At 39.6% G+C, this 135,974-nt stretch overlaps 5 protein-coding genes across 5 annotated transcripts; 4 read left to right on the top strand and 1 right to left on the bottom strand.

Annotated features, from left to right (window-relative positions):
* Window positions 1–6,055: 6,055 nt before the first annotated feature.
* Window positions 6,056–42,262, bottom strand: LOC139934821 (polycystin family receptor for egg jelly-like). The gene is made up of 60 exons (XM_071929224.1): window positions 42,051–42,262; window positions 39,776–39,966; window positions 39,031–39,142; window positions 37,959–37,994; window positions 37,187–37,627; window positions 36,764–36,877; window positions 36,561–36,674; window positions 34,511–34,624; window positions 34,309–34,422; window positions 34,108–34,221; window positions 33,906–34,019; window positions 33,704–33,817; window positions 33,506–33,619; window positions 33,304–33,417; window positions 33,106–33,219; window positions 32,904–33,017; window positions 32,701–32,814; window positions 32,499–32,612; window positions 32,296–32,409; window positions 32,098–32,211; window positions 31,900–32,013; window positions 31,698–31,811; window positions 31,496–31,609; window positions 31,303–31,416; window positions 31,101–31,214; window positions 30,899–31,012; window positions 30,706–30,819; window positions 30,504–30,617; window positions 30,302–30,415; window positions 30,109–30,222; window positions 29,910–30,023; window positions 29,706–29,819; window positions 29,508–29,621; window positions 29,310–29,423; window positions 29,108–29,221; window positions 28,906–29,019; window positions 28,755–28,826; window positions 28,511–28,624; window positions 28,350–28,421; window positions 27,627–27,698; window positions 26,735–26,982; window positions 25,793–26,204; window positions 24,571–24,705; window positions 23,657–23,849; window positions 23,129–23,364; window positions 22,580–22,801; window positions 20,285–20,430; window positions 19,601–19,822; window positions 18,512–18,637; window positions 17,146–17,415; window positions 15,977–16,237; window positions 15,630–15,738; window positions 14,552–14,917; window positions 13,661–13,821; window positions 13,262–13,492; window positions 12,468–12,748; window positions 10,818–12,037; window positions 9,440–9,702; window positions 8,314–8,449; window positions 6,056–7,552 (listed from the first exon to the last, which is right to left on the bottom strand). The coding sequence occupies exons 1-60, from the start codon at window positions 42,124–42,126 to the stop codon at window positions 6,333–6,335; spliced, it is 11,178 nt and encodes a 3,725-aa protein (XP_071785325.1). The 5' UTR covers window positions 42,127–42,262; the 3' UTR covers window positions 6,056–6,332.
* A 17,005-nt stretch (window positions 42,263–59,267) lies between these two features.
* Window positions 59,268–69,734, top strand: LOC139934371 (uncharacterized). Its single transcript, XM_071928569.1, has 7 exons — window positions 59,268–59,375; window positions 60,363–60,428; window positions 62,552–62,683; window positions 64,219–64,338; window positions 66,074–66,253; window positions 67,166–67,300; window positions 68,853–69,734. The coding sequence occupies exons 1-7, from the start codon at window positions 59,324–59,326 to the stop codon at window positions 69,044–69,046; spliced, it is 879 nt and encodes a 292-aa protein (XP_071784670.1). The 5' UTR covers window positions 59,268–59,323; the 3' UTR covers window positions 69,047–69,734.
* A 2,254-nt stretch (window positions 69,735–71,988) lies between these two features.
* On the top strand, window positions 71,989–89,681 carry LOC139934369 (uncharacterized). Its single transcript, XM_071928566.1, has 9 exons — window positions 71,989–72,255; window positions 74,335–74,500; window positions 79,161–79,295; window positions 80,290–80,355; window positions 82,488–82,619; window positions 84,158–84,277; window positions 86,025–86,204; window positions 87,117–87,251; window positions 88,804–89,681. Exons 1-9 carry the CDS (start codon window positions 72,004–72,006, stop codon window positions 88,998–89,000), a joined length of 1,383 nt encoding a protein of 460 aa, XP_071784667.1. The 5' UTR covers window positions 71,989–72,003; the 3' UTR covers window positions 89,001–89,681.
* A 569-nt stretch (window positions 89,682–90,250) lies between these two features.
* Window positions 90,251–129,569, top strand: LOC139934516 (uncharacterized). The gene is made up of 19 exons (XM_071928772.1): window positions 90,251–90,322; window positions 92,060–92,209; window positions 94,290–94,455; window positions 99,310–99,444; window positions 100,439–100,504; window positions 102,638–102,769; window positions 104,318–104,437; window positions 106,178–106,357; window positions 107,270–107,404; window positions 108,957–109,144; window positions 112,123–112,359; window positions 114,436–114,601; window positions 119,256–119,390; window positions 120,378–120,443; window positions 122,577–122,708; window positions 124,257–124,376; window positions 126,117–126,296; window positions 127,209–127,343; window positions 128,894–129,569. The coding sequence occupies exons 1-19, from the start codon at window positions 90,251–90,253 to the stop codon at window positions 129,088–129,090; spliced, it is 2,712 nt and encodes a 903-aa protein (XP_071784873.1). The 3' UTR covers window positions 129,091–129,569.
* A 2,458-nt stretch (window positions 129,570–132,027) lies between these two features.
* LOC139934370 (uncharacterized) lies at window positions 132,028–135,706 on the top strand. The gene is made up of 2 exons (XM_071928567.1): window positions 132,028–132,295; window positions 133,968–135,706. Exons 1-2 carry the CDS (start codon window positions 132,041–132,043, stop codon window positions 134,997–134,999), a joined length of 1,287 nt encoding a protein of 428 aa, XP_071784668.1. The 5' UTR covers window positions 132,028–132,040; the 3' UTR covers window positions 135,000–135,706.
* The last annotated feature ends 268 nt before the right edge of the window (window positions 135,707–135,974 follow it).

Raw genomic sequence — 135,974 nt, 5'->3', positions numbered from 1 at the left:
TAAAATAACAAATAAGGGTAAATATGTATATATATGTATATAAAATAAAACAACAAGATTGAAAACAAAAATGGGCTCAATTGTCAACTCGGCAAGTATTAAAGGGAAGCTTTCGACCATCGTTGTCTTCAAATGTAAATCTGTGGACATTGAGTTTTATACAATAAGCACATAAATTCTTACAAGAAACGGGGCATGTTGTAATATTGTAAAGAATATAATATGTTATTGTATATAAATCAACGGACAATCTCGAAATTGTCCAAACTGCGTCCCACGGGCAACTGGTAATTGAGTCGAGAACAATGTTATCAGTTTGCCCCGGAGGGATGGCACACTCGAGACAGCGAGCGAACGATGGGTGAACTGTCAAGAAACGGAGGGTTCATGGTTCGTGGGACCATTGAGGTTTGGAGTATAAGAGGACTAGGGACTTATGTGGACACTATTGGTAATTACTCCTAATTACTTTTAGCAGAAAAACCTTTCTTGATTACGCGTAATGGGGAGAGGTTCTTAGTATCAAACACTGTGAGAAACAGCTCCCTCTGAAGTGACGTAGTTTTCAAGAAAGAAGTAATTTTCCACACAACTTCGTGTGACCATAATATCTCGCAACGTCGACGACCGATTGAGCTCAAATTTTCACAGGTTTGTCATAATATGCATAATTATGTTGAGATATACCAAGAGAGAAGACAGGTCTTTGACAATTACCAATAGTGTCCAGTGTCTTTAAGTGTGGCTGGATGTTGGGGTGTGGTGGGGGAGGGGGTGGGTGGTATGATGAGTATAGTATCAAGGGAAGCTTTATTGACGAAGTTTTTCGCGGAATGCACACTTCATATACCACGTCAGGAATGTCAGCGATCGTTTAGAGAGATGTTTTCCCGCCATTAGCCTAATACCCTTTTGTTTCACCCACCCACGATCTATTCTAAGACTTCTGCATACCGTCTAATCGACAAGCCTTCTCCAAACATCTGCTGTGGATGCTAATGAGCGAATTCAATCACCGAGTGCTTAATTGATGCCCAAGGTCTTTATTGACTTTAACACAAGACGCCTTGTGTTCTTGGTTTGAAATGGGGGGGGGGGTATTTTTCGCGCCATGGTTACCCCAGTGCGAAGGAGCTCAATCGAAGCCTTGCCCTGCATGGTTCATCACCACGTACGATAGACTTGATGACAAGTCTGCCATTTTTGTTACAAACACACACACTGCCGGTTACATTGCGATTATACTGTACATTCATGCAACGGTCGCTGGTAGTGCGTGGCCACTGACTCGCACACATACAGGAATCTAGGATGAGTGTACCGTCCCCATGACCACACCGCGCTTAGCATTAATTTACCGACTTGATTTCAAGACTACCCCAGATTAGGCTTCTGGGCTGTTTTTCACGGCGTCCGGGCCTGGAATCAAGACAGGTACACCTTGCTGTACATGTACATGGTTGTCATTACTGTATACCACATTACAGAGGCTTCCATCGAATCATTTATGGGGGTGCCTAACGGGGTTTTAATTAGACTTGACTCAAGTCATAATCCCGTGCCATCGCTAGATTGTTTTGTGATGCGCTGCATTCCCCCGACCTGCTCCGCACGCGGAACCACGGTAGCCACATTTTGACTGCGGGCATGCTTAGGGGAACCTCTCGCACGGGGCTTGAATCAAGTCTAGGTTTTAATTGGACTAAGGTCAGGGGTATAGCTCCATGATCGAATGTCACTCATAAAATGTTATTTGACTAATTTGCGTAAACGTAAAATTACAACTTACAAGTAAATGACTACAATTCTTTAGTTTGTGCGCGGTTGTCAAGTTGGGGCGGAACACCACTGTGGCAAAGGGATGGGTGGACAAGTTATTCAGTTTTTTTGTTCGGGTAAGAGTTGTGACACCAATACCATAGTTCCTTTGTAAAATTCATGTTCACGTTTATGATTCATGATTCACAGTAACCTGTTCCTTTCGACATGCGCTGCATACATTGCAAATCACACAGGCACGCGGCGGTTTGGATTAGTCTAAACTTGATACATTCAATTATTTTTTATTAAGTCCAAAATGACTAAAATATCAGTGTGATTTACGGGAAGGAATAGCAGAAACTTGTAACGGGACTAATTATAGGAATACAAGATAACCTGATCATAGGTCGGAATTAGTTTTATTGGAATTAATCGCTCCCTTCTGCAATCGTTGTGTTTCATTTTGTCCTGTCCATTTAGACCTTTTTATGTTTTTAATTTATTGTTGACATAATGGAACAATTACGATATGAAAGAGCCATAAAAAAGTTATTTCGAAGCAATCGTTTGAATAACTGAAACTATAGTATACACTGCCTCATATAGTGCATTATGTTTAAAGGGAATATTTGGTTTAGACGTTTTGTTATCACTCAAAAATACTGGCAGTAAAAACTTTTGGTGTGAATTACAGTGGATTTCTATAGTAGAAATAATTTTGAAAAAAAAACTGTCACTTCGAGGTAATGCTGTTACGTAAAAAGATAAATATTTTATGCCAACAATTATTTTGAATTTTCAAAAGTGCTTCTTAGTTTGTTAGAGGAATAATTTTTCCTGCGTGTGTACATTATTCGCTTTGTACGCTCGGCGATATCTCAACAACGCGGCCACATTTTGAAACCAGTTCGCGTGTTAGTTTTATTGTAGATTAAAACAATCGAACGGTTCCCAAAAACGAAGGTTCACCATGCCTTAATGCGTTCCGTGATTTTAAAAATCATCGTGGGTGCGCATATTATGATACATTCCCTGTATGATATACAATGTCACGTGCACTCTGGAAAACAATCAGCAACTATGGGCAGCAGTCACTACGCTCATTAAAATGGAAGATCACCCCCCCCCCCAAAAAAAAAAAAAAAAAAAAAAAATAAGATTTCTTCTGAAAAATAAGTCGGACATGATTATTGTGTAACTGCATCATGCCCGGGTAGAAAGCCATGACATCTGCTTGCTGTTCTTCCCCCGTCCATGAGCCCGAGGCGACAGTTGAGATTTAGGGATTAATCTCGCTTTGTAACCGTACACGCGTACGGAATTACCTGTCGCTGAAGATCTATGCCGATTCTCCTAAGCAAGCACTAACTTCTAAAAATAAGTTGCATTTACCCGCCAAATTTATCATGAGACAGAAGAAAACGTTGACGGTGATGAAATTACTAATTTCAAGTAATCTTCAATTTGGACGCATTAAAGAGAAAACTAAAACCCCGACATGTAGTATGGCGACATGCTATAATTACGGTGGGTGGTCCGTATTACTCCCTGTCCATTGGCTTTTGGAAGCCAGCCCGCCCGGGGAGGTCAAGCGATCTCTGGCCGCTCGGTATCATGGGAGACTAAACGGCTGAGCATCGGGTAAAGGTTTGTCGGCACGATGACAAGGGTCCGAACTCTGTTGACAAAGCGTGTTCATCAAGGCCGCTGTTACACAAAACCTAAACGTGAAGATCGTGAAATGTTGTGATCGGGGGGGGGGGTGGGCTTTGTTTCAACAATTAGTTGAATGTTGGACGGTACCCTCGGATGCATTGTATAACATGAAGAACAGCCTGCCCTCTACGTCTGTGTTGGGGTAAAATGATTTAACGCACTCCTCATTTTTAAAGTTGAACACAATATTGTTGAAAACATTTCTTTATCGGGCCAACATTTTTAAAGCCAAATAAAAGTTATATTTTTACCGTTCGGTTGTTTTAATCCTCTATCCATGTGTGACGGCCAGGTGAACACAAGTATTGGCCTATCGATAAACCATGGAGGAAGAAAATTTAAAACTAACCCGTGAATGTTCTTCTTTTTTGAATTATTTTCTATGGTAGCCTTTTTTTATTGCTGAAAATCATGAATGGTTTTATGTGCACACACGAGAATAATCTGCGAATGGAATACACAAATTGAGCCACGTTTTATGCTGAAACGTGCCTCAGGAAAAAAAAATAGTTAAAAAATAAAATACATTGAATTCCCCTCTCTCTCTCTCTCTTTCTACAACCACATTAATAGACATTCATTTTAAGGGAGTTGTTTCTCAAATCGGGATCCTATGTACGTCCACTAAGAAAAAAGACACTCAATAATGACCTCACTAATTTCTTGTCAAAGACACCCAGGACAAAAGCAATAAATTTCTTGACATGACAACAGTGCACGTGTGTATGGCTGCAATTTGTTATAGGCAGTTGATGTCGTTGATCTTTCGGGAGAAGCGTTCCGGCTCACCTCTCCCCCAACCCGCCGTTGGGGAGCCCCTGGTCCCGGGGAGCCTTTTGCAACCAACCACCCGGCTCCCCGTTCGGCTTGGCAGACCAAAGGCGGATGGTGTTATGAAATATTACTTGAACATAAATTTATATTACTCCCCGGTATATCAAAAATCATAGGACCTGACATCCCGTGAAAGGAACTGATAAAAAATGACTTCATGAAAGGAGACATTTAAAACAAAATGTGGACATCAGTTTTTAGAGATGGATAGTGAATCAAGTTGTATGGGTCAATGCTCTTGCCTGACTGTGTTTCTTTTCCCAGATTAATTTCATTTCGGAGCGAGCTTTGGTTGGACAATTTACTGTATTAATTGGCATAGGGCGCTCAACTTGCCGAAATTGTGTTTCAGAAGAGTATTTGGTGATTATACATAATGATTTCAATTGTGTTACCTTTGTAAAGTTTATTTTGGTGTGAAGTTGATCACGTGAAATTAACAGTCCCCTCAAATGGATCCATAATGTTATGTATCGTTTTTCTTGTGAGAAAACAGAATGAAGCTCACATTGGTGGAATCACTGACTTGAAAGGTTTGTTCCAGACACGTTTTCTTTAGAATTAAAGAAGAAGTTTGAAACATAGCTCGATCGAGAAAATGCATGGTTTATCCCTGAAATATGAAATGCATAAAGGGATATATCTTCGGGACTGGAATGGAGGAGTCATTCAAATCATCCAGTTTGTCTAAAACCCAATTTATGAAAATGATATCAAATTAGGGGGGGGGGGGTTACATTCTCGACTAATTGTATCTGTTTGTCGAGTATTTTGTGCAAGTTCATTAATATATATTATGCATGCCAACCGGTTTCAATTTTAGTTTCTTGTATAGGAAGATTTGTTGTTTGATGTATATGTTGGGAGACACCAAGTGAGGATACTGGTCTTTGACAATTTCCTAAGGGCGTCTGTGCCTTTAAAGACACCAACACGGTGCAATGGAGCGCCAATCCTTGACTACGCTCCGTTACTGCCAGGGATCAGCAACAAAATGACAAGATAGTTCATTATTCAAATGACTGCTTAAAAATAATTCAGATTGTTCATGTTTCTTTACCGCTGTTTTCTCGATAGTCCACTACCCTTTAAAACACTCCAAAGACACCACTGGCACAAAAAAATGCTCGATCAAGTTGGGCGGTCACGCAAGGCGTTTGTCCGAAGCACAAACAAACACGGAAAGAATTAGCCAGGGGTTATCAATCACTGTTAATGTCCAAAGACGAGTGCCCCTCCCGCCCTGGCACGTAGAAAATTCGGCTCTCTGGCAACCAAAACAGTCGTCAAAAAAATGGTACATTTTATACGGGGGCGATGTTTCAAGCCCTTTTAGGTGCGTTGTTGTTTTGTGTGGTACGACATTTTCGTGGAGTGATTGATGAGTACATGGTATGGGGAATTCGTGACAGCATAGTGGTCATAAATAACGTTACCTTAATTGCAGCGGGCGTGTCACAGTAGTGCGGGTGGTGTGGCACGTCCGTGATGTCAGATTAGCCGGTAATAACTCACCAATAGAGGTCGCCCTCTGTTGGAGATGGGTAGGGATTGCATACGATCTCTTCGTCAAGTTGCATAATGATCAGTTTCGTACCCTTAATAAATAAATCACGCACACACAATGTTCTTTGGCCCCTTTCGAAACAAGGAAGTTTTGGCTCCAGGTCAGGCTTGAGCGTCTTGAAATGTACGTTTGTTTTTTTTTTTTTGTAACTAATGTCTTCAAACAGGCAGACGGAGCCAAAGCCGGCGTGGTATGAAATTATGTGACCACTGACTCGCCTCAATCTACGGTAGTGTAGATAACACTTGTATTAGCTTATGTCGAAAACAATATGGAGAACACAAAGTAACAATTACCCATGAATATTATGAATAACAATTATATATCAATGTTTTTCAAACTTTGATTTGTTGTTTGTAAAAGAAGTGTGTTTTTGAAGACATTACATTTCTTACTGTTTGCAAAAGCTTGGAACCTATAAGCTTTATTCATAATTTATTTATTTATTAACCTCTTAAATCTCAGTTTTGTGTTTGATTCCAAACCATGATAGAATTTTATAAAGTAAAAGTAAACCGATAGTTCCGTCTTCGGAGGGCTCCTGGTTTCGCCTGACGTACGACATACTGTTGTTCAACACAGACAGGAGTACGTTCAAGAATAAGAAAGTGGCCACGACCTGGAAGGTGAAAACCATGATGGGAGTCATGTAGCGGTCAACAGCGGCAAGCTCATCGAAATCATAGTCACCGAGAAATAAAATGAAGAGGGATTCGAAAGCGAACACCATCGTGCTGTACGCTGCCGTGTGCGTCCCGAAGGTAAGCTGGAAGAGCACCGCGAACGCACACATGACCAGGCCGATGTACGCGGCGAACGCCAGGGCGTCCTTGGCTGCCGAGCTCAGCACTGCCGTCAGTAGGTACGTTCGCGGATTGAGCCGGAGCAGATGAAGGAACTTGACCGTGCACAGGATCAGGAGTAGACCGAGAAGATACCTGAGGGTTTCCGCTATGGACGCTGCATCCTGGAAGTTGACGAAGTCACCCGGACGGGTCCGGAAGATTGCGAATAATTTCTCAGTAAAGACGTGTCGGTAGATGTAGACTACGATGATCCATAGACATGTTAGGATTATGAAGAGTTCCAGCCAGTTCCAGGCGGATTTCCAATAGCCACGCCCCTCCCTCCGGAACTTCATGACCTCAACGGCAGTGTAGAAGACCACGTACATGGAGAACAACATTTCGATGAATATAACAAATATCTGGTAACCTGCAACGTTCCGGTAGAATCGGACCGTCCGGATGAGTGTTGTTTTGATGAAGCCCCCACTGGACGGAATCTCTACCAAGAGCCGGATCACCGCGAAGAGGTTTGTGTTTGCATTGTAGACCGTCCATTCCACCGAGAGCGCCCTCGTGCGGGCATCGAGCCAACGCCCCACTCTCAAGCGCTCCAGAAATGATCTGGTTTCCGTCTCCTCCAGTCCTAGACTCGCCGCGTACCCTCCAGTGCCGTAGGATGTGATTTGACCCCAGATGGTGCTGCCCATCTTCTCTTGGTACGCCCATGGGTCGAGTTTGTTGACAGCCGAGTTGGCAGAGTAGTTCCGTATTGCGCTGTGAAGACGCCACGACCCGTTGTACGAGTTGGTGTCTTCACTGTCTGAAGTGTAGCTGGGAAGGCATCCATCGATGATACCGAAAAAGGACGGGTTGACCTTACAGACATCTGTAACAGTTGGCATAAAAAGGAAAAAGACAAATGAAATGACATGCCACTGACACTGACATGACATACTACTCTCTCTGAATCCATGCTGATCAATGTTTCTTTCTTTTTTTCATTAACATTTTTCACTACAGATATGCCTAATTGGTCAAGCATAATGACTCGAAAAACTGCATTGAACGGTGTGTGGGGCTGTGGAGGAGACATTCAAACAAATTGTGTTTTTGAATGTGTATTATTGTTGTTTTATATTCACAATTTCTTCTAACCTACCAAATGCGTTTAAAGAATCATCCTATGTACGGTCCTGTATAAAAACGAATATTAATTTACAACATTTAAAGGCAGGGGACACTATTGGTAATTACTCAAAATAATTATTAGCATAAAACCTTCCTTGGTAACGAGTAATGGGAGAGGTTGATATCATAAAACATTGTGAGAAACGGCTCCCTTTGAAGTAACTTAGATTTTGAGAGAGAAGTAATTTTTCGCGAATTTGATTTCGAGACCTAAGATTTGGAATTTGAGGTCTCGAAATCAATGCATCTGAAAGCACACAACTTCGTGTGACAGTGTTTTTTCTTTCTCTTTTATTAATATCTCGCAACTTCAACGATCGACCAATTGAGCTCAAATTTTCACAGGTTTGTTATTTTATGCATATGTTGAGATACAGCAAGTGAGAAGACTGGTCTTTGACAACTACCAATAGTGTCTAGGATCTTTAAATTAAAAAACTATTGAAAGCACTGTAATACCTTCACGGACTCTCAGCTGGCGTAGACGGACTCCTCCGATTAGAAATGACATTGGTACAGGAGTGGTGTCTCCTTGGTAGAGTCCAGGTACCAGATCCACATCCGCCCATTCATAGAACCCGTCGTAACTGGTCACCTGAAACAAAGAAAATTATGTAGATAGTCCTAGCAATTTGTTTTGCCACGCACTCAAAGTTTACGTTTTTACCGTTCTCCGTTTGCTGCGTTTGTATTGTTTTTCTTGTGAAAAAGGGCCGGTTTGTTTGTGATGGTGCTTGGCATAGCTTCTCCAAACATTAATTTGTACAATGCCATCATTTCCCCAAGGTCGTTTTGCATTGAAAGATCTTTAAAACAATGTCTTATTTCAACCACGTGTTAACGTCTCCGTTATGCTTTGTTTGGACACACACCCACTATAGACTGGTCCCCTGTCTTCATCCGTAGGATAGGCATTGGTCTTACAGGCCCAATGATTTCATTGGATACAAGGACTTAATTGGATAAGTGACGTCTGCTTTCCATGTGATATGATTGGTCCGAGGTGATTGGTTTACATCTTCTCTCGTCTGCATGCTTCATGTGCTTAATGAGTGTACATGCATGCAATGCGTGACGTCAAATGTTCAGGCTATATGACTATCATATAGCAACAATGTTAAAGGCAGTGGACACTATTGGTAATTGTCAAAGACTAGCCTTCACAGTCGATATATCTCAACATATGCATAAAATAACAAACCTGTGAAAGTTTGAGCTCAATTGGTCATCGAACTTGCGAAATAATAATGAAAGAAAAAAAAACACCCTTGTCACACGAAGTTGTGTGTGTTGAGATGGTTGATTTCGAGACCTCAAGTTCTAAATCTGAGGTTTCGAAATCAGATTCGTGGAAAATTACTTCTTTCTCGAAAACTATGGCACTTCAGATTGAGCCGTTTCTCACAATGTTTTATACCATCAACCTCTTCCCATTACTCGTCATCAAGAAAGGTTTTATTCTAATAAATATTTTAAGTAATTACCAATAGTGTCCACTGCCTTTAATGCATTATTTAGTCATTCATGGGTGAACATTTCAGTACTCCTTTTGCAAAGCATTCACCAAGGAGGAGGTTATGATTACCGATTCAAATTCATCACTGCTGAAGAATACATCCTTAATATTCTTGGTGAGGAGATACGCGTGTCGGTCCGTCTGGTTGTACGCAATCACAATCACCAACCACATGAACATAATGTAGCCAAAGATCTCTCGCAAGAGGGCGTACATCTTCCGTTCCAATGCTTTACGTTTACGGCACGACTCCATCGAAGTTGCCGTCGGCGGCCTGTAGCGGGCGCCTTTCCACTTGCGAAGAAGCTGGTGGTAGACCTCTTGTGCGTTTTCTACACAACATTAAACAAACAAAAAATTTAAATACATCAAACAAACAATTAGTTTTACTGGCCCTTAACCATGCGTGGTGCCATCAGGTAGTTTGATGTGTCTGTTTTCAATTAAATAATCAGTACTCCTTTTTGTTTTTTATTTTTAATCTAAAAAAAAAAAAAATCCAAGTTCCCTCACTACACCTGACCAAACAGCATGCCAATTGTCTTGTTACCTTCGGTGTTGTTTTTTTACTAAATAAATCAATCGATGACCTGGTTTTCCCATAGAAATTAGTTTTCCCATAGGAATTGTACAGCAATTACCTGGCATTTGACCTAATAGTCACTACTAGGTCAAGTGAACCATTTGGTTTCAAGATGGCTTCTAGTTTACAGGAAAAGTGACTAGAATGTATTGATATTCGTGACAAGGGTATTTGTTTGGTTGGATTAAACGTAATATTGTGTTCTCCAAAAACATGTGGTGTCACGCAGGGTAAATGTTTCGATCAATTTCCCATGTTTGTCTTTTTCTTAGAAAAATCCAAGCGGTACATACTATTAGAATTGTTTTGTGGAGTCAATGGGAGATCTTGGAACGACGGCTGTGACAGAAGAAAAGACACAGGTGTCCAAACCGGGACTCAAACCCACACTGTGCTGATCAGAAACACCACATTGGCCGAGTTCGGATGGTTTTATTTTGGGGAAGTCGAGAATAAGTAAGATGGTTTGTGGAACATTTTTTATTAGTCGTAAACCTGACGGTAGAAAGAGACTTAATTTTCGATGTATTTCTTTTGGATGACTATATTAATATGATTTTAACTTTAAACTTATCATCCAGTTTAATACTGATTCTCTTCAGTGCTGCCGCCATTAATTTGTTAAGTGTTGTTCTCGAAACCCCCGATGAAAGGTGGTGTGTGATCTTGTTCAGAGTGTATTGTTCTCGGGTCGTGTCCTCGTAGTATGGGGCCTGAGCACAGTACACTTTGGCTAAGAAAACACCGCCCGAACTCAACCGTAGCAACGACATGTCACAGATTTTGTATGCTGGACATTTCTGGGGTCGGCTGCCAACAAAAGTGTTCATGGCAAACTGATTCTAAATTATTGATTCAACTTACCGATTTCAACGTCTTCCATGTCGTCACTGCCGTCCTCGTCTGCATCCCACTCCCTCATTACCATGGAAACAAAAGCAGCAAGGAGCAGCACCTTCAGCGGCTGCGTGATGAAGATGCTCTGAAACAGCGATATTCCTAGAGACATTAACCAATCAATGGAGCGCTTTTTGCCGTACTTGAGCCCGTACAGCATGGTGAAGTAAGACGACACCAGAGTGGTCGAGATGACCAAGAACCATCCTATATAAATAAAGCCGTGAGGAAGACCGTTTGGAAGAAACGTGCACGAACAGCGTCCCTTCTGCGACCCCAGTTTGGAGTCGCCACTACCAGTGACAGCTGACGAACTCGGTGTGGGTACAGTCATTGTCGTCAGAACTATGGACCGTAGTTCCTGCCTGGCGCGCTCATATTGTTCGGCAGATGGGAATTTCTCCGGGGGTAGTACGTCAAGAGCATCCACAACCTCGTCCAAGTAGGAAAACAGGAACATGTTGGTGGTCAGTCTGTCGTGGGTGTTTAGTGACGAGTTGGCCAATAAGTGTTGATTTGAAGAGTGGGTCTGAGAGGGTGATCTGCTCTTGTTGCTTATTGTGTCCGAGGTGATGCTCGAGTACGGCGTGCAGGGACTGAACTCATCGATGTCGGAATAGGATAGGTGAACGTCGTCTTGATGAACAGGTGGAGTGTCACGACTCTCAGTGGACGGTGTGTGGCTTATGTCCACGACCCTCTTAACCTCACTGGGCTTCGAGGTCCGCCGAGCCGGCCGGGAGTACCTGAAGATCGCCACGATAAGCATGTTAATCGGGAAGGCGAGTATTGAGCTCTCGATCCCGATGAGGATCTCGGTGAACGTAATCCGGAACGTTCCGAGATCCATGACCTGTTCCGTCGGATCGTTAGGAACACCGTAGAACATGATACTGGTCAGCATGACGCACATCAGGAGCGACAAGCAGCAGGAGACTCTCTGCAGACAGGAGAAGTGACTCCTCGGAGGACGGTTGAAGATGGAGAACCATAAATGACCATCTTGGAAGTCCTTTGTGGCACGCGTCGAGAACAAATGCTTGAAGTCTTTCAGGTCTTCCGAAGTTGCCGTTGGGAAGGTGCGGTCTATCAGGCCCTCGCCGATGTCAACTGCCAGCCACGCGTTGCACATGACGAACCAAGACTCGTCAAGCTCCAGGTCGTGAACGGTGATGCGACTTGCGTACCTGGATGGAAGTTGAAGTAAAGATGAGTGAGAGAGATGAAATAAACTCGTCAAGATTGTAAACAATGCATGGTTGTACATGTGTCGGTTAAATGACGATTACACAAAGCTATGGCCAATTCGTGACAAATGCCCTACACCATTGTATACAAAGATTGACTGCTTCGAGTGATTTGGTTTTAAACCTTGGTGCGCTGTGCTCCAATAGCACAAGTTTCATGACCGGGATTGGAACCCACACTCTGCTGCTGGCAACACCAGAGCTTGGGTCGGTGAACAGCAGACCGCTCGGTCTATGAAGAGTGATGCCTATCTATGATAGGCCTACTGCAACTAGCAAATGGGCCTACTGCAACTGCAACTAGCAAATGTCTTCAAACCGTTGTGTTTGGAATGTACAAGCAATGTCTAGCGAGGTAAATGAAGCGTACCATTCAGGACTGTCCCCGGTGTTGTCGTGCCAGATCCTGACCTCCTTCACTTCACCGATGCTCTCCCGTGTCGTGATAATGAAGGAGTCTGCGCTGCCTCTCTGCATGACCTGACGACCCGGGGCGGCAAGAAGCTGCGGTCGACTCCTGCCGTCTGAACCAACCAGGGTCAGGGTGGCGACGGCGGTGGTGCCGGCTCCCCTGCGCATGCCCGTCACGATGGTGACGTCGTAACGGTAGTGGGCAAAGGGGTCGTTGTCTGCGAGGGTAATGACGCCTGCCTGTTGATTAAAAAAAATGCAAACGGCGCACCATTATTTATTAGGTATGAAAATGTAAATGACCGCAAGACAATCTGTAGTTACAAAGGTTTTCTTAAACCATAGTTCGTTACACAGCCCGTTACAATACCTACTTTACGTATTAATTTGCTGTATACCACACTGTTCCTAACTTCTAGTATAGTACGCTTCCGAACAATGAAACAGTTTGAGTTGGCAGGGCAAAAGGTTGTATACCCGCTGTATTGTTTATAACATAGACTGGTCCGCTGTCTGAAGAAAACTCCCGATTGACTCCCACACAAACGAGCCTTAGTATGTCGTATAAGGTATAAGAAATAATATTGTTTGACACACTAAAGACCCAAAACAGTACACTTATTTTATGAGTCCGCCCTGTAATGGGGAAAACAATATCTGGACCATCTTAAAAACTGCTGGACTGCTATTAGGTAGTTGTGTTATTAACGCCTGAAATGGACTCCAGAGCAAGTGAGGTTATAATATAAGCACCTTTAGTTCATCTGCCTTGTCTCTCTTGCGAGCCCAGACAGCGACCAGCACGTAGGCCACCAGGATGCAACCGACTGTGGTGACGACGACGGGATTCTCCAGGAACGTCAGGAACAGCTTGGAGTCCTCCAAGAAGTTCACCTTGTTGGGCATGACGAGAAAGCTGGAGCTGAAGTACGTCAGGTGAATGCACAGACAATGTGTGACGTCAGGGGAGGAGAGTGGGCCGACCTATAAAGTTGAAGACAATTTTGATTAAGCTATGTTGTGTGCATTGATTTCTCAGATGTGTGTTTCTGTAGTGTCGTGCCGAGCTTTGTAATGAGATTGTTTGCTTGAAAAGAACGGGGTCCATGCTGTCGTTTACCAGACATTTAACGCACAGACAAGTCCCAGTACCTTGCATCCCATGGTACCCCACATTTCTTCACCATCGTCCCAGAACAAGCACTGTGAGCTGTAGACTCCCGTCGTAATAGTGATCATCTCGGCAGGACTCGGCTCTTCATCGTCGCTCGTAGCTGTAGATTCGTCCACCGAACACAAAACCTGGTAGATTCCTAGAGAAGAAGAACACAATTTATGGACACGCTGTAAGGGTTTCTTTTTCCAATCTGTTTTAGGATAAAAGCAGTGATGGTTTGAGCCTCCGTGGTTTGAGGGAAGATCAAAGATTGAATTTCAGCCATGGAACTGTAGTGAAAACAGCACATCACACTCTATGGTTGACGGAGTCGAGCTTGTTGCTCACTCTACATACATACATATTGGTTTGTCGTGGCTGAGCGGATGAGAGCACCGGAATCAAGATCAAGTGGGCTCGAGTCTCGGTCGTAACACTTGTGTCCTTTAGCAAAAGACACTCTTAACCATTATTGCTTCGTCCTTCGGATGGGACGTAAAGCCTTTGGTCTTTTGTGTCGTGTATTGGACATCAACGAACCAGGTTACACTTTCATAAATAGAGGGGGTTCGCCCCGGCGGTATTGGTTTGTTTGACTGCATATTGCACCCACAGGAAAAGGAGTTATACTTCAAAAACGTAGCTCAACATACCTTGTTTTCGTCTATGAGCGTCACGGAGTGACGGATGTGAGCACGATATAATAAGACACTGTTTTGGGGTTCATTGCGTCGACACGGTTTAACACTGGGAATGCCGCGATGGGTTTTAGTTTCTGGGATTTTGAAGCATCGTGAGACAGTCATTTCAGCTATATTGACGGCCGGGGTGTAAAGTCCTCAACGAGTTTACATGTATTCGAGTAAATTGTCAAGTTTCTAAATTACCATTCTCTTGTAAATGGGTCCCGTCGATCATCCACGTGTAACTCTGCCTCAGTGCCCTCTCCTCGTCACCCGTAGGGAGTCGGTACCCTGACTCCCCCAACGGCAGAGTGGCGTTCATATAACAGTCGGCCCTGGTGGTATTGCCCGCTGCCTCTGAACTATTGCCCTGGAATCGGAGGCAGCACGTGAGCTGGGTGTCCGGATCTGAAGGCAGTGCCACGACACTAACGGTGGCGTTATTTGTGGTAGTGAATCCGAATGCGATGGCAAAGGTTGCGCTGCGATTCATGTTAATCTCCGTGTAGTTGATGCGGGCCACTGTGCGCTTGGGAACAAATATCTGGATCGCTTGCGGTAGATTGCGAACTGCGACAAAGAAATTTAAGTGTATAAGAGGGACATCTTGATTGAAAAAGACCTTTAGCCATGCTGCATCCATCTTGGTCATGTTCCTTGTATCGATAACAACAATGAATGATAATAATCGTTTTGCAAATAGAAACCAGACTATTTTGTTCCTCCAGCATCAGTTTGATTACGTTGATATCAATGGGAAACATTCAAAGATGGCTGCACCGTGATAAAGGGCTATAGTGAGTGAAGAAAGCAGGGCCCGGTGCCATGACTCCGCTATCGTAAGCAAATAATCGGTACTTACGGCCTGTAGGCTAAAAATTGTGATTGAAAGGCGCAGAAAATTTGTGACAAGCAGAGCCGTGAAATTAGGGCCCGTTAGATATGGGTTTTTTTCTGCACCACCAACATTGCCACCGTCGTAGTTCTTAATGGAGAATTGGTGTTGCTAATTCAATACAAAAGATTAATCCTTAAAAATATGTAATTATAAATACTTTTGAGGATTGCATTTATATACTAAGGCCACGCACATTGCGGCCCGTTAAACAGACGGGGCTCGCCTTTGCTCTAGGGAATGTTCTGTTTTGTAAAAGTGGGCAGGATATTAAGTGCTTGGGGTGGGGGACTTTTTTGAACATTTTCGATCTGGCTGGACGAGTTCAAATCGCAAAATCATCATTTTTTTATATAATGTAGTCACGATGACATAAGCTCGACTCACCTTTGATTTCCTGGCGGTCTACCGTCTTTAACTGTAGTCCAACCACTTCAGAGGTGACAACCTCCTTCCCCTCGGTCCAGACGAAAGGATCGGTGGCAAACTGCACCATCTGTAAAGGAATGAGGGGTGTGTGTGTCTCAATTATAAATTGTGGAAGCTGTGATCAAATATTTGGGATACACAAAGCGGAAATTCTGGTCTTTGAAAGTTTACCCAGAGTCTCTTCAGTGTCTTTAACAATTTACAGTTGTCTATCTGTTTGTAATATTTTCTTGTTGTAATGAGCGGTGGGTTATTTTTGTGGAAATCGCGCAATATTAGTCTCTTATTATTAATATGTTGTTTACCTGTGTATCGATAGCATCGGTGTAGTTAGCGGGAATACACGAATCTATCCCCGTGGTCTCCGGTAAGATAAACCCGATATTCTGATCCTCCGTCATCCCTATTGCCACCTTACTGAGGCTGTCCCGTTCCTGCCGTTGTGACGTCAGAGTCAGTGCTGGTGACTGGATCACTGTTGGTTGTTCGCCTGGCACTTTGCTGAAGATGAGGGCGTCTTGGACATCCTCGATGGCTGCAAGGGTCGCCTTGGCAACGACCTTACTCTGAAAGAAAGAGAAGAAATCGCTTGGTAAACTCTAGAAGGGCTGGATATGTAGTGTATAACGTCATATGCCATCTTGTATCTTTTGCAACTTTACACCACTGCGAGTTTTTCCAACCTTCGTTCAGGCGGCTTTTGTTACATTGTATATTGATAACACCAACTATAATACCTGTACCACTTATAAAAAGGCATGCTTTACTCCGAACAGTTTAATGAACTTCCCCCTCAAAAGGTTAAAATAATGTCTTACTGGAAAGTGTAACTTCGTGTCAACCCAGTTACATGTTGTGATACTTAAAGAGACAGTCTCGCCATTACAAGGAGCATGCTGCATAAAAGTGCCCTCTCTCATAGCTTTGAAATGACAATGTATTTCGGGGTTTCGTTGTTTTTTTATTACTGTTCTGGTAATAGAAACAACACCATCTGTGTGGACAACGAAAAGGATGGCGACGACGACGAGCAATATGGCTTCCTCCTTAATATTCAGAACACTATTCCATAGATTCTTGAATGAATAGTCGAAAATGTGTGAGGCAGCTATTAAAGAAAGTGTCTCTACAAAACACAGTTATGTAATTACTCTTTTCGTAAACAAGGTCTGATCAACACGGCGCAACTCGACTTCAGGCTAGGCTTGAATACGTCACGGGTGCGATGCGAACCCCCTACCTTTATTTTTGAATTACGTAATTACTTGGTTTGAATTGCATGGCTAGCGCCCTCTGCGGGCTGCTTCCCGCTAGTACTCATTCTGCTCTTGGGGCTGATGAGCGGTACTGACGTGTTGGTGTATACTCACCTAAAATATTCAAATTATTATTCCAATAGAACTACGAACGAGTCACTTTGATTGTCGTTTTTGTGCCCGTACTTATTCTGAAGGTTACGTAAAGAATGTCATACCTTCTCCAGAACTTCCTTTTTCATCGCCTTGGTCGCATTACCATCGTCAGCGCCCTCATTGTCCAGGTTTGTTTCATTCGTAACTGGCACTTTAGTTGTTTGGAGTTCGTCCACGCTGCTCACTGCTGCGTCGATGATGTTCGCTAAGCCTGAGACGAGATTCAAGGCTGCTGCGTCTATTGAACTCTGGCAGCTCTCGCACTCCGTTCTCTCCACGGACTGCTCCTTGAGGAAAGCTCCCATTTTGCCAAGTTTTGTTGCTGCCGTCAGCTAAACATTGTCGTTAAGAATGGCAAATCCGTCTTTGAATACCGAACAACTATTGTTTTGGCAAGCTACTGTTTTGAAATCGTCATGAAGTATGGAAATAGATGTGAGTTTAAATTGATTTGAATTGTATATTTCAAATGAAATTCAGATGATATGTTTCCATACTGGATGAGCATTCCCAAACAATACATAGCCAAAACATTGATTTAAAGAATTAACCATAAAAGCAAGTTTTTAACAAGCAACAAATCAAATAATTATGGATCCACGTCTAGAAGCCGAGGTTTGTGGTGAGATAACTGATGGACGGACACATATAACGTAATCAGGAACAAGAACGTACGGAAGACAATTTAGTTGAACAACGAAATAATGATAAAAATTTGTTTTATACCTATTGTAAATGCTGACTAGCAACAGTGAAAATTAACCTTGTCAGATAAAACGAAGAGAGTTGAGCTATTTTAAAATCGGTAAGATAGTGATACACTGGAGCAATGGTAGAACTATCGAAACTTTTGACAATGGGGGACTTTCGGGACGCTTGGTAGCAGCAGACTTACCAGGTAAATTCATTGTTCTCGGTAGTGCGCGCATGCTCGGAACTACGTAAACAATGACAATTTACCTGGTAAGTCTGCTGCCACCTAGCGTTCCAAAGTCTCCCATTCCAGATTCCACTTCCAATAGACCTTTATCACGGTGTGGCCATCTTGATTTTACTCCATTCAAACTCGTTGTAACCAAACTGAGGCTGGGCGAAATAATAGTCTGGTGCCACGTTTGCGCAATGAATGTTAGCATTCATTCCTGTTATTGGAAACAGGGAATATGACCAAAATGATGACAGCGTGGTAAAGCCCTTCACCGTACGACTTTGGACAACAAATTACGCCTGAAACGATTGTCAATCGGCAACGTTGTTGGGCATGTAGTTTAACTCTCTCTTACTCTCTCAAGAGCGTTTGGAGTCTCCAAGAAAAAGGTTTTTCCCCGTTAATTGTGACCAAAGTCCAACAAAACGAAGACCATTTACAAGCAAGGACCAGTAATATTTTGACTTGCTCATGGGACATTATGCCAGTAGAGATCCTACCTGGGTTTCTTGTGTGACTTCGGTTTCATCCTGTGTTATAGCCACTAGTGCATATGAAGTCTGCTGCAGTGAGATCACAGAATTTATCGGCATGTCAGCAATCGTGTTGACCGTAGAACTGCGGATCTGGTTAGTAAAAATAACAGAGTCCATTCTCAAAAGAAAACTGGGCCAATTTTCTAAGAGCGGTTTTCGGCAGAAAAAAATATCGATTGACAATTTGACGCGAAGTGAAATTTAATGAGCATAATACCAGTTCCAAATTGTATTTATCAAGTGGCCTTTTAACTTATTTTTCAGCTAAAGAAGCTCTAGGAAGATAAGACTAATTATTGAAGCACACTGGTGTCTATGTTAGCTCCTTCGTGCTTATTATAACTGTGTTGTTCAACAACCTTTACTGTGTTTTATGAGTATCGAAATAAGTATACTTAATAATAGTGTAAATATATATATTGCGCTGGTGTAAACACTTCTCACATGCTGAGTATATTCATTGAGTATATTCAAATTGCTGAAAGAGCCAGTTCTAATGCAAGCAACGACTTTTGCTGAAACATGTTAACGTGACGTGGTGTTTTGGCTTGTAAACATATTCTGGCGGGCCTAGTAATTGCTACTTCGTGTAAGTATGGTCATATTTGGTACGACACTGCTGTAGAATTGCAAAGGCCGTGGGTTCGAATTCCACCCAAGTAAAATGCCTGTGATTTTTTGTTCACAGGACTCGGGAAAGTACTGAGTATACAGTGTTTCATACATCGGTGTATATGGGTAAAAACCAACTAGTTAATATTTTTTATCCCCGATGCAAATTTAACATCTATTAAATATGGTCATATTTCTTCCTGTCTGTAATGTATCCATGTTTATAGTTTGTCTGTCTAGGCTGTCTTTAACAAGTCTTGACCTAATCTAGCATCATTATTATCTTTATTATGGTTTAGTAGTGACTATTTTCTCTCCATCCTCTGTGCTTATTATTTTTATTATCTATGTTTGTTTACAACCACACCTCGACAAGGGGTTTTATGTATTCAATGTTGACTTGTCATGAAAAATTAATAATAAATGTTATGACGATTTTACCTCTTCACGCAGTGCCTTGTTCTGCCGGCTCTCCGTATCGTCCCCCGTGACATCCTCGCTGTCGAGGATAGACCCAACAGCTCCTATGATCTGCACGGCCGTCTGGAAGTCACCCTTGGTGATAACGTCTAGGAGCTCCGAGTCTGAGCCGCTCGTCAGGTTCAACAGGTTCCGGTTGGTGTCGATGTCACTTCCCGAGGAGAAGGACTCAGGAGGACGGACCTAGTGGTGGGGGAGCAAGCAGGATGACGTGAGTACACATTATACATCTGATGAGTTCGAAAATTAGTATTGCTGTCAATGATGAGTTCACGGGTGTTCTCAACAAAGCACCAATTTAAATGAAAGAGGGAGGTTTAGCTGCACTTAACGCGAGTAACGTGAACGGTGTCTGCTGCACGTTGTTGTCCAAGTTATTTAAATTACGCATGGGAAATAAAATTATGTAACACTCTATGAGTTGAAGCGAAGCATTTAGTTTTGTCTTCAAATCAAGCTCAACGGAAAAAGCAATTCATGGAAAAAATGCTTGCCACCTGACGTTTTTAAACTGCCAAAAATAAAGAGACTAATTAATTAGCCTATACGTTTGCAGTAATCAGTACATGTTACATTGAACTTTGAAGAAGAAAAAAAACTCAGCAATAGGCATAAAAATTGTACAAAATATTTGCCGTCAATTACCGTGACGTTCATCTTGAACTGCACTGTGGCTCCGTGTATGTCCGCTACGTCCACGACCAAACCCAGGATGTATCCATTATTGTGATCACCAAGGGGGAGGTAGACTGGGGGTGCAGTGGAGTCAGCCCCGCTGTAAAGCACAGGGTCTGAGAGAAACATACAAACAACAGATAATGCTGACACAAACATACATAATTAATGAATACAGTCATTTGACCAGTTCGGGATCATTGACCAGTTCGGGATCACTTCAACTTTGCAATAACCAAATAGTTATATCACTTCTCATTATTACCAATTTCTGTTGAAAAATGTGAAGATTAACACCCATTAAACCAACAAACCCAAAATAAGGTGCCAAACATCATCAGCAAATAAATTATGGCTGTTTTCCTGAAGGTTGTCTGCGAAATTTATCATTTTTTTGTTTAAAAATGTTGGTTGAAAAACACTGTTAAAACTTCTTACCTTTAGAATAAGAGTGCCGGGGCAAAAAATATTTATGTAAAATGATAAAAATGTGTAAAAAAACATTCCTGTAAATACTGTGCAGACATCTTGTTTTTTTGAGAAGACGAAGTTACCAAAATCGTCTTTAGGGGGGCAACTTACCCTTGACCAGTTCGGGATCACTCAACATCTCATTGCGTCAAATGGTGCCGCACTAACTTACTAAGTATGGTAAAATCATACTACTGCAGTAGAAAGTTTATTCAGATGATTTTGAGAAACATTACTTCAAAAAATTCTTTTAGATTTTTTTTTTTTAGAAATTTAAACTTGGAGGGGTCGATAATGCTTTTTAGGTTCGCTTCACTTTTCATTTGCTTTTGCTGTTGTTTTGTGGTTTTGTCACTGGGTTTTTGCGCTGCTATTGAAGACACTTGCATGACATTCACTAAACAAATGAAGTCCAAGTCCATGCCAACACACCTCTGAAGTTTTGTGTCCTTGAGAGACAGTTTTATGAATGGGAGTATGGGTTTGCAATAAAGGGCACTCTACTGATTCAGAATAGATTCAACTGATCCTGAACTGGTCAAACAGGTGACAATACTTTTCTTAAAGCCTCTTCAAAAGAACAAACCTTTTTTTGTCAGTGAATACTTGGTGAGTTTTATGTCATGTTTAGGTAAACTGATAAACTTTTTTGTTTAAGATATCAAAGAGATTGCAACAAAAAACAATGTGAATTCAAAAAGTGATCCAGAACTGGTCAAACGACTGTAATGAACGAAAATAACATGTTTAGTAGATACAAGCGAAGATTATAGCGGATTTGATAACTCAAAATTATAATTATTATGATAAAACCTTTCTTAATTACGAGTAATGGACAGAGGTTGAGAGTACCTTATTGTGACAAACAGCTCCCTCTGAAGTGACTTCGAGAAGAAAGTAATTTTTCACGAATTTGATTTCGAGACCTAAGATTTAGAACTTAAGTTCTCGAAATCAAGCATCTGGAAGCACACAATTTCGTGTGACAAGTTTTTTTTTTTTTTTTCATTGTTATCTCGCAACTTCGACGCCCAATGGAGCTCAAATGTTCACAGGTGTGTTATTTTATGCATATGTTGAGATACACCAAGTGAGAAGACTGGTGTTTGACAATTACCAATAGTGTCCAGTGTCTGTAATGATCTGCCTTGTAAAAGAGCCTTGTTTATCTGTTACTTTATTGTTATGGCTTTGTACTTTGTTCATGAGGTATATAAACAAATGTGAGTTTAAATGAATTGAACTTAATTGGAAAGGTATTGCATTCTGCTCTGCCAGCCAGGCTGATATAGTGGGTGGTACCCATGTCTACATCCGTTATGGGCTATGGAGAGGTTAACCCTTTTTCAGCCCCAGGAGTAGGAAGCAATGTGCCCCTGATCACGGTCGATGTGGATCGATAGCCCAAATCAGTTAATTCAATTCAAATCAATTCTTTATTCATCATGCCCAGCATGAAAATCACCTCATGCTGGACAAGATTCATATTGAATCGAATTGAATTGAATTAACTGTCAATCCCTCACTATAAAGTGACGTCCGGCCTTGTGAGTAGGGCAATATCTCATTAAAAAAAAAACATTTGTTTATATGATGATGTGTAAACGACACTGACTATAATCGTTATAATCGTTGAGCAGACGGCTGTTTACTGGAACTTGAACATAAAAAACACTTCGATTGTTAAAATCCCGTCTTGGTGTACAACAAGATACGACCAGACTGTTTTCACATGGACCTTGTACTCTTTTTTTAATAAGTTTTTGCATTGATTCTTGTTCAACAACCTCATACCTAGGAAATGTAGAGACGCTTCCGTTTTCTCGGCTGCCCCTGGAATGCGAACAGTGTACTTTAGATACCCTTCGTCGTCCCAAAAACCTTCACAGTCCACGACGAAGTGCGTCTGCAGTGCGAACCCCCCGCTCGGGGTGAACTCGCAGGTACCGATTATGGGCGGGGCGTTCAGCTCGAAGGTGAAGTCGGCGAAACCGGGCGGGCTGTCGGGATGTGAACCTGGGCACATACGGAAGTCACTTTATTGTCATTCGTTGTGGGGGTCATTGTCAACCACTTTTTTAGAGTGAAATAATGAGACATACGCTTAATTCAAAGAACAAGTATAACTATAGCCACAAGTGTACGCCATTGACAATATGTTTCACTGCGGATTGTGTCTACGGCCTAGCATAAATCTCCTGAAAAAAAAACAAGAAAAGTGACAACTAGGCCGAATACTTGGTCATAAGCGTTGACTGCTTTGTCCCTAAAGTATTTGTAATTGAAAAGAGAACATGAAATAATATTCAAAAACTCAGGTCGTGTATACTTCAAAAAACAAACCTGTAGCCCTGATCGTTCTATCACTGTAGTCTCCATCTTCGAAGGTCCCGCCGATTAACGCGAGATAAGACGAGAACCGACCGGTCGTCGTCTTCGTTTCCCAATCGAAACCCTCATCAGGGACGTGATCTCGTGAGATGATATCCCAGTGGTAACTGACGGAAGGGGTGGATGAAGACACAGCGAGTACAGCCCTCTCACCAATGATGAGTTTGTTCTCGCAGTTGTGGAGACACCTTTTGTGGAGAAAGTGAATGCATAAAATTATTAACAGCTATACATCGTGGCTTTCGAATGCCAGCCAAGTGATTTGCCTGTGGATTTGTTTAACAGAACCCGAGAAAGTACTTCTCACACTATTATATATGACAATATGTATACCACTGCTTAAAAAAAAACATAAGCTTGTAAAGTATTAATTAGCAGAATGCCAGTCACAAATTGTACTTGTGACATGGGAATGTGGTTTCTTTTGCTAAGGTAACCTTAGTTTGGTTCGATTAATTTTGTTTTGCATAGCTTGTTTACCTAATGCTTAGAATCGGTGGATCTTGCGCCACCACGGTGATGCGTTGAGATTTCGAGACATCGTCTCGTCCCTGTAAACTCACAGTTAGAGTGAACTCGTAGATGACACCAGGCACCAGACTATTTGCAAGCATTTCGATCGATGGCTCGCTGTACGGGAGACGATACCCGATGTCGAAGCAAGAATCGGCCTCTGTAAACGGTTGAAAAAGGGATACACTTTAGTACACGAGGCAGTATGCAACCATTTCCAGCCAATCTCCAAGAACATATTCACATAATCTATCGGAAATTTACAAACCTACTACTGCGCGGGCTGTGATTTATCCCGCCAGCAAGTGATTCAAAGTGCGCATTTGATTGGATTAAAGTTGCACCTACAAATAACTACGTAAACCAAACACTCTTCTGATTGGTTAAAACACGGTATTTTATACCTGTCAATCTTTTAAGAGTGAGTGGAAACTCCAGTAAACTTAGTTTCACTATTTTTTTCAACCGGACAGTCTGGCAACTCACTCTTAATGAGTTGATTATATTCAATCGCCAGTTACACTGAAAAAGTTCACTCTTAGGAATTTAGAGAGTGCTGTATCCTCATAGTTGTCTTGGGGACAGTAAGATTTGATAATTGTCTGCTGTAGCACCGAAGTGTTGATTACATGCGGCGCAACTTGTTGCCTCGTGTGACTAGGCCCTTAAACGCTTTAAAAAAGTTGTATTTTTATACTAGACAATTGGTTAGTGTCAAATGCCTGTATCCGCGTTTATGTAATCCAACAATTTGAGTCAAATTTTGTAATTTTCATCGTACACATTATGTGCACAACCTTTATCAAAATGATATAACAGTCTGCCATAATTCTTATGTACTCAACAACATATAAATACAGATGAGACTAAATATTGTGCACCTTGTTCTTGGTTGTCTTGGTTGATGTCATCTACCTTTGAACAGTACCATGCGTAACCGAGGCCTCCTGTCGGATCATTCGGATTATCCGGATTATAGGAACCGGAACCATCCAGTAGTATGGAAGAGCTATATCCTGACCACGAAGAAAATAAAACAAAGAGTTTGTTAGAACACAGTGCCATTTGAATATTGGTGGAAAATGAATACTTGGCTCATGTGTCTTGTATGTATGAATTATAAGTTTTTTCATAATTTCTGGGACGCAGCAAGCATGGTGTGGTATGCCGTGCGAAATGCTGATGTATCTGCTGCAGTCATGGTGTATCCATGCGTTCGAGGCAATTGGGTGAAAATTACTTGACACACTGGGGCGATGGCCAATCAGGACCCAATTTCACAGCACTGTTAACGGTAAGCAAATTTGCGTGCTTACTGTAGCAGTAAGATTTTCTTAAGCCGTAGCGTATTTCACAGGTTAGCAGAAAAGTTGGGCGGCCATATTGCGTGTTTACCTTGGATTTGCATTGTGACGTCATTTATTTTCATGCGGTAAGCACCGGAAGGTTAGCATGCCTTTTTGTGCTTACGGTAAGCAGCGCTATGAAATGGAAATCGCACAGTAAGCACACAATCGGCCGCTAAGCAGTGCTATGAACTTGGGCCCAGTTGCTGATCTAAAAGCCAATACCTGTATAATGTCACAGATTGGCTGTTGCCAGCTCGGCGTATGTATCCCCTTATGTAACTGAGTTCCCTTGTTGGGAAGATCATCTAAACAAACAAACAAACAAACAAACAAAAGCACAAACAAAACACGTACAAACAAACAAACACACCAAACAGTCGCATGATGGCTGTGCCGAGATTTGAAGTTCAAAAGCTATTTAAAAACAGCCAATTCGCAGGGGGTGCCTACAGGCCAGACAACGGTTGTTGGCGTTGTGATGAAAAGGATGGGGATGGTGATGATGATGATGATGGTGATGTTTGTATTGTCTACTTGTTTGTAGTTCGTCCGATGACGCCCGTCTTCTATACAAGCGCTGGCTTATTCTGACAGCCTCATACTCTCTCTTCATTTTGGTTTACATACGATTAATTTGTTGTATTCCATCATCTGTGCCTATGATTATGCTTATGGCAATATTTTGAATAGTATGTTATTTCTCGAATTGAATTGAATTGATGGGACATAAAGGAAAACTCCAACCACTGCTTACCGACTGATCGAACAGATCCTCCGATGATAGAGACCTTCAGCGGACTCGGTTGCATTCGAACCCACAGGCGATCACACTCCCTCCCGACCACATAGCCGTGCCCGCCTGCCTCGACCGTCACGTCAATTTGCAGTGCGTAAAGTCCGGGTTCGAGTACCCATTTTGGGAGATCAATCACCGAGGAATCCGACGCGATCGTCGGCGGGAGTTGTACGGCGGTCTCGGTGCCGCCGGAATCAGATGACAGCACAGTCCACTTATGATGCACGGAGATCGATATGTTACATTCAATGTGTGTGTTGGTTTGGAATGATACGGGCACATGGCGCGGGACACTCACTGGGGATGAGTCGTTGGTCCGTCGGCCAGCGATTCGGGCTAGAGATGGATTGCACGGAAGATTATCCGGGTCCTATTAATGATGTAAATAAACCGACAGTAATAACATGCGGAACTTAATTTAAACAGATGAAACTGGAAAAACAACCTTTAAATTGTGGACAAGTAAGTACACCTGGTTTTCATGAGGATTTGTGATGTTATGAATATCTATAATCTGTGAGCTTTTTCATTTGTAATTATTTGTTTTTTAACTAGTATCAAACCGATCATTAATATTGTCCAAAATCAAATCACGTTCATTTCCATATTCTGTCAAAAACACATCATTACAAAGTGAGTATACAATGTAAAAGCGAACAGAGTGGGCTAGTGTAAGGTTTAAACAGTCAAATCAAAATGACAGTATAGAGGTCGATTTGATAAGCTGAGGCTTGTAGTAATCAGCCTGTGGACAGACAAAGACAAGATAAACGGACAAGCAGAGGTGATCAAAAAGGAACAAAAGAACTCACTTCAAACATCAACAACGCTTACTTAAAATTACTAAATTGAAAATATTTATGATGTATAATACCACCACGAAAATCGTTGACTACTTACAACTATAACAAAACTCCAGGTCACGTTGTTACTGTATGAAATCTGATTGGCTGCCACCACACTGACTGCAAATTCTCCCGCCATGGCGAATGACCACGTGGTCGTTGGGGTAGAGGTTGTTGTCTGTTCGCTCCCACCGAATCTCCATAGGAACTGATCTGCCGTGCCATTCCCCGAGAGGGATGCGTTAAAGACGAGGGTCTGCCCTACGAAGAAGACGAAATCTCCGGGGTGGACTAAAACGTCACCTGTGAATGTTCAGAGACGGTACTCACAATGGCGTGAAATCTATGCAAGGATTGCTAGGATTGGCAGATGCATTTTCAAATCACATTCAACGTATCTCCTTTTATTTAGAAACATAAATAATTTCACGAAAATTTACTTTTGGGACGCAAGGTGGCAGCAGACTGTAGATACGTTGCTCTTGGTAATTTTGATACTGTAGTTTCGCTTGATATAATATATGTATTGTGTACTTAACTGTTTGTCGTGTCCATTGTATGTCTGCCCTGCTGTTTGTTTGCTGTCTCTTTGTGAATATTGCTTTTGCTCATCAAACATTCCCCGTACAGTTTTCCTGCTCACTCCGCATCTTATTGTAATTTTTTTTATAAAGTTATGGAAATAATGTGTATCTGAACCTTAATAATTCTAATCTATGACTTCGTTGAATTTTCAAATTCACAAAAGGAAACTAAGAAACTTCTACAATGTATTTTAAATTGTTTTTGTATCGCATAATGCATTCTGGGGGTGAGTAGCAAGTGATGGAAAATTCTATTGCAACTGCTGTTCATTATAGTGTGCAATGAATTGTGGCAACAATCATGCTGTGTAACCGTGCTTTAAAATGTACGATGCGCGGCCCGTGTTGTCAGAACGAACATACCTGCTCTCTCTTCAGCAGCCACACTCAAGGTTAGAAGGGCTCCCTCTAGTGTTGCTGGTGGTTCACCTATGCCTAAAAGAAACCCCCAAAAATTGATATTGTTCTCATTATGTATGACACTATGAAGAGTACAAACAAGGCAATGCAAAAGGAGACACTAACTGATGGCACAAATTTCAGAAAGAAGAAAAAAATCACTGTTGACCGCAGGAACCTTTGCTTCAGAAAGCTTTAAAAACACGTTTTGGTTTGGTCCGATAAGATAAACAACCTGTTATGATTTGTTTTAATGTTGTACGCCTCTAAAGGCAGTGGACACTACTGGTGATTACTCAAAATAATTATCAGTATAGAACCTTACTTGGTACCGATTAATGGGGCGAGCTTGGTAGTATAACACATTGTGAGATTTCGAGGTATCGGTATTTTAGTATTTGACGTCTCGAAATCAAGCATCTGGAAGCGCACAACTTCGTGTGACAATGGTGTTATATTTGCATTATTATCTAGCAACTTTGGTGACTGATTGAGCTCAAATCTTCATGTGTGATTCCTTATTTTATGCATATTGTGTTGAGATAAAGCAAGTAAGACGACTGGTCTTTGACAGTTACCAATAGTGTTCGGTGTCTTTCAACGTACAAGAAATTTGCGATAATAAAAAATACAAATTGAAGTTTTAATACAAAATCCTTCTGCAAAGCCGGCAGCACACATACGTACAAGTAAAGGTGTTGACGCCATCAACACAAGTTGCTCCGTACAAACATGGATCAGGACTACAGTCATCGATATCTGAAGTAAAGAGATATGGCAAGAAGGAAAATTAGACTTAGCTCTTCCATGATCGACCACCAAACCGACTTCATCCTGATTGTGTTTACCTGTTTCACAGTTGGTTCCAATGTAGCCTGCAACACACGTACAGGTAAAGCTGTTCACGCCATCCACACAAGTTGCTCCGTTAAGACATGGATCAGGACTACAGTCATCAATATCTGAAACAAAGAGATTAAACAAAAATGAAGTTTAAGAGCTAGGTCTTCCTCAATCGACAAACTAAACGATCTCATTCTGATTTTTTAACTGTTTCACAGTTGGTTCCCATGTAGCCTGCAACACACGTACAGGTAAAGCTGTTAACGCCATCAACACAGGTTGCTCCGTTTAGACATGGATCAGGACTACAGTCATCGACATCTGAAACAACAAAGATTGATTAAAAGGAGTTTTAAACATATCTCTTCCTCAATCGACCAACGATCTTGATTATGTTTGCCTGTTTCACAGTTGGTTCCCATGTAGCCTGCAACACATGTACAGGTAAAGCTGTTCACGCCATCAACACAAGTTGCTCCGTTTAGACATGGATCTGGACTGCAGTCATCGATATCTGAAACAAAAAGATTGATTAAAGGAAGTTTTAGACCTAGCTCTTCCTCAATCGACAAACTAAACGGTCTCATCCTGATTTTGTTTACCTGTTTCACAGTTGGTTCCTATGTAGCCTACAACACACGTACATGTGAAGCTGTTCACGCCATCCACACAAGTTGCTCCGTTCAGACATGGATCAGGGCTACAGTCATCGATATCTGAAACAAAAAGATCGATTAAAATGAGTCTAATACTCAGCTCTAACTAAATCAACAATCTAAACGATCTCATTCTGATTTTGTTTACCTGTTTCACAGTTGGTTCCCATGTAGCCTGCAACACATGTACACGTGAAGCTGTTCACGCCATCCACACAAGTTGCTCCGTTTAGACATGGATCTGGACTACAGTCATCGACATCTGAAACAAAAAAGATCGATTAAAAGGAGTTTTAAACATATCTCTTCCTCAATCGACCAACGATCGCATTGTGATTATGTTTACCTGTTTCACAGTTGGTTCCCATGTAGCCTGCAACACATGTACAGGTAAAGCTGTTTACGCCATCCACACAAGTTGCTCCGTTTAGACATGGATCTGGACTACAGTCATCGACATCTGAAACAACAAAGATTGATTAAAAGGAGTTTTATACATATCTCTTCCTCAATCGACCAACGATCGCATTCTGATTATGTTTACCTGTTTCACAGTTGGTTCCCATGTAGCCTGCAACACATGTACAGGTGAAGCTGTTTACGCCATCCACACAAGTTGCTCCGTTTAGACATGGATCTGGACTACAGTCATCGACATCTGAAACAACAAAGATTGATTAAAAGGAGTTTTAAACATATCTCCGTTTAGACATGGATCGACCAACGATTTCATTCTGATTATGTTTACCTGTTTCACAGTTGGTTCCCATGTAGCCTGCAACACACGTACACGTGAAGCTGTTCACGCCATCCACACAAGTTGCTCCGTTTAGACATGGATCTGGACTACAGTCATCGACATCTAATTCAAAAAAAGATTGATTAAAAGGAGTTTGTAACATATCTCTTCCTCAATCGACCAACGATTTCATTCTGAATATGTTTACCTGTTTCACAGTTGGTTCCCATGTAGCCTGCAACACATGTACAGGTAAAGCTGTTTACGCCATCCACACAAGTTGCTCCGTTTAGACATGGATCTGGACTACAGTCATCGACATCTGAAACAACAAAGATTGATTAAAAGGAGTTTTAAACATATCTCTTCCTCAATCGACCAACGATCTTGATTATGTTTACCTGTTTCACAGTTGGTTCCCATGTAGCCTGCAACACATGTACAGGTAAAGCTGTTCACGCCATCAACACAAGTTGCTCCGTTTATACATGGATCAGGACTGCAGTCATCGATATCTGAAACAAAAAGATTGATTAATGGAAGTTTTAGACCTAGCTCTTCCTCAATCGACAAACTAAACGGTCTCATCCTGATTTTGTTTACCTGTTTCACAGTTGGTTCCCATGTAGCCTACAACACACGTACATGTGAAGCTGTTCACGCCATCCACACAAGTTGCTCCGTTCAGACATGGATCAGGGCTACAGTCATCGATATCTGAAACAAAAACATCGATTAAAATGAGTCTAATACTCAGCTCTAACTAAATCGACAATCTAAACGATCTCATTCTGATTTTGTTTACCTGTTCCACAGTTGGTTCCCATGTAGCCTGCAACACATGTACACGTGAAGCTGTTCACGCCATCCACACAAGTTGCTCCGTTTAGACATGGATCTGGACTACAGTCATCGACATCTGAAACAACAAAGATTGATTAAAAGGAGTTTTAAACATATCTCTTCCTCAATCGACCAACGATCTTGATTATGTTTACCTGTTTCACAGTTGGTTCCCATGTAGCCTGCAACACATGTACAGGTAAAGCTGTTCACGCCATCAACACAAGTTGCTCCGTTTATACATGGATCAGGACTGCAGTCATCGATATCTGAAACAAAAAGATTGATTAATGGAAGTTTTAGACCTAGCTCTTCCTCAATCGACAAACTAAACGGTCTCATCCTGATTTTGTTTACCTGTTTCACAGTTGGTTCCCATGTAGCCTACAACACACGTACATGTGAAGCTGTTCACGCCATCCACACAAGTTGCTCCGTTCAGACATGGATCAGGGCTACAGTCATCGATATCTGAAACAAAAACATCGATTAAAATGAGTCTAATACTCAGCTCTAACTAAATCGACAATCTAAACGATCTCATTCTGATTTTGTTTACCTGTTCCACAGTTGGTTCCCATGTAGCCTGCAACACATGTACACGTGAAGCTGTTCACGCCATCCACACAAGTTGCTCCGTTTAGACATGGATCTGGACTACAGTCATCGACATCTGAAACAACAAAGATTGATTAAAAGGAGTTTTAAACATATCTCTTCCTCAATCGACCAACGATCTTGATTATGTTTACCTGTTTCACAGTTGGTTCCCATGTAGCCTGCAACACATGTACAGGTAAAGCTGTTCACGCCATCAACACAAGTTGCTCCGTTTATACATGGATCAGGACTGCAGTCATCGATATCTGAAACAAAAAGATTGATTAATGGAAGTTTTAGACCTAGCTCTTCCTCAATCGACAAACTAAACGGTCTCATCCTGATTTTGTTTACCTGTTTCACAGTTGGTTCCCATGTAGCCTACAACACACGTACATGTGAAGCTGTTCACGCCATCCACACAAGTTGCTCCGTTCAGACATGGATCAGGGCTACAGTCATCGATATCTGAAACAAAAACATCGATTAAAATGAGTCTAATACTCAGCTCTAACTAAATCGACAATCTAAACGATCTCATTCTGATTTTGTTTACCTGTTCCACAGTTGGTTCCCATGTAGCCTGCAACACATGTACACGTGAAGCTGTTCACGCCATCCACACAAGTTGCTCCGTTTAGACATGGATCTGGACTACAGTCATCGACATCTGAAACAAAAAAGATTGATTAAAAGGAGTTTTAAACATATCTCTTCCTCAATCGACCAACGATCGCATTGTGATTATGTTTACCTGTTTCACAGTTGGTTCCCATGTAGCCTGCAACACATGTACAGGTGAAGCTGTTTACGCCATCCACACAAGTTGCTCCGTTTAGACATGGATCTGGACTACAGTCATCGACATCTGAAACAACAAAGATTGATTAAAAGGAGTTTTAAACATATCTCTTCCTCAATCGACCAACGATCGCATTCTGATTATGTTTACCTGTTTCACAGTTGGTTCCCATGTAGCCTGCAACACATGTACAGGTGAAGCTGTTTACGCCATCCACACAAGTTGCTCCGTTTAGACATGGATCTGGACTACAGTCATCGACATCTGAAAAAACAAAGATTGATTAAAAGGAGTTTTAGACCTAGCACTTCCCCAATCGGCAAACGTAACGGTCTCGTCCTGATTTTGTTTACCTGTTTCACAGTTGGTTCCCATGTAGCCTGCAACACACGTACAGGTAAAGCTGTTCACGCCATCCATACAAGTTGCTCCGTTTAGACATGGATCTGGACTGCAGTCATCGATATCTGAAACAAAAAGATTGATTAAAGGGAGTTTTAGACCTAGCTCTTTCTTAATCGACAAACTTAACGATCTCATCCTGACTTTGTTTACCTGTTTCACAGTTGGTTCCCATGTAGCCGGCAACACACGTACATGTAAAGCTGTTCACGCCATCAACACAAGTTGCTCCGTTTAGACATGGATCTGGACTACAGTCATCGACATCTGAAACAAAAAAGATTGATTAAAAGGAGTTTTAAACATTTCTCTTCCTCAATCGACAAACTAAACGGTTTCGTCCTGATTTTGTTTACCTGTTTCACAGTTGGTTCCCATGTAGCCTGCAACACACGTACATGTGAAGCTGTTCACGCCATCCACACAAGTTGCTCCGTTCAGACATGGATCAGGACTACAGTCATCGATATCTGAAACAAAAAGATCGATTAAAATGAGTTTAATAATCAGCTCTAACTTAATCGACAATCTAAACGATCTCATTCTGATTTTGTTTACCTGTTTCACAGTTGGTTCCCATGTAGCCTGCAACACATGTACACGTGAAGCTGTTCACGCCATCCACACAAGTTGCTCCGTTTAGACATGGATCTGGACTACAGTCATCGACATCTGAAACAAAAAAGATTGATTAAAAGGAGTTTGTAACATATCTCTTCCTCAATCGACCAACGATCGCATTATGATTATGTTTACCTGTTTCACAGTTGGTTCCCATGTAGCCTGCAACACACGTACAGGTAAAGCTGTTTACGCCATCCACACAAGTTGCTCCGTTTAGACATGGATCTGGACTGCAGTCATCGATATCTGAAACAAAAAGATTGATTAATGGGTGTTTTAGACCTAGCACTTCCTCAATCGGCAAACTTAACGGTCTCCTCCTGATTTTGTTTACCTGTTTCACAGTTGGTTCCCATGTAGCCTGCAACACACGTACAGGTAAAGCTATTCACGCCATCCACACAAGTTGCTCCGTTTAGACATGGATCAGGACTACAGTCATCGACATCTGAAACAACAAAGATTGATTAAAAGGAGTTTTAAACATATCTCTTCCTCAATCGACCAACGATCTCATTCTGATTATGTTTACCTGTTTCACAGTTGGTTCCCATGTAGCCTGCAACACATGTACAGGTGAAGCTGTTTACGCCATCCACACAAGTTGCTTCGTTTAGACATGGATCTGGACTACAGTCATCGATATCTGAAACAAAAAGATTGATTCAAGGGAGTTTTAGACCTAGTACTTCCTCAATCGACAAACTAAACGGTCTCATCCTGATTTTGTTTACCTGTTTCACAGTTGGTTCCCATGTAGCCGGCAACACACGTACAGGTAAAGCTGTTCACGCCATCCATACAAGTTGCTCCGTTTAGACATGGATCTGGACTGCAGTCATCGATATCTGAAACAAACAGATTTATTAAAGGAAGTTTTAGACCTAGCTCTTCCTCAATCGACAAACTAAACGGTCCCATCCTGATTTTGTTTACCTGTTTCACAGTTGGTTCCCATGTAGCCGGCAACACACGTACATGTAAAGCTGTTCACGCCATCCACACAAGTTGCTACGTTTAGACATGGATCTGGACTGCAGTCATTGATATCTGAAACAAAAGATTGATTAAAGGGAGTTTTAGCCCTAGCTCTTCCTTAATCGACAATCTAAACGATCTCATCCTGACTTTGTTTACCTGTTTCACAGTTGGTTCCCATGTAGCCTGCAACACACGTACATGTAAAGCTGTTCACGTCATCAACACAAGTTGCTCCGTTTAGACATGGATCTGGACTGCAGTCATTGATATCTGAAACAAAAAGATTGATTAAAGGGAGTTTTAGACCTAGGTCTTCCTTAATCGACAATCTAAACGATCTCAATTTGATCTTGTTTACCTGTTTCACAGTTGGTTCCCATGTAGCCGGGAGCACACGTACACGTAAAGCTGTTCACGCCATCCACACAAGTTGCTCCGTTTAGACATGGATCTGGACTGCAGTCATCGATATCTGAACAAGATTGGGCAAAAAGGATTTCAAAACACCGCATTTCAATAATCGACAAACTAAACGATATCATCCTGATTTTCTTTACCTGTTTCACAGTTGGTTCCCATGTAGCCTGCAACACACGTTCAGGTAAAACTGGTTGCTACGGTCAGGTGTGACGGTCATATAATGTGTACCCCCACCACCATTAAGCTCATTTTGTTTTCTTATTGTGTAACAACTCCTAAACCAGTAAGGAAAAATCCCAAATTATTCAAGAGAAGCGCCCCCTTTCTGACGAAATAGTTTTCTTCGTGTGCTTCCATCACCCTCATACTGAATTTGAAGGATGACCCATTACTCATTAGGTATTCCTCTCGTACAAGCTATACTCTTTTGGCTTATTTTCATCTTGTTTTCTTCTTCTAAATCATTAATGAGGTTCAGTTTAATAACACGATGCCGATCTTTAATCAATGCTATTGCCATTTTATTCGTGTCAAGACTATTTACACATAATTTATTAATCAGTCGATGACAATAATCAGTTGCCGAACTTATTATTTGACAAAAAAAATGATTTGTTTAGCTGATTTTTCATTAGTAACATTTCAGGTCCTTATTCCATGGATCTGCTTACCGTAAGCACAGAATCGGCGCTTACGGAAGCAGGGAATTATAACGGCAAGCGTATTTCACCGGATTGCGGCGAATTGTGGCATTTGCGCGTGCGAACCCCCGTTACTAGCATTCTACGATTACAAGGCTAGCGCAGAAATTCGGTTCTTGCACGTAAGTGGGGGAATCGTGATCGTGAGCGCAGGATTCGGCAGTAAACAGACCCATGAAGTTTTGCCTATATCAAAAGCTTCGGTTAAGTTTAACTTGTATTTTGTAGCTCAATAAACAATATTCCTAGATGGCCTTTGCCTTCATGCATGTTGTGGTTTTGAGAAAACATATTTAAAGGCAGATGACACTATTGGTAATTACTCAAAGTAGTTATCATAATTTCTTCCTTGATTACGAGTAATGGGAGGGGTTGATGGTATGAAACATTGTGAGAAACAGCTCGCTCTGAAGTGACGTAGTTTTCGAGAAAGAAGTAATTTTCCACGAATTTGATTTCGAGACCTCAAGTTTAGAGTTCGAGGTCTCAAAATCAAGCATCAGAAATCACACAACTACGTGTGACAAGGGTGTTTTTTTCTGTCGTTATTATCTCGCAAATTCGACCACCGATTGAGCTCAAATTTTCACAGGTTTTTTATTTTATGCATATGTTGAGATACACAAACTGTGAAGACTAGTCTTTGACAGTTACCAATAGTGTCCACTGCCTTTAACCATTTTTACAATTTCCCATTAGTACTGGTTGTATATTATATACATTGTTCTGCGATAAGTGTGATAAGTTAGTTAAGAGAGACTGAATTCCAACGAGGCCCTCACTATTGTGCTCTTCATTGCTGTCTTGATCATTTATGTCTTCGTCTGTCCGTGTATGTCTTTACATGTCCCAAGCAGGCATCTCACCACAAGCATCTCACCACAAGCTTCGGCTTATATAGATGCATCCATACTGTATTAATAAATTTGTATCTGCCTTGTAAAATAATATTGTTTATTGGTGACTCATTTAAATTATTATTATTTTTCCAGTTTCATGAAGTATGGAAATAAATGTAAGTTTGACTTGAATCTAATTGAATGTCTTCCGTCTCTTATTATATGACTAAAAGGTCAATGTACATTCTGAGACCGTATTAATAACAGCTGATGTAGCTTCGCAAACAATTCAATGGCTTCATGAATACACACAGGGTCACATAGACATGGAGCAGAGTAACAGTCAACGAGATCTGCAACAAAATGATAAGGTAAAGGAGGATAAGAGCTAGCTCTTCCTAAATAGACGAACAGTACGATCTTTAAAAAAAATCCTGATTTTGTTTACCTGTTTCACAGTTGGTTCCCATATAGCCAGCAACACATGTACAGGTGAAGCTGTTCACGCCGTCCACACAAGGTGCTCCGTTTAGACATGGATCTGGACTACAGTCATCGATATCTGAAACAAAAAAGATTGATTAAAAGGAGTTTAACACCTAGTTCTTCCTTAATCGAACAACTAAACGATCTCATTCTGGTTGTGTTTACCTGTTTCACAGTTGGTTCCCATGTAGCCTGCAATACACGTACATGTGAAGCTGTTCACGCCATCCACACAACTTGCCCCATTCAGACATGGATCAGGACTACAGTCGTTGGTGTCTAGAAACGAGGGAAACGAGTGGCAACTGTTGTTTATGTTTTATAAAAATAATTTTGAATTTATATTATAATAAATATAATTTTGATTTGAAAAAAATTGAATTGAAATAATTAAGAGCTTTATTTGAAGAGGTAATAATTATTATGGAAACTTTTTCTCAAATAAGTTGGTAACCAAAAAGTATTTACAGTGTATCTGTCACTGGGTGTACGTTTTTACTCTGAAATACCTGTCGGGGAAATTATTTTGTTTCTTCAGCTGAAAATGCTCAGCGACATACGAGATCAAAGAAAGAAGTTTCGACTCACAGTTGCAAAACTGAAACTCCCCTGTGCCGGCACTTCCAGTGCTGTAACCCATGTATCTGACGTCAAGGGGTGAAGGGTCAGACCAGCTCATGAATGACCCTTGACCATCCCTTCCAACAACCAATCTCCCGGTCGGATAGTCATACGTGATCCAGAACCCTCGGTACTCGGTCGTGCTCAAGATGTTGTCGGTGTACACCTTCTCGAGGGCATTCGGGCAGTTCGTGGCCGGACACCGTCGGATGAACGAGTACTTGTTGTTCAAGCCGCCGAACACCAGCTCGTACATGACCGGCTGCTCGCTGCTCGTAGTGCTCAGACCGATGTACGCGTTCGAGCTTGCTTTGACGCGGAAGTGGATTTCGGTCATGTCGATCTCGGTCGGGAAGAACTGGTAGTTGAAGCTCGCTGGTGTTGTTCTACTGTCTAACCAGTCGCATGCTGTTTTATTCAACATAAATTGTATGTTCTTTTTGTTATAAGTGTTTTCCGAAACAGACCAAACACATAAGTATTCAGCTAAAGCAAGAGTACAACTTTATAATCAACAATGTTTTCTAGGCTGTAATTGTTTAATTCTTTATTGGCTTGTTTTGTCCTTCCTTTTTTACAAATGCCACGGAAGACTTTAGTGATAAAAGAACTTCTGTTTGCTTCTGTTCCGGGCTGTTTCAATTCATTTATGTTAAACTATATAAATTAATAGGTGTTTTGATTTATCTCTGTTTTGTTGCAATTAAAAACAAATTTAAACGACAGGAATAGTTCATACCTGGGGATGTCCGTATTTTATCGTTGACTGGTTCACCTGTGACGAGAAGGAGTGAATGATTGATAAATTCAAGTTGGTAATAAGAAGGGTTCACTGACGTACTGACTGGTTAAGGGGTGAAATAGTTCCGTTTGTGGTTAACACTACGAGGTTTAACCTGAAGGTCTGACGTCACACTTCGAGGTTTGTGAATAACGCCAGAAACCTGCCTCCAGACAGGCATGTATTTTCACCTTTGACCTACATTCATTCTTCATAGAGATACGCAGTCAAATTCTATTGCTGACGTGACAGGAGTATACTGTATGGGCACGGAAATCCGATGTCACTGCTCGTTTATCCAATGATAGCATTGTATCCAATGGAATCACTGGATCTGGACAGGTACCAGTCTTTATCCTTGCGGGTAAAGACAGGGGTCCAGTCTATACGAGGTTTGGCAGTTTGAACCTACCTTCTTTGAATTTAAGCCTTTTGAACGCTAGGTGGCAGCATACATACATGTCCATTTGGGTGCGTTCGTTTGGCATCCCTGGGTCTACCCGCGGTGCTCACTCGGGTGAGCCCCTGACAAGAGCTAAACGAACGACCACTCACCGCTCTCATAGTGACGTCGTTTACCTGGGGCCAGCCCCCAAGTGACCCACTCCACAAGCAAGGCACTGGGGGCTGACCTGGGTGAACCCCTGGAATGACGTCAAAAGCTATTCGAACGCACCGGGGCAGACTGGGGATGACCCAGGAGGCTAAACGAACGCATCGTCTGAGCAGCTCACATTTCTAGAGCAGCAGGTTTACCTGGTAAATCTGCTGCCACCAAAAGACTCCCGTTGCTTTTCAGTTACAAAATATGCAGCTTGACCATAGGCAAAAGCTGTCATTTGGCCTAAAATTCGGTATGTTATAAGATTAGACTTTGCGATAAAATATTTGGAAAGATTTTGTTGACAGTAGGGTTGACATGACGTGGTTCTCTATGGTTCAAACCCAGCGACCCTTCTGATTGGCTTAACCAACTGATCATTTGATAATTATTGGTCTTTGAAATCGTTACGTCATGTGGTATACTCACAGCAGAAGTAGTTGATTCGATACACACCCAGTACGGAGCTCGCGTCATTGGGGTCATTGTAGTTGACGTACGTGTCACATGACTTACTCCCGCTGCAGGATTCTTCAACAAACTGGAGGCGCGAACATACGATATTAGTATAACTCATCTGTAAAAGTATTTACCATGGTATGACCATGGAGGAATAATGTGTATTATTCCTCCATGGTATGACAGTACTTTTTAAGACAACATTAAACGGTTTGGATGCTTGGCTGAGATTGTTTAATAAACCTATTAATAAATGACGTCATAAAATATTGTGGAAGCAAAATGGTAACCGTCATTGTGCTTTTGGGTTGTTCTTGCAATTAATTAATTTTAAAATAATTACATATTTATATATATATATATATTTATAATAAAAAAAATTAACGAACTATTTTTACTTGTAAATGTACTTTTTCGGCCTGCTTGTCCGCCAGTGCAGTTATTAAATAAACCATTATATATTGTCATGGCACATTTTGGTTCATTAGTTGGTAGCAGCTGAATGTAATAATGTTCGTAAAGCTCACGGTAGAGTTCATAATCGTGAAGGTCCAATATCAAATATTGATGTTGTACAATGAAGACATTCACTGTACAAACCTATAGGAATATCCAACATCCAAACATCTTAAAAGCAAAGTCAAAAATTCGATGTACAAATAATATATCACGTCCAATATTATCGAACTATTACATTCATAAGACTCGGGTATACCTGTTGAGCCCCGATAGATGTGCAGCTGTTCTGACTGTCCCACGGCGTTCCAGAAGACGTACACACCGGAAAAGTGATCTCGTTGTGGTTATGGAAGTATGTGTAGAGCGACTCGGCAATGTACGTGTACTCATCACTAGTTGGGCAGGATAACTGGGCGATGTCCTCGTAACACTCGAACTGACTGTCAACTTGATTATGGAACAACAAAAGTCAAATGTAATGCTAAATCAATTCAACTTAAGTACTCTTTAAGCAAAAATTTAGTTGGGCACCAGCAGCGGTGTGAACTTAAGAAATTTTGGCCGGTAAGCTGTCACTGTTGAGCAATACTTTTCTGTCCTTAGCAAGTTTTTGTGCTTACGTGTTTTATGGAATTGAGCCCAGGGCCCACTTTCATAGCGCTGCATAGCGGCCGATTTTGTGCGTACTGTCCGATTTCCATTTCATAGCGCCGCTATCGTTAGCACACGAAAAGGCATGCTAACCTTCCGGCGCTTACCACACGAAAATAAATGACGTCACAATGCAAATCCATGGAAAACGTGCTATGGCCGACCAATTTTTCTGCTAACTGTTAACCTGTGAAATACGCTAAGGCTTATGCAAATTTTTCTGCCACAGTAAGCACGCAAATTTGCTTACTGTTTAGCAGCGCTATGAAATAGGGCCCTGTTGTGATACTCTTTTCATCTGCGTTTGTACATTCGTGAGCCTACAGTCTGTTTTGAGTTTGTCTTTTCTGAGTAGTAACTTTTTACTCTCTTTCTCGTCCTATAATTGCCCCGCTAATGATGATTCGTTTGTTTCGTGTCTTTGTACTAACTGTCTTTATCTTTGGTTTGTCTGACCTCATGGTCTGACCTATGTGTTTTTCTCTAGTGCGTATAATTGCTTTGAGGCCCTAATACATGTACATGTAATTAAGTGTGTATTATTATTGCACTTGTCAATCATTTTCTGTGTATAAGTCCGTTGACCCTAGTGGACGGCGCTAATCTGTTATTCATGATCTAGAATGATCTGGGCCCAATTTCATAGAGCTGCTAAGCACAAAAATTTGCTCAGCATGACATTTTTGGCTTGATAAAAACAAGATTACCAACCAAATTTCCATGTGAGTTTCAAGATAAGCAAACAACAACTTAATACCAGTAACAAGCAATATGCAACAAATGGAAATTTGGTTGGCAATCCTGTTCTTATCAAGGAAGATCATTGCTTAGCATAAAATTTCTTATAAAAACAGGATTACAACCAAATTTCCATTTGGTGCATGTTGCTTGTTACTGGTATTTAGCCGTTGTTTGCTTATCCTAAAAATCACATGAAAATTTGATTGGTAATCTTGTTTTAATCGAGGCAAACATGTTGTGCTATGAAAATTGTTGTGCATAGCAGCTCTATGAAATTGGGCCCAGGTCACTGAACCTTAAATAAGTGCTTAACCACCTCTCTTGTGCGAAATTATAAGCGCTACTTGGCTAAACCATTCACAAGAACCATCTCTGCCCTTACAGGTACCCATTTACCCATGGGTGGAGAGAAGCAATTATAGTTGAACTCAGGGACACAAAACGACGGGGATTCGAACCCACACTCTGCTGAACAGAAGTATCAGAGCTTTCTGCGTTCTTCACCGTAATATTACTGCTGTTAATGATGTGAAGGTATTTCAGCAAATATATTTGTCAAGCAGTTTTTTCTGTTAAACAGCTATATTAAAATGTGTCCATCAGGTTGTTATAACAGGAAATTTAACTGTTTTCTCAGATCATAACATCCATTTTGTTTTCTCGACGCAAGAAATTTTCGCTTAGACGTATATTAAAGGGAATGTACACTATTGGTAATTGTCAAAGACCAGTGTTCTCACTTGGTGTATCTCAACATATTATGCATACAATAACAAACCTGTGAAAATTTAAGCTCAACTGGTCATCGGAGTTGGGAGAAAATGATGAAAGAAAAAACACCTTTGTTGGACGAATTTTTGTGTTTTCAGATGGGAATAAAATACTTTTAGCTAGACGTCTTTTATTATTTTACTGAGAAATTACCTCTAATTCAAAATCTATGCTACTTCAGAGGGAGCCGTTTCTCACAATGTTTTATACTACCAACAGCATTCCAATGCTTGCTACCAAGTCAGATTTTAAGTTAATATTTGTTTTGAGTAATTACCAAACGTGTACCTTCCCTTTAAAAACTGTTAAAACGCACACATATAAAACCATTAAATTGGGCCTCTTGGTGGCGTTTTGTTTTCACCTACCTACAACGACCTCGCCGTACAACACCGTCAACACCATAAAGCATACACTCCATATAGATGTACAGCATTTCCACATGTTTTTTTTTATAATAGAACATTAAAACTATTAGTTAAGATGAACAAGTCGGGTAAGATGTACTGAATATCCATGAAAGTAAAGTTTTATTTACTAATGTACCCATGTGTGTGTTGTTTTGTTTTTTCGAACCGTTGGTTTACGCGCAAATCATGTGCTGATCAAATTGTATAAAAACGCGCTCCAGAATAGAACAACACAATCGCGCGAACCTTGTAAAGATGAGAAGTCTATTGTTGCGTCACAGTGTGCTGGTGCACGTCTCGCGCGTCTCATTTCGTGCTGTTCAAGTGCGTGATTTCCGTTTCATAGACCTTATGCATTGACGTCATCCAGCGGCCATCTTAGTGGAAAAACGGTGACGAAACAATCAAAACGCACAGATTTGTACCCGCGGCGCACAGGATTGGCCAATGAACAACCTCCTTTTGACCTCTAGGTGAGGGCGCCCTACTGAAATGACGTCATGTGCATAAGGTCTATTAAAGACATTGATAACAGAGACATGTTTTAGTCAGTATTACCATTAAGCACAGATCCTTAGCTCAATGAATATTTTAAAGTAAACCATCAAAGTTGTGCATTACCATAATATAGTAGAGATCAATGATAAGGTATATTCTCTTCACCACATTTTGACGGCGAGCGCGCACTGCACTGTCTATTCTACATTGATATGCTTATGGGACCTCTTACACGAGAATGGGACTTGAATCAAGTCTACGTTTCGTCATCTTAAAGTGCGTAATTTTCTTTTTCGTCACACCGTTAACGTCATTGGTTATTGTCACAAAAATACTTTGTATGCGTCTTGGAATGAGGTGCATGAATATTGATCTAAATTTATAACGCAGTGGCGTTCAATGGGTGCATGTGGTTACAGCCCGTGTTTATTACCTTTAATTTCAAACGTAATAAGTAGGACAATTTGTGAATGATAAAACCATTTTAATTTGATAGAAATAACATAAAAATAAAAAATTTGTATTTACTAGGGGGTAACATGGCAACTGCTTATAAAGTTCATGTTTTCAACAGCAGAGTGTGGGTTTGAAACCCAGTCATGACATTGGTCTGCGTTTGGTCATAATTAGTGCATTTTTCTCTATCAGTCAGGATTCTAATGAATGATGAGACACTTGCTTATTTTTACGGACTAGGTGAAGGGTGTATCCATATTTCAGCCAGCAGTAGGTGGCAACGTGTCCCTGATAGAAGTTTTGTTTTGATCGACAGCCCAAGTTGAATATTAAGTATAGGCCTACGCCCTCACTTTGAAGTGGCCTTCCGGCCTTGAGATGTCGGGCGGTCTCTCATATTTGTTTGTTCAAGTACATTGTATTCTGTGAAACAGAGTTTCCAATCATTCTGCCATTCATTCGCCGTGTGACCTGCGGCCGATTTCACGAAACGCTAGGATTAATCCTAACTCGAGTTAGGACGAGTAACCCGTCCTAACTTAGGATGGGTTCAATTCGTTTTTTACGTACTTGGATACAGAACTGAACCCGTCGTAAGTCCTAAGATTTTTGTGTAAATCGACGACTGGGTCCAATGTCATGGCTTTGTTTACCGCAGAATATACTGCGCTTACCGAGCCGAATAAAACACATCGTTCTATGAGATATAAGTGCCAAATTCCGCGGTTAATAAGCAGAGCCATGAAATTAGTGGCCGACATTTTTCATTGTATCCAAAAGCAGTTAAAGATGCTGTTATTTATTGTACAAAATGGAACCAGACTACTAGCCCTTCAAGCCTCGGTTTGATAGCATTGATTTGAATGGGGAGTAATCAAGATGGTGTGGTAATGGTCTAATTTGACTTTTACAATGCGGTTGTAATCATTTGTCTTCGATTTAAACCAAAATGCCAAACCGATGCTTGACTATTTTGTCTGGTTTCATGTTGTACTTGAAGAGTTGCTATTCGTGATTAGATAACAAAGGAGGACCATGACCTAAGCCAACGATAGCATGATTAAAGCCATTGGACACTTTCGGTACAAAAAAGGTTCACAGATTTATAATTAATTTACAGCATGTACAGGGTGTACAGGTTTGTTATTTAATATATAAGTTGTGATACACGAAGTGTGGGCCTTGGACAATACTGTTTACCGAAAGTGTCACCATGAAATCACAACGGTGCAAAATGTCATAATACTTTACGCTAAACAGACTCAGAAATCAAGAAAATAACAGTTAAAATCAGGCAAAATATCGTCCATAAGTTGAAGTTGATTTCAAGAATGACTTTCAAAGCCTTCTGTATTTGATGAAAAATGAGTTTAGAAAGATATATTTTTCAAAACGTTGATCGATTTGTTTGCGTTGAAGGGAAACATAATCATATTGGTGAATGCTTGTTTTTATTTATTAATAATGTTTTTATCAATTACTGTGAGGTTGTAATTTTTAGCTTACATGTAATTATACATTGAAAACTATAGGGGATGTGATTGTCCAATAAATTTAAATTATTGCGATCAGCAAGATAATTAACTGAAACAATTGACATTGATTTTATGTTCAATAAAAAGTAGACGAAGCTTTTGAGACGATTTGTTTTATCTTAAAGGCAGTGGACACTATTGATAGTTACTCAACATAATTATTAGCATAAAACCTTGCTTGGTAACAAGTAATGGGGAGAGGTTGATAGTATAAAACATTGTGAGAAACGGCTTCCTCTGAAGTGGAGTAGTTTTTGAGAAAGAAGTAATTTTACACGAATTTGATTTCGAGACCTCAAGTTTAGAATTTGACGTCTCAAAATCAAGCATCTGAAAGCACACAGCTTCGTGTGACAAGGGTGTTTTTTTCATTCAAAGTTATCTCGCAACTTCGATAACCAATCGAGCTCAAATTTTCACAGTTTGTTATTTTATGCGTGTGTTGAGATACACCAAGTGCGAAGACTCTTTTTACAACTACCAAAGGTGTCCAGTGTCATTAAAGTGACGACGAATGATTTTTTTAAATTAGTAGACAGAAAAAATAATGTATAAAAACATGTAGAATTGCAACCACGATTTTGACTTGAAACTACGCTATTTAACATAATTGATAAACTCCAAAGTTTACCGATATATCGGTATATTTTGTTCCGGTCGTTTTTATTCTGATGAGGAGCTGAAACTTGGTGAGAAGCTAATGATGTCAGCAAGATCAGGCCGCAAGATCAGACCGCATCACCAGTGCCCTCTTGGCACCCAGTCTGCTGATCTTTATCGCTTTATTGTCTCTCGTTGATGATGTGAGGGCCCGGGAAGTGTTTCTGTCTTTCTGTCTTCATGTGTTTCTTGTCCATCTTGCTTTGTGGAGGGGGAAGATTCCTGGCACTTCTCTTCTTATCGAGTCCCGCATCTAATAAAACTCAGAACAAGACTTAGTGTCAAACGATAAGGATTATTTTCATTTGAAGTGTATTGGGACCGAAAGTGGGATCAAACGATCCGTCTGAGGCCAGATTGTGGTGAATATATCGCTTGTGTATAACTGTTATTGTTTGTGTTTTAATTGTGACACTCAGGTTGGTTAAATGCCGTTTGGGGAAAATGAGGACTCGGCTTTCGTTGTACTCTGATATTATTTATTCTGCAAGTCTGCAAATGTAGAAGACGTAGGAAAAATATAAATGTTACTTAAACGTGTAGTCTCACATACCCTTGCATGAAACACCGTATGTTAAATCGCATTGATCGTCACTACTGAGCGAAGGATATGCGCGATATGATGCGAAGCCACTCTTATAATATAGTATTAGTTTTAAGGGTTGAATTTACCGGGACAGTTGAGTTCATCATCACCATCTGGACAACTGGCAATGCCGTCACATTCGAAGACAGACGGGATACAATAACCAGAGTTGCATTTAAACTCATCGTCATCACAGACTATAAGAATTGGATCAAACATAGAGTTTAGTCAAATCATTAGTGTAGTACTGACAAAGGACATAATTATCATTCTCATAATTAACGCAAGGCACGAAATAACGTACCAATTATATGGCGCCAGAGCTAGTGAAAGCAAGTGCTTCATTCAAGATTAATGCAAAAGATATCTCTAACACACAAACATTAAGGAGCGAACGATTTTTATTATAATGGTTATTATTATTTGTTCAAGTCTCAAGAGAAAAAAAGTAGTTCATGACCATTTAAAAGACACTGGGCACTATTGGTAATTGTCAAAGACCAGTATTCTCACTTGGTGTGTCTCAACATGTGCATAAAATAACAAACCTGTGACCATTTGAGCTCAATCGGTCGTCGAAGTTGCGAGATAACTATGAAAGAAAAAACAGATGCTTGTTTTCGAGACCTCAAATCTCAGGTCTCGAAATCAAATTCGTGTAAAATTACTTCTTTCTCGAAAACTATGTCACTTCAGAGGGAGCCGCTTCTCACAATGTTTTATACCACCAACAGCTCCCCATTACTCATTTCAAAGTATGGTTTTATGCTAATAATTATGTTGAGTATTACCAATAGTGTCCACTGCCTTTAAACAATTTGTCGAATTTTGGCCGCTGTGGCAGGAGATTCAGCCCCCCCCCGACATTATGGCAAACTATATACTTGTACAAACTTCTTCTGATAGCGCCCTCTTTTGAATACTCCTCCTCCAGCCGATGTTAATTTCCCAGAATTCCCTGTGACATATCGGCTCCAAAAAGCACTTGCGTCGTTTTCGACTGACTTGAGGTATTTGATTGAGCTTGGACCGTTTCTAAATGAATTATATTTATAAATACCTGTATAGGACAGTTTCTCCTTTTTGATTGGCTGGGAGGATACCACGTGGGGTGTTTAAACGGATGCTATATAACCACAGCCAGAAGTGTTTAAACACAGCATAGCATATGTGTGGTCACTGAATCGGCATAAGTAGTATACAACGTGGATTTCTGACATCACTTTGTATTTTAACCAAGCAATCTGAATTTTTCCCCGAAAGTTTAAGGGTATCGAAGCTTGGTGAAACTTAGGGTAGTGTGTTATGATTATATTTGACACAATTTAATTTTTTTTTGATTTTATTAAAATTTGGTCTTGAACAAAACGATCAAATTATTCATAGTGAAAGAGCCCGAAAAGTTGAGTGAATGCACTGAAGTGAATGTCGTGTGCGGCAGAATCATTTAGTCTGGTTCCCAACCTAGTCGCGCGATTAGCTGTTATGAGAGGCAGAAACGAGATGTTTAGTTTCCATGATTAAATTGGCCCATTAAACGTGGATATAAACGCGTAAATTGCGTATAGGAGTGACGAGCGGCGAGGGGCAAAGATAGCAAGATTTCGTTCTCGAATTTACAGTGTTTTGTTTTACATTATGAAGGTAAAGTTATTTCGGAATGGGAATCAAAGTGTGTTGGATCTGTTTTAAACTAGTGGTTTAAACCCGCCGAGGCCTGGTTCTTGATAATTACCTCGACTTCGTCTCGGTAAAATTATCAAGAACCAGGCCTCGACGGGTTTAAACCACTAGTTTAAAACCTCTTCACCACACATCGATTACCTTCATTAATAATAACACAAAATAGTCATAATCGTTGTCAGAGTATTGAGTATGTGAATGCTATACTGGGAACCTATTGTTGAACCAGCTGTATCTTGAATTCAAATCCTGAATGATAAACAAAAGACGAGAAATTAGTTTTAGTAGAATTTACCGTAATTACACCCGATTTCATCACCTCCATCTGTACAATCCTCCCAGCCGTCGCATTGCCAGATAGCCGATAGACACGCTCCGTTGCTGCAGGTGAACTTATTCCCACCACAGTTACCTTAAGAAATGGATCAATTTGCAGTTAAAGAGAAGGTACACCTTTGGTAGTTGCCAAAGATGAGTCTTCTCACTTGGTGTATCCCAACATAAGCATAAAATAACAAACCTCAATTGGTCATCGGAGTTGCGAGAAAATTATGACAGAAAAAACACCCTTGTTGGACGAATTTGTGTGAAAAGACTTCTAGCTAGAAGTCTTTTATTATTTTAGTAAAAAAATTAAGTTTTTCTCAAAATCTATTCTCCTTTAGTGGGAGCCGTTTCTCGCAATGTTATTTTTTTTTACTATCAACAGCTCTCCAATGCTCGTTACAAAGTCAATTTTATGTTAATATTTGTTTTGAGTAATTACCGAACGTGTACCTTCCCTTTAAAGGCACTGGACACGATTTTGTAATTTGTATTACTCAACATAATATAGAAGACGGAGGAAAAAATATACATGTTGATTCGTCTTCTACCAGAATAAGAATGACTTATTTGACTCCCCGCAGTAGTGCAGTTAAAAACGATTCTAATAGCTTAAGTAGTAGTCGAGCCAATGTTATGCATTCCGCCCTGTAGTAGCTAAAAGCAGGACAGTTCTTTTCAGAACTGAGAAGTCTCATAAACAAAACTCTACCTGGCAAGTAAATACACACATGGTGTGTAATACCGCAAACCAAATAATAATATATTGATGTCTCACCATGCAATGCCTCAAATCATATAAATTTGTTAGGCCTATATAGTGTAACTATACTTAAAAACATTTTAATTGGTGTTTTCACGCTGGCCAACTTTGAAAATCAGTGTTCTAATTGAAAGGTTTCCCCAGGGTAAGCAAGAAATGAATAAATAAAAAATACAAAAGAATTGTTGCAGCTCAATGAAAAAACTTCAATTTCAACTCCAATTTATTGCCGCAGTATCAAAAATAACAGAAAGAAAATGTCACCGCAAAACAAAAACCGGCAAAAAATAGTAGTCCAAATGTACAAATAATTAAAAGTAATATTTATGAAGACTGCTGATAAATAATTGTCGACGTGAGGCCTCGCGTTCAAGCACTTTCGATCAATCTTTCGAAATCGCTACGCCGTTTTTCTTTCGACTGACGTGAAGTGGGTCGAGCTTTGTCTTTTCTTGAAACAAACAAAAAATAATTTGTAGTGAAAAATAATCACAATTTGTGCCAGAGAACTGGGCAGCTATCGTTGAACCAGCTCCATTTTCAGCTTGAGCTCAACTCCACACAATATGAAAGGAAAATGGGGGACGAGGGAGTATGTGAGGGTTTCGTGGCCGAGCGGTTAAAAGCACCGAATTCGAACCATTAATTGTTTCGTCCTTCGGATGGGACGTAAATTCGTCGGTCCCGTGTGTTGTGTAACGCACCTAAAAGAACCCAGTGCACTTATCGAAACAAAAAGGGGGCTTCGCTCTGGTGTTCCTGGCTGGATTGGCAGCAAATTGCACCACAGCACATCGTTAAACATTACATGGTGCTATGTTAAAAGAGTAGGTCTCATAATTCAAACGTAGTCCCACATACCTTTCATGAAACACTTCATGTTAAAGCGCCCTCAGCGTCACTGAGTGACGGATATGCGCGCTATATAAGAAGCCACTATTATATTATATTATTAGTTTTAGGTTTGCATTTACCGGGACAGTTGAGTTCATCATCACCATCTGGACAATTGGCATAGGCGTCGCAAGCGAAGAAAGACGGGACACAATATCCAGTGCTGCATCTAAATTGATCGTCATCACAGACCACTGGAATGGATCAAACATAGAGTATAGTCAAATCATTAGTACTGACAAAGGACATGATTATCATTCTTATGATTAACGCAAGCACAATAGCGTTCCAATTATGTGGCGGCAGAGCTAGTGAAAGCAAGTGCTTCGTTTAAGTTAGTTTTGTAATGTTTTTTTTTTTCTTTTTTTTTTTCAAGGAACAAGAAAAAAAAAGTAAAATTCAGGACCATTTAAAATGTGTCGACTTTTTGGCCAGTGTGGCAGGAGCTTCTTTTCCCCAGATATTCTGCCCCCCCCCCCCCCCATATGGCAAACTGTACAGCCAACTATATTGTCTGTCCGTACGTTCTTGTCCCTGTTTATGCTTTGTGTGTCTGTCCCAAGACATCTCAATATAAGCCTCGGCTTCAGATGATGCCTCCATACTTTATTATTTATTTTTCTCTGCCTCGTTAAATTAATAGCTTTGTTTATTGATTACTCCTTTACAAAAAATGTTTTGTACTGCTTTAATGAAGTATTGAAAACAATGTAAGTTTAAATGATTGAATGAATGAATAATATGTGCAAACTACTTCTGATAGCGCCCTCTTTTCAATACTCCACATCCAGCCCATGTTAACTTGTTGCCTTGGATTGGGCAAGTTGGTCTATCAAATGCGTTTGAAACCGTTTAGCCCGGTTCATACTTCCTGCGAATGCGAAGCGAACCTTGACGTCACAAATTCGCAACGAACAATTCGCAGCAGTTGAACTCTGCTCTACTCCCTTGCGATAATCGCTGCGAAAGGAGGGTGTGACGTCAAATTCACGTCAATTCGCTTCGCATTCGCATTCGCAGGAAGTATGAACCGGGCTTAAGTCATGAAATGCATATGGTAGGAAATACGTTTTAAAAGTAGAATATAACAATCCACACAAATATGCCTCGAAATCGCATGATTTTCCTTGTACGTCGCGAACTATCAATTTGTTTTAGTCCATAAAATGGCCGACCGTTTTAGTTCACGACGTAAAACGAAAACCACACGTTGTCGAGGGATGTTTGTCTGGATCATTATATTCTACTTTTAAAACATATTTCTAACCATATGCGTTGGTTACGTAACAAACGGTTTCAAACGGCTTTCATTGACCAGCCCGACCGATCCCAGACATCGTTTCCCTGTAATATTTCGAAAATCGTTGCGTCGTTTTCGACTGACTTGAGGTATTTGATCGAGCTTGACCCGTTTCTAAATGAATCATTAATTAATAAAAACAAAATAGTCATTATAGTCGTTGTCAGGGTATTGGGTGTGTGAATGCTATACTGGGAACCTATCGTTGAACCAGCAGATCTTGAATTGAAATCCTGAATGATGAAAATAAAAGATGAGACATTAGATTTTAGTAGAATTTACCGTCGTCACATCCGATTTCATCACCTCCATCTGGACAATCATCCCAGCCGTCGCAACGCGAGATAGACCAGGCACACGCTCCATTACTGCATGTGAACTCTTTCTCACCACAGTCGCCTTTATAGGAATGGATCAAACATGCAGTTAGGGGCATAATTATTCAACATAAATTTATAAGCAAAATAACTTACTTGTTAATTTTAACGAGCAATGAAGAGCTGTTGAAAGTACAAAACATTGTGAGAAATGGCTCCATCTGAAGTAACGTAGGTTTTGAGAAAGAGGTTATTTCTCACTCAAAATTAATAATAAAAGACTTCGGGCCTGAAGCCTTCTATAAGGCATCTGAAAGCACACAGGTTTGTGCAACAAGGATGTTTTTTTCTTTCATTAATCTCTTTGCAACTTCGATGACCAATTGGTGAGTCAAAATTTTTACAGGTTTGTTATTTAATGCGCGTGTTGATTTCATTGGATCCAATAATTTTATTGGATAAACGTGCAGTGACGTAGCGGTCTGTGTCTGTGTTTTGATTCGTCCGAGGTGACGTTTGGCAGCTGCACTTGCGTTCGTCTGCATATGAATGTAGAGGTGAAAGGTGAAGGTGGACGGAGATTCACCTATACGCTACAGGCCACTATGGCGTTGTTCACGAGCCTCGAAGGGTGACGTCTGATGTTCAGGCTAGCCTGAACATTGATCTATTATTTTATTGATGAATGAGCCTAAACATCTGACGTCACACTTCGAGTTGCGGATGCAGACAGGGGACCAGTCTAATGCTGGGCAGTCAAGTAGGTTAAAACATACCGTAGGAGGGCGCGTTGTAGCGATTTACAACTGAGCGTATAGTACACTTTTCCACTATTGATCACTGCTGCTTGAGCAAAGACTAGCTTGTGTGCAACTCCACACATAATGTTCTTAATTAAAAGTTTTATTAAGGGAATGAAAGGGTTTTAAGTCCATTAGAGGTTGGCTGTGGGTTTTTACAAGTGTTTTTTTTTCTTCCCCTAGTTTTTGTAGTGTTTGTGGGTGTTGTTTTTGCAAATGTTTTCAAACGTGGGTTCGAATCCCAAACGAGTAATATGCCTGTGATTTTTTTCACAGAACTCGGGTAAGTACTGACTATACAGTGCTAACACACATCGGTGTTCATGGGTAAAAACCAAAATGAATAATAATAATAATAATAATAATAATAATAATAATAATAATAATAATAATAATAATAATAGTTTTATAAAAATAAAACATAATAAAAACGGAAGACGAGAGGGTAGTTCAGGGGTGAATTTACCGTGACAGTCAAGTTCATCTACACCACCTGGACAATCATTCCAGGTGTCACATTGCCAACTAGCCGGGATACAATCTCCTGGGCTGCATACATAGACATCTCCATAACAGCCACCTGTAGGAATGGATCAAAGATGTAGTTAAACGCAGTGGACACTATTGATAATTACTCCAAATAATTATTAGCGTAAAACCTTACTTGGTTACGAGTAATGGGGAGAGGTTGATAGCATACAAATATTGACTGCTTCGAGTGCTATGGTTAAAACTACGACTCCCGAGGTGATCCCCGGAGCCTTCTTAGCCGAGAGAAAATGGAACGGTCCTGGGGATCACCGAGGGAGTCGGAGTTTAATCGTAGCACGAGTAAAAGTAGTCAATATTTGTTTTATAACACCCATTAATGGAGATCAATGATAACACCCAACAGACTATTTATTATCCTCGTACACGTAACGCTCGTACGCGCGTTTCAGTTACACAGATGCACAACTGATTGGGTTCGAGGTGGGTGAAAAGACATCTGGTTACTGCACGCCGTGTGATGGTCGTCTGACTATCACAAGGCAAACGATGCACTATCACACGGCCGTCGTTTCTAAAACTAAGACATATCATGTGACGCGCTCTAAACCAATGAAAAGGCTGATTATAAGGGGTGTTATAATAATTTATAACACATTGTGAAAAACGGCACCTTCTGAAGTAGTTTTCGAGAAAGAAGTAATGTTCCACGAATTTGATTTCGAGACCTCATAAATTATTTAGGATTTGAGGTCTCGAAATCAAGCATCTGCTGAAAGCACACAACTTTTGCGACTAGGGTGTTTTTTCTTCCACTATTCTCTCTCAACATCGGCGACCAATTGAGTCCAAATGTTCACAGGTTTGTTATTTTATGCATATAAAAATCAAAATATTAGTACTGAAGAGACAAATGTCATGCCCTTCAAGTTCATAGTTCAATTTATTTCCACTCAATCATTTAAAACTACAAGATATATCATGACATGAGAAACAAAACTGAACAGATTAAGTTGGATAAGTCTTCTAAAAGCAAGCTTGTTGAGTGGAGACCCCCCCCCCCGAATTTTGTGTACATTCATCTATAATATGAGAAAGAACAATGCAAGAATAGGCTGAAATAATAGAAGGTGCAAATAACGTTCCCTTGTAATAGAGTAGTCTAGTCAATCTCTATGCAAGAAATGTACACAATTGCAACAGAGATGTTTTTTGTTTTGCGAGAGTCCACTGATACCCCCCCCCCCAGACAACAGGAAAAAAACAAGTATAGGGGGAAACACGAAGAATTTGCATTGACAATGATGTTATACGTCGTATCTGCATGCAAGTGTCTTCAGAAATATCCCTAACAACATAGTTAAATAATCACAAAGTAGAAAAGAGGAAGTATGGCGCCTTGAAAAGAACAAACAAACAATCGAACAAAAAATCTGTGACCCCCACCCCTCTTCGATTATGTGGAAAATGATTATACAGTACATACCATAACCGCGTTCATCATGACGACGTTGCATTCTCTTCTCATGTTGTGCTGGCTTGCTCAAGCACATCCCTATGAGAAATAGCATTGATATCAAAAAAACAAAGAATAATAATAATTATTCACACTGATGACAGTCAACCGATGAGAGGGCGGTAGAGGGTTCCCTGTGCTATTTAATTCAATGAACTCTAGCGTGTTCAACTTTAGCCTGTGTGTCTAGGAAGTACATTTTTTTTCTTCTAAATATTGTCAGAGTGTATCGGATTAAAATGTGATAAGTTGTTCATTTCTGTATCTTTAACTTCAAGCCACCTTTGGTGATTACTCCACAAAACATATCAATAAAAAGTACTTGGTAAAGACCACTGAAGAGCTGTTGATATTATGATATTGTTAGAAACGATACCATTTGAACTAAACGTAGTTTTAGAGAGAGATGTGACTTTTCACCCAAACATTTGAATGGGAGAAAGGCTTCGGGCATGCATGCAGCTTTCCCTGCGAACATACAATATTCTATGCAACAAGCGTATTTCCTGTTTCATGTGCAACTTCGATGACAAGCCCAATTGTTTCATAGGTTTGTTGGTTTATGCGTTTGTTTGGATGTGATGTAACTGATCTTTGACAATATATTACCAAAAGTATACCCGGCTGTTGGACTCGGTACTCGGATACCAAACTACCTAAAACTCAGACTATAATACTTTCACAGGATGTCCAAGGCACCAGTAGTCGAGTACTATCGAACACCTTAGCACCCGGAAGTAGTATACAATATTGACTGCTTCGAGTGCTATGATTAAAACTATATGACTCCCGAGGTGATCCCCGGAGCGTTCTACTAAATAGAACGCTTCGGGGATCACCGAGGGAGTCATAGTTTTAACCATTGCACGAGTAAAATGCAGTCAATATTTGTTTTATAACACCCAAAACATTTATCTAAATACTGTACTATTATTATTAAGTTACAGACCTGAATGCTACAATCCACGGACGACGCGAATATAGGTTGCACAAACTGTTACTGTGCTGCATGTAGTGTCGTGCAATCCGAACTGGTAACAGACTATTAATTTATCATCCTCGTACACGCAACGGACGTCTGGGTACTGCACGCCGTGTGCTAGTCTTCGGACTAGCGCACGGCAAACCGACGCACTATCACACGGCCGTCGTCTAGCAAAACTAAGACATGTCATGTGACGCGCTCTAAACCAATGAGCAGGCAGAATACATGCAAGGGGTGTTATAATACCTGATATGGTGTCAGAGGGTATCAGAGCAAAGGGAATCCCACAACTGTTATTCATGCGGCCCTTTTTTTCTTTTTTTTTAGGGCAATGATTGATCATTGGTTACTGGTATATAGAGTAAGTTTTGGAGAGGTATACATTTTGGATTCAAACCCATCAATAAGTTTCCGATCATTTCTACTCATTCGCTTTGTTTGCTACGTATCCCCATGACAAAGTGGATAAAATCATCCCCCACCATGGCCTATATCACAGCCCCGCTTGTTAGTAATAGTAAAGATAACGACAAGTAACTTACCCAGCACAAGGGATCCTACCATGAGAGCGAGGGCGAGACGTGTTGCTTCCATTGTCAGATAGGTTAGAGCTTGTCTGCGGCTTGCCTTCCACAGCAAAATGATGCTCATATTTATATGATTTCTCGGCGTTGGTGTCTGAAAACTGTCATAGAGAACTGGTGCACTTTTGTTTGTATTATTCAAAGTATTGTTTATGTTTTTCAACGAATGGTGAGGTTGCACTTTCGGAGTTAAAAAACAGACTTTCAAAATGTTCTCTAAGTTTTGCTTTCTGTTTTTAACTATAGACACGAGGTTTGGATGATGAAGTTTGTATCCTCCATTTTGAACATCAGACCGCAATTGCATCTGTACTCTGACAAGAAAAACAAACAAATTGTTATTTAAACTTTGTTGTATTGATACAAAAGAGGCAAAGCGACACTTGTTTCTTTTTCAGTTAACGAGGCGAAAAAGTAACCAGCAAAAAAAAAGTCCGAACTTAATAACAAACTGGGGTTGGAGAGAACCAACATTATAAAACCTCTGATATAAGGTTTGGCGTTTTTGCGGAATGTGTAAATTTAACTCGACCTCTCAGCTTCAACAGAATTTGATTTTCTACACCTCACAAGGTACCCCCGGCAAAGATTTTTGCCCCCACCCCCGGAAAAAATAAGTATTTTTAGATTCTCCTGGACTCACTGTCCTCGATGTGACCTCTTCCTAAAATGAAATTGATACTGCCAAAATAATAATTCAAACAAAGCGACGAAATGAAACAAACTAAAATTTTAAAGTAAATTAAACGTCAGATGTTTTCCGAACCAGTTTTTTACTAAAAAGGGGTTGTGTTTGCTGTGAATTCCTTAAAGGTACTGGGGTCGATTTCACAAAGAGTTAGGACTAGTCCTAACTTAGGACTAGTCCTAGGAGATATACAAATTGCATGGTTAGCACCAAGTTAGGACGAGTAACTGGTCCTAACTCGAGATAAGACTAGTCCTAACTCTTTGTGAAATCCACCCCTGGCCACGTTTGGTAAATGTCAAAGTCCAGTATTCACACTTGTTGTATCCAAACAATGCATAAAATAACAAATATGTGAAAATGTTGGCTGAGTTGGTCTTCAAATTACAAGAAAATAATGAAAGAGCAGAAGTTCAGTGCCTGTAAGATAAGTTTTTTTTAAGATACAATGTTACCCTTATCACGAAGCATTTATTACACTCCGTAAAATGGAAGCAAAGATCTCGGTGCAACCCCTCCCTCCACATCACCTAGAATGTCCTTCTCGTGACCATGTGTTCTGAAATAAAAGTGATACTGAACAAAAAAAAATCAACAAAGCGACAAAATGAAACAAACTCACAATTCAAATAGGTAAAGACCAATGAATAAATAGATCAATAATATGCCATATGACAAAGCCTGCAAACCAGAAACCATACAATCAGGGCACGTGTGAATGTGGCAGGATTGCCCCCGCTCCACCCACTGTTTTACCCCTGCTCTATAGTTTACATACCCTCTTTGGACATTTCTTGTGTTGTACATTTAGGGGAAATCCCGTGTTATAATCCCATTGGGGGGACCGAATCTTGGACGCCGCTACATGAAGACAAACAAATCTCTCTTAGTGTGTACGTATACGATAAGTTATTGTGTATACGTTTAGTTTTATCGTGTACGTACACGATAAGCTAAGACTTATCGTGCACGTGTACACGAAATGAGATTTTGATATTTATGCATCGCTTCCGTGCTTTCTTCTTCATTGAAGGCACGTAGACACTTTTGGTACCTGTCAAAGACCAGTGCTCACACTTGGTAGATCCCAATATTAATAACAACTCTGTGGAAATTTGGGCTTAATTGGTCATCGAACTTCCAAACAAACAAAAACTTGTTGCACAACTTTGTGTGCTTATAGATGCGCAATAGAAGGCTTCCGCTGAAGTTTTTTTTATTACTTTAGTGAGAATTTACCTATTTTCTTAAAAACTACACATTACTTCACAGGGAGCCGTGTTCACAATGCTTTATACCACCAACAGCTCTCCATTGCTCATTACCAAATAGTTTTTTGTGCTAACAACTATTATGAGTAATTACCAATAGTGTCCAGTGAATTTAAGGAACTGTGAAAGTAAAAGCGCAACAAGTTGGATAAGTGTTAAAATGAGACCGTGCACAGTCACAACTAGTCACAGCATAGAGTAAGGACAGAGGTCACAGCAATAACATCACTTCTTAAATGAAACTTGGGATCAATCAATTTCTTTTCTTGATCGAAGGCAAGATCATTGCCTCAAGTTCGCACATCGGGCTTTGGCCATTATATGCAAAGAAACAGAAAAGTCTCACTTCTCATATACCGTAACAAACACAAACGGATGAGTATGCGTTTATTCCAATTTGCGTATAAATATCGCTTAGGTACATGACTGACTTTATGTGTGAACTCCTTATGATCTTGGTTTTAATTTGACCCTGTTCGAGTATCTCATTATTATTGTTTATAACATACCTCTTGCTTGTTTTGTGTTCTGGTTGACTGTAACACGGTCACATGGGGGTGAACTAATAGTTATAGTCTATAGCCTCTCGCATACTACTAGTGATCGCGCATGCATGTTTTGCGGGAAAAGTGCCCGGCGGGCACTAGTCTTTGAAACTATAGTGCCTGGTTATAGCGCCCTCTCTAGACGTGAACCGTGAACAGCAACTACAAAACTTTCTTTTCTAGATTTCTGTTCTTATTAAAGCCATTGAACACTTTCGGTTAACAGCATTGTCCAAAGGCCTACACTTCGTGTATGACAACTTATATATAAAATAACAAACCTGTGAAAATTTAGGCTCAATCGGTCATCGGAGTCGGGAGAACTTAACGGGAAAACCCACCCTTGTTTCCGCACGTTTCGTCGTGTCATGGCATGCGTTTAATATAAATCCGTTATCGATATCGAGAATTGGTTTTCTCAAAGAGTAAAGCATTTCACGGAATAATATTTCAAGAGAATATTTCAAAAAATTGTTCCGAAAGTGTATAATGGCTGAAAGACAGAGGTGTGTTATAAAACACAAATTGACTGGCATAATTCGGTAACTAGTTTACGTTTATTCCCCCTCGGGTCTGTGAGTGACCAGGAGAGGGGCCATTTCCCTCGGCCGGTCACCCAAAGTCCATCGGGGGAATAGAAGTACACTAATTACCTCATTGCATGTCAGTCAATTTGTTTATAATAATCATCTTTACTTTCAGCCGGTGGAATACAAAATAAGGGTTCACCAATATTTTAAAAACTTACATTGGCCTCATGACACCCTTTCTCCAAGCAAAAAGTTGATAAAGGTTGAACGATACAATCTCAATTGTCACTATGTACAAGTTGGGCCGATTTTAAACACGTGATATCATATGTTACGTGGTTTAATGGAAATAATCTTAATGTGGGGTTTTTAATGTTGGTTTTTCTCTACGTCAGTTTTTATTTTAGGTCACACTTTTTTTTTCTCCTGACAATGAATGTAAATACCTAAAAAGAAACAAGTCTCGCTACGCCTCGTTTGTATCAATAAAGCAACTTTTGAATAATTTTTTTTTCTTTTTTCTTTTCTTATCAGAGTAAGTAAACGAAAGACCAGATGTGCAAATGGAGAATTATACAATGTCAGTATCTTAATATCGTGGAAAAGGAAAGCAAACATATAACATTTTGAAAGTTTGTTTTTGAACACTGACAATTCGTTCAAATACTAAAATATTGTTTGAATAAAGCACAAATGTGCACCTGTTCTCTTTGACAATTTCCAGACACCCACGCCGAGAATTCTTATAAATATGAGCCTCAATTGCTTTGGAAGGCAAGCAGTAGACAAGCTCAAAACTATCTGACAATGGAAGCAACACGCCTCGCCCTCGCTCTCTTGGTAGGATCCCTTGTGATCGGTAAGTTCTCTTGTCGTTTTCGTTTACAAGCGGGGCTGTGATATAGACATTTATTTTATCATGATGCAGCCATCCTGAACTTCTCATATTGATACCAATATTACCAAACCGAGGATGAAAGAACAAAATAGTCTGGTTCTATTTGCTAAATGATTCTTAGAATTCATTATTGTTATTCGATACGAGGTACATTAATTTCCAAGATGGAGGCAGAATGATAAAGATCTCTAGGCCATGGTGGGGATGGTGTTTTCCGTTTTGTCATCGGGGATATGTACACTGTAAAAACTGTGCTTAGAGAGTTTAAATGATTCGGGTACATTTTCAAAATGTCCACAGATTTACATTAAACTTACAGGGTTTGAAGATAGTGATAGTGGAAAGCTTCCCTTCAAATGTTACTAGCTGAGGTTGTGTAGTTTTTGAGAAATGAGTAAAACAAGTCACAAAATAATTTTCGTCTCATGAGACGAAAATTATTTTAGCATGTAAAATCCCATTAACCAGTTATGATATTATACCAAAACCATAGCATAACTGGTTAATACGTTTGTACATGCTAAAACTGAGACGACAATAATTTGTTTTACTCATTTCGTAAAAACTACAGCACTTCAGTTTGTAAAATTTCAAGGGAAGCTTTCTACTATCATAATCTTTGAACTGTAAAGTTTAATGTAAATCTGTGGACATTGTGTTTTTTGTTAGGAAAAAGTACAAAGACCCTTTAAACACATGATGAATCCGCTTTTTAAATAATTTTCTGTTAGATTCTAAAACATGTCTAATTCCCTCAATCTTTAAGGGTAGGCCTGTGTTTTTTCACAGTAATATCAATAGCTCTTCAGTGGTATCTACCTATAGTTCATTTAATGGAGATTGAGGGATAGTCACCAAGGTGTATCTTACCTTCAACATGAAGGGAAAGAAACTAACAACCTTATTGTATTTGTTTGATTTATCAACATTATATATTTCTCTTCATAGGGATGTGCTTGAGCAAGCCAGCACAAAAGGGGAAAAGAATGCAACGTCGTCACGAAGAACGCAGCCGTATGTATTTTTTTTTTATTTATAACCATTTTGTTTTAGACTTGATCTAGTCATGGTGTTAAATGCACTGGACACCTTTGGTAATTGTCAGAGACCAGTATTCTCACTTGGTGTATCTCAACATATCATCAATTAACAAATCTGTGGAAGTTTTTACTCAATTCGTCTGGCGAAGTTGCGAAGAGAATAATGACAGAAGAAAAAACACCCATGTTACACAAGTGTGTGCATGCTTTCACAAACAAAATGAAAGGCTTCCGGCCTGAAGTATTATATTATTTGATGGTGAGAAGTACCATTTTCTTAAAAATGTCACTTCTCACACTATTTTATACTGCTCAACAGCTCTCCATTGCTCGTTACCGAGTAAGTTTCTTACTTAATTGTGTCTAGTGCATTTTAGTCACCATGTTAAATGATTACTTTTTACATTAAACTTACACCGTTTTAAGATGGTATAAGAAGGCTTCCTTTAAAATAATACTTGCTGAGGTGCTGTAGTTTTTTTTAGGAATGAGTAAAACTATGTCCCGAAACAAAATACATCACATATACTTTCAAATCGTTAATCTGTACAAGTATTTACAAGATGAAGGTTCACAAAGTAAACGTTAGATATCAAAGAATGGTCAGTTAAAAAAATATTACAATAATAGAAAAGGAGATAAACAGCAACATTATTTTAAAATAGTAATAGTAATAGTAATAGTAAGTGTTTCGCCTGAATTTCACTTACTGAACAAGGGGATTTCTTTGAAACACTAATATTATACAAACTGGTACGTATCTTGAGAGAACACAAAAGTGGAGCTTGAGATGTTATGTGAAGGTGTACGATTCATGGGGGACGTAGGGTGGCAGCAGCCTTACCACAGTTCTGAGCATGCGTACATTACCGAGATTCATTAAATACTAACCTCCACAGCGGAATGACCTTATGACGTCATCTTGCATATGCTTGCCTCTTAGAGACATGAAAATATTAACAACCAGGTCCTAGTGGTTAGTCCACTCTTATGTAACAACTCCCCAAACCTGCTGCCACAAATGTACTTTAATATAGATGTCTGAAGCAGTACTGATCTTTTAGACATGAAAATATTAACAACCAGGTCCTAGTGGTTAGTCCACTCTTATGTAACAACTCCCCAAACCTGCTGCTACAAATGTACTTGAATAAAGAGGTCTGAAGCAGTACTTGCATCTTTTAGACATGAAATCATTTACAACCAGGTCCTAGTGGTTAGTCCACTCTTATGTAACAACTCCCCAAACCTGCTGCGTGGGGGATCGTCGCGAACCGTGCCGGAATGTTCCGAGAGCACACGAAAAGTTCCGAACCGCTGTAGAGGTTAGTTTTTTGTAAGTCTGCTGCCACCAAGCGTCCGAAAAGTCCCCTGTGTACAAAACTCTCAGGACTGGGTTTGCTCGTCCCCAGAGCCTTTCTTTAACCAAAGGCGCTGGGATGGGCCTACGTATCATGCACTGTCATTGGTTTAATAACGCGCAGTCCCATCATGCATCACACGCACGCTGAACCATATTTCTATGCACTGTGCGCATGACGTATACTTCCTGAACAAGAATCGTTCAAGCGAGTAGCCCATCCCAGCTATCGTGGATAGACTGGCCGCTGGGGCCGAGCGAAAAGACTGGGCTGATTTTTAGTACCATTATTTTAGCTCAAATAAAAAAACAGGTTTCGGGTCCAACCCCGGGTCTGAAACGGTGCAAAGATCTCGAACTGGCACGGAGACCAAGGGATAATGGGTGTGGCCAAAATGTCGACATGATGCTTATATATTTCAGAGGACATTTTTTTATTTTGAAGGTTGTAATTTCAAATCAATTCAAACTTCTTCTTTTTTTTCCAAACTTCATGAAACATCACATAGCCATAATAATATTTTTTCTTCATAAAAAAGGGATCCAATAATTAAAGCTCTTCAAGGCAGAATGGACAATTCACTATTATCAAGTATTGAGGCATCATCTAGAAGCACAAGCTTGAGGTGAGATGTCTGATTGACGTACAAACATTACATAAACACGAAAAATTACATTGATTTTATAGATATCTTCGCCTTTACCTATTTGCCATTACCACTTTGCTCCAAATCTAGTGAACTGTTCTGGTGGGGATGACTTCCTGTGCATGTCAGGAGACTGTGTCCCAGGTTACTGGCAATGCGACGGGATGCATGACTGTCCACATTGGGACGACGAATCTGGATGTTTCATCAGCGAATCAACAGGTACTTAATAAGCGAAACCGTTTTTGACCGGGAATGTTATTTAAAAGTAGTGGACACTATTGGTAATTTCCAAAGGCTAGCCTTCACAGTTGGTGTATTTCAGCATGTGCATAAAATAACGAACCTGAGAAAAGTTGAGTTCGATTGGTCATCGAACTTGCGAGATAATAATGAAAGAAGAAAAAAAACACTCTTGTTACACGAAGTTGTGTGCGTTCAGATGGTTGATTTCGAGACCTCCAGTTTTAAATATGAGGTCTCGAAATCAAATTCGTGGAAAATTACTTCTTTCTCGAAAACTCTGGCACTTCAGAGGGAGCCGTTTCTCACAATGTGTTATGCCATCAACCTCTCCCCATTACTCGTCATCAACAAAGGTTTCATGCTAACAATTATTTTGAGTAATTACCAATAGTGTCCACTGCCTTTAATCTCGTTTAAACGTGATGTTTGTGTACCATTTAAATCTAACATTGATGTTTGTAAACTTCTGGATTTTTCTTAATTATCGATAGAGACAAAATCTTGACCCAGCCTCACGGTTTGGGAAAGACTAGAAACGCTTCTACTATTAACGGCGAGGGTCAAAATGGCAATGTGCTTAAACAAGAACAATGACTTTGCCTATAAAGGAGAGCATTCTTCGCCATTACTAATTCTTCATTACATAATTTGTCAAGTCTACTGGTGTGGATGATTTGCTGTGCATGTCAGGACACTGTATCTCGGCTGACTTAGTATGCGACGGTGGGAGAGATTGTCCAAATAATGACGATGGGAATATATGCCACGGAGAGTCAGGTAGACCTCCTCTTTACGAGTATGGTAATGACTGAAAACTAAAAAAAGACACGATGCTTTGTATCAGCCGATTTGATTGTATGAAATCGTTTGAATCCGTTGTTGTGAATAATGGTTAGCTCACCCAATTTCGAACAAAAGTGATTAACAAAGATTTATAATGAACACTAAGTACTGGAAGTGCTTATTGGTGACCATCTCGACGAAGGTTTCGCGTAGCTTTTTCGCCCACTAATGAATAATTATTGTACATCTTGCGTTTTGGGGAATTCATGTAGGTAGGGAGGTTTAAATGCATGTCATACTACGCGAGCAATAAATGTCAAACGTAGACGTCAGAAAAACAATCGTTTTAAGTGACGTCACTACTTTTGGCTTATTGCTTGCTCGCTTTATGACGTCTGCACGTATCGTACGTAAGTTCACGTTATGATCAAAAAGTGAGATACTATACTACACAATTTTCTGACGTTCACGCTTAGGCATTTTGCTCGCGTAACTTGCATGGCTAACGTGACCTCCCTTGTACACCGCAAAAACTGGGATGTTAACTTGATTCTCGTGGTTTCTATAAAGGTGACAACACCAACATGGTGTTAATTTTATGACACCATGTTGGTGTTGTCACTTAGAGATCAGGAAGAATCATTTTAACACCCCAGTCTTTTGCGGTGTAGTATTTCCCCAAATCAGTACTGATTTGACTTATGTTGTTTGATTCATTCCTATAATAGGTGGCTGTCAGGCTGGGAGTGAATACACATGCGCTTCTGGAGACTGTATCTATGCTAACTGGCAATGCGACGGATGGACTGATTGTCCACATGGTGATGATGAAGAAGGGTGTAACTACGGTAAATTCACCCCTAAAACTACTCTCTCGTCTTTATTTATTGACTTTTTTTTATAATTATGCCTTCAATTTAGTTGTACTCGAGCTGCAGCTGGAACAATTGTATGTTCCCAAAACTCTGACAAAGAATAAGATTATTTTTATTAATATATGGAAAAGGAAAAGTCAGTCGAAAACGAAAAATTAAAAAACGATTTCGAACTTATTGAATGATTTGGCCCAAATTCTAGTCGTAAAGAATTACTTTCCCTTGATTAGTATTATTTTTATTTTATTTTTTTTACCATTAGTGTTTTTTATTCTTTTTGCCTGTTTTTTATTTTTCCTTTTTTTTTTTTGTCTTTATAATCTGTTGTGGGCCTTCCATTTAATGGGAGAGAACTCTTTCGAATTACAAGCTTGAATGAAGCACTTACTCTTTTATTTAAAGGGTCTGCTGCCGATTTCACGAAATTTTACGCAACTGCGTAAGTCCACTTGCGCAACATTTATGGCGTAAGTTGCGCCATAAACGTTACGCAAGTAGACTTACGCAGTTGCGTAAAAGTTCGTGAAATCGGCTGGACTATTTTTGTAAGACACAAAACACAGTGTCCACAGATTAACATAAAAACACACAGTTTGAAGATAATGATGGTAGAAATTGTCGAATAAAATATTACTTAATGGGGTGCTGTAGTTTTAGAATTAAATTTCTTGTGTTATTTCGAATCGATGTCATGTAAAAAATTGTGTGATCGTTTTTTTACATATTTCTTAAAAAACTATTCTGTAATATTGCCTGTATAGCATTTCCTCTTATGCCTACTGCACGCCAACAAACACATCTGAAGCGAGTTTTGCATACAAAATAGGATCCAATCTAGATCTTCCAGTAAAAAACAAATTAAGGTGTGTTACTTGATGAGCCGTATCCGAATCGGCGGCTACAGCTACAGCTACGGCTACGGTTGTTGTTAAGTGTGTTGCTAAGGACGCCATACTTCAACTCTATCTGTAGCCTTAACCGCTAATTTGGACAAGGCCATAACTTTGTTGTATTAAAAAAAAAACTGGACACTATTGGTAATTGTCTAAGACGTGTCTTCTCGCTTGGTGTGTCCCAACATATGCATCAAATAACAAATCTGTGAAAATTTGAGCTCAATCGGTCGTCGAAGTTGCAAGATATTCATGAAAGAAAAAAACTATTTAAAAATATTAATGATAAAAAAACACCCTTGTCGCACCGATGACACACGAAGTGTGCTTTCATGTGCTTGGTTCGAGACCTCAAATTTTAAATCTGAGGTCTCTAAATCAAATTAGTGGAAAACTACGTCACTTCAGAGGGAGCTGTTTCTTACAATATTTTATACATCAACCTGTCCCCATTACTCGTGTTCAAAAAACGTTTTATGATAATAATTATTTTGAGTAATTACCAATAGTGTCCACTGCCTTTAAAGTCATTTGACACTTTCGGTAAACAGTATTATCCAAGGGCTCACACTTCGTGTATCACAACTGATATATAAAATAACAAACCTGTGAAAATTTAGGCTCAATCGGTCATCGGAGTCGCGAGAAAATAACAGGAAAACCCAGCCTATAACTGCTTTAATGTTTTCTCAAAAAGTAAAGCATTTCATGGAATAATATTTCATGAGCAGTTTTTGACCATTACCTTCTGTAAACCCTGTAAATTATTTGTATATCTATGAACTTTTTTTCTTTTCTTTCTGTATTCTCTTTAGAGTCGATTGGTAATAGCGACCTACCCAGCTACGAATTCTCCTGGAATTTCGGTTCCGATTATGTAGGTGGTTCCGAGTGGTGTGATTACCAGTGTTATTCCGGGGACTGCATCTTTTCGTCCTGGGTGTGTGACGGCATTACAGACTGTAGCCAAGGAGAAGACGAATCCAACTGTGACCGTGAGTATCAATAGTAATGATTTAACGACACTGGACACTGTCTTCTCACTTGGTGTATCTCAACATATGCATAAAATAACAAACCTAAGAAAATTTGAGCTCAATTGGTCGTCAAAGTTGCGAGATAATAATGAAAGAAAAAACACCCTTGTCACACGGAGTTCTGCGCTTTCAAGTGCTTGATTTCGAGACCTAATTCTAAATCTGAGGTCTTAAAATCAAATTCGTGGAAAATTACTTCTTTCAAGGTTACTTCAGAGAGAGCCCTCCCCATTACTCATTACCAAGTAAGGTTTTTTTGATAATAATTATTTTGAGTAATTACTAATAGTGTCCACTGCCTTTAAACTATTAAGCACAACAAAAAATTGCTCACCAGAAAAAGGTTACCAGCCAATTACAATGACACGTGTACAGCATGTGAATGGTATCCGGCTTATTTTTGTTTTAGTTGAAAAGGTTTTTTAAGCATAACTATCTGCTTAGCTGTGAAATTGACCCGTAACCTGATTAATAACATTATAACCGGAATTTATTTTAAAGAAACTCACCACACAGTTGTTAATAACAATAATCATGATTTGAGGCACTGCGTGGTAAAGTGGTTGTATCAACGTGTTAAATTTTGAATGTGTGTATACTACTTGCTGTATGTAGATTATGGAGTATAGATTTTACGGAATTGGGGGAACTTCTCAGCTAGTTGTGAAAAGAAAACGTGCCTGTATTTGATCTATGGTAGAAATTCCACCTGAACCAATACTGTCACTGTAGTGATCGAGGGAGAAGTAAATTTACTCGTTGTTAACTTCACAAAGTTCTTAATATTGGTCTAAATTATATCATTTTATTCAAAAACAAATCAGACATATTTGGAAGACTAACACGATTGTTTTTGTCTCCTCCCATTAGCCTTCTTCGACCAGGACTTGTTGCATTACTGCCTCCTGTCCGACGTAGTGGTCCCAACGTGGATGGCGTGTGATCGTATCATAGATTGTCCCTTCGGTGACGACGAATGGCTTGGCTGCTATGGCATCCACGATGGTATGAACAAACACACTTCTTCATAATAATAATTAATAATGTTGATAGCGCACGTATCTACCAACAAGGTACTTATGGAGCTTAGTATATATACATTCTTACAGAAAGATAGGTAGTTGGTGTTATGAATTCTGAGACCCAATAATTGGTGCGTTCGTTTAGCTCCCCTGGGTCGACCCCGGTGTGTGGCGGTTTTTTTTCCAGGACGAACGTGGGTAATTAGCTGCACACGTTCGCCCTGGAAAAAAAATGCCACACACCGGGGTCGACCCAGGGAAGCTAAACGAACGCACTCATGTAGAAGCATTTTAGGGTTTACAAATCTCAGAATCTCAGCTAAGGCGTACAGAATCTCCTGCCATTACGACTGGTACGTTAATCCGGACGGCCGTTGGTTCAAATCCCGCTCTTATCAATTTGTTTTTGTTTGTTCAGCCCTAAACCATGACTACTAAACGTAAAATACTTCTCTCGGTTCAATGCATCGTCGCACTAGATGAATGGAAGTGCCTAGACTAGCAAGCTTCGCAATCATCAATGACCCTACGCAGTTTCTCGCGTATTAAGCCCCTTTCACACTAGAGTAATTTAGCAAGGGTACCTTGCTAAATTGTAGCATGGTTGTAAGATTTTACAAAATGCATCTTTAGTTAAAACCACATGTTACGCTTTTGGTAATTCCCCAAAATAATTGTTAGCATACAAACGCACTTGGTAACGGCAAATGAGAGCTGTTGATAGTTAGTGATATGAATCACTATGAGAAACGGCTCCCTCTGGAGTAACGTAGTTTTTGAGGAAGAGGTAATATCTTACTCAAATAATACAAAACTTAATTCCTGAAATCTGTGAAATAAGGCATCTGAAAACACTCAACATTAATGCAACACCGGGTTTTGTTTTTTACTTTCATGATTCTCTTGCAACTGTTTTGAACAATATTGAGTCAAACGTTTGTATTTTATCCAAGTGAGAATACTGATAAAATGTGTCCAGTGTCTTTAAACGCTTCTCTTTGATAACCACAATCTGCATTCCCGCTTTCCAACCTTCGGAAAAGGGTTTTTTTTAAAGGCAATGAACACTATTGGTAAATAATGTCAATAACCAGTCTTCTCACTTGCTATATCTCGACATATTTTATGCACAAAATAATAAACCTGTGAAAATTTGAGCTCGATTGGTCGTCGGAGTTGCGAGGTAACTATGAAGAAAAACACCCTTGTCGCACGAAGTTGTGTGCTTTTAGATGCTTGATTTTGAGACCTCAAATTCTAAACTTGAGGTCTCGAAATCAAATTCGTGGAAAATTACTTCTTTCTCTAAAACTACGTCACTGGAGAGGGAGCCGTTTCTCACAATGTTTCATACTACCAACCTCTCCCCATTACTCATTACGAAGTGAGGTTTTTTGCTAATAATTATTTTGAGTAATTACCAATAGTGTCCACTGCCTTTATTAAATGGAATTATTTTTATTTTTATTTCTATCAGACGGATGAATTTGTTCAAATTCTGATTTTTGTCATGGCCTTTTATTTCTTATTTATAGGTTTTGGATTCAATAAGAAGAGGGGCGCCGAGAAACTGCCCACCCAGCTAAGCAAGATGGCCAAGAAACACATGAAGACAAAGAAGAGTTTGACCGAAGAGCAGAAACAACTCCTTAAAACCATCAACGAGAAACAGTCTGTGATGAAGAAAGGCAGACTTGGGGCCAGGAAGGCACTTGATAATGCGGTCTGATGTTTCTGATCCCATCAGGTGCGAAAGTTCCATCCCCTTTATTGCACCATAAAAATGACCGGAACGAAACAGACTGATGTATCGGTAACCTTTGGAGTTTTATTTTAAATAGTGTAGTTTAAAATCGAAATCGTGGTTGCGATTCCTTATTTTCTTTAAATATATATTTACGTCTTCCTGCCCTTTTAAATCATTCGTCGTAATTGTAATGAAACAAATCGTCTCAAAAGCTTTACCGCTCATATAAATACATAAAATCGATGTCATCTGTTTTAGTCACTGTTACTATCTTGTGGATTGTACTCATTTTAGTTTATTGATCGACAAAATATTGGATTTTTTTTCATATTAAGTTTCTCTGAAACTTGAAAGATTAAATATAATAGATATATAAAGGTGTCAACAAGACAAACAAACCTGAATAACTACAAATGAATGTGATTATTATGAAACTAATGCTTTCTCCGCAATTTGATAATTGTTTAGAAAGGGCTCTTTCCCTTCTGACCTGACCTCGTATTGAGTAGGTTTTTTTCTAGGAAGGAGCTGATCAGTTATTTAATCAAGAACAACAACCAATTTTTCTCAACTTTGTGTCACCACAAACAGAGACAATATTGACTTTTACTGTCATTTTTCGCATTTTCCTAAATCGTTCAATAAATGAGTATTTTAGCGTAAAACGTAACGACGTTTGCACTGTTGTGATTTCCTAATGATGTTTTTCACTCTTATGCCTTCATTTTTGTTTTCATCATTTATTTCATTTGTCGTTGATTGATTGATTGATTGATTGATTGATTGGTTGATTGGTTGATTGATTCTGGTTGCGAAGCCAAGGACTTCAATCACCGGGCCCCAATTTCATAGAGCTGCTAAGCACAAAAAAAATGTGCCTAGCATGAACTTCTTCTTTGATAACAACGGGATTACCGACCAAGTCCACAGTGATGTTCAGGATAATCAAACAACAGCTGAATACCATTAACAAGCAATAATATGCAACAAATGGAAATTTGGCCGGTAATTCTGTTTTTATCAGGGAAGAAATGTCATGCTTAGCAATTTATATTCGTGCATTGTGCCTATGCCTCTACTTGACTAGCGTTGCCACACGTTCCCACATAAAGGATACGGTTTCAGTTTGTCTATGGGGGCGGGTGACACATAATGAACACAGGCAAAACCTTCGCACACACGTAGGGGAAAACGAATCAATTCACCTATATAGTGCTCCGGGGGGATTCGAACTATGGTCCAAGAGGTTGAAGTTGAAGACCCCTTGCATACGTCACATTCTCAGAATGTCCCCACACCCACAAAGGCAAATCATATAACGATAAGGCTATAGCTGGGTTTTTGTTTGCATAAAAACTTGCGCGTAGTACCTCAACTTCATTAAGCCTGTTCATCTTGCGTTATGCAATAGATCACTTTTTGGTGGTTTTAATCATAACGTTTGGGAGACAGACATTTTTTTCCTGATGACAAGCCTCGGTATGGAAGACGTGCAATTTGGCTGCTACATTCAAAAGGTCCATTTGATTTTACTTTATCATCACGGCAAGACGTCTTGTTCGGGTTTGGTAAACTGGCCTCAATCAATACTGCTTGTTGGATGGGCTGCTGAACTTAACAATAATAAGACTTGTAATGCGCACATGTCCACCCTGCTGGGTGTTCAAGGCGCAGTAAAACCAAAAACAAAACAAAAACCAAACACAACACAAAGAAAAAACAGACACAACGTAATTAGTCATTGAAAACCTGTGACATAAGATAAGTTTTGAGAAGAGACCTGAATTTACAATAAATGCGTACAACGTAAGGGTGCTTGATCCAAAGCGGCAAAATGTTGTGGCTTTTTGGAATATCATTTTCACGAGTCTTTTTAGTAGTAAAGTATCTGCTGTTGACTTTGCGTGGGAATATTTCATCACAGGGTCGAGACAAAAAAGAATTCCGGCTCGGCTATATCGTGTGAAAAGGGGCAATTTAAAAAGAAAGTTTGCCATCAATTCGACCAACACTAGTTGTTAGGGAGAAGCTGGCTACGTTTTCGTTTGATCTTTTTTGTGTGCCATTGTCCATGGGTAGACTTGATGTCCACCAATGCGGTTTAATAATATGTTCAATCAAATTATAAGGGTCACACCCCATATGACTAAACCCCCAACGCTCACATAACCCGATGTAATCCACATTTGTATACAAAGGTGTTTCCATAACATCAGATATACAGCCCTTCCACCCCCAAAGTAGGACAATGGATTGTATAGCAACGTATCTTATAGCTTTAATCTCCCTGCTTTCCCTTTGCACCTTATCTAATTCAATTCATAAAACAAAAGAGTATTGAAACCTGTCTCCAACGCAGGACTTAATTATCCCCTTTTAAAATAAGCTGTATTGTCCTAATTTCTGTAGATTGCGTTTACTGGCAAACCCCCTCGACCACATTAATTTAGCTCGGTCAGGGACATACAAACATACGTTTGATGAAGCCGCAGGTCATTGGCAGCCCCAGAACAAACCCGTGAAGATACCAGAGGCTGATGGCCCCTAGCCAGGTGATGATAAAAGGATACGAACGCTTCAATGAATTTTCACGTTATCAAAATGAATGAGTGCACAGACCATTCAGAAAGTTGATTAGAAGAGAGTCGTTTTCACGGCACCAACAACAAATACCATGGAACACACTAGGGCGAACCTGTAAGCTATCTATACACAACATAGACCACAATAAACAATTACTGGGGTTAACAAGGCTGGTGGCTTTTTTAGTCTTTTGATCAACTCATGGGTGTATTGAATGCATTTCGGAGAATGCCAGAGTTTGGGAGAGCAGCATGTTACGGTTCTAGCCAGTTGCTCAGCTCTCATGATCAGTTGTTGGTTTATCAATATTCTGGTTTATCGCTCTGCATTCGTTGTTTCAAGCTTATCTGTAAATTATGTTGTCCATCAAGACGGAGCCGGTAGATATACTCATGGGGGTAACGGAGGAAGATGACGGTGGGCAGGAACCGCATTGGGGGCCGTTAAGCTCGTTCAAGGACAGGCCCGACCTTCTCGTGCCAACCGGGGCGAGCTCTAAGAAGCGTTCGGGAGCCAGGGTATCCACTAAAGGGATCAAACGGCCTGGCTACAGACGGCGGATCGTAGCGCCGTTCTCGTACGTGGACCTGATCAAAAATGCGATCAAGGTAAGAACGAATTGGTAGTTCAAGTTTATAATGAATGAGGAAGGTCTACTGTAGTGCAGTTCAAACATTTGCACCCAATTTATGCTCAAGTTCAACAACACTTTCTTGTCGAATACATCTTAGCAAGGTTGTATTTATTATTTGGAATTTCATATAATGTGTCTGCTTATTTGGTGTCAGGACACTTCGTACCGTTTGCGGAGAAACTGAATGAGTGTTTGTAGCGAGTAAGTATAGAGCAAACATCGCGCAGCCTGACGTTAAACTTAGAGGTGACTGCGTGCACGGTATATGATTGGAGACTCATGACTTGTGTTTCACACAGGCTGCTTTGATGTTGTGTAATGTGAATAATTCTTGAAACTGCCAACGGTAAAGCTCAGTTCAGTGAACATGCATTCCTCACCGCCTCCCTGGTTTTACCGTTTATAATGATCCGTTTCTTACAAACGCTCTTGTTGCGTAGCTGGGGGGGGGGGCAATGTCAATTTTGTGGTCCCCATTTTGATGAGGTTCAGAATATTCAAGATTTATTAATTACACTCCGGTTTGCAGCAGAAAATGTGTGGTTTGCACTTTGTGTAAGGGGCCTCTTGCCCCCCCCCCCCAATCCACAGAAAGACTCTGCTAGTGGTCGAAACACCTGAGGCCATTAACAACAAAAAATTGCATTTATACCATCGATCCTTTTGGTTGGTGAGTTGTTTGCAACAGCTAATTCTGTTAAAAGTTCTGTTAAGTTAAATGTGATATTTGGATATAAAATAAACCAAATGTGAATTGTTTACCTTGGTTTTAGAAGCCATTCGATTTTTTTGATCGAAATCTGGCTTTGCCGCCATCTTTGCTGAAACACTCACGCGCGTGAAAGACTGTCATTGGCTGAGAGTCGTGGGCAGCGCGTAACACTAGCACTTTCAAAGTTGTTTTAAGGACGGTGGAATGACGTCATGTGCAATTCATCTATTGGAAACCGAATACACAATCTAAGAAATGTTTCATGCATAAAATGTTTAGACAGCTACAGGAGCACTGTGCTTGCTAATATAGTTTTTGTGCTGTAATAATTACCAAATGTATTAATTCATGCCTCACCCGAAGTCGGTTGCACTAAATACCGACAACTCACGACAACACAATGTTAAATGCCATGAGGAACATTTCAACATAAGAAACATCTGTTAGTGACTATCTCGAGACTTTGTGTAAGAAACAGACAATGAGTATGACTCTAAGAGTAGCCAGCTAGCAGATGTCTTCAATTTATTCAAAATAAAAGGTTTAAAAAAGTCAATTAAAACATTAAATAATTAAAACATTATAAAGCTCTATTATTAGAAGTTTTAATATTACTTACTTTATTACCAACAACAATAAATAACAACTCGATCATTGCTCTATGGTACAACAATGAAAATGCCGGGGGTCATGAAAAAAAAAAAAAAAAAAAAAAAATCAACTATCCGTTTGCCCGGATGTAAACCCACCCACCATAATATACTCTCTACCACGGGGAACGCCCTTGCATCATTGCCAAGTCGCTAGTCAGTACATCACCTAACCCACGCCGCTATTTACCCCGCGCTGATCCCCAGTCACGGCCATCCGTCGACTTGTCTTGACCCCAAGTCGAGTTGTCTGACGGTTGAATAAATTATCCGTCGAGTTGTCCGAACCGTCGAGTTGTCCGAACGGACGAGTTGTCCGACGGACGAGTTGTCTGGTCTCCCTTGAGATGGTACGAAGTGTCCAACATTTCTTCGTACCTTGAAAAGGTACGAAGTGTCTTGGGTACGAAGTGTCCTGACACCAAAAATTTGTTTCAACAGTTTGAAAGTGATTTAGATGCATAATATGACTCTTCTGCATAATTTAACGGCTGACTTATGTTCAAAATGTGCTGCATAGCATTTTAAATTTGTTGTCGTGAGGGGTCATGAGTTGTCGGTATTTAGTGCGATCCAGTACATAAACCTGCTTTAAATAATGTTTAATGTCACGGAGTTCTTTCTGTTATAAGTTTATAAAAACAACAAATCAATTAAATAATATAACTTCATTTCTTATTTTCATCTACAGTCGGCTCCAAACTGCATGCTGACATTGCGAGAAATCTTAAGCCACTTGGAGGAGAACAACGAGTGCTTCCGTGGTTCGTACGTCGGCTGGAAGAACAGTGTCCGCCACAACCTCTCAGTCAACGACTGTTTCGTGAAGCTACTCCGCCACAGCCACAGACCATTCGGTAAGGACAACTTTTGGGCCTTGAACCCAGACCATTCACACCCCGTGAGTTTCATGAAGACGCCTCCTAAGCTTTCACCCACAACCTCTTCACCCTTTGATGACTCGACGCCGGCGTCCTACACACCACCTCCGACCGGCTCGCCTAGCCCTTTGAGCGGAGATGGCGACGAAACTGCAAGGACATCACCCATTATTATAGCCCATCCTCCTGTCGTGCAGCCAGAACCCGTTGACCTGAGAAAACGCGCTGACCCATTCGAGGAAAACTCAAACCGTGCCACATCTCCGAAACCCCACGAGTCCCCCCGCCGAATCAGGACACCGACTGCAATCCGCCAGAGAAACTCTCTGACGTTGGGGAACACCTTGCCTATATCTCGTTTCCTGAACTCACCACCACTCTCTCGGGGAGACAAATCAAATGAGCGAGACCCATTTTGCCCAGTCTTAACCATGTCTTCTGCCACAAGAAGAAGTTCCGTTAGTACACCTACGTCACCACGTGCCACGGTACCCCAGTCAACCAGCCCGCCCTCTGTTGACGATGCCATCGTGCACCGAGCAGCAGCAGAGGCAACCCCACACACGCCCGCCGACGAAGTGATGATGAAAAGTCTCTACGAACATTACTGGAACCGAGCTCTTCAGGAAAGACATGCCCTTTATTGTCATCATCTTGCCATGCTCAAGGACCGCCATGACAGGCTTGGGTACCAGCGATCTCCATCAGTGTGTGTTCCACCCACGTACCCACCCGTTGTATATCCAGCTAGGCCATTGTTCCCAAACAACTACATGCCATACGGCTATACACCACTGACAACCATAGAAGGGAGTTATTTATAACGATGATAACAATTAATGTTCTTGTTTCATTGTAAAATTGCATTAGAAACAAACTCTTGTATTCCCAAAGAGAGGCATTACCTTTAGGACGATATCGGACACTATTATATTGGTAATAATAATATTACTCAATAGCATAAAACCTTACATGGTAACGAGGAATGGGGAGAAGTTGATAAGTATAAAACATTGTGGCGGGAAACGGCTTCCCCTGAAGTAAAGTAGATTTCCACTAATTTGATTTCGAGACCTCGGATCTAATCTCGCAACTCCGACGACCAATCAAGTTCAAATTTTCACAGGTTGGTTATTTTATGCATTACATTATCTTGATATGTATAATATTATGTTTGACAATCACCAAGAGTGTCCTTCGTCTTCGAAGTAGGACTGGTCAAGAAAATCAGCAGTAATTTTTACCACATGTCCAGAAAACCTGATTGCTCTGTGAAATCTTTATTCCAGGGGTTATCAACATCACATTATGATGCCATTATTTATTGAACAGCGGTTACACTGAGGATAATCTCAATTTGAACTATTTACCCTTTTTTGGCCGAACAGACATCGTAGATACCGATTTACCATTTTACGCTTAAAATTTGCATTTGGTAATAAATAAGTCAAAATGCACCTCTCAAAAAATGGCTTATCGGTTACAATGACCATAATATTACGCCAGTGGCGATTTTCCCCTATTTGGGTTTGAACACAGCTTTCCAGCTTTGGCATAATATTTAATATACTTTTTGCCTAACTTCAGTAATTGTGTATTCTGGTTTTAGCTCTCTTTTTTGTGTCAGCAATGACTCTTACATCTGAACACTATTGACTCAATTCCTAGCGGCTTTGAAAATGTTCATGCGGAATAGTTTCTCCGGAATACCATAATATCAATGTGTTAAACGGAATGTACACTATCGGTTGTCAAAGACCAGTGTTCTCACTTGGTGTATCTCATCAACATTATGCACAAATAACAAACCTGAGAATATTTTAGCTCAATTGGTCATCGGAGTTGGGAGAAAGTGATGAAAGAAAAAACACCCTTATGTGGCTCAGATAGGAATAAACGACTTAATAATAAAAGTCTTTTATTATTTTAGTGAGAAATTACCTCTATTTCAAAATCTATATGCTACTTAGGGAGCCGTTTCTCACACTGTTTGATACTATCAACAGCTCTCCAATGCTTGTTTACCGAGTCAGTTTTAAAGTTAATTTGTTTTGAGTAATAATAATTACCAAACGTGTATACCCTTTAATCGCCCAGATGACTTTTCAACCAAGTTACTGCTTTTGTTTATAATAGTCATGTCGTTGATGTTTGTGGAAGACGGACTTTTGTTTTGTGATCTTGTTTCTTTCTTTGTGTAGTGGCATAATTTATCGTAATGTTTGAAAGCACCACCGGGATGATAAAAAAAATTGTTGATATTAATTGAATTAATAGCTAGCATTGGCATAACGTAAAGGTTAAAAACAAAAACACGTGTTTCCCTCCCATTTTGCAAAAAGGGAGAAGGGGCAATTTTTCAGGCTTTTCTTTTTTCAAAATATTTTTGTTGTTGAGACTGTACGTATACGATAAGTTATTGTGTATACGTTTAGTTTTATCGTGTACGTACACGATAAGCTAAGACTTATCGTGCACGTGTACACGAAATGAGATTTTGATATTTATGCATCGCTTCCGTGCTTTCTTCTTCATTGAAGGCACGTAGACACTTTTGGTACCTGTCAAAGACCAGTGCTCACACTTGGTAGATCCCAATATTAATAACAACTCTGTGGAAATTTGGGCTTAATTGGTCATCGAACTTCCAAACAAACAAAAACTTGTTGCACAACTTTGTGTGCTTATAGATGCGCAATAGAAGGCTTCCGCTGAATTTTTTTTTATTACTTTAGTGAGAATTTACCTATTTTCTTAAAAACTACACATTACTTCACAGGGAGCCGTGTTCACAATGCTTTATACCACCAACAGCTCTCCATTGCTCATTACCAAATAGTTTTTTGTGCTAACAACTATTATGAGTAATTACCAATAGTGTCCAGTGAATTTAAGGAACTGTGAAAGTAAAAGCGCAACAAGTTGGATAAGTGTTAAAATGAGACCGTGCACAGTCACAACTAGTCACAGCATAGAGTAAGGACAGAGGTCACAGCAATAACATCACTTCTTACATGAAACTTGGGATCAATCAATTTCTTTTCTTGATCGAAGGCAAGATCATTGCCTCAAGTTCGCACATCGGGCTTTGGCCATTATATGCAAAGAAACAGAAAAGTCTCACTTCTCATATACCGTAACAAACACAAACGGATGAGTATGCGTTTATTCCAATTTGCGTATAAATATCGCTTTAGTACATGACTGACTTTATGTGTGAACTCCTTATGATCTTCGTTTTAATTTGACCCTGTTCGAGTATCTCATTATTATTGTTTATAACATACCTCTTGCTTGTTTTGTGTTCTGGTTGACTGTAACACGGTCACATGGGGGTGAACTAATAGTTATAGTCTATAGCCTCTCGCCTACTCTAGTGATCGCGCATGCATGTTTTGCGGGAAAAGTGCCCGGCGGGCACTAGTCTTTGAAACTATAGTGCCTGGTTATAGCGCCCTCTCTAGACGTGAACCGTGAACAGCAACTACAAAACTTTCTTTGCTAGATTTCTGTTCTTTTTAAAGCCATTGGACACTTTCGGTTAACAGCATTGTCCAAAGGCCTACACTTCGTGTATGACAACTTATATATAAAATAACAAACCTGTGAAAATTTAGGCTCAATCGGTCATCGGAGTCGGGAGAACTTAACGGGAAAACCCACCCTTGTTTCCGCACGTTTCGTCGTGTCATGGCATGCGTTTAATATAAATCCGTTATCGATATCGAGAATTGGTTTTCTCAAAGAGTAAAGCATTTCACGGAATAATATTTCAAGAGAAGTCTTTCACCATTACCTTCTGTAAACCCTGTAAGTTATTTGTAAATCTGTGAACTTAAAAAAAAAAATTTGTTCCGAAAGTGTATAATGGCTGAAAGACAGAGGTGTGTTATAAAACACAAATTGACCGGCATAATTCGGTAACTAGTTTACGTTTATTCCCCCTCGGGTCTGTGAGTGACCAGGAGAGGGGACATTTCCCTCGGCCGGTCACCCAAAGTCCATCGGGGGAATAGAAGTACACTAATTACCTCATTGCATGTCAGTCAATTTGTTTATAATAATCATCTTTACTTTCAGCCGGTGGAATACAAAATAAGGGTTCACCAATATTTTAAAAACTTACATTGGCCTCATGACACCCTTTATTCCAAGCAAAAAGTTGATAAAGGTTGAACGATACAATCTCAATTGTCACTATGTACAAGTTGGGCCGATTTTAAACACGTGATATCATATGTTACGTGGTTTAATGGAAATAATCTTAATGTGGGGTTTTTAATGTTGGTTTTTCTCTACGTCAGTTTTTATTTTAGGTCACACTTTTTTTTTTCTCCTGACAATGAATGTAAATACCTAAAAAGAAACAAGTCTCGCTACGCCTCGTTTGTATCAATAAAGCAACTTTTGAATCATTTTTTTTTTTCTTTTTTCTTTTCTTATCAGAGTAAGTAAACGAAAGACCAGATGTGCAAATGGAGAATTATACAATGTCAGTATCTTAATATCGTGGAAAAGGAAAGCAAACATATAACATTTTGAAAGTTTGTTTTTGAACACTGACAATTCGTTCAAATACTAAAATATTGTTTGAATAAAGCCTAAATGTGCACCTGTTCTCTTTGACAATTTCCAGACACCCACGCCGAGAATTCTTATAAATATGAGCCTCAATTGCTTTGGAAGGCAAGCAGTAGACAAGCTCAAAACTATCTGACAATGGAAGCAACACGCCTCGCCCTCGCTCTCTTGGTAGGATCCCTTGTGATCGGTAAGTTCTCTTGTCGTTTTCGTTACTAACAAGCGGGGCTGTGATATAGACATTTATTTTATCATGATTCAGCCATCCTGAACTTCTCATATTGATACCAATATTACCAAACCGAGGATGAAAGAACAAAATAGTCTGGTTCTATTTGCTAAATGATTCTTAGAATTCATTATTATTGTTCGATACGAGGTACATTAATTTCCAAGATGGAGGCAGAGTGATAAAGATCTCTAGGCCATGGTGGGGATGGGCATGTTTTCCGTTTTGTCATCGGGGATATATACACTGTAAAAACTGTGCTTAGAGAGTTTAAATGATTCGGGTACTTTTTCAAAATGTCCACAGATTTACATTAAACTTACAGGGTTTGAAGATAGTGATAGTGGAAAGCTTCCCTTCAAATATTACTAGCTGAGGTTGTGTAGTTTTTGAGAAAGGAGTAAAACAAGTCACAAAATAGTTTTCGTCTCATGAGACGAAAATTATTTTAGCATGTAAAATCCCATTAACCAGTTATGATATTATACCAAAACCATAGCATAGCTGGTTAATACGTTTGTACATGCTAAAACTGAGACGAAAATAATTTGTTTTACTCATTTCGTAAAAACTACAGCACTTCAGTTTGTAAAATTTCAAGGGAAGCTTTCTGCTATCATAATCTTTGAACTGTAAAGTTTAATGTAAATCTGTGGACATTGTGTTTTTTGTTAGGAAAAAGTACAAAGACCCTTTAAACACATGATGAATCCGCTTTTTAAATAATTTTCTGTTAGATTCTAAAACATGTCTAATTCCCTCAATCTTTAAGGGTAGGCCTGTGTTTTTTTCACAGTAATATCAACAGCTCTTCAGTGGTATCTACCTATAGTTCATTTAATGGAGATTGAGGGATAGTCACCAAGGTGTATCTTACCTTCAACATGAAGGGAAAGAAACTAACAACCTTATTGTATTTGTTTGATTTATCAACATTATATATTTCTCTTCATAGGGATGTGCTTGAGCAAGCCAGCACAAAAGGAGAAAAGAATGCAACGTCGTCACGAAGAACGCAGCCGTATGTATTTTTTTTTTTTATTTATAACCATTTTGTTTTAGACTTGATCTAGTCATGGTGTTAAATGCACTGGACACCTTTGGTAATTGTCAGAGACCAGTATTCTCACTTGGTGCATCTCAACATATCATCAATTAACAAATCTGTGAAAGTTTTTACTCAATTCGTCTGGCGAAGTTGCGAAGAGAATAATGACAGAAGAAAAAACACCCATGTTACACAAGTGTGTGCATGCTTTCACAAACAAAATGAAAGGCTTCCGGCCTGAAGTATTATATTATTTGATGGTGAGAAGTACCATTTTCTTAAAAATGTCACTTCTCACACTATTTTATACTGCTCAACAGCTCTCCATTGCTCGTTACTGAGTAAGTTTCTTACTTAATTGTGTCTAGTGCATTTTAGTCACCATGTTAAAGGATTACTTTTTACATTAAACTTACACCGTTTTAAGATGGTATAAGAAGGCTTCCTTTAAAATAATACTTGCTGAGGTGCTGTAGTTTTTTTTTTTAGGAATGAGTAAAACTATGTCCCGAAACAAAATACATCACATATACTTTCAAATCATTAATCTGTACAAGTATTTACAAGATGAAGGTTCACAAAGTAAACGTTAGATATCAAAGAATGGTCAGTTAAAAAAATATTACAATAATAGAAAAGGAGATAAACAGCAACATTATTTTAAAATAGTAATAGTAATAGTAAGTGTTTCGCCTGAATTTCACTTACTGAACAAGGGGATTTCTTTGAAACACTAATATTATTCAAACTGGTACGTATCTTGAGAGAACACAAAAGTGGAGCTTGAGATGTTATGTGAAGGTGTACGATTCATGGGGGACTTTCGGACGTAGGGTGGCAGCAGCCTTACCATAGTTCTGAGCATGCGTACATTACCGAGATTAATTAAATACTAACCTCCACAGCGGAATGACCTTATGACGTCATCTTGCATATGCTTGCCTCTTAGAGACATGAAAATATTAACAACCAGGTCCTAGTGGTTAGTCCACTCTTATGTAACAACTCCCCAAACCTGCTGCCACAAATGTACTTTAATATAGATGTCTGAAGCAGTACTGATCTTTTAGACATGAAAATATTAACAACCAGGTCCTAGTGGTTAGTCCACTCTTATGTAACAACTCCCCAAACCTGCTGCTACAAATGTACTTGAATAAAGAGGTCTGAAGCAGTACTTGCATCTTTTAGACATGAAATCATTTACAACCAGGTTCTAGTGGTTAGTCCACTCTTATGTAACAACTCCCCAAACCTGCTGCGTGGGGGATCGTCGCGAACCGTGCCGGAATGTTCCGAGAGCACACGAAAAGTTCCGAACCGCTGTAGAGGTTAGTTTTTTGTAAGTCTGCTGCCACCAAGCGTCCAAAAAGTCCCCTGTGTACAAAACTCTCAAGACTGGGTTTGCTCGTCCCCAGAGCCTTTCTTTAACCAAAGGCGCTGGGATGGGCCTACGTATCATGCACTGTCATTGGTTTAATAATGCGCAGTCCCATCATGCATCACACGCACGCTGAACCATATTTCTATGCACTGTGCGCATGACGTATACTTCCTGAACAAGAATCGTTCAAGCGAGTAGCCCATCCCAGCTATCGTGGATAGACTAGCCGCTGGGGCCGAGCGAAAAGACTGGGCTGATTTTTAGTACCATTATTTTAGCTCAAATAAAAAAACAGGTTTCGGGTCCAACCCCGGGTCTGAAACGGTGCAAAGATCTCGAACTGGCACGGAGACCAAGGGATAATGGGTGTGGCCAAAATGTCGACATGATGCTTATATATTTCAGAGGACATTTTTTTATTTTGAAGGTTGTAATTTCAAATCAATTCAAACTTCTTCTTTTTTTTTTCCAAACTTCATGAAACATCACATAGCCATAATAATATTTTTTCTTCATAAAAAAGGGATCCAATAATTAAAGCTCTTCAAGGCAGAATGGACAATTCACTATTATCAAGTATTGAGGCATCATCTAGAAGCACAAGCTTGTGGTGAGATGTCAGATTGACGTACAAACATTACATAAACACGAAAAATTACATTGATTTTATAGATATCTTCGCCTTTACCTATTTGCCATTACCACTTTGCTCCAAATCTAGTGAACTGTTCTGGTGGGGATGACTTCCTGTGCATGTCAGGAGGCTGTGTCCCAGGTTACTGGCAATGCGACGGGATGGATGACTGTCCAGATGGGGACGACGAATTTGGATGTTTCATCAGCGAATCAACAGGTACTTAATAAGCGAAACCGTTTTTGACCGGGAATGTTATTTAAAAGTAGTGGACACTATTGGTAATTTCCAAAGGCTAGCCTTCACAGTTGGTGTATTTCAGCATGTGCATAAAATAACGAACCTGAGAAAAGTTGAGTTCGATCGGTCATCGAACTTGCGAGATAATGAAAGAAGAAAAAAAACACTCTTGTTACACGAAGTTGTGTGCGTTCAGATGGTTGATTTCGAGACCTCCAGTTTTAAATCTGAGGTCTCGAAATCAAATTCGTGGAAAATTACTTCTTTCTCGAAAACTCTGGCACTTCAGAGGGAGCCGTTTCTCACAATGTGTTATGCCATCAACCTCTCCCCATTACTCGTCATCAACAAAGGTTTCATGCTAACAATTATTTTGAGTAATTACCAATAGTGTCCACTGCCTTTAATCTCGTTTAAACGTGATGTTTGTGTACCATTTAAATCTAACATTGATGTTTGTAAACTTCTGGATTTTTCTTAATTATCGATAGAGACAAAATCTTGACCCAGCCTCACGGTTTGGGAAAGACTAGAAACGCTTCTACCATTAACGGCGAGAGTCAAAATGGCAATGTGCTTAAACAAGAACAATGACTTTGCCTATAAAGGAGAGCATTCTTCGCCATTACTAATTCTTCATTACATAATTTGTCAAGTCTACTGGTGTGGATGATTTGCTGTGCATGTCAGGACACTGTATCTCGGCTGACTTAGTATGCGACGGTGGGAGAGATTGTCCAAATAATGACGATGGAAATATATGCCACGGAGAGTCAGGTAGACCTCCTCTTTACGAGTATGGTAATGACTGAAAACTAAAAAAGACACGATGCTTTGTATCAGCCGATTTGATTGTATGAAATCGTTTGAATCCGTTGTTGTGAATAATGGTTAGCTCACCCAATTTCGAACAAAAGTGATTAACAAAGATTTATAACGAACACTAAGTACTGGAAGTGCTTATTGGTGACCATCTCGACGAAGGTTTCGCGTAGCTTTTTCGCCCACTAATGAATAATTATTGTACATCTTGCGTTTTGGGGAATTCATGTAGGTAGGGAGGTTTAAATGCATGTCATACTACGCGAGCAAATAATGTCAAACGTAGACGTCAGAAAAACAATCGTTTTAAGAGACGTCACTACTTTTGGCTTATTGCTTGCTCGCTTTATGACGTCTGCACGTATCGTACGTAAGTTCACGTTATGATCAAAAAGTGAGATACTATACTACACAATTTTCTGACGTTCACGCTTAGGCATTTTGCTCGCGTAACTTGCATGGCTAACGTGACCTCCCTTGTACACCGCAAAAACTGGGATGTTAACTTGATTCTCGTGGTTTCTATAAAGGTGACAACACCAACATGGTGTTAATTTTATGACACCATGTTGGTGTTGTCACTTAGAGATCAGGAAGAATCATTTTAACACCCCAGTCTTTTGCGGTGTAGTATTTCCCCAAATCAGTACTGATTTGACTTATAACAGTGTATGTTTGATTCATTCCTATAATAGGTGGCTGTCAGGCTGGGAGTGAATACACATGCGCTTCTGGAGACTGTATCTATGCTAACTGGCAATGCGACGGATGGACTGATTGTCCACATGGTGATGATGAAGAAGGGTGTAACTACGGTAAATTCACCCCTAAAACTACTCTCTCGTCTTTATTTATTGACTTTTTTTTTTAAATTATGCCTTCAATTTAGTTGTACTCGAGCTGCAGCTGGAACAATTGTATGTTCCCAAAACTCTGACAAAGAATAAGACTATTTTTATTAATATATGGAAAAGAAAAGTCAGTCCAAAACGAAAAATAAAAAACGATTTCGAACTTATTGAATGATTTGGCCCAAATTCGAGTCGTAAAGAATTATTTTCCCTTGATTAGTATTATTTTTATTTATTTTTTTTTACCATTAGTGTTTTTCTATTCTTTTTGCCTGTTTTTTATTTTTCCTTTTCTTTTGTCTTTATAATCTGTTGTGGGCCTTCCATTTAATGGGAGAGAACTCTTTCGAATTACAAGCTTGAATGAAGCACTTACTCTTTTATTTAAAGGGTCTGCTGCCGATTTCACGAAATTTTACGCAACTGCGTAAGTCCACTTGCGCAACATTTATGGCGTAAGTTGCGCCATAAACGTTACGCAAGTAGACTTACGCTGTTGCGTAAAGTTTCGTGAAATCGGCTGGACTATTTTTGTATTTTTGTAAGACACAAAACACAGTGTCCACAGATTAACATAAAAACACACAGTTTGAAGATAATGATGGTAGAAAGTGTCGAATAAAATATTACTTAATGGGGTGCTGTAGTTTTAGAATTAAATTAAACCAATTTCTTGTGTTTTTTCGAATCGATGTCATGTAAAATATTGTGTGATCGTTTTTTTACATATTTCTCAAAAAACTATTCTGTAATATTGCCTGTTTAGCATTTCCTCTTAGGCCTACTGCACGCCAACAAACACATCTGAAGCGAGTTTTGCATACAAAATAGGATCCAATCTAGATCTTCCAGTAAAAAACAAATTAAGATGTGTTACTTGATGAGCCGTATCCGAATTGGCGGCTACAGCTATAGCTACGGCTACGGCTGCTGTTAAGTGTGTTGCTAAGGACGCCATACTTCAACTCTATCCGTAGCCTTAACCGCTAATTCGGACAAGGCCATAACTTTGTTGTATTAAAAACACTGGACACTATTGGTAATTGTCTAAGACGTGTCTTCTCGCTTGGTGTGTCCCAACATATGCATCAAATAACAAATCTGTGAAAATTTGAGCTCAATCGGTCGTCGAAGTTGCAAGATATTCATGAAAGAAAAAACTATTTAAAAATATTAATGATAGAAAAACACCCTTGTCGCACCATGGACACACGAAGTGTGCTTTCATGTGCTTGGTTCGAGACCTCAAATTTTAAATCTGAGGTCTCTAAATCAAATTAGTGGAAAACTACGTCACTTCAGAGGGAGCTGTTTCTTACAATATTTTATACATCAACCTGTCCCCATTACTCGTGTTCAAGAAACGACTTTTATGATAATAATTATTTTGAGTAATTACCAATAGTGTCCACTGCCTTTAAAGTCATTTGACACTTTCGGTAAACAGTATTATCCAAGGGTCCACACTTCGTGTATCACAACTTATATATAAAATAACAAACCTGTGAAAATTTAGGCTCTAACGGTCATCGGAGTCGCGAGAAAATAACAGGAAAACCCAGCCTATAACTGCTTTAATGTTTTCTCAAAAAGTAAAGCATTTCATGGAAAAATATTTCATGAGCAGTTTTTGACCATTACCTTCTGTAAACCCTGTAAGTTATTTGTATATCTATGAACTTTTTTTCTTTTCTTTCTGTATTCTCTTTAGAGTCGATTGGTAATAGCGACCTACCCAGCTTCGAATTCTCCTGGAATTTCGGTTCCGATTATGTAGGTGGTTCCGAGTGGTGTGATTACCAGTGTTATTCCGGGGACTGCATCTTTTCGTCCTGGGTGTGTGACGGCATTACAGACTGTAGCCAAGGAGAAGACGAATCCAACTGTGACCGTGAGTATCAATAGTAATGATTTAACGACACTGGACACTGTCTTCTCACTTGGTGTATCTCAACATATGCATAAAATAACAAACCTAAGAAAATTTGAGCTCAATTGGTCGTCAAAGTTGCGAGATAATAATGAAAGAAAAAACACCCTTGTAACACGAAGTTCTGCGCTTTCAAGTGCTTGATTTCGAGACCTAATTCTAAATCTGAGGTCTTAAAATCAAATTCGTGGAAAATTACTTCTTTCAAGGTTACTTCAGAGAGAGCCCTCCCCATTACTCATTACCAAGTAAGGTTTTTATGATAATAATTATTTTGAGTAATTACCAATAGTGTCCACTGCCTTTAAACTATTAAGCACAACAAAAAATTGCTCACCAGAAAAAGGTTACCAGCCAATTACCATGACACGTGTACAGCATGTGAATGGTATCCGGCTTATTTTTGTTTTAGTTGAAAAGGTTTTTTAAGCATAACTATCTGCTTAGCTGTGAAATTGACCCGTAACCTGATTAATAACATTATAACCGGAATTTATTTTAAAGAAACTCACCACACAGTTGTTAATAACAATAATCATGATTTGAGGCACTACGTGGTAAAGTGGTTGTATCAACGTGTTAAATTTTGAATGTGTGTATACTACTTGCTGTATGTAGATTATGGAGTATAGATTTTACGGAATTGGGGGAACTTCTCAGCTAGTTGTGAAAAGAAAACGTTCCTGTATTTGATCTATGGTAGAAATTCCACCTGAACCACTACTGTCACTGTAGTGATCGAGGGAGAAGTACATTTACTCGTTGTTAACTTCACAAAGTTCTTAATATTGGTCTAAATTATATCATTTTATTCAAAAACAAATCAGACATATTTGGAAGACTAACACGATTGTTTTTGTCTCCTCCCATTAGCCTTCTTCGACCAGGACTTGTTGCATTACTGCCTCCTGTCCGACGTAGTGGTCCCAACGTGGATGGCGTGTGATCGTATCATAGATTGTCCCTTCGGTGACGACGAATGGCTTGGCTGCTATGGCATCCACGATGGTATGAACAAACACACTTCTTCATAATAATAATTAATAATGTTGATAGCGCACGTATCTACCAACAAGGTACTTATGGAGCTTAGTATATATACATTCTTACAGAAAGATAGGTAGTTGGTGTTATGAATTCTGAGACCCAATAATTGGTGCGTTCGTTTAGCTCCCCTGGGTCGACCCCGGTGTGTGGCGGTTTTTTTTCCAGGACGAACGTGGGTAATTAGCTGCACACGTTCGCCCTGGAAAAAAAATGCCACACACCGGGGTCGACCCAGGGAAGCTAAACGAACGCACTCATGTAGAAGCATTTTAGGGTTTACAAATCTCAGAATCTCAGCTAAGGCGTACAGAATCTCCTGCCATTACGACTGGTACGTTAATCCGGACGGCCGTTGGTTCAAATCCCGCTCTTATCAATTTGTTTTTGTTTGTTCAGCCCTAAACCATGACTACTAAACGTAAAATACTTCTCTCGGTTCAATGCATCGTCGCACTAGATGAATGGAAGTGCCTAGACTAGCAAGCTTCGCAATCATCAATGACCCTACGCAGTTTCTCGCGTATTAAGCCCCTTTCACACTAGAGTAATTTAGCAAGGGTACCTTGCTAAATTGTAGCATGGTTGTAAGATTTTACAAAATGCATCTTTAGTTAAAACCACATGTTACGCTTTTGGTAATTACCCAAAATAATTGTTAGCATACAAACGCACTTGGTAACAGCAAATGAGAGCTGTTGATAGTTAGTGATATGAATCACTATGAGAAACGGCTCCCTCTGGAGTAACGTAGTTTTTGAGGAAGAGGTAATATCTTACTCAAATAATACAAAACTTAATTCCTGAGATCTGTGAAATAATGCATCTGAAAACACTCAACATTAATGCAACACCGGGTTTTGTTTTTTACTGTCATGATTCTCTTGCAACTGTTTTGAACAATATTGAGTCAAACGTTTGTATTTTATCCAAGTGAGAATACTGATAAAATGTGTCCAGTGTCTTTAAACGCTTCTCTTTGATAACCACAATCTGCATTCCCGCTTTCCAACCTTCGGAAAAGGCGCTTTGTAAAGGCAATGAACACTATTGGTAAATAATGTCAATAACCAGTCTTCTCACTTGCTATATCTCGACATATTTTATGCACAAAATAATAAACCTGTGAAAATTTGAGCTCGATTGGTCGTCGGAGTTGCGAGGTAACTATGAAGAAAAAACACCCTTGTCGCACGAAGTTGTGTGCTTTTAGATGCTTGATTTTGAGACCTCAAATTCTAAACTTGAGGTCTCGAAATCAAATTCGTGGAAAATTACTTCTTTCTCTAAAACTGCGTCACTTCAGAGGGAGCCGTTTCTCACAATGTTTCATACTATCAACCTCTCCCCATTACTCATTACCAAGTGAGGTTTTTTGCTAATAATTATTTTGAGTAATTACCAATAGTGTCCACTGCCTTTATTAAATGGGATTATTTTTATTTTTATTTCTATCAGACGGATGAATTTGTTCAAATTCTGATTTTTGTCATGGCCTTTTTTTTCTTATTTATAGGTTTTGGATTCAACAATAAGAAGAGGGGCGCCGAGAAACTGCCCACCCAGCTAAGCAAGATGGCCAAGAAACACATGAAGACAGAGAAGAGTTTGACCGAAGAGCAGAAACAACTCCTTAAAACCATCAACGAGAAACAATCTGTGATGAAGAAAGGCAGACTTGGGGCCAGGAAGGCACTTGATAATGCGGTCTGATGTTGCTGATCCCATCAGGTGCGAAAGTTCCATCCCCTTTATTGCACCATAACAATGAACGGAACGAAACAGACTGATGTATCGGTAACCTTTGGAGTTTTATTTTAAATAGTGTAGTTTAAAATCGAAATCGTGGTTGTGATTCCTTATTTTCTTTAAATATATATTTACGTCTTCCTGCCCTTTTAAATCATTCGTCGTAATTGTAATGAAACAAATCGTCTCAAAAGCTTTACCGCTCATATAAATACATAAAATCGATGGCATCTGTTTTAGTCACTGTTACTTTCTTGTGGATTGTACTCATTTTAGTTTATTGATCAACAAAATATTGGATTATTTTTCATATTAAGTTTCTGAAACTTGAAAGATTAAATATAATAGATATATAAAGGCGTCAACAAGACAAACAAACCTGAATAACTACAAATGAATGTGATTATTATGAAATTAATGCTTTCTCCGCAATTTGATAATTGTTTAGAAAGGGCTCTTTCCCTTCTGACCTGACCTCGTATTGAGTAGGTTTTTTTCTAGGAAGGAGCTGATCAGTTATTTAATCAAGAACAACAACCAATTTTTCTCAACTTTGTGTCACCACAAACAGAGACAATATTGACTTTTACTGTCATTTTTCGCATTTTCCTAAATCGTTCAATAAATGAGTATTTTAGCGTAAAACGTAACGACGTTTGCACTGTTGTGATTTCCTAATGATGTTTTTCACTCTTATGCCTTCATTTTTGTTTTCATCATTTATTTCATTTGTCGTTGATTGATTGATTGATTGATTGATTGATTGGTTGATTGGTTGATTGATTCTGGTTGCGAAGCCAAGGACTTCAATCACCGGGCCCCAATTTCATAGAGCTGCTAAGCACAAAAAAAATGTGCCTAGCATGAACTTCTTCTTTGATAACAACGGGATTACCGACCAAGTCCACAGTGATGTTCAGGATAATCAAACAACAGCTGAATACCATTAACAAGCAATAATATGCAACAAATGGAAATTTGGCCGGTAATTCTGTTTTTATCAGGGAAGAAATGTCATGCTTAGCAATTTATATTCGTGCATTGTGCCTATGCCTCTACTTGACTAGCGTTGCCACACGTTCCCACATAAAGGATACGGTTTCAGTTTGTCTATGGGGGCGGGTGACACATAATGAACACAGGCAAAACCTTCGCACACACGTAGGGGAAAACGAATCAATTCACCTATATAGTGCTCCGGGGGGATTCGAACTATGGTCCAAGAGGTTGAAGTTGAAGACCCCTTGCATACGTCACATTCTCAGAATGTCCCCACACCCACAAAGGCAAATCATATAACGATAAGGCTATAGCTGGGTTTTTGTTTGCATAAAAACTTGCGCGTAGTACCTCAACTTCATTAAGCCTGTTCATCTTGCGTTATGCAATAGATCACTTTTTGGTGGTTTTAATCATAACGTTTGGGAGACAGACATTTTTTTCCTGATGACAAGCCTCGGTATGGAAGACGTGCAATTTGGCTGCTACATTCAAAAGGTCCATTTGATTTTACTTTATCGTCACGGCAAGACGTCTTGTTCGGGTTTGGTAAACTGGCCTCAATCAATACTGCTTGTTGGATGGGCTGCTGAACTTAACAATAATAAGACTTGTAATGCGCACATGTCCACCCTGCTGGGTGTTCAAGGCGCAGTAAAACCAAAAACAAAACAAAAACCAAACACAACACAAAGAAAAAACAGACACAACGTAATTAGTCATTGAAAACCTGTGACATAAGATAAGTTTTGAGAAGAGACCTGAATTTACAATAAATGCGTACAACGTAAGGGTGCTTGATCCAAAACGGCAAAATGTTGTGGCTTTTTGGAATATCATTTTCACGAGTCTTTTTAGTAGTAAAGTATCTGCTGTTGACTTTGCGTGGGAATATTTCATCACAGGGTCGAGACAAAAAAGAATTCCGGCTCGGCTATATCGTGTGAAAAGGGGCAATTTAAAAAGAAAGTTTGCCATCAATTCGACCAACACTGTTTGTTAGGGAGAAGCTGGCTACGTTTTCGTTTGATCTTTTTTGTGTGCCATTGTCCATGGGTAGACTTGATGTCCACCAATGCGGTTTAATAATATGTTCAATCAAATTATAAGGGTCACACCCCATATGACTAAACCCCCAACGCTCACATAACCCGATGTAATCCACATTTTGTACAAAGGTGTTTCCATAACATCAGATATACAGCCCTTCCACCCCCATAGTAGGACAATGGATTGTATAGCAACGTATCTTATAGCTTTAATCTCCCTGCTTTCCCTTTGCACCTTATCTAATTCAATTCATAAAACAAAAGAGTATTGAAACCTGTCTCCAACGCCGGACTTAATTATCCCCTTTTAAAATAAGCTGTATTGTCCTAATTTCTGTAGATTGCGTTTACTGGCAAACCCCCTCGACCACATTAATTTAGCTCGGTCAGGGACATACAAACATACGCCCGTTTGATGAAGCCGCAGGTCATTGGCAGCCCCAGAACAAACCCGTGAAGATACCAGAGGCTGATGGCCCCTAGCCAGGTGATGATAAAAGGATACGAACGCTTCAATGAATTTTCACGTTATCAAAATGAATGAGTGCACAGACCAATTCAGAAAGTTGATTAGAAGAGAGTCGTTTTCACGGCACCAATAACAAATACCATGGAACACAATAGGGCGAACCTGTAAGCCATCTATACACCATAGACCACAATAAACAATTACTGGGGTTAACAAGGCTGGTTGGCTTTTTTAGTCTTTTGATCAACTCATGAGTGTATTGAATGCATTTCGGAGAATGCCAGAGTTTGGTAGAGCAGCATGTCATGGTTCTAGCCAGTTGCTCAGCTCTCATGATCAGTTGTTGGTTTATCATTATTCTGGTTTATCGCTCTGCATTCGTTGTTTCAAGCTTAGCTGTACGTGATGTTGTCCATCAAGACGGAGCCGGTAGATATACTCATGGGGGTAACGGAGGAAGATGACGGTGGGCAGGAACCGCATTGGGGCCGTTAAGCTCGTTCAAGGACAGGCCCGACCTTCTCGTGCCAACCGGGGCGAGCTCTAAGAAGCGTTCGGGAGCCAGGGTATCCACTAAAGGGATCAAACGGCCTGGCTACAGACGGCGGATCGTAGCGCCGTTCTCGTACGTGGACCTGATCAAAAATGCGATCAAGGTAAGAACGAATTGGTAGTTCAAGTTTATAATGAATGAGGAAGGTCTACTGTAGTGCAGTTCAAACATTTGCACCCAATTTATGCTCAAGTTCAACAACACTTTCTTGTCGAATACATCTTAGCAAGGTTGTATTTATTATTTGGAATTTCATATAATGTGTCTGCTTATTTGGTGTCAGGACACTTCGTACCGTTTGCGGAGAAACTGAATGAGTGTTTGTAGCGAGTAAGTATAGAGCAAACATCGCGCAGCCTGACGTTAAACTTAGAGGTGACTGCGTGCACGGTATATGATTGGAGACTCATGACTTGTGTTTCACACAGGCTGCTTTGATGTTGTGTAATGTGAATAATTCTTGAAACTGCCAACGGTAAAGCTCAGTTCAGTGAACATGCATTCCTCACCGCCTCCCTGGTTTTACCGTTTATAATGATCCGTTTCTTACAAACGCTCTTGTTGCGTAGCTGGGGGGGGGGCAATGTCAATTTTGTGGTCCCCATTTTGATGAGGTTCAGAATATTCAAGATTTATTAATTACACTCCGGTTTGCAGCAGAAAATGTGTGGTTTGCACTTTGTGTAAGGGGCCTCTTGCCCCCCCCCCCCCCCCAATCCACAGAAAGACTCTGCTAGTGGTCGAAACACCTGAGGCCATTAACAACAAAAAATTGCATTTATACCATCGATCCTTTTGGTTGGTGAGTTGTTTGCAACAGCTAATTCTGTTAAAAGTTCTGTTAAGTTAAATGTGATATTTGGATATAAAATAAACCAAATGTGAATTGTTTACCTTGGTTTTAGAAGCCATTCGATTTTTTTGATCGAAATCTGGCTTTGCCGCCATCTTTGCTGAAACACTCACGCGCGTGAAAGACTGTCATTGGCTGAGAGTCGTGGGCAGCGCGTAACACTAGCACTTTCAAAGTTGTTTTAAGGACGGTGGAATGACGTCATGTGCAATTCATCTATTGGAAACCGAATACACAATCTAAGAAATGTTTCATGCATAAAATGTTTAGACAGCTACAGGAGCACTGTGCTTGCTAATATAGTTTTTGTGCTGTAATAATTACCAAATGTATTAATTCATGCCTCACCCGAAGTCGGTTGCACTAAATACCGACAACTCACGACAACACAATGTTAAATGCCATGAGGAACATTTCAACATAAGAAACATCTGTTAGTGACTATCTCGAGACTTTGTGTAAGAAACAGACAATGAGTATGACTCTAAGAGTAGCCAGCTAGCAGATGTCTTCAATTTATTCAAAATAAAAGGTTTAAAAAAGTCAATTAAAACATTAAATAATTAAAACATTATAAAGCTCTATTATTAGAAGTTTTAATATTACTTACTTTATTACCAACAACAATAAATAACAACTCGATCATTGCTCTATGGTACAACAATGAAAATGCCGGGGGTCATGAAAAAAAAAAAAAAAAAAAAAATCAACTATCCGTTTGCCCGGATGTAAACCCACCCACCATAATATACTCTCTACCACGGGGAACGCCCTTGCATCATTGCCAAGTCGCTAGTCAGTACATCACCTAACCCACGCCGCTATTTACCCCGCGCTGATCCCCAGTCACGGCCATCCGTCGACTTGTCTTGACCCCAAGTCGAGTTGTCTGACGGTTGAATAAATTATCCGTCGAGTTGTCCGAACCGTCGAGTTGTCCGAACGGACGAGTTGTCCGACGGACGAGTTGTCTGGTCTCCCTTGAGATGGTACGAAGTGTCCAACATTTCTTCGTACCTTGAAAAGGTACGAAGTGTCTTGGGTACGAAGTGTCCTGACACCAAAAATTTGTTTCAACAGTTTGAAAGTGATTTAGATGCATAATATGACTCTTCTGCATAATTTAACGGCTGACTTATGTTCAAAATGTGCTGCATAGCATTTTAAATTTGTTGTCGTGAGGGGTCATGAGTTGTCGGTATTTAGTGCGATCCAGTACATAAACCTGCTTTAAATAATGTTTAATGTCACGGAGTTCTTTCTGTTATAAGTTTATAAAAACAACAAATCAATTAAATAATATAACTTCATTTCTTATTTTCATCTACAGTCGGCTCCAAACTGCATGCTGACATTGCGAGAAATCTTAAGCCACTTGGAGGAGAACAACGAGTGCTTCCGTGGTTCGTACGTCGGCTGGAAGAACAGTGTCCGCCACAACCTCTCAGTCAACGACTGTTTCGTGAAGCTACTCCGCCACAGCCACAGACCATTCGGTAAGGACAACTTTTGGGCCTTGAACCCAGACCATTCACACCCCGTGAGTTTCATGAAGACGCCTCCTAAGCTTTCACCCACAACCTCTTCACCCTTTGATGACTCGACGCCGGCGTCCTACACACCACCTCCGACCGGCTCGCCTAGCCCTTTGAGCGGAGATGGCGACGAAACTGCAAGGACATCACCCATTATTATAGCCCATCCTCCTGTCGTGCAGCCAGAACCCGTTGACCTGAGAAAACGCGCTGACCCATTCGAGGAAAACTCAAACCGTGCCACATCTCCGAAACCCCACGAGTCCCCCCGCCGAATCAGGACACCGACTGCAATCCGCCAGAGAAACTCTCTGACGTTGGGGAACACCTTGCCTATATCTCGTTTCCTGAACTCACCACCACTCTCTCGGGGAGACAAATCAAATGAGCGAGACCCATTTTGCCCAGTCTTAACCATGTCTTCTGCCACAAGAAGAAGTTCCGTTAGTACACCTACGTCACCACGTGCCACGGTACCCCAGTCAACCAGCCCGCCCTCTGTTGACGATGCCATCGTGCACCGAGCAGCAGCAGAGGCAACCCCACACACGCCCGCCGACGAAGTGATGATGAAAAGTCTCTACGAACATTACTGGAACCGAGCTCTTCAGGAAAGACATGCCCTTTATTGTCATCATCTTGCCATGCTCAAGGACCGCCATGACAGGCTTGGGTACCAGCGATCTCCATCAGTGTGTGTTCCACCCACGTACCCACCCGTTGTATAACCAGCTAGGCCATTGTTCCCAAACAACTACATGCCATACGGCTATACACCACTGACAACCATAGAAGGGAGTTATTTATAACGATGATAACAATTAATGTTCTTGTTTCATTGTAAAATTGCATTAGAAACAAACTCTTGTATTCCCAAAGAGAGGCATTACCTTTAGGACGATATCGGACACTATTATATTGGTAATAATAATATTACTCAATAGCATAAAACCTTACATGGTAACGAGGAATGGGGAGAAGTTGATAAGTATAAAACATTGTGGCGGGAAACGGCTTCCCCTGAAGTAAAGTAGATTTCCACTAATTTGATTTCGAGACCTCGGATCTAATCTCGCAACTCCGACGACCAATCAAGTTCAAATTTTCACAGGTTGGTTATTTTATGCATTACATTATCTTGATATGTATAATATTATGTTTGACAATCACCAAGAGTGTCCTTCGTCTTCGAAGTAGGACTGGTCAAGAAAATCAGCAGTAATTTTTACCACATGTCCAGAAAACCTGATTGCTCTGTGAAATCTTTATTCCAGGGGTTATCAACATCACATTATGATGCCATTATTTATTGAACAGCGGTTACACTGAGGATAATCTCAATTTGAACTATTTACCCTTTTTTGGCCGAACAGACATCGTAGATACCGATTTACCATTTTACGCTTAAAATTTGCATTTGGTAATAAATAAGTCAAAATGCACCTCTCAAAAAATGGCTTATCGGTTACAATGACCATAATATTACGCCAGTGGCGATTTTCCCCTATTTGGGTTTGAACACAGCTTTCCAGCTTTGGCATAATATTTAATATACTTTTTGCCTAACTTCAGTAATTGTGTATTCTGGTTTTAGCTCTCTTTTTTGTGTCAGCAATGACTCTTACATCTGAACACTATTGACTCAATTCCTAGCGGCTTTGAAAATGTTCATGCGGAATAGTTTCTCCGGAATACCATAATATCAATGTGTTAAACGGAATGTACACTATCGGTTGTCAAAGACCAGTGTTCTCACTTGGTGTATCTCATCAACATTATGCACAAATAACAAACCTGAGAATATTTTAGCTCAATTGGTCATCGGAGTTGGGAGAAAGTGATGAAAGAAAAAACACCCTTATGTGGCTCAGATAGGAATAAACGACTTAATAATAAAAGTCTTTTATTATTTTAGTGAGAAATTACCTCTATTTCAAAATATATATGCTACTTAGGGAGCCGCTTCTCACACTGTTTGATACTATCAACAGCTCTCCAATGCTTGTTTACCGAGTCAGTTTTAAAGTTAATTTGTTTTGAGTAATAATAATTACCAAACGTGTATACCCTTTAATCGCTCAGATGACTTTTTAACCAAGTTACTGCTTTTGTTTATAATAGTCATGTCGTTGATGTTTGTGGAAGACGGACTTTTGTTTTGTGATCTTGTTTCTTTCTTTGTGTAGTGGCATAATTTATCGTAATGTTTGAAAGCACCACCGGGATGATAAAAAAAATTGTTGATATTAATTGAATTAATAGCTAGCATTGGCATAACGTAAAGGTTAAAAACAAAAACACGTGTTTCCCTCCCATTTTGCAAAAAGGGAGAAGGGGCAATTTTTCAGGCTTTTCTTTTTTCAAAATATTTTTGTTGTTGAGACTGTACGTATACGATAAGTTATTGTGTATACGTTTAGTTTTATCGTGTACGTACACGATAAGCTAAGACTTATCGTGCACGTGTACACGAAATGAGATTTTGATATTTATGCATCGCTTCCGTGCTTTCTTCTTCATTGAAGGCACGTAGACACTTTTGGTACCTGTCAAAGACCAGTGCTCACACTTGGTAGATCCCAATATTAATAACAACTCTGTGGAAATTTGGGCTTAATTGGTCATCGAACTTCCAAACAAACAAAAACTTGTTGCACAACTTTGTGTGCTTATAGATGCGCAATAGAAGGCTTCCGCTGAAGTTTTTTTTATTACTTGAGTGAGAATTTACCTATTTTCTTAAAAACTACACATTACTTCACAGGGAGCCGTGTTCACAATGCTTTATACCACCAACAGCTCTCCATTGCTCATTACCAAATAGATTTTTGTGCTAAGAACTATTATGAGTAATTACCAATAGTGTCCAGTGAATTTAAGGAACTGTGAAAGTAAAAGCGCAACAAGTTGGATAAGTGTTAAAATGAGACCGTGCACAGTCACAACTAGTCACAGCATAGAGTAAGGACAGAGGTCACAGCAATAACATCACTTCTTAAATGAAACTTGGGATCAATCAATTTCTTTTCTTGATCGAAGGCAAGATCATTGCCTCAAGTTCGGTGAATTTAAGGAACTGTGAAAGTAAAAGCGCAACAAGTTGGATAAGTGTTAAAATGAGACCGTGCACAGTCACAACTAGTCACAGCATAGAGTAAGGACAGAGGTCACAGCAATAACATCACTTCTTACATGAAACTTGGGATCAATCAATTTCTTTTCTTGATCGAAGGCAAGATCATTGCCTCAAGTTCGCACATCGGGCTTTGGCCATTATATGCAAAGAAACAGAAAAGTCTCACTTCTCCTATACCGTAACAAACACAAACGGATGAGTATGCGTTTATTCCAATTTGCGTATAAATATCGCTTAGGTACATGACTGACTTTATGTGTGAACTCCTTATGATCTTGGTTTTAATTTGACCCTGTTCGAGTATCTCATTATTATTGTTTATAACATACCTCTTGCTTGTTTTGTGTTCTGGTTGACTGTAACACGGTCACATGGGGGTGAACTAATAGTTATAGTCTATAGCCTCTCGCATACTACTAGTGATCGCGCATGCATGTTTTGCGGGAAAAGTGCCCGGCGGGCACTAGTCTTTGAAACTATAGTGCCTGGTTATAGCGCCCTCTCTAGACGTGAACCGTGAACAGCAACTACAAAACTTTCTTTGCTAGATTTCTGTTCTTATTAAAGCCATTGGACACTTTCGGTTAACAGCATTGTCCAAAGGCCTACACTTCGTGTATGACAACTTATATATAAAATAACAAACCTGTGAAAATTTAGGCTCAATCGGTCATCGGAGTCGGGAGAACTTAACGGGAAAACCCACCCTTGTTTCCGCACGTTTCGTCGTGTCATGGCATGCGTTTAATATAAATCCGTTATCGATATCGAGAATTGGTTTTCTCAAAGAGTAAAGCATTTCACGGAATAATATTTCAAGAGAAGTCTTTCACCATTACCTTCTGTAAACCCTGTAAGTTATTTGTAAATCTGTGAACTTAAAAAAAAAAATTTGTTCCGAAAGTGTATAATGGCTGAAAGACAGAGGTGTATTATAAAACACAAATTGACCGGCATAATTCGGTAACTAGTTTACGTTTATTCCCCCTCGGGTCTGTGAGTGACCAGGAGAGGGGACATTTCCCTCGGCCGGTCACCCAAAGTCCATCGGGGGAATAGAAGTACACTAATTACCTCATTGCATGTCAGTCAATTTGTTTATAATAATCTTCTTTACTTTCAGCCGGTGGAATACAAAATAAGGGTTCACCAATATTTTAAAAACTTACATTGGCCTCATGACACCCATTATTCCAAGCAAAAAGTTGATAAAGGTTGAACGATACAATCTCAATTGTCACTATGTACAAGTTGGGCCGATTTTAAACACGTGATATCATATGTTACGTGGTTTAATGGAAATAATCTTAATGTGGGGTTTTTAATGTTGGTTTTTCTCTACGTCAGTTTTTATTTTAGGTCACACTTTTTTTTTTCTCCTGACAATGAATGTAAATACCTAAAAAGAAACAAGTCTCGCTACGCCTCGTTTGTATCAATAAAGCAACTTTTGAATCATTTTTTTTTTTCTTTTTTCTTTTCTTATCAGAGTAAGTAAACGAAAGACCAGATGTGCAAATGGAGAATTATACAATGTCAGTATCTTAATATCGTGGAAAAGGAAAGCAAACATATAACATTTTGAAAGTTTGTTTTTGAACACTGACAATTCGTTCAAATACTAAAATATTGTTTGAATAGAGCCTAAATGTGCACCTGTTCTCTTTGACAATTTCCAGACACCCACGCCGAGAATTCTTATAAATATGAGCCTCAATTGCTTTGGAAGGCAAGCAGTAGACAAGCTCAAAACTATCTGACAATGGAAGCAACACGCCTCGCCCTCGCTCTCTTGGTAGGATCCCTTGTGATCGGTAAGTTCTCTTGTCGTTTTCGTTACTAACAAGCGGGGCTGTGATATAGACATTTATTTTATCATGATTCAGCCATCCTGAACTTCTCATATTGATACCAATATTACCAAACCGAGGATGAAAGAACAAAATAGTCTGGTTCTATTTGCTAAATGATTCTTAGAATTCATTATTATTGTTCGATACGAGGTACATTAATTTCCAAGATGGAGGCAGAGTGATAAAGATCTCTAGGCCATGGTGGGGATGGGCATGTTTTCCGTTTTGTCATCGGGGATATATACACTGTAAAAACTGTGCTTAGAGAGTTTAAATGATTCGGGTACTTTTTCAAAATGTCCACAGATTTACATTAAACTTACAGGGTTTGAAGATAGTGATAGTGGAAAGCTTCCCTTCAAATATTACTAGCTGAGGTTGTGTAGTTTTTGAGAAAGGAGTAAAACAAGTCACAAAATAGTTTTCGTCTCATGAGACGAAAATTATTTTAGCATGTAAAATCCCATTAACCAGTTATGATATTATACCAAAACCATAGCATAGCTGGTTAATACGTTTGTACATGCTAAAACTGAGACGAAAATAATTTGTTTTACTCATTTCGTAAAAACTACAGCACTTCAGTTTGTAAAATTTCAAGGGAAGCTTTCTGCTATCATAATCTTTGAACTGTAAAGTTTAATGTAAATCTGTGGACATTGTGTTTTTTGTTAGGAAAAAGTACAAAGACCCTTTAAACACATGATGAATCCGCTTTTTAAATAATTTTCTGTTAGATTCTAAAACATGTCTAATTCCCTCAATCTTTAAGGGTAGGCCTGTGTTTTTTTCACAGTAATATCAACAGCTCTTCAGTGGTATCTACCTATAGTTCATTTAATGGAGATTGAGGGATAGTCACCAAGGTGTATCTTACCTTCAACATGAAGGGAAAGAAACTAACAACCTTATTGTATTTGTTTGATTTATCAACATTATATATTTCTCTTCATAGGGATGTGCTTGAGCAAGCCAGCACAAAAGGAGAAAAGAATGCAACGTCGTCACGAAGAACGCAGCCGTATGTATTTTTTTTTTTTTATTTATAACCATTTTGTTTTAGACTTGATCTAGTCATGGTGTTAAATGCACTGGACACCTTTGGTAATTGTCAGAGACCAGTATTCTCACTTGGTGCATCTCAACATATCATCAATTAACAAATCTGTGAAAGTTTTTACTCAATTCGTCTGGCGAAGTTGCGAAGAGAATAATGACAGAAGAAAAAACACCCATGTTACACAAGTGTGTGCATGCTTTCACAAACAAAATGAAAGGCTTCCGGCCTGAAGTATTATATTATTTGATGGTGAGAAGTACCATTTTCTTAAAAATGTCACTTCTCACACTATTTTATACTGCTCAACAGCTCTCCATTGCTCGTTACTGAGTAAGTTTCTTACTTAATTGTGTCTAGTGCATTTTAGTCACCATGTTAAAGGATTACTTTTTACATTAAACTTACACCGTTTTAAGATGGTATAAGAAGGCTTCCTTTAAAATAATACTTGCTGAGGTGCTGTAGTTTTTTTTTTTAGGAATGAGTAAAACTATGTCCCGAAACAAAATACATCACATATACTTTCAAATCATTAATCTGTACAAGTATTTACAAGATGAAGGTTCACAAAGTAAACGTTAGATATCAAAGAATGGTCAGTTAAAAAAATATTACAATAATAGAAAAGGAGATAAACAGCAACATTATTTTAAAATAGTAATAGTAATAGTAAGTGTTTCGCCTGAATTTCACTTACTGAACAAGGGGATTTCTTTGAAACACTAATATTATTCAAACTGGTACGTATCTTGAGAGAACACAAAAGTGGAGCTTGAGATGTTATGTGAAGGTGTACGATTCATGGGGGACTTTCGGACGTAGGGTGGCAGCAGCCTTACCATAGTTCTGAGCATGCGTACATTACCGAGATTAATTAAATACTAACCTCCACAGCGGAATGACCTTATGACGTCATCTTGCATATGCTTGCCTCTTAGAGACATGAAAATATTAACAACCAGGTCCTAGTGGTTAGTCCACTCTTATGTAACAACTCCCCAAACCTGCTGCCACAAATGTACTTTAATATAGATGTCTGAAGCAGTACTGATCTTTTAGACATGAAAATATTAACAACCAGGTCCTAGTGGTTAGTCCACTCTTATGTAACAACTCCCCAAACCTGCTGCTACAAATGTACTTGAATAAAGAGGTCTGAAGCAGTACTTGCATCTTTTAGACATGAAATCATTTACAACCAGGTTCTAGTGGTTAGTCCACTCTTATGTAACAACTCCCCAAACCTGCTGCGTGGGGGATCGTCGCGAACCGTGCCGGAATGTTCCGAGAGCACACGAAAAGTTCCGAACCGCTGTAGAGGTTAGTTTTTTGTAAGTCTGCTGCCACCAAGCGTCCAAAAAGTCCCCTGTGTACAAAACTCTCAAGACTGGGTTTGCTCGTCCCCAGAGCCTTTCTTTAACCAAAGGCGCTGGGATGGGCCTACGTATCATGCACTGTCATTGGTTTAATAATGCGCAGTCCCATCATGCATCACACGCACGCTGAACCATATTTCTATGCACTGTGCGCATGACGTATACTTCCTGAACAAGAATCGTTCAAGCGAGTAGCCCATCCCAGCTATCGTGGATAGACTAGCCGCTGGGGCCGAGCGAAAAGACTGGGCTGATTTTTAGTACCATTATTTTAGCTCAAATAAAAAAACAGGTTTCGGGTCCAACCCCGGGTCTGAAACGGTGCAAAGATCTCGAACTGGCACGGAGACCAAGGGATAATGGGTGTGGCCAAAATGTCGACATGATGCTTATATATTTCAGAGGACATTTTTTTATTTTGAAGGTTGTAATTTCAAATCAATTCAAACTTCTTCTTTTTTTTTCCAAACTTCATGAAACATCACATAGCCATAATAATATTTTTTCTTCATAAAAAAAGGGATCCAATAATTAAAGCTCTTCAAGGCAGAATGGACAATTCACTATTATCAAGTATTGAGGCATCATCTAGAAGCACAAGCTTGTGGTGAGATGTCTGATTGACGTACAAACATTACATAAACACGAAAAATTACATTGATTTTATAGATATCTTCGCCTTTACCTATTTGCCATTACCACTTTGCTCCAAATCTAGTGAACTGTTCTGGTGGGGATGACTTCCTGTGCATGTCAGGAGGCTGTGTCTCAGGTTACTGGCAATGCGACGGGATGGATGACTGTCCAGATGGGGACGACGAATTTGGATGTTTCATCAGCGAATCAACAGGTACTTAATAAGCGAAACCGTTTTTGACCGGGAATGTTATTTAAAAGTAGTGGACACTATTGGTAATTTCCAAAGGCTAGCCTTCACAGTTGGTGTATTTCAGCATGTGCATAAAATAACGAACCTGAGAAAAGTTGAGTTCGATCGGTCATCGAACTTGCGAGATAATAATGAAAGAAGAAAAAAAACACTCTTGTTACACGAAGTTGTGTGCGTTCAGATGGTTGATTTCGAGACCTCCAGTTTTAAATATGAGGTCTCGAAATCAAATTCGTGGAAAATTACTTCTTTCTCGAAAACTCTGGCACTTCAGAGGGAGCCGTTTCTCACAATGTGTTATGCCATCAACCTCTCCCCATTACTCGTCATCAACAAAGGTTTCATGCTAACAATTATTTTGAGTAATTACCAATAGTGTCCACTGCCTTTAATCTCGTTTAAACGTGATGTTTGTGTACCATTTAAATCTAACATTGATGTTTGTAAACTTCTGGATTTTTCTTAATTATCGATAGAGACAAAATCTTGACCCAGCCTCACGGTTTGGGAAAGACTAGAAACGCTTCTACTATTAACGGCGAGGGTAAAAATGGCAATGTGCTTAAACAAGAACAATGACTTTGCCTATAAAGGAGAGCATTCTTCGCCATTACTAATTCTTCATTACATAATTTGTCAAGTCTACTGGTGTGGATGATTTGCTGTGCATGTCAGGACACTGTATCTCGGCTGACTTAGTATGCGACGGTGGGAGAGATTGTCCAAATAATGACGATGGAAATATATGCCACGGAGAGTCAGGTAGACCTCCTCTATACGAGTATGGTAATGACTGAAAACTAAAAAAAGACACGATGCTTTGTATCAGCCGATTTGATTGTATGAAATCGTTTGAATCCGTTGTTGTGAATAATGGTTAGCTCACCCAATTTCGAACAAAAGTGATTACCGGTAACAAAGATTTATAATGAACACTAAGTACTGGAAGTGCTTATTGGTGACCATCTCGACGAAGGTTTCGCGTAGCTTTTTCGCCCACTAATGAATAATTATTGTACATCTTGCGTTTTGGGGAATTCATGTAGGTAGGGAGGTTTAAATGCATGTCATACTACGCAAGCAAATAATGTCAAACGTAGACGTCAGAAAAACAATCGTTTTAAGTGACGTCACTACTTTTGGCTTATTGCTTGCTCGCTTTATGACGTCTGCACGTATCGTACGTAAGTTCACGTTATGATCAAAAAGTGAGATACTATACTACACAATTTTCTGACGTTCACGCTTAGGCATTTTGCTCGCGTAACTTGCATGGCTAACGTGACCTCCCTTGTACACCGCAAAAACTGGGATGTTAACTTGATTCTCGTGGTTTCTATAAAGGTGACAACACCAACATGGTGTTAATTTTATGACACCATGTTGGTGTTGTCACTTAGAGATCAGGAAGAATCATTTTAACACCCCAGTCTTTTGCGGTGTAGTATTTCCCCAAATCAGTACTGATTTGACTTATAACAGTGTATGTTTGATTCATTCCTATAATAGGTGGCTGTGAGGCTGGGAGTGAATACACATGCGATTCTGGAGACTGTATCTATGCTCACTGGCAATGCGACGGATGGACTGATTGTCCACATGGTGATGATGAAGAAGGGTGTAACTACGGTAAATTCACCCCTAAAACTACTCTCTCGTCTTTATTTATTGACTTTTTTTTTTTAAATTATGCCTTCAATTTAGTTGTACTCGAGCTGCAGCTGGAACAATTGTATGTTCCCAAAACTCTGACAAAGAATAAGACTATTTTTATTAATATATGGAAAAGAAAAGTCAGTCCAAAACGAAAAATAAAAAACGATTTCGAACTTGTTGAATGATTTGGCCCAAATTCGAGTCGTAAAGAATTACTTTCCCTTGATTAGTATTATTTGTATTTTATTTTTTTTACCATTAGTGTTTTTTATTCTTTTTGCCTGTTTTTTTTTTTTTTTTCCTTTTCTTTTGTCTTTATAATCTGTTGTGGGCCTTCCTTTTGGGAGAGAACTCTTTCGAATTACAAGCTTGAACGAAGCACTTACTCTTTTATTTAAAGGGTCTGCTGCCGATTTCACGAAATTTTACGCAACTGCGTAAGTCCACTTGCGCAACATTTATGACGTAAGTTGCGCCATAAACGTTACGCAAGTGGACTTACGCAGTTGCGTAAAGTTTCGTGAAATCGGCTGGACTATTTTTGTAAGACACAAAACACAGTGTCCACAGATTAACATAAAAACACACAGTTTGAAGATAATGATGGTAGAAAGTGTCGAATAAAATATTACTTAATGGGGCGCTGTAATTTTAGAATTAAATTAACCCAATTTCTTGTGTTTTTTCGAATCGATGTCATGTAAAAAATTGTGTGATCGTTTTTTTACATATTTCTCAAAAAACTATTCTGTAATATTGCCTGTTTAGCATTTCCTCTTAGGCCTACTGCACGCCAACAAACACATCTGAAGCGAGTTTTGCATACAAAATAGGATCCAATCTAGATCTTCCAGTAAAAAACAAATTAAGATGTGTTACTTGATGAGCCGTATCCGAATTGGCGGCTACAGCTACAGCTACGGCTACGGCTGTTGTTAAGTGTGTTGCTAAGGACGCCATACTTCAACTCTATCCGTAGCCTTAACCGCTAATTCGGACAAGGCCATAACTTTGTTGTATTAAAAACACTGGACACTATTGGTAATTGTCTAAGACGTGTCTGCTCGCTTGGTGTGTCCCAACATATGCATCAAATAACAAATCTGTGAAAATTTGAGCTCAATCGGTCGTCGAAGTTGCAAGATATTCATGAAAGAAAAAACTATTTAAAAATATTAATGATAGAAAAACACCCTTGTCGCACCATGGACACACGAAGTGTGCTTTCATGTGCTTGGTTCGAGACCTCAAATTTTAAATCTGAGGTCTCTAAATCAAATTAGTGGAAAACTACGTCACTTCAGAGGGAGCTGTTTCTTACAATATTTTATACATCAACCTGTCCCCATTACTCGTGTTCAAGAAACGACTTTTATGATAATAATTATTTTGAGTAATTACCAATAGTGTCCACTGCCTTTAAAGTCATTTGACACTTTCGGTAAACAGTATTATCCAAGGGTCCACACTTCGTGTATCACAACTTATATATAAAATAACAAACCTGTGAAAATTTAGGCTCTAACGGTCATCGGAGTCGCGAGAAAATAACAGGAAAACCCAGCCTATAACTGCTTTAATGTTTTCTCAAAAAGTAAAGCATTTCATGGAAAAATATTTCATGAGCAGTTTTTGACCATTACCTTCTGTAAACCCTGTAAGTTATTTGTATATCTATGAACTTTTTTTCTTTTCTTTCTGTATTCTCTTTAGAGTCGATTGGTAATAGCGACCTACCCAGCTTCGAATTCTCCTGGAATTTCGGTTCCGATTATGTAGGTGGTTCCGAGTGGTGTGATTACCAGTGTTATTCCGGGGACTGCATCTTTTCGTCCTGGGTGTGTGACGGCATTACAGACTGTAGCCAAGGAGAAGACGAATCCAACTGTGACCGTGAGTATCAATAGTAATGATTTAACGACACTGGACACTGTCTTCTCACTTGGTGTATCTCAACATATGCATAAAATAACAAACCTAAGAAAATTTGAGCTCAATTGGTCGTCAAAGTTGCGAGATAATAATGAAAGAAAAAACACCCTTGTAACACGAAGTTCTGCGCTTTCAAGTGCTTGATTTCGAGACCTAATTCTAAATCTGAGGTCTTAAATTCAAATTCGTGGAAAATTACTTCTTTCAAGGTTACTTCAGAGAGAGCCCTCCCCATTACTCATTACCAAGTAAGGTTTTTATGATAATAATTATTTTGAGTAATTACCAATAGTGTCCACTGCCTTTAAACTATTAAGCACAACAAAAAATTGCTCACCAGAAAAAGGTTACCAGCCAATTACCATGACACGTGTACAGCATGTGAATGGTATCCGGCTTATTTTTGTTTTAGTTGAAAAGGTTTTTTAAGCATAACTATCTGCTTAGCTGTGAAATTGACCCGTAACCTGATTAATAACATTATAACCGGAATTTATTTTAAAGAAACTCACCACACAGTTGTTAATAACAATAATCATGATTTGAGGCACTACGTGGTAAAGTGGTTGTATCAACGTGTTAAATTTTGAATGTGTGTATACTACTTGCTGTATGTAGATTATGGAGTATAGATTTTACGGAATTGGGGGAACTTCTCAGCTAGTTGTGAAAAGAAAACGTTCCTGTATTTGATCTATGGTAGAAATTCCACCTGAACCACTACTGTCACTGTAGTGATCGAGGGAGAAGTACATTTACTCGTTGTTAACTTCACAAAGTTCTTAATATTGGTCTAAATTATATCATTTTATTCAAAAACAAATCAGACATATTTGGAAGACTAACACGATTGTTTTTGTCTCCTCCCATTAGCCTTCTTCGACCAGGACTTGTTGCATTACTGCCTCCTGTCCGACGTAGTGGTCCCAACGTGGATGGCGTGTGATCGTATCATAGATTGTCCCTTCGGTGACGACGAATGGCTTGGCTGCTATGGCATCCACGATGGTATGAACAAACACACTTCTTCATAATAATAATTAATAATGTTGATAGCGCACGTATCTACCAACAAGGTACTTATGGAGCTTAGTATATATACATTCTTACAGAAAGATAGGTAGTTGGTGTTATGAATTCTGAGACCCAATAATTGGTGCGTTCGTTTAGCTCCCCTGGGTCGACCCCGGTGTGTGGCGGTTTTTTTTCCAGGACGAACGTGGGTAATTAGCTGCACACGTTCGCCCTGGAAAAAAAATGCCACACACCGGGGTCGACCCAGGGAAGCTAAACGAACGCACTCATGTAGAAGCATTTTAGGGTTTACAAATCTCAGAATCTCAGCTAAGGCGTACAGAATCTCCTGCCATTACGACTGGTACGTTAATCCGGACGGCCGTTGGTTCAAATCCCGCTCTTATCAATTTGTTTTTGTTTGTTCAGCCCTAAACCATGACTACTAAACGTAAAATACTTCTCTCGGTTCAATGCATCGTCGCACTAGATGAATGGAAGTGCCTAGACTAGCAAGCTTCGCAATCATCAATGACCCTACGCAGTTTCTCGCGTATTAAGCCCCTTTCACACTAGAGTAATTTAGCAAGGGTACCTTGCTAAATTGTAGCATGGTTGTAAGATTTTACAAAATGCATCTTTAGTTAAAACCACATGTTACGCTTTTGGTAATTCCCCAAAATAATTGTTAGCATACAAACGCACTTGGTAACGGCAAATGAGAGCTGTTGATAGTTAGTGATATGAATCACTATGAGAAACGGCTCCCTCTGGAGTAACGTAGTTTTTGAGGAAGAGGTAATATCTTACTCAAATAATACAAAACTTAATTCCTGAAATCTGTGAAATAAGGCATCTGAAAACACTCAACATTAATGCAACACCGGGTTTTGTTTTTTACTTTCATGATTCTCTTGCAACTGTTTTGAACAATATTGAGTCAAACGTTTGTATTTTATCCAAGTGAGAATACTGATAAAATGTGTCCAGTGTCTTTAAACGCTTCTCTTTGATAACCACAATCTGCATTCCCGCTTTCCAACCTTCGGAAAAGGGTTTTTTTTAAAGGCAATGAACACTATTGGTAAATAATGTCAATAACCAGTCTTCTCACTTGCTATATCTCGACATATTTTATGCACAAAATAATAAACCTGTGAAAATTTGAGCTCGATTGGTCGTCGGAGTTGCGAGGTAACTATGAAGAAAAACACCCTTGTCGCACGAAGTTGTGTGCTTTTAGATGCTTGATTTTGAGACCTCAAATTCTAAACTTGAGGTCTCGAAATCAAATTCGTGGAAAATTACTTCTTTCTCTAAAACTACGTCACTGGAGAGGGAGCCGTTTCTCACAATGTTTCATACTACCAACCTCTCCCCATTACTCATTACGAAGTGAGGTTTTTTGCTAATAATTATTTTGAGTAATTACCAATAGTGTCCACTGCCTTTATTAAATGGAATTATTTTTATTTTTATTTCTATCAGACGGATGAATTTGTTCAAATTCTGATTTTTGTCATGGCCTTTTATTTCTTATTTATAGGTTTTGGATTCAATAAGAAGAGGGGCGCCGAGAAACTGCCCACCCAGCTAAGCAAGATGGCCAAGAAACACATGAAGACAAAGAAGAGTTTGACCGAAGAGCAGAAACAACTCCTTAAAACCATCAACGAGAAACAGTCTGTGATGAAGAAAGGCAGACTTGGGGCCAGGAAGGCACTTGATAATGCGGTCTGATGTTTCTGATCCCATCAGGTGCGAAAGTTCCATCCCCTTTATTGCACCATAAAAATGACCGGAACGAAACAGACTGATGTATCGGTAACCTTTGGAGTTTTATTTTAAATAGTGTAGTTTAAAATCGAAATCGTGGTTGCGATTCCTTATTTTCTTTAAATATATATTTACGTCTTCCTGCCCTTTTAAATCATTCGTCGTAATTGTAATGAAACAAATCGTCTCAAAAGCTTTACCGCTCATATAAATACATAAAATCGATGTCATCTGTTTTAGTCACTGTTACTATCTTGTGGATTGTACTCATTTTAGTTTATTGATCGACAAAATATTGGATTTTTTTTCATATTAAGTTTCTCTGAAACTTGAAAGATTAAATATAATAGATATATAAAGGTGTCAACAAGACAAACAAACCTGAATAACTACAAATGAATGTGATTATTATGAAACTAATGCTTTCTCCGCAATTTGATAATTGTTTAGAAAGGGCTCTTTCCCTTCTGACCTGACCTCGTATTGAGTAGGTTTTTTTCTAGGAAGGAGCTGATCAGTTATTTAATCAAGAACAACAACCAATTTTTCTCAACTTTGTGTCACCACAAACAGAGACAATATTGACTTTTACTGTCATTTTTCGCATTTTCCTAAATCGTTCAATAAATGAGTATTTTAGCGTAAAACGTAACGACGTTTGCACTGTTGTGATTTCCTAATGATGTTTTTCACTCTTATGCCTTCATTTTTGTTTTCATCATTTATTTCATTTGTCGTTGATTGATTGATTGATTGATTGATTGATTGGTTGATTGGTTGATTGATTCTGGTTGCGAAGCCAAGGACTTCAATCACCGGGCCCCAATTTCATAGAGCTGCTAAGCACAAAAAAAATGTGCCTAGCATGAACTTCTTCTTTGATAACAACGGGATTACCGACCAAGTCCACAGTGATGTTCAGGATAATCAAACAACAGCTGAATACCATTAACAAGCAATAATATGCAACAAATGGAAATTTGGCCGGTAATTCTGTTTTTATCAGGGAAGAAATGTCATGCTTAGCAATTTATATTCGTGCATTGTGCCTATGCCTCTACTTGACTAGCGTTGCCACACGTTCCCACATAAAGGATACGGTTTCAGTTTGTCTATGGGGGCGGGTGACACATAATGAACACAGGCAAAACCTTCGCACACACGTAGGGGAAAACGAATCAATTCACCTATATAGTGCTCCGGGGGGATTCGAACTATGGTCCAAGAGGTTGAAGTTGAAGACCCCTTGCATACGTCACATTCTCAGAATGTCCCCACACCCACAAAGGCAAATCATATAACGATAAGGCTATAGCTGGGTTTTTGTTTGCATAAAAACTTGCGCGTAGTACCTCAACTTCATTAAGCCTGTTCATCTTGCGTTATGCAATAGATCACTTTTTGGTGGTTTTAATCATAACGTTTGGGAGACAGACATTTTTTTCCTGATGACAAGCCTCGGTATGGAAGACGTGCAATTTGGCTGCTACATTCAAAAGGTCCATTTGATTTTACTTTATCATCACGGCAAGACGTCTTGTTCGGGTTTGGTAAACTGGCCTCAATCAATACTGCTTGTTGGATGGGCTGCTGAACTTAACAATAATAAGACTTGTAATGCGCACATGTCCACCCTGCTGGGTGTTCAAGGCGCAGTAAAACCAAAAACAAAACAAAAACCAAACACAACACAAAGAAAAAACAGACACAACGTAATTAGTCATTGAAAACCTGTGACATAAGATAAGTTTTGAGAAGAGACCTGAATTTACAATAAATGCGTACAACGTAAGGGTGCTTGATCCAAAACGGCAAAATGTTGTGGCTTTTTGGAATATCATTTTCACGAGTCTTTTTAGTAGTAAAGTATCTGCTGTTGACTTTGCGTGGGAATATTTCATCACAGGGTCGAGACAAAAAAGAATTCCGGCTCGGCTATATCGTGTGAAAAGGGGCAATTTAAAAAGAAAGTTTGCCATCAATTCGACCAACACTAGTTGTTAGGGAGAAGCTGGCTACGTTTTCGTTTGATCTTTTTTGTGTGCCATTGTCCATGGGTAGACTTGATGTCCACCAATGCGGTTTAATAATATGTTCAATCAAATTATAAGGGTCACACCCCATATGACTAAACCCCCAACGCTCACATAACCCGATGTAATCCACATTTGTATACAAAGGTGTTTCCATAACATCAGATATACAGCCCTTCCACCCCCAAAGTAGGACAATGGATTGTATAGCAACGTATCTTATAGCTTTAATCTCCCTGCTTTCCCTTTGCACCTTATCTAATTCAATTCATAAAACAAAAGAGTATTGAAACCTGTCTCCAACGCAGGACTTAATTATCCCCTTTTAAAATAAGCTGTATTGTCCTAATTTCTGTAGATTGCGTTTACTGGCAAACCCCCTCGACCACATTAATTTAGCTCGGTCAGGGACATACAAACATACGTTTGATGAAGCCGCAGGTCATTGGCAGCCCCAGAACAAACCCGTGAAGATACCAGAGGCTGATGGCCCCTAGCCAGGTGATGATAAAAGGATACGAACGCTTCAATGAATTTTCACGTTATCAAAATGAATGAGTGCACAGACCATTCAGAAAGTTGATTAGAAGAGAGTCGTTTTCACGGCACCAACAACAAATACCATGGAACACACTAGGGCGAACCTGTAAGCTATCTATACACAACATAGACCACAATAAACAATTACTGGGGTTAACAAGGCTGGTGGCTTTTTTAGTCTTTTGATCAACTCATGGGTGTATTGAATGCATTTCGGAGAATGCCAGAGTTTGGGAGAGCAGCATGTTACGGTTCTAGCCAGTTGCTCAGCTCTCATGATCAGTTGTTGGTTTATCAATATTCTGGTTTATCGCTCTGCATTCGTTGTTTCAAGCTTATCTGTAAATTATGTTGTCCATCAAGACGGAGCCGGTAGATATACTCATGGGGGTAACGGAGGAAGATGACGGTGGGCAGGAACCGCATTGGGGGCCGTTAAGCTCGTTCAAGGACAGGCCCGACCTTCTCGTGCCAACCGGGGCGAGCTCTAAGAAGCGTTCGGGAGCCAGGGTATCCACTAAAGGGATCAAACGGCCTGGCTACAGACGGCGGATCGTAGCGCCGTTCTCGTACGTGGACCTGATCAAAAATGCGATCAAGGTAAGAACGAATTGGTAGTTCAAGTTTATAATGAATGAGGAAGGTCTACTGTAGTGCAGTTCAAACATTTGCACCCAATTTATGCTCAAGTTCAACAACACTTTCTTGTCGAATACATCTTAGCAAGGTTGTATTTATTATTTGGAATTTCATATAATGTGTCTGCTTATTTGGTGTCAGGACACTTCGTACCGTTTGCGGAGAAACTGAATGAGTGTTTGTAGCGAGTAAGTATAGAGCAAACATCGCGCAGCCTGACGTTAAACTTAGAGGTGACTGCGTGCACGGTATATGATTGGAGACTCATGACTTGTGTTTCACACAGGCTGCTTTGATGTTGTGTAATGTGAATAATTCTTGAAACTGCCAACGGTAAAGCTCAGTTCAGTGAACATGCATTCCTCACCGCCTCCCTGGTTTTACCGTTTATAATGATCCGTTTCTTACAAACGCTCTTGTTGCGTAGCTGGGGGGGGGCAATGTCAATTTTGTGGTCCCCATTTTGATGAGGTTCAGAATATTCAAGATTTATTAATTACACTCCGGTTTGCAGCAGAAAATGTGTGGTTTGCACTTTGTGTAAGGGGCCTCTTGCCCCCCCCCCCCAATCCACAGAAAGACTCTGCTAGTGGTCGAAACACCTGAGGCCATTAACAACAAAAAATTGCATTTATACCATCGATCCTTTTGGTTGGTGAGTTGTTTGCAACAGCTAATTCTGTTAAAAGTTCTGTTAAGTTAAATGTGATATTTGGATATAAAATAAACCAAATGTGAATTGTTTACCTTGGTTTTAGAAGCCATTCGATTTTTTTGATCGAAATCTGGCTTTGCCGCCATCTTTGCTGAAACACTCACGCGCGTGAAAGACTGTCATTGGCTGAGAGTCGTGGGCAGCGCGTAACACTAGCACTTTCAAAGTTGTTTTAAGGACGGTGGAATGACGTCATGTGCAATTCATCTATTGGAAACCGAATACACAATCTAAGAAATGTTTCATGCATAAAATGTTTAGACAGCTACAGGAGCACTGTGCTTGCTAATATAGTTTTTGTGCTGTAATAATTACCAAATGTATTAATTCATGCCTCACCCGAAGTCGGTTGCACTAAATACCGACAACTCACGACAACACAATGTTAAATGCCATGAGGAACATTTCAACATAAGAAACATCTGTTAGTGACTATCTCGAGACTTTGTGTAAGAAACAGACAATGAGTATGACTCTAAGAGTAGCCAGCTAGCAGATGTCTTCAATTTATTCAAAATAAAAGGTTTAAAAAAGTCAATTAAAACATTAAATAATTAAAACATTATAAAGCTCTATTATTAGAAGTTTTAATATTACTTACTTTATTACCAACAACAATAAATAACAACTCGATCATTGCTCTATGGTACAACAATGAAAATGCCGGGGGTCATGAAAAAAAAAAAAAAAAAAAAAAATCAACTATCCGTTTGCCCGGATGTAAACCCACCCACCATAATATACTCTCTACCACGGGGAACGCCCTTGCATCATTGCCAAGTCGCTAGTCAGTACATCACCTAACCCACGCCGCTATTTACCCCGCGCTGATCCCCAGTCACGGCCATCCGTCGACTTGTCTTGACCCCAAGTCGAGTTGTCTGACGGTTGAATAAATTATCCGTCGAGTTGTCCGAACCGTCGAGTTGTCCGAACGGACGAGTTGTCCGACGGACGAGTTGTCTGGTCTCCCTTGAGATGGTACGAAGTGTCCAACATTTCTTCGTACCTTGAAAAGGTACGAAGTGTCTTGGGTACGAAGTGTCCTGACACCAAAAATTTGTTTCAACAGTTTGAAAGTGATTTAGATGCATAATATGACTCTTCTGCATAATTTAACGGCTGACTTATGTTCAAAATGTGCTGCATAGCATTTTAAATTTGTTGTCGTGAGGGGTCATGAGTTGTCGGTATTTAGTGCGATCCAGTACATAAACCTGCTTTAAATAATGTTTAATGTCACGGAGTTCTTTCTGTTATAAGTTTATAAAAACAACAAATCAATTAAATAATATAACTTCATTTCTTATTTTCATCTACAGTCGGCTCCAAACTGCATGCTGACATTGCGAGAAATCTTAAGCCACTTGGAGGAGAACAACGAGTGCTTCCGTGGTTCGTACGTCGGCTGGAAGAACAGTGTCCGCCACAACCTCTCAGTCAACGACTGTTTCGTGAAGCTACTCCGCCACAGCCACAGACCATTCGGTAAGGACAACTTTTGGGCCTTGAACCCAGACCATTCACACCCCGTGAGTTTCATGAAGACGCCTCCTAAGCTTTCACCCACAACCTCTTCACCCTTTGATGACTCGACGCCGGCGTCCTACACACCACCTCCGACCGGCTCGCCTAGCCCTTTGAGCGGAGATGGCGACGAAACTGCAAGGACATCACCCATTATTATAGCCCATCCTCCTATCGTGCAGCCAGAACCCGTTGACCTGAGAAAACGCGCTGACCCATTCGAGGAAAACTCAAACCGTGCCACATCTCCGAAACCCCACGAGTCCCCCCGCCGAATCAGGACACCGACTGCAATCCGCCAGAGAAACTCTCTGACGTTGGGGAACACCTTGCCTATATCTCGTTTCCTGAACTCACCACCACTCTCTCGGGGAGACAAATCAAATGAGCGAGACCCATTTTGCCCAGTCTTAACCATGTCTTCTGCCACAAGAAGAAGTTCCGTTAGTACACCTACGTCACCACGTGCCACGGTACCCCAGTCAACCAGCCCGCCCTCTGTTGACGATGCCATCGTGCACCGAGCAGCAGCAGAGGCAACCCCACACACGCCCGCCGACGAAGTGATGATGAAAAGTCTCTACGAACATTACTGGAACCGAGCTCTTCAGGAAAGACATGCCCTTTATTGTCATCATCTTGCCATGCTCAAGGACCGCCATGACAGGCTTGGGTACCAGCGATCTCCATCAGTGTGTGTTCCACCCACGTACCCACCCGTTGTATATCCAGCTAGGCCATTGTTCCCAAACAACTACATGCCATACGGCTATACACCACTGACAACCATAGAAGGGAGTTATTTATAACGATGATAACAATTAATGTTCTTGTTTCATTGTAAAATTGCATTAGAAACAAACTCTTGTATTCCCATAGAGAGGCATTACCTTTAGGACGATATCGGACACTATTATATTGGTAATAATAATATTACTCAATAGCATAAAACCTTACATGGTAACGAGGAATGGGGAGAAGTTGATAAGTATAAAACATTGTGGCGGGAAACGGCTTCCCCTGAAGTAAAGTAGATTTCCACTAATTTGATTTCGAGACCTCGGATCTAATCTCGCAACTCCGACGACCAATCAAGTTCAAATTTTCACAGGTTGGTTATTTTATGCATTACATTATCTTGATATGTATAATATTATGTTTGACAATCACCAAGAGTGTCCTTCGTCTTCGAAGTAGGACTGGTCAAGAAAATCAGCAGTAATTTTTACCACATGTCCAGAAAACCTGATTGCTCTGTGAAATCTTTATTCCAGGGGTTATCAACATCACATTATGATGCCATTATTTATTGAACAGCGGTTACACTGAGGATAATCTCAATTTGAACTATTTACCCTTTTTTGGCCGAACAGACATCGTAGATACCGATTTACCATTTTACGCTTAAAATTTGCATTTGGTAATAAATAAGTCAAAATGCACCTCTCAAAAAATGGCTTATCGGTTACAATGACCATAATATTACGCCAGTGGCGATTTTCCCCTATTTGGGTTTGAACACAGCTTTCCAGCTTTGGCATAATATTTAATATACTTTTTGCCTAACTTCAGTAATTGTGTATTCTGGTTTTAGCTCTCTTTTTTGTGTCAGCAATGACTCTTACATCTGAACACTATTGACTCAATTCCTAGCGGCTTTGAAAATGTTCATGCGGAATAGTTTCTCCGGAATACCATAATATCAATGTGTTAAACGGAATGTACACTATCGGTTGTCAAAGACCAGTGTTCTCACTTGGTGTATCTCATCAACATTATGCACAAATAACAAACCTGAGAATATTTTAGCTCAATTGGTCATCGGAGTTGGGAGAAAGTGATGAAAGAAAAAACACCCTTATGTGGCTCAGATAGGAATAAACGACTTAATAATAAAAGTCTTTTATTATTTTAGTGAGAAATTACCTCTATTTCAAAATATATATGCTACTTAGGGAGCCGCTTCTCACACTGTTTGATACTATCAACAGCTCTCCAATGCTTGTTTACCGAGTCAGTTTTAAAGTTAATTTGTTTTGAGTAATAATAATTACCAAACGTGTATACCCTTTAATCGCTCAGATGACTTTTTAACCAAGTTACTGCTTTTGTTTATAATAGTCATGTCGTTGATGTTTGTGGAAGACGGACTTTTGTTTTGTGATCTTGTTTCTTTCTTTGTGTAGTGGCATAATTTATCGTAATGTTTGAAAGCACCACCGGGATGATAAAAAAAATTGTTGATATTAATTGAATTAATAGCTAGCATTGGCATAACGTAAAGGTTAAAAACAAAAACACGTGTTTCCCTCCCATTTTGCAAAAAGGGAGAAGGGGCAATTTTTCAGGCTTTTCTTTTTTCAAAATATTTTTGTTGTTGAGACTGTACGTATACGATAAGTTATTGTGTATACGTTTAGTTTTATCGTGTACGTACACGATAAGCTAAGACTTATCGTGCACGTGTACACGAAATGAGATTTTGATATTTATGCATCGCTTCCGTGCTTTCTTCTTCATTGAAGGCACGTAGACACTTTTGGTACCTGTCAAAGACCAGTGCTCACACTTGGTAGATCCCAATATTAATAACAACTCTGTGGAAATTTGGGCTTAATTGGTCATCGAACTTCCAAACAAACAAAAACTTGTTGCACAACTTTGTGTGCTTATAGATGCGCAATAGAAGGCTTCCGCTGAAGTTTTTTTTATTACTTGAGTGAGAATTTACCTATTTTCTTAAAAACTACACATTACTTCACAGGGAGCCGTGTTCACAATGCTTTATACCACCAACAGCTCTCCATTGCTCATTACCAAATAGATTTTTGTGCTAAGAACTATTATGAGTAATTACCAATAGTGTCCAGTGAATTTAAGGAACTGTGAAAGTAAAAGCGCAACAAGTTGGATAAGTGTTAAAATGAGACCGTGCACAGTCACAACTAGTCACAGCATAGAGTAAGGACAGAGGTCACAGCAATAACATCACTTCTTAAATGAAACTTGGGATCAATCAATTTCTTTTCTTGATCGAAGGCAAGATCATTGCCTCAAGTTCGCACATCGGGCTTTGGCCATTATATGCAAACAAACAGAAAAGTCTCACTTCTCATATACCGTAACAAACACAAACGGATGAGTATGCGTTTATTCCAATTTGCGTATAAATATCGCTTAGGTACATGACTGACTTTATGTGTGAACTCCTTATGATCTTGGTTTTAATTTGACCCTGTTCGAGTATCTCATTATTATTGTTTATAACATACCTCTTGCTTGTTTTGTGTTCTGGTTGACTGTAACACGGTCACATGGGGGTGAACTAATAGTTATAGTCTATAGGCTCTCGCCTACTACTAGTGATCGCGCATGCATGTTTTGCGGGAAAAGTGCCCGGCGGGCACTAGTCTTTGAAACTATAGTGCCTGGTTATAGCGCCCTCTCTAGACGTGAACCGTGAACAGCAACTACAAAACTTTCTTTGCTAGATTTCTGTTCTTATTAAAGCCATTGGACACTTTCGGTTAACAGCATTGTCCAAAGGCCTACACTTCGTGTATGACAACTTATATATAAAATAACAAACCTGTGAAAATTTAGGCTCAATCGGTCATCGGAGTCGGGAGAACATAACGGGAAAACCCACCCTTGTTTCCGCACGTTTCGTCGTGTCATGGCATGCGTTTAATATAAATCCGTTATCGATATCGAGAATTGGTTTTCTCAAAGAGTAAAGCATTTCACGGAATAATATTTCAAGAGAAGTCTTTCACCATTACCTTCTGTAAACCCTGTAAGTTATTTGTAAATCTGTGAACTTAAAAAAAAATTGTTCCGAAAGTGTATAATGGCTGAAAGACAGAGGTGTGTTATAAAACACAAATTGACTGGCATAATTCGGTAACTAGTTTACGTTTATTCCCCCTCGGGTCTGTGAGTGACCAGGAGAGGGGCCATTTCCCTCGGCCGGTCACCCAAAGTCCATCGGGGGAATAGAAGTACACTAATTACCTCATTGCATGTCAGTCAATTTGTTTATAATAATCATCTTTACTTTCAGCCGGTGGAATACAAAATAAGGGTTCACCAATATTTTAAAACTTACATTGGCCTCATGACACCCTTTCTCCAAGCAAAAAGTTGATAAAGGTTGAACGATACAATCTCAATTGTCACTATGTACAAGTTGGGCCGATTTTAAACACGTGATATCATATGTTACGTGGTTTAATGGAAATAATCTTAATGTGGGGTTTTTAATGTTGGTTTTTCTCTACGTCAGTTTTTATTTTAGGTCACACTTTTTTTTTTCTCCTGACAATGAATGTAAATACCTAAAAAGAAACAAGTCTCGCTACGCCTCGTTTGTATCAATAAAGCAACTTTTGAATAATTTTTTTTTCTTTTTTCTTTTCTTATCAGAGTAAGTAAACGAAAGACCAGATGTGCAAATGGAGAATTATACAATGTCAGTATCTTAATATCGTGGAAAAGGAAAGCAAACATATAACATTTTGAAAGTTTGTTTTTGAACACTGACAATTCGTTCAAATACTAAAATATTGTTTGAATAAAGCACAAATGTGCACCTGTTCTCTTTGACAATTTCCAGACACCCACGCCGAGAATTCTTATAAATATGAGCCTCAATTGCTTTGGAAGGCAAGCAGTAGACAAGCTCAAAACTATCTGACAATGGAAGCAACACGCCTCGCCCTCGCTCTCTTGGTAGGATCCCTTGTGATCGGTAAGTTCTCTTGTCGTTTTCGTTTACAAGCGGGGCTGTGATATAGACATTTATTTTATCATGATGCAGCCATCCTGAACTTCTCATATTGATACCAATATTACCAAACCGAGGATGAAAGAACAAAATAGTCTGGTTCTATTTGCTAAATGATTCTTAGAATTCATTATTGTTATTCGATACGAGGTACATTAATTTCCAAGATGGAGGCAGAATGATAAAGATCTCTAGGCCATGGTGGGGATGGTGTTTTCCGTTTTGTCATCGGGGATATGTACACTGTAAAAACTGTGCTTAGAGAGTTTAAATGATTCGGGTACATTTTCAAAATGTCCACAGATTTACATTAAACTTACAGGGTTTGAAGATAGTGATAGTGGAAAGCTTCCCTTCAAATGTTACTAGCTGAGGTTGTGTAGTTTTTGAGAAATGAGTAAAACAAGTCACAAAATAATTTTCGTCTCATGAGACGAAAATTATTTTAGCATGTAAAATCCCATTAACCAGTTATGATATTATACCAAAACCATAGCATAACTGGTTAATACGTTTGTACATGCTAAAACTGAGACGACAATAATTTGTTTTACTCATTTCGTAAAAACTACAGCACTTCAGTTTGTAAAATTTCAAGGGAAGCTTTCTACTATCATAATCTTTGAACTGTAAAGTTTAATGTAAATCTGTGGACATTGTGTTTTTTGTTAGGAAAAAGTACAAAGACCCTTTAAACACATGATGAATCCGCTTTTTAAATAATTTTCTGTTAGATTCTAAAACATGTCTAATTCCCTCAATCTTTAAGGGTAGGCCTGTGTTTTTTCACAGTAATATCAACAGCTCTTCAGTGGTATCTACCTATAGTTCATTTAATGGAGATTGAGGGATAGTCACCAAGGTGTATCTTACCTTCAACATGAAGGGAAAGAAACTAACAACCTTATTGTATTTGTTTGATTTATCAACATTATATATTTCTCTTCATAGGGATGTGCTTGAGCAAGCCAGCACAAAAGGAGAAAAGAATGCAACGTCGTCACGAAGAACGCAGCCGTATGTATTTTTTTTTTTTATTTATAACCATTTTGTTTTAGACTTGATCTAGTCATGGTGTTAAATGCACTGGACACCTTTGGTAATTGTCAGAGACCAGTATTCTCACTTGGTGCATCTCAACATATCATCAATTAACAAATCTGTGGAAGTTTTTACTCAATTCGTCTGGCGAAGTTGCGAAGAGAATAATGATAGAAGAAAAAACACCCATGTTACACAAGTGTGTGCATGCTTTCACAAACAAAATGAAAGGCTTCCGGCCTGAAGTATTATATTATTTGATGGTGAGAAGTACCATTTTCTTAAAAATGTCACTTCTCACACTATTTTATACTGCTCAACAGCTCTCCATTGCTCGTTACCGAGTAAGTTTCTTACTTAATTGTGTCTAGTGCATTTTAGTCACCATGTTAAAGGATTACTTTTTACATTAAACTTACACCGTTTTAAGATGGTATAAGAAGGCTTCCTTTAAAATAATACTTGCTGAGGTGCTGTAGTTTTTTTTTTTTAGGAATGAGTAAAACTATGTCCCGAAACAAAATACATCACATATACTTTCAAATCATTAATCTGTACAAGTATTTACAAGATGAAGGTTCACAAAGTAAACGTTAGATATCAAAGAATGGTCAGTTAAAAAAATATTACAATAATAGAAAAGGAGATAAACAGCAACATTATTTTAAAATAGTAATAGTAATAGTAAGTGTTTCGCCTGAATTTCACTTACTGAACAAGGGGATTTCTTTGAAACACTAATATTATTCAAACTGGTACGTATCTTGAGAGAACACAAAAGTGGAGCTTGAGATGTTATGTGAAGGTGTACGATTCATGGGGGACTTTCGGACGTAGGGTGGCAGCAGCCTTACCATAGTTCTGAGCATGCGTACATTACCGAGATTAATTAAATACTAACCTCCACAGCGGAATGACCTTATGACGTCATCTTGCATATGCTTGCCTCTTAGAGACATGAAAATATTAACAACCAGGTCCTAGTGGTTAGTCCACTCTTATGTAACAACTCCCCAAACCTGCTGCCACAAATGTACTTTAATATAGATGTCTGAAGCAGTACTGATCTTTTAGACATGAAAATATTAACAACCAGGTCCTAGTGGTTAGTCCACTCTTATGTAACAACTCCCCAAACCTGCTGCTACAAATGTACTTGAATAAAGAGGTCTGAAGCAGTACTTGCATCTTTTAGACATGAAATCATTTACAACCAGGTTCTAGTGGTTAGTCCACTCTTATGTAACAACTCCCCAAACCTGCTGCGTGGGGGATCGTCGCGAACCGTGCCGGAATGTTCCGAGAGCACACGAAAAGTTCCGAACCGCTGTAGAGGTTAGTTTTTTGTAAGTCTGCTGCCACCAAGCGTCCAAAAAGTCCCCTGTGTACAAAACTCTCAAGACTGGGTTTGCTCGTCCCCAGAGCCTTTCTTTAACCAAAGGCGCTGGGATGGGCCTACGTATCATGCACTGTCATTGGTTTAATAATGCGCAGTCCCATCATGCATCACACGCACGCTGAACCATATTTCTATGCACTGTGCGCATGACGTATACTTCCTGAACAAGAATCGTTCAAGCGAGTAGCCCATCCCAGCTATCGTGGATAGACTAGCCGCTGGGGCCGAGCGAAAAGACTGGGCTGATTTTTAGTACCATTATTTTAGCTCAAATAAAAAAACAGGTTTCGGGTCCAACCCCGGGTCTGAAACGGTGCAAAGATCTCGAACTGGCACGGAGACCAAGGGATAATGGGTGTGGCCAAAATGTCGACATGATGCTTATATATTTCAGAGGACATTTTTTTATTTTGAAGGTTGTAATTTCAAATCAATTCAAACTTCTTCTTTTTTTTTCCAAACTTCATGAAACATCACATAGCCATAATAATATTTTTTCTTCATAAAAAAAGGGATCCAATAATTAAAGCTCTTCAAGGCAGAATGGACAATTCACTATTATCAAGTATTGAGGCATCATCTAGAAGCACAAGCTTGTGGTGAGATGTCTGATTGACGTACAAACATTACATAAACACGAAAAATTACATTGATTTTATAGATATCTTCGCCTTTACCTATTTGCCATTACCACTTTGCTCCAAATCTAGTGAACTGTTCTGGTGGGGATGACTTCCTGTGCATGTCAGGAGGCTGTGTCTCAGGTTACTGGCAATGCGACGGGATGGATGACTGTCCAGATGGGGACGACGAATTTGGATGTTTCATCAGCGAATCAACAGGTACTTAATAAGCGAAACCGTTTTTGACCGGGAATGTTATTTAAAAGTAGTGGACACTATTGGTAATTTCCAAAGGCTAGCCTTCACAGTTGGTGTATTTCAGCATGTGCATAAAATAACGAACCTGAGAAAAGTTGAGTTCGATCGGTCATCGAACTTGCGAGATAATAATGAAAGAAGAAAAAAAACACTCTTGTTACACGAAGTTGTGTGCGTTCAGATGGTTGATTTCGAGACCTCCAGTTTTAAATATGAGGTCTCGAAATCAAATTCGTGGAAAATTACTTCTTTCTCGAAAACTCTGGCACTTCAGAGGGAGCCGTTTCTCACAATGTGTTATGCCATCAACCTCTCCCCATTACTCGTCATCAACAAAGGTTTCATGCTAACAATTATTTTGAGTAATTACCAATAGTGTCCACTGCCTTTAATCTCGTTTAAACGTGATGTTTGTGTACCATTTAAATCTAACATTGATGTTTGTAAACTTCTGGATTTTTCTTAATTATCGATAGAGACAAAATCTTGACCCAGCCTCACGGTTTGGGAAAGACTAGAAACGCTTCTACTATTAACGGCGAGGGTAAAAATGGCAATGTGCTTAAACAAGAACAATGACTTTGCCTATAAAGGAGAGCATTCTTCGCCATTACTAATTCTTCATTACATAATTTGTCAAGTCTACTGGTGTGGATGATTTGCTGTGCATGTCAGGACACTGTATCTCGGCTGACTTAGTATGCGACGGTGGGAGAGATTGTCCAAATAATGACGATGGAAATATATGCCACGGAGAGTCAGGTAGACCTCCTCTATACGAGTATGGTAATGACTGAAAACTAAAAAAAGACACGATGCTTTGTATCAGCCGATTTGATTGTATGAAATCGTTTGAATCCGTTGTTGTGAATAATGGTTAGCTCACCCAATTTCGAACAAAAGTGATTACCGGTAACAAAGATTTATAATGAACACTAAGTACTGGAAGTGCTTATTGGTGACCATCTCGACGAAGGTTTCGCGTAGCTTTTTCGCCCACTAATGAATAATTATTGTACATCTTGCGTTTTGGGGAATTCATGTAGGTAGGGAGGTTTAAATGCATGTCATACTACGCAAGCAAATAATGTCAAACGTAGACGTCAGAAAAACAATCGTTTTAAGTGACGTCACTACTTTTGGCTTATTGCTTGCTCGCTTTATGACGTCTGCACGTATCGTACGTAAGTTCACGTTATGATCAAAAAGTGAGATACTATACTACACAATTTTCTGACGTTCACGCTTAGGCATTTTGCTCGCGTAACTTGCATGGCTAACGTGACCTCCCTTGTACACCGCAAAAACTGGGATGTTAACTTGATTCTCGTGGTTTCTATAAAGGTGACAACACCAACATGGTGTTAATTTTATGACACCATGTTGGTGTTGTCACTTAGAGATCAGGAAGAATCATTTTAACACCCCAGTCTTTTGCGGTGTAGTATTTCCCCAAATCAGTACTGATTTGACTTATAACAGTGTATGTTTGATTCATTCCTATAATAGGTGGCTGTGAGGCTGGGAGTGAATACACATGCGATTCTGGAGACTGTATCTATGCTCACTGGCAATGCGACGGATGGACTGATTGTCCACATGGTGATGATGAAGAAGGGTGTAACTACGGTAAATTCACCCCTAAAACTACTCTCTCGTCTTTATTTATTGACTTTTTTTTTTTAAATTATGCCTTCAATTTAGTTGTACTCGAGCTGCAGCTGGAACAATTGTATGTTCCCAAAACTCTGACAAAGAATAAGACTATTTTTATTAATATATGGAAAAGAAAAGTCAGTCCAAAACGAAAAATAAAAAACGATTTCGAACTTGTTGAATGATTTGGCCCAAATTCGAGTCGTAAAGAATTACTTTCCCTTGATTAGTATTATTTGTATTTTATTTTTTTTACCATTAGTGTTTTTTATTCTTTTTGCCTGTTTTTTTTTTTTTTTTCCTTTTCTTTTGTCTTTATAATCTGTTGTGGGCCTTCCTTTTGGGAGAGAACTCTTTCGAATTACAAGCTTGAACGAAGCACTTACTCTTTTATTTAAAGGGTCTGCTGCCGATTTCACGAAATTTTACGCAACTGCGTAAGTCCACTTGCGCAACATTTATGACGTAAGTTGCGCCATAAACGTTACGCAAGTGGACTTACGCAGTTGCGTAAAGTTTCGTGAAATCGGCTGGACTATTTTTGTAAGACACAAAACACAGTGTCCACAGATTAACATAAAAACACACAGTTTGAAGATAATGATGGTAGAAAGTGTCGAATAAAATATTACTTAATGGGGCGCTGTAATTTTAGAATTAAATTAACCCAATTTCTTGTGTTTTTTCGAATCGATGTCATGTAAAAAATTGTGTGATCGTTTTTTTACATATTTCTCAAAAAACTATTCTGTAATATTGCCTGTTTAGCATTTCCTCTTAGGCCTACTGCACGCCAACAAACACATCTGAAGCGAGTTTTGCATACAAAATAGGATCCAATCTAGATCTTCCAGTAAAACACAAATTAAGATGTGTTACTTGATGAGCCGTATCCGAATTGGCGGCTACAGCTACAGCTACGGCTACGGCTGTTGTTAAGTGTGTTGCTAAGGACGCCATACTTCAACTCTATCTGTAGCCTTAACCGCTAATTCGGACAAGGCCATAACTTTGTTGTATTAAAAACACTGGACACTATTGGTAATTGTCTAAGACGTGTCTGCTCGCTTGGTGTGTCCCAACATATGCATCAAATAACAAATCTGTGAAAATTTGAGCTCAATCGGTCGTCGAAGTTGCAAGATATTCATGAAAGAAAAAACTATTTAAAAATATTAATGATAGAAAAACACCCTTGTCGCACCATGGACACACGAAGTGTGCTTTCATGTGCTTGGTTCGAGACCTCAAATTTTAAATCTGAGGTCTCTAAATCAAATTAGTGGAAAACTACGTCACTTCAGAGGGAGCTGTTTCTTACAATATTTTATACATCAACCTGTCCCCATTACTCGTGTTCAAGAAACGACTTTTATGATAATAATTATTTTGAGTAATTACCAATAGTGTCCACTGCCTTTAAAGTCATTTGACACTTTCGGTAAACAGTATTATCCAAGGGTCCACACTTCGTGTATCACAACTTATATATAAAATAACAAACCTGTGAAAATTTAGGCTCTAACGGTCATCGGAGTCGCGAGAAAATAACAGGAAAACCCAGCCTATAACTGCTTTAATGTTTTCTCAAAAAGTAAAGCATTTCATGGAAAAATATTTCATGAGCAGTTTTTGACCATTACCTTCTGTAAACCCTGTAAGTTATTTGTATATCTATGAACTTTTTTTCTTTTCTTTCTGTATTCTCTTTAGAGTCGATTGGTAATAGCGACCTACCCAGCTTCGAATTCTCCTGGAATTTCGGTTCCGATTATGTAGGTGGTTCCGAGTGGTGTGATTACCAGTGTTATTCCGGGGACTGCATCTTTTCGTCCTGGGTGTGTGACGGCATTACAGACTGTAGCCAAGGAGAAGACGAATCCAACTGTGACCGTGAGTATCAATAGTAATGATTTAACGACACTGGACACTGTCTTCTCACTTGGTGTATCTCAACATATGCATAAAATAACAAACCTAAGAAAATTTGAGCTCAATTGGTCGTCAAAGTTGCGAGATAATAATGAAAGAAAAAACACCCTTGTAACACGAAGTTCTGCGCTTTCAAGTGCTTGATTTCGAGACCTAATTCTAAATCTGAGGTCTTAAAATCAAATTCGTGGAAAATTACTTCTTTCAAGGTTACTTCAGAGAGAGCCCTCCCCATTACTCATTACCAAGTAAGGTTTTTATGATAATAATTATTTTGAGTAATTACCAATAGTGTCCACTGCCTTTAAACTATTAAGCACAACAAAAAATTGCTCACCAGAAAAAGGTTACCAGCCAATTACCATGACACGTGTACATCATGTGAATGGTATCCGGCTTATTTTTGTTTTAGTTGAAAAGGTTTTTTAAGCATAACTATCTGCTTAGCTGTGAAATTGACCCGTAACCTGATTAATAACATTATAACCGGAATTTATTTTAAAGAAACTCACCACACAGTTGTTAATAACAATAATCATGATTTGAGGCACTACGTGGTAAAGTGGTTGTATCAACGTGTTAAATTTTGAATGTGTGTATACTACTTGCTGTATGTAGATTATGGAGTATAGATTTTACGGAATTGGGGGAACTTCTCAGCTAGTTGTGAAAAGAAAACGTTCCTGTATTTGATCTATGGTAGAAATTCCACCTGAACCACTACTGTCACTGTAGTGATCGAGGGAGAAGTACATTTACTCGTTGTTAACTTCACAAAGTTCTTAATATTGGTCTAAATTATATCATTTTATTCAAAAACAAATCAGACATATTTGGAAGACTAACACGATTGTTTTTGTCTCCTCCCATTAGCCTTCTTCGACCAGGACTTGTTGCATTACTGCCTCCTGTCCGACGTAGTGGTCCCAACGTGGATGGCGTGTGATCGTATCATAGATTGTCCCTTCGGTGACGACGAATGGCTTGGCTGCTATGGCATCCACGATGGTATGAACAAACACACTTCTTCATAATAATAATTAATAATGTTGATAGCGCACGTATCTACCAACAAGGTACTTATGGAGCTTAGTATATATACATTCTTACAGAAAGATAGGTAGTTGATGTTATGAATTCTGAGACCCAATAATTGGTGCGTTCGTTTAGCTCCCCTGGGTCGACCCCGGTGTGTGGCAGGTTTTTTTCCAGGACGAACGTGGGTAATTAGCTGCACACGTTCGCCCTGGAAAAAAAAAACCACACACCGGGGTCGACCCAGGGAAGCTAAATGAACGCACTCATGTAGAAGCATTTTAGGGTTTACAAATCTCAGAATCTCAGCTAAGGCGTACAGAATCTCCTGCCATTACGACTGGTACGTTAATCCGGACGGCCGTTGGTTCAAATCCCGCTCTTATCAATTTGTTTTTGTTTGTTCAGCCCTAAACCATGACTACTAAACATAAAATACTTCTCTCGGTTCAATGCATCGTCGCACTAGATGAATGGAAGTGCCTAGACTAGCAAGCTTCGCATTCATCAATGACCCTACGCAGTTTCTCGCGTATTAAGCCCCTTTCACACTAGAGTAATTTAGCAAGGGTACCTTGCTAAATTGTAGCATGGTTGTAAGATTTTACAAAATGCATCTTTAGTTAAAACCACATATTACGCTTTTGGTAATTACCCAAAATAATTGTTAGCATACAAACGCACTTGGTAACAGCAAATGAGAGCTGTTGATAGTTAGTGATATGAATCACTATGAGAAACGGCTCCCTCTGGAGTAACGTAGTTTTTGAGGAAGAGGTAATATCTTACTCAAATAATACAAAACTTAATTCCTGAGATCTGTGAAATAAGGCATCTGAAAACACTCGACATTAATGCAACACCGGGTTTTGTTTTTTACTTTCATGATTCTCTTGCAACTGTTTTGAACAATATTGAGTCAAACGTTTGTATTTTATCCAAGTGAGAATACTGATAAAATGTGTCCAGTGTCTTTAAACGCTTCTCTTTGATAACCACAATCTGCATTCCCGCTTTCCAACCTTCGGAAAAGGCGCTTTGTAAAGGCAATGAACACTATTGGTAAATAATGTCAATAACCAGTCTTCTCACTTGCTATATCTCGACATATTTTATGCACAAAATAATAATAAACCTGTGAAAATTTGAGCTCGATTGGTCGTCGGAGTTGCGAGGTAACTATGAAGAAAAAACACCCTTGTCGCACGAAGTTGTGTGCTTTTAGATGCTTGATTTTGAGACCTCAAATTCTAAACTTGAGGTCTCGAAATCAAATTCGTGGAAAATTACTTCTTTCTCTAAAACTACGTCATTTCAGAGGGAGCCGTTTCTCACAATGTTTCATACTATCAACCTCTCCCCATTACTCATTACCAAGTGAGGTTTTTTGCTAATAATTACTTTGAGTAATTACCAATAGTGTCCACTGCCTTTATTAAATGGGATTATTTTTATTTCTATCAGACGGATGAATTTGTTCAAATTCTGATTTTTGTCATGGCTTTTTTTTTTCTTATTTATAGGTTTTGGATTCAACAATAAGAAGAGGGGCGCCGAGAAACTGCCCACCCAGCTGAGCAAGATGGCCAAGAAACACATGAAGACAGAGAAGAGTTTGACCGAAGAGCAGAAACAACTCCTTAAAACCATCAACGAGAAACAATCTGTGATGAAGAAAGGCAGACTTGGGGCCAGGAAGGCACTTGATAATGCGGTCTGATGTTGCTGATCCCATCAGGTGCGAAAGTTCCATCCCCTTTATTGCACCATAAAAATGATCAGACTGATGTATCGGTAACCTTTGGAGTTTTATTTTAAATAGTGTAGTTTAAAATCGAAATCGTGGTTGCGATTCCTTATTTTCTTTAAATATATATTTACGTCTTCCTGCCCTTTTAAATCATTCGTCGTTATTGTAATGAAACAAATCTTCTCAAAAGCTTTACCGCTCATATAAATACATAAAATCGATGGCATCTGTTTTAGTCACTGTTACTTTCTTGTGGATTGTACTCATTTTAGTTTATTGATCAACAAAATATTGGATTATTTTCCATATTAAGTTTCTGAAACTTGAAAGATTAAATATAATAGATATATAAAGGTGTCAACAAGACAAACAAACCTGAATAACTACAAATGAATGTGATTATTATGAAATTAATGCTTTCTCCGCAATTTGATAATTGTTTAGAAAGGGCTCTTTCCCTTCTGACCTGACCTCGTATTGAGTAGGTTTTTTTCTAGGAAGGAGCTGATCAGTTATTTAATCAAGAACAACAACCAATTTTTCTCAACTTTGTGTCACCACAAACAGAGACAATATTGACTTTTACTGTCTTTTTCGCATTTTCCTAAATCGTTCAATAAATGAGTATTTTAGCGTAAAACGTAACGACGTTTGCACTCTTGTGATTTCCTAATGATGTTTTTCACTCTTATGCCTTCATTTTTGTTTTCATCATTTATTTCATTTGTCGTTGATTGATTGATTGATTGATTGATTGATTGATTGATTGGTTGATTGGTTGATTGATTCTGGTTGCGAAGCCAAGGACTTCAATCACCGGGCCCCAATTTCATAGAGCTGCTAAGCACAAAAAAAATGTGCCTAGCATGAACTTCTTCTTTGATAACAACGGGATTACCGACCAAGTCCACAGTGATGTTCAGGATAATCAAACAACAGCTGAATACCATTAACAAGCAATAATATGCAACAAATGGAAATTTGGCCGGTAATTCTGTTTTTATCAGGGAAGAAATGTCATGCTTAGCAATTTATATTCGTGCATTGTGCCTATGCCTCTACTTGACTAGCGTTGCCACACGTTCCCACATAAAGGATACGGTTTCAGTTTGTCTATGGGGGGCGGGTGACACATAATGAACACAGGCAAAACCTTCGCACACACGTAGGGGAAAACGAATCAATTCACCTATATAGTGCTCCGGGGGGATTCGAACTATGGTCCAAGAGGTTGAAGTTGAAGACCCCTTGCATACGTCACATTCTCAGAATGTCCCCACACCCACAAAGGCAAATCATATAACGATAAGGCTATAGCTGGGTTTTTGTTTGCATAAAAACTTGCGCGTAGTACCTCAACTTCATTAAGCCTGTTCATCTTGCGTTATGCAATAGATCACTTTTTGGTGGTTTTAATCATAACGTTTGGGAGACAGACATTTTTTTTTTGGGAGACAAGCCTCGGTATGGAAGACGTGCAATTTGGCTGCTACATTCAAAAGGTCCATTTGATTTTACTTTATCGTCACGGCAAGACGTCTTGTTCGGGTTTGGTAAACTGGCCTCAATCAATACTGCTTGTTGGATGGGCTGCTGATAAGACTTGTAATGCGCACTTGTAATGCGCACATGTCCACCCTGCTGGGTGTTCAAGGCGCAGTAAAACCAAAAACAAAACAAAAACCAAACACAACACAAAGAAAAAACAGACACAACGGTAATTAGTCATTGAAAACCTGTGACATTAGATAAGTTTTGAGAAGAGACTTGAATTTACAATAAATGCGTACAACCTAAGGGTGCTTTATCCAAAGCGGCAAAATGTTGTGGCTTTTTGGAATATCATTTTCACAAGTCTTTTTAGTAGTAAAGTATCTGCTGTTGACTTTGCGTGGGAATATTTCATCACAGGGTCGAGACAAAATAGAATTCCGGCTCGGCTATATCGTGTGAAAAGGGGCAATTTAAAAAGAAAGTTTGCCATCAATTCGACCAACACTAGTTGTTAGGGAGAAGCTGGCTACGTTTTCGTTTGATCTTTTTTGTGTGCCATTGTCCATGGGTAGACTTGATGACCACCAATGCGGTTTAATAATATGTTCAATCAAATTATAAGGGTCACACCCCATATGACTAAACCCCCAACGCTCACATAACCCGATGTAATCCACATTTGTAATATACAAAGGTGTTTCCATAACATCAGATATACAGCCCTTCCACCCCCAAAGTAGGACAATGGATTGTATAGCAACGTATCTTATAGCTTTAATCTCCCTGCTTTCCCTTTGCACCTTATCTAATTCAATTCATAAAACAAAAGAGTATTGAAACCTGTCTCCAACGCAGGACTTAATTATCCCCTTTTAAAATAAGCTGTATTGTCCTAATTTCTGTAGATTGCGTTTACTGGCAAACCCCCTCGACCACATTAATTTAGCTCGGTCAGGGACGTACAAACATACGCCCGTTTGATGAAGCCGCAGGTCATTGGCAGCCCCAGAACAAACCCGTGAAGATACCAGAGGCTGCCAGGTGATGATAAAAGGATACGAACGCTTCAATGAATTTTCACGTTATCAAAATGAATGAGTGCACAGACCATTCAGAAAGTTGATTAGAAGAGAGTCGTTTTCACGGCACCAACAACAAATACCATGGAACACAATAGGGCGAATCTGTAAGCTATCTATACACAACATAGACCACAATAAACAATTACTGGGGTTAACAAGGCTGGTTGGCTTTTTTAGTCTTTTGATCAACTCATGGGTGTATTGAATGCATTTCGGAGAATGCCAGAGTTTACGAGAGCAGCATGTTACGGTTCTAGCCAGTTGCTCAGCTCTCATGATCAGTTGTTGGTTTATCAATATTCTGGTTTATCGCTCTGCATTCGTTGTTTCAAGCTTATCTGTAAATGATGTTGTCCATCAAGACGGAGCCGGTAGATATACTCATGGGGGTAACGGAGGAAGATGACGGTGGGCAGGAACCGCATTGGGGGCCGTTAAGCTCGTTCAAGGACAGGCCCGACCTTCTCGTGCCGGCCGGGGCGAGCTCTAAGAAGCGTTCGGGAGCCAGGGTATCCACTAAAGGAATCAAACGGCCTGGCTACAGACGGCGGATCGTAGCGCCGTTCTCGTACGTGGACCTGATCAAAAATGCGATCAAGGTAAGAACGAATTGGTAGTTCAAGTTTATAATGAATGAGGAAGGTCTACTGTAGTGCAGTTCAAACATTTGCACCCAATTTATGCTCAAGTTCAACAACACTTTCTTGTCGAATACATCTTAGCAAGGTTGTATTTATTATTTGGAATTTCATATAATGTGTCTGCTTATTTGGTGTCAGGACACTTCGTACCGTTTGCGGAGAAACTGAATGAGTGTTTGTAGCGAGTAAGTATAGAGCAAACATCGCGCAGCCTGACGTTGAACTTAGAGGTGACTGCGTGCACGGTATATGATTGGAGACTCATGACTTGTGTTTCACACAGGCTGCTTTGATGTTGTGTAATGTGAATAATTCTTAAAACTGCCAACGGTAAAGCTCAGTTCAGTGAACATGCATTCCTCACCGCCTCCCTGGTTTTACCGTTTATAATGATCCGTTTCTTACAAACGCTCTTGTTTCGTAGCTGGGGGGCAATGTCAATTTTGTGGTCCCCATTTTGATGAGGTTCAGAATACTCAAGATTTATTAATTACACTCCGGTTTGCAGCAGAAAATGTGTGTTAGGGCGCACTTTGTGTAAGGAGCCCCTGCCCCCCCCCCCCCCCCCCCCTCCACAGAAAGACTCTGCTAGTGGTCGAAACACCTGAGGCTATTCAACAAAAAATTGCATTTATACCATCGATCCTTTTGGTTGGTGAGTTGTTTGCAACAGCTAATTCTGTTAAAAGTTCTGTTAAGTTAAATGTGATATTTGGACATAAAACAAAACAAATGTGAATTGTTTACCTTGGTTTTAGAAGCCATTCGATTGTTTTGATCGAAATCTGGCTTTGCCGCCATCTTTGCTGAAACAGTCACGCGCGTGAAAGATTGTCATTGGCTGAGAGTCGTGAGCAGCGCGTAACACGTGCACTTTCAAAGTTGTTTTAAGGACGGTGGAATGACGTCATGTGCAATTCATCTATTGGAAACCGAATACACAATCTAAGAAATGTTTCATGCATAAAATGTTTAGACAGCTACAGGAGCACTGTGCTTGCTAATATAGTTTTTGTGCTGTACAATGAAAATGCCGGGGGTCATGAAAAAAAAAAAAAAAATCAACTATCCGTTTGCCCGGGGAACGCCCTTGCATCATTGCAAGTCGCTAGTCAGTACATCACCACCCCCAGGCCGCTATTTACCCCGCGCTGATCCCCCGTCACGGCCATCCGTCGACTTGTCTTGACCCCAAGTCGAGTTGTCTGACGGTTGAGTAAATCATCCGTCGAGTTGTCCGAACCGTCGAGTTGTCCGAACGGACGAGTTGTCCGACGGACGAGTTGTCTGGTCTCCCTTGAGAAGGTACGAAGTGTCCAACATTTCTTCGTACCTTGAAAAGGTACGAAGTGTCCTGACACAAAAAATTTGTTTCAACAGTTTGAAAGAGATTTAGATGCATAATATGACTCTTCTGCATAATTTAACGGCTGACTTATGTTCAAAATGTGCTGCATAGCATTTTAAATTTGTTGTCGTGAGGGGTCATGAGTTGTCGGTATTTAGTGCGATCCAGTACATAAACCTGCTTTAAATAATGTTTAATGTCACGGAGTTCTTTCTGTTATAAGTTTATAAAAACAACAAATCAATTAAATAATATAACTTCATTTCTTATTTTCATCTACAGTCGGCTCCAAACTGCATGCTGACATTGCGAGAAATCTTAAGCCACTTGGAGGAGAACAACGAGTGCTTCCGTGGTTCGTACGTCGGCTGGAAGAACAGTGTCCGCCACAACCTCTCAGTCAACGACTGTTTCGTGAAGCTACTCCGCCACAGCCACAGACCATTTGGTAAGGACAACTTTTGGGCCTTGAATCCAGACCATTCACACCCCGTGAGTTTCATGAAGACGCCTCCTAAGCTTTCACCCACCACCTCTTCACCCTTTGATGACTCGACGCCGGCGTCCTACACACCACCTCCGTCCTACACACCACCTCCGACCGGCTCGCCTAGTCCTTTGAGCGGAGATGGCAACGAAACTGCAAGGACATCACCCATTATTATAGCCCATCCTTCTGTCGTGCAGCCAGAACCCGTTGACGTGAGAAAACGCACTGACCCATTCGAGGAAAACTCAAACCATGCCACATCTCCGAAACCCCACGAGTCCCCCCGCCGAATCGGGACACCGACTGCAATCCACCAGAGAAACTCTCTGACGTTGGGGAACACCTTGCCTATATCTCGTTTCCTAAACTCACCACCACTCTCTCAAGGAGACAAATCAAATGAGCGAGACCCATTTTGCCCAGTCTTAACCATGTCTTCCGCCACAAGAAGAAGTTCCGTTAGTACACCCACGTCACCACGTGCCACGGTACACCAGTCAACCAGCCCGCCCTCTTTTGACGATGCCATCGTGCACCGAGCAGCAACAGAGGCCGCCCCACACACGCCCGCCGACGAAGTGATGATGAAAAGTCTCTACGAACATTACTGGAACCGAGCTCTTCAGGAAAGACATGCCCTTTATTGTCATCATATTGCCATGCTCAAGAACCGCCATGACAGGCTTGGGTACCAGCGATCTCCATTAGTGTGTGTTCCACCCACGTACCCACCCGTTGTATATCCAGCTAGGCCATTGCTCCCAAACAACTACATGCCATACGGCTATACACCACTGACAACCATAGAAGGGAATTATTTATAACAGATGATAACAATTAATGTTCTTGTTTCAAACTCTTGTATTCCCAAAGAGAGGCATTACCTTTAGGACGATATCGGACACTATTATAATAAATTGGTAATAATAATATTACTCAATAGCATAAAACCTTACTTGGTAACGAGGAATTGGGAGAGGTTGATAAGTATAAAACATTGTTGGAAACGGCTTCCCCTGAAATAAAGTAGATTTCCACTAATTTGATTTCGAGACATCGGATCTGATCTCGCAATTCCGACGACCAATCGAGCTCAAATTTTTACAGGTTGGTTATTTTATGCATAATATTATGTTGATATACATACAGTGAGAAGACTGGTCTTTGACAATTACCAATAGTGTCCATTGTCTTCAAGTCCATTGTCTTAATTGTAATACACAGTCATGTCGTTGATGTTTGTGGAAGACGGATTTTTGTTTTTGTGATCTTGTTTCTTTCTTTGTGAAGTGGCATAATTTATTGTAATGTTTGAAAGCACCACCGGGATGATAAAACAAAATTGTTGATATTACCTGAATTAATAGCTAGCCTTGGCATAACGTAAAGGTTAATAACAAAAACACGTGTAGCTCCCTCCCACTTTGAAAAAGGGAGAAGGGGCAATTTTTTCAGGCTTTTCTTTTTTCAAAATGTTCACCAGACACATTAAAGACTAATGGCTGGGGCTAGTTTTTCAACACTGTTTTTGTTGTTGAGACTGTTAAAATTATTGCAAGTATTTTCATTTGCAAGTATTTTTTCAGGCTTTTCTTTTTTCAAAATGTTCACCAGACACATTAAAGACTAATGGCTGGGGCTAGTTTTTCAACACTGTTTTTGTTGTTGAGACTGTTAAAATTATTGCAAGTATTTTCATTTATAAAAAGAAAGAACAAAATTTAGCAGGCGGCCTCTAAAAATGGAAGCGGACGGGGACGCTTAAAGGCAGTGACACTATTGGTAATTACTCAAAATAA

This window comes from Asterias amurensis, chromosome 3, assembly GCF_032118995.1.
Source record: "Asterias amurensis chromosome 3, ASM3211899v1".
NCBI lineage: Eukaryota > Metazoa > Echinodermata > Asteroidea > Forcipulatida > Asteriidae > Asterias > Asterias amurensis.
Note: the sequence above shows the minus strand (reverse complement) of the source record. Positions and strands in the feature narration are given on the sequence as shown.

Coding starts and splice junctions, on each gene's coding strand:
- LOC139934821 (XM_071929224.1), bottom strand. CDS start 42,126: ATGTGGAAATGCTGTACATCTATATGGAGTGTATGCTTTATGGTGTTG. Junction 30,820..30,898: donor GGGAACCAACTGTGAAACAG/GTAAACATAATC, acceptor TTGTTGTTTCAG/ATGTCGATGACTGTAGTCCA. Junction 12,749..13,261: donor ACAAGGCAGATGAACTAAAG/GTGCTTATATTA, acceptor TTTAATCAACAG/GCAGGCGTCATTACCCTCGC.
- LOC139934371 (XM_071928569.1), top strand. CDS start 59,324: ATGGAAGCAACACGCCTCGCCCTCGCTCTCTTGGTAGGATCCCTTGTG. Junction 59,376..60,362: donor GGTAGGATCCCTTGTGATCG/GTAAGTTCTCTT, acceptor TTCTCTTCATAG/GGATGTGCTTGAGCAAGCCA. Junction 67,301..68,852: donor CTGCTATGGCATCCACGATG/GTATGAACAAAC, acceptor TCTTATTTATAG/GTTTTGGATTCAATAAGAAG.
- LOC139934369 (XM_071928566.1), top strand. CDS start 72,004: ATGTTGTCCATCAAGACGGAGCCGGTAGATATACTCATGGGGGTAACG. Junction 79,296..80,289: donor GGTAGGATCCCTTGTGATCG/GTAAGTTCTCTT, acceptor TTCTCTTCATAG/GGATGTGCTTGAGCAAGCCA. Junction 82,620..84,157: donor TTTCATCAGCGAATCAACAG/GTACTTAATAAG, acceptor TTCCTATAATAG/GTGGCTGTCAGGCTGGGAGT.
- LOC139934516 (XM_071928772.1), top strand. CDS start 90,251: ATGGTCCAAGAGGTTGAAGTTGAAGACCCCTTGCATACGTCACATTCT. Junction 104,438..106,177: donor TGAAGAAGGGTGTAACTACG/GTAAATTCACCC, acceptor TATTCTCTTTAG/AGTCGATTGGTAATAGCGAC. Junction 114,602..119,255: donor CCACAGCCACAGACCATTCG/GTAAGGACAACT, acceptor GACAATTTCCAG/ACACCCACGCCGAGAATTCT.
- LOC139934370 (XM_071928567.1), top strand. CDS start 132,041: ATGATGTTGTCCATCAAGACGGAGCCGGTAGATATACTCATGGGGGTA. Junction 132,296..133,967: donor TGATCAAAAATGCGATCAAG/GTAAGAACGAAT, acceptor TTTCATCTACAG/TCGGCTCCAAACTGCATGCT.